We start from the raw sequence: 137,453 nt of genomic DNA, 5'->3' as shown, positions 1-137,453 counted from the left end.
GACTTGAAGTCATCTACTTTCTGTGGTCCTGGAGCCAACAGGCAGGCTATAAATTTCAGAGCCCAGGCAGCCTTCCAATGATACCTTTGCCTTGGTTTTGGGTCACTCTATTATTACCTGTCATGGTACTAGCCATACCTCTTAAGACTCTTCTGATAAAGTGTCACATACCTGAGAGGTAATGGTCATCCCAGGTGATCTCTTTATATGTTCTATTGTGTAACAAAACACCATGACCAAGGCCATGGACAAAAGAAAGCATTTTATTGGGTACTTGCTTACAGTTACAGAATGTTAGGCCATGACCATCATGACAGGGAGTGTGACAGCAAGTAGGCATGGCACTAGAGCAGTAGCTGTGAGCCATAAGTTACGAGAGAGAGAGAGAGAGAGAGAGAGAGAGAGAGAGAGAGAGAGAGAGGGGGGGGGGGAAGAGAGAGACTGAGCCTGCTGTGGGCTTTTGAAACCTCAAAGTTCACCCTCACTGACATACCTCCTCCAACAAGGCCACAATATCTTAATCCTTCCTGAACAATTCACCAACTAGAACCAAACATTCAAACATATGAACATATGGAGATCATTCATATTCAAACCACCAAAAATTGATGATTCCAGGAAGTAGCTAAGCTCTTAGGAGACAAAAAATGTCAGACAACTGCACCCATCTTCACAGGAAACTTGGGAGCAAACTGGTACATCTCTTAAGTGGCCTCAAATCTTACCTGTGGTGGGATCCACTGGATAAGGTATTGGTATCAGGCCTGTTTTTGTTAGGGTTTTCTTTTGTTTCTTTTTCTTTTTTTGAGGGTGGAGGTGTTTTGATTTGGTTTGGTTTTGAGTTTTGGTTTTGTTTCTTTGAAACAGAGTTTCTCTGTGTAGTTCTGGTGTCCTGAAACTCAATCTGTACACGAAGCTGGCCTCAAACTCATAGAGATCCACCTGTCTTTGCCTTCCAAGTACTGGGATTAAAAGCCTGCATCACCACCACCCAGCTAGTTAGACTTTCTATTGCTATAAAGAGACACCATGACCATAGTAATTCTTTTTTATTTTTTTTTAGATTTATTTATTATATATAAGTACACTATAGCTGTCTTCAGACACTCCAGAAGAGGGTGTCAGATCTTGTTACAGATGGTTGTGAGCCACCATGTGGTTACTGGATTTGAACTTAGGACCTTCAGAAGGACAACCGGTGCTCTTAACCACTAAGCCATCTCTCCAACCCAAATATAGCTAGCTTACAGTTCAAAGGTTTAGTCCATTATCACCATGGTGGGAAGCATGGCAGCACACAGGCAGGCATGGTGCTGGACAGCTGATAGTACTATATTTGGATTGGCAGGCATCAGCAAGAGAAAAACACACTGGGCCTGGCTTGAGCATCTGAAACTCAAAGCTCACCCCTAGTGACACACTTCCTCCAAGAAAACCAACAAAACCACACTCCTACAAAATGTCACTTTTCATAATGACATTATGAGGGCCATTTTCATTTAAACTACTAAAAGGCCTGAAGGGGTGTGTGCTATCTCATGACAGAAGTCCACAGTGAATCACTCAAGGTGTGTTCTAATCCTTGAGCAGAGAGCTCTGACCCACTTTGGGATCATCCATAGCACTGGGAGAACTTGCTTTGTTCTATTGCCTTCCTCCTCTTGGGGGAATCCTTGTCTTCTACTTCTGAAGCTGATATGAATCTGTTTCTCTAGCCAGGGCTGTTCGGAGCCCTAGGATTCTGGCTACATCTAGGCTGTGATCCAACTGCTCACATCTTCAGTGCTCTGCTTTCACAACAAGGTTCTCAAAGATCCTATGAGGAACTGAGTTGCACTCCACGGGAAAGGTTCAAGTCCTAACTGCTAATCCTATAAAAGAGACTTTATCTAGAAATAAGGTCTCTGTAATTGCAATTAGCTTAGGTGATATCAATGGAGGCCCCAGTTTTACAAAAACAAAACAAACAAACAAAAAACCGTGGGTTCTGCGAGAGTTGGAACACCCTGTTGTGCACCACCCCTCAAGGCAGCAGGAGACAGTAGGTATAGTGGTTTGAACAAGAATGGCCCCCAAAGATTCATATTTGGCCAGGCAATGATGGTGCACACCTTTAATCCCAGCACTGAGAGTCAGAAGCAGACAGATCTCTCAGTTTGAAGCCAGCCTGGTATACAGAGTGACCAGGAACACCAGAGTTACAACAAGAAACCATGTCAGAAGAAGGAGGAAGAGGAAGAGGAAGAAGAGGAGGAGGAAGAGAAAGAAGAAGGGGAAGGGGAGGGGGAAGAGGAGAAGATGAGAAAAAAGACAATGACAAAGACAGACAGACAGGAAGAAAGAAAGAACTCATATATTTAAATGCTTAGTTACCAGGGATGGGTTTTGCGGTTTCAAAAGTCCATGCAAGACCGGGCCATGGTGGTGCATGCCTTTAATCTCCATGCACTTGGGAGGCAGAGGCAGGCGGATTTCTCAGTTCGAGGCCAGCCTGGTCTACAGAGTGAGTTCCAGGACAGCCAGACCTACACAGAGAAACCCTGTCTCGGGGGAAAAAAAAAGTTCATGCAAGGCCAAAAGTCTTTCTTCCAACCTACAGATCAGGATGTAGACTTCTCAGCTACTTGTCCAGCATATCTGCCTATATGTCACCATGCTCCCCACAATGATAATAATGGATTAACTTCTAAAACTGTAAGCAAGCCCTGTAGTAGAAATTTGGTTTTATGTTTTAAACTCAGTTATGTGATTTTTGTTTTTGTTTTAATCCCAGATGTGGGATATGGGACTGCTACAGATTGCTCACAGCCACTGTGATTTGTCTCATGCTCTAGGAGGGGCATGATTTTTGCCAGCTGCAGATAATTTACATTTGGAATTATGAGGACTATTGAGAGGGTATAGATAGGAGAGGTTTGAGCAGATCCATGGAGGCTGCTGATCCCCCTATGGTTTGTCAAGTAGTTGTGAACAAAGAGAAGAGAAGAAATTGGATATCCTGACAAGAAAAATAAACTTACCCTTAGGAACTTGATGCCTGTAATATCAGGAAATAGTGTAAAGAGAACCTTCTTTCTCTCCTACCCAGTGTTGGGGGTTTGGAAGGGATTGGATGGAGAAGGGTAGTAGATATAAGTATCCCAAAAATACACCTGCACATGGCACCCAAACAATGGGAAACTGGGTTTCTAATGCCATAGAGGAGAGGAGACAGCAGGGTACAAAGGAAAGGATGTTCTGTTTCAGAACTTTAGTTGCTTGTATTCTAATGTTAATTATATTCCCCCCCCCCAAAAAAAAACTTTTTGCACTAGAACATCCGCTTCTGGGAACCTACCCCCAGTTGGTTCTGATTGGTAAATAAAGATGCCAACAGCCAATAGCTGGAGAGGGCAGACAGAGGCAGGATTTTAGGATTCCCAGGCTTGGGCCTGGGAGGAAAAGGAGATCTGCCAAGCAGGAAGAAAGAGACACCATGTCTGAGAAGAGTGCAGGACAGAGACATAGCTGCCATGGAAAAGAGCCAGGAGAGTGCTGCCCAGAAGACTGCCCAGCTGGGTCCAGGGCAGCCAGGATAGAACTCCACTCCGGATTAACTGCATGGAGGTTAGACAGTGGCCCAGTTATTGTGATGTTTAAGGCATATTAACATATAAAGACTGGGTATGTGTCTTTCAAGAACCTAGACCTTGGAGCAGGTAGTGAACCAACCGGCTGCCAGGAATTATTAATTAATGATTATTTTTACACAGGATGCCAGCAAAAATTTATTGCAGCTGCTACCTCTGGCCTATCACTTAATTTTCTTCCAGAGGGATTTTCTATATATCTATATCCATATCCATATCCATATCTATCTATATCTATATCTATATCTATATCTATATCTATATCTATATCTATATCTATATCTATCTATATATATATATCTTCTTTCTTTCTTCTACTTCCTCCTCCTCTGTTCTGTCTCAAAAAAGGTTGGGAGAATGGCTAAGCAATTATAAAATTTGTGAGTAGATAAGGAGGGGTATGGGAAACAAAAAAATGGATGAAATGGGAAAAGCAAAAGGATCTCTCTATCGCCTCATTTTTGAAAGGGTTACAGAATTGGCTGTGGAACTGGAGAGATTATGGGTAAAGATGGAAGTTCTTGGGAAGCAAATAGTGCCAGAAAGAAGTTCAGACCTGGTGAACTTCCCACAGGATGAAAGATGGAAACAAAGTGGGGTAGAAGGCAGACCATGCTCCTGCCCTATGCTGCACACTTTCAGTTTCAAGTCCTCACAGCTCCTGGGTGGGATGGGAAGCTGGAAGGAACAGGAGGCCGTGCAGGGTGACAGAGTTAAAGAAAAACAGCCTGGTTCAAGAGATCTTAATCTTAAACTGAGTGCACCGCCAGAGGAGGGGCCTGGGATTAAAAAATCACCATGGGTTTTCCCAGTAATTATGTAACACATGCCTGCTAATGGTGCTGATCATGATTATGGTGAGATAATGAGGCATCCTATAGAAATGATAGACCTGAGGTATTTTAAAGAGGCTATTATTTCCTACACAATACATTATCCTTATGCTAAACAATTATTTAGTAACTAGGCTGCCCAAAATAGTTATTCTCCAAGAACAGAAAGGTTTGATAACAGCTTGCTAGAGGCTGCTCAGCAGATACAAGGGTTAACATGGTAGAGGGAGGAATCGAGAATATTGAACAACAAAATAGAGCAAGGGGTATGAATATTGTTATAAAGATCAATCTCTTGGTGAATGGCAGTATTCTGACCTACAAGAACAGATTCCATTTGATGATGCGTTTATACAGCAATGTTGTTTTTAAGAGCTTGGGACAAGGTTGAGGAGCCCAGGAAAAGCTCCCACTCATTCGCTATGATTGTATAAGGCTCTGGGGGACGGCTTCACAGATTTTTTTTTCCGTTTTCTTTTCTCTTTCTTTCTTTCTTTCTTTCTTTCTTTCTTTTTGTTTTTGTTTTTGTTTTTCGAGACAGGGTTTCTCTGTATAGCCCTGGTTGTTCTGGAACTCACTCTGTAGATCAGGCTGGCCTTGAACTCATAATTCTGCCTGCCTCTGCCTCCCAAGTGCTAGGATTAAAAGTGTGTAGAATTCTGAATAAGGCTGATTCTGTAAATTGTACATTTGTTGGAAGTGATGGCTAACATGGGGATATCTTTATGGATTAAGATTGATAATGTCCCAGCATGTATTTCTAGTAAAATGAAATGGTTTTTTGGTTTATTATAACATAAAATATATTACAGGTATACCGTACAACCCAATAGGTCTAGCAGTTAGAGATAAATCTAATCGTACCTTAAAGGAGATGTTTAATAAGCAGAAAGGGGAATAAGAACTCCCAGAAATAGACTGCATAATGCCTTATTAACTTTAATTTTTGAATGCTAATGAGGCAGGAACAACAGCTGATGAATGACACTGAGTTATAGAAAAACTCCTGTATTTGATCAATCTGTATACTTTAAAGATAGTTCAACATCAGAATGGAAGTCAGGGAATGTGTTATGTTGGGGAAGAGGTTTTGTCTATATTTCCACAGGTGATGAAAGACTATGGGTTCCATCAAAATTGATAAGATTTGATCCCTAAACCAGGCGGTGGTGGCGCATACCTTTAATCCCAGCAGCACTTTGGGAGGCAGAGGCAGGTGGATTTCTGAGTTCCAGGCCAGCCTGGTCTACAGAGTGAGTTCCAGGACAACCAGGGCTACACAGAGAAACCCTGTCTCAGAAACAAAAAAAACAAAAAACAAAACAAAACAACAAAAAAGATCTGATCCCTATAAGGGATCCACATATAAGAAAATTCCACATGAAAGGCATGACTCAAGGAATGAAGAGACGAAAAAAGACACAGTATCACAGATGAAGGAGAAATCTGACACCCCTGCAAGGGAACAACTCAACAAACTGGTTGAAGAAGGACAGAACGTTATTCAGACTGGCAGACTGGAAATACTTGATGCTGAATTGGACATTGGCTGAAGGACATATGATCAGGACTGCCATTATGAAGGATCATCACATCAACTAATCCTCAGAAGGACATTTGGACTGTTATGTTTATGGTTTTGCTAGTTGCTTCTGTTGTAATAGTTAAATAGTGTATGATTTTTGGCTTAAACAGTAAGGTAGAGGGGGAAATTTGATCTAACAACTCTGGCTGGAATACAGACACGTTTTGTTTGTTTGTTTGTTTTTGTTTTTGTTTTTCCAGACAGGGTTTCTCTGTGTAGCCCTGGCTGTACTGGAACTCACTTTGTAGACCAGGCTGGCCTCGAACTCAGAAATCTGCCTGCCTCTGCCTCCCAAGTGCTGGGATTACAGGTATGTGTGCCATCACACCTGGCTTACAGACACGTTTTTAATCCCAGGAGAAAGCAGATCTCTGAGGTCAAGGCTAGCCTGGTACAGAGCAAATTCAGTGATACACACCTTTAATCCTGGCACTCAGCAATCAGTGGAGAGGAGTATAGTGGAGTGTGGCAGTTTGGTTGGTGGAGTTTAGAGACATAGTTTTACAGGGACAGTTTTACAGACAGGTTGCAGAGAGAACAAACTAGACATGCGTGAAGACAGAATGAGCCAGAGAATGAAAAGGAGCCAGAAGATTAGGACAGATTTCTAGAGTTAGTTTGAGGCCAAGCAGAGCAATTCAGTCAGAAGCTGAGAAAAGCCAGTTTGAATCAGTTAGCCTGGAGAGGAGTTTGGACCAAAACAGCTAACCAGAATTCAGAAAGAGCTAGAAATTTTCCTTGGAGACAATAATTACAACAGGTGAATAAAAGTTACTTTTACAGGATTCCCGCCTGTCTTAAGGATACTAACTATGGGTTACTACTTGATGTGAAAAAGCAATGATGAAAAGCAAGTTGGGAAGGAAAGGGTCCATTAGGCGTATACTTCCATGTCACTGTTCATCATCAAAGGAATTCAGGACATTAAATTAAACAGGACAGGAACCTGGAGACAGGAGCTGATCCAGAAGTCATTAGAAGGATGCTTCTTACTGGCTTGCTCCTCATGACTTGTTCAGTTTATAGAATCCAGGACTATCAGCTGAAGTGGAAACTTAAGGGTTCTTTGGAAAATCAGGTGGATGACATTTTGCTGGGGCAAGCACATGAAGGAACATTTTGTTAAAGTGGACACAAGTGTGAAAAGCTAAGGCAGACTTGTGAAGGAACGTTTCACTGAAGCAGACTCAGATGAGATGTTCTGCTAAAGCAAGCATATGAAAGGACACGTGATGAAAGATTCTTTGCTAATGACACACATGTATTGGTCTGCCTTAGTTGAGCTGCATTTGTTGGGATGCCATAAAGAGAAATGCACCAAAAATCTTCTAGTGGTGTACTGTATTTACTGTCATTTCCAAGGACTCGGGCTGATTGGATGCACCTGCTGAAGTGAGAACCATGCTGAGGCAAGGCACGTGGAGGACATGTGATGTTCAAAGGGTATTAATAGGACTCCACAGAGTGATGGAATCAGAGCTTGGCTTGCTGGTACAGCTAGCTGTGCAATGCTTGTGGGTCTTGTGTCTTTGCTGATCTTCAGTTCCCTGAAAGAGGCACAGCTGAGAACTTCTGGTGTTTCTGTTGGTCCCTCCTACTGACTTGTTCTGAGGCTGAGGCCTGGCTGTCTCTGCTAGGTCGTGTCACCACTGTTGCTAACTCAACCTGACTGCTGGTATATCTGTGAGGTGTTTGTAAGTGGATTGAACTGCCACTGCCTATTAACCTGTGAACTGAACTGCTGATTTCCAGGCAACACAGACAGAAGTTGCTCCAAAGAACCTTTCTAAACAGGTCCACTTCGCCTGTATCCTTTCTTTTCCACTACCTCTGGTCGGTGGTGGGTTACAAGGAAGGTTAGAGCGTTTAACTGTCTTAGTGCCGGGCGTTGGTGGTGCACACCTGTAATCCCAGCACTCTTGAGAGGCAGAGGCAGGCTGATTTCTGAGGCCAGCCTGGTCTACAGAGTGAGTTCCAGGACAGCCAGGGCTACATAGAGAAACCCTGTCTTGGGGGAAAAAAAAAAGAAGAAGGAGAAGGAGAAGGAGGAGGAGGAGAAGGAGAAGAAGAAGGAGAGGAAGAAGGAGGAGGAGGAAAACGAAGAGGAGGAGGAGGAAAAAGAGGAAGAGGAGGAGGAAGAAGAAGAAAAGAAGAAGAAAAGAAGAAGAAAAGAAGAAGAGAAGAGAAGAGAAGAAGAAGAAGAAGAAGAAGAAGAAGAAGAAGAAGAAGAAGAAGAAGAAGAAGAAGAAGCCTTACAGCCAGATAGTACAGAGGCATTTTCTCAACTGTGGTTTGTTGGAAGGATGTTTTTATGCATTGTATAAAGATTGTCTCTGTATTATACAAATGATGATTTCTGAATTGGCAGGGATCAGATTATAGGTTGGACTTCCGGCTTCAGCATCACCTGTCTCAGTGTTTTGTAAATACTTCCTCTCTCACCTTCTGATTGGTTGATTACAAATCTGATGGCCTATCGCAAAGGCAGGAAGTAGAAGGTGGGAATTCCAGGAAGAGCAGCAACTCTGGGAAAGATTCAGGTGCTGGAAAATTTACCACAGAGACATGGAGGAAGTCAGACATATGAAACTGAGAAGAGGTAACCAGCTGTGTGGCAGAACTTAGATTAGTATAAAAGGGATAACTAAGTTACAAGCTAGTTGGGAACAAGCCTACCTTAGGCCTAGGCATTTGCTTATTAATAAATAATCCTCTGTGTTATTATTTAGGAACTGGGGCAGACAAAGAAAAGCCCAAATGGCTTTTCAGAGGGTGTTCACTCCTTTCCAGTGACTCTAGTTTGTGTTAAACTAACCTAAAACTAGCCAGCACGATGTCCCATCATTGACATACTTATCTCCTGCCATGCTCTGGGGTTGCTTCACCCCTTGGTATTTCGCATGGCAGGTAAGGGAAGCATGAGAATTAGAGTTGACAACCAAAGAGACTTTGGGGAAAGAAGGGAGATGTGGCAAGTGCCAAAGCACCCAGAAGACCTGGCCTACCTGAATCTCATGGGTGTCTCATCTCCTAGTTAGATTCAGGCCCCTGCAGGAGGTGTGACCACCAAAACTAGCAATGTGCCCTCATGCAGTATTCCCAATGGACTGTTGCACCCTTCTCTGATAGGGCTATAGAGGAAGAATACTGTTTGAGGGCTTTCCAACAACACTGTGTAGCTCATCTCAGCCAAGCCAGTGTTGGTGATGAATGCTGGTCCAGTTGGGGAGAACCCAGGAGTCATGGCCACGTCAGCTTCATACTATAGAGTAAACACCCTAGGTAACAACTGCCTTGTTGAGGTCAGGCCTGGTATGACAGCAGGCCATGTGAGCCTGCATCAGGCTCTGTCTCCTTACTATGCCAGGACCTGAGTTACCATGCTTAGTAACCCAAGAAGAAGGAAACCTAATATTCAGCTACTCCCTCCTGTGGCATCTGGCCTTGGCTGACCCAGCCTTTGCTGTGGGCCATCCTCACAGTCTCCCATTTATGATCATGAGAGGAAATGATGGCCAGTGTCAGCTCAAGTCTCTGTGGTGGTGGCAGGTCAGTCTCTCTCTCCAACATACCAGATGGGCCTTACCTAGCCTTGTCAGGAAGAATCCTCTATAGTCCCCTGTAAATGCTTTGGAGAGTAGAGGATCAGTGTCCTGTTCTGAGAGATGTTCCTGTGTCAGTGGCAGGGACAGGCCTAGAAATGCAAATTCCATTACCTCTGGGACACTGTGGAGGTATCTAGAAAGGTCAGGAAGTGGCTGAGGCTTGGGACTGATCATCTGTTTGGGAGAGATACTTCAGTGGCCAAATGGAGTTTGTGTGACTCCAACACATGGCTCCTGTTTACTACAGTTCTGGCTGCCACCTCATATCACCAGGTTTCAGCAGAGTTGTCTCAGGGAGGCAGGTGAAGCTGGAGTCTTGCTGGGGCTGGGCAACATGTATGCGTGCTGGCTGTTGCAAAACTGATGTTATCTCCTGAAAGAGCCAGTGAATCACTGCCCCAGAGCAAGGGGCTGTGCCCCAAATCCTCCCAAACAAAGACCCTTTGTTCCCAAACCCACTCATCCGGGCCCACATGAGCAACGGCCAGACACATAGGCAGACAGACGTGCCAATGGAAGCATCCAGCACAAGTAGAATCAAGGCTATTTTCCATACCTAAGTGATTTTCTCAGCCTACCTGCCTCGGCTCTCAGAACTAAGCATGGAAGATCTGGGTCTGACTGCAGTAGGCCCCAGCAACAGTCCAGGAAGGAGTAGAGTCATGAGGTATTAGAACCCATAGTAGCTTCAATTGGGAACCCGGGGTTGGACTGACCAAGCCCAGTCAGTGAGCAGTGCCCCCAAACTCACTACAGTCAGACATGATTTTTCAGCTGGCCTAAAGCCAGTGTTCTGAGGGCAACACATAGTCCATGGAACCTCCTCTTTCTAGGCCAGGAGCCCCTTTGGGCTGGGAAGCCTCTCTCCCTTGACCTCTTCACCCAATTTTTCCACCCAGGGAACCTCAGATACCAGGGATATACTCACAGTAAGCTAGTATGAGGCCCTGAGCAGAGCCACACATCCTATGCTGGAGTTCCTAGCTGACTTCAGCAGGACTAATGCTACTGGGTCTTTCCAGCACCAAGTTCCAGCACCAAGGACAAGAACTTTGTCCACTCCCGAGTTTGACCACTTGCTGTGGAGAGCTCCAATCAGCTGGACACCTGTCTCATAGTTCTTCCCTGGTCCAGAGCAGAGACCCCTGAAGACACAGATACCCTTTTCCCTCCACTACAACATGCACATTCCAGTGCCCCTGTAGGAATATACCAAGACATAACCACAGACTCTTGACATCACCTATACAGACATTAAAGTATACACAGATGTGTGAGAGGAGCACCTCAAAAGAGAGTACCCACAATGCCAAACTAGGCACACTCAGTTTTCTGCATAATAAGTAGTCTGGATCTGGGCCTAAGGATGATACACTGCTTCCAAACTCAGTGGGCCCAATAGAGGGCAAATAACCCGAGGGTCTTTAGAGCAGACCCAACCTAGTCAAGACTGCCTAGCTATATTCTAAGGCTCCATATATAGGCTGATATGAGCAGACCTCGTCCGGATGTTGAACTCCCAAAGGAGAGTACAAGGTGGGTATGTGTGGGGACTGGCACTGGCAAAGCCACATTAACACCTAAAATGTAGGTCTTGGAGGCTTAGCCTTGTTTATGACCAGGAGAAGCCCCTGACCCTGCCTACCTCTTCCAATTCCTAGCTTAAGATGTATCCTAAACGGACTCTCCAGCCATACTGGGCATGAAGACCATGTTCTTGTTTATGCTCAAGCCCAGGACATGGTAGCAAGGACACTAAGGGATTAGCTTCTGACTTAACACTACAGCACGGGCTGGAGAGATGGCTCAGCGGGTAAGAGCACTGACTGCTCTTCCAAAGGTCCTGAATTCAAATCCCAGCAACCACATGGTGGCTCACAACCATCCATAATGAGATCTGACCCCTTCTTCTGGGGCGTCTGAAGACAGCTACACTGTGCTTACATATAATAATAAATAAATCATAAAAAAACACTACAGCACACCGCCAAAACCTGGATGGGCATTGCTCCAAGGAGGGGCTCACCAGTCCTAACTAGGCTATGGCCTGAAACCAGACTCAAGAAGGGTTTTTCAGATCAAGTATTTCCGTGTTGGGTATGGCCTCCCAGGACAGTCAGGAGCTCTTGGCAGTGGTTATACCACACCTCCAAGCCCTAGCCTGGCAGGCAGAAGGGTCAGACTGAGGTTGTGGGAAGTCAGCCTAGCAAAGGGGTTAGCAAGGCCAGACAGTACCTCTGGCTGCTCTAAAACAAGGGCTTGGGATTAGGAGCCAAACCAAGGCTGTCCAGCACAGCACCAGCAATGCTTTCTCTGTCCCTAGCCAATTATCTAGATACTTTGGCCATTTCACAAAACCAGTTTCAAAATGGGAGAATGTAGAAGAAAATAACCTTTCCCTGGTGTCTCCCCACTCTTGGGACCCTCGAGCTACCTCCCACCTGAATATTAGCAGCTCAAGTCTGTCTGCTTTCCATAGGATGCCATGCACAGGCTGGGTGCATGGTCAGGCCCATAATTCCTCTGTTCCATACAGCCCCTGGCTGGGTAGATATGCTAGGTGTCTTCCATGAAGCTCTGGAATGTCAGAGCCTAGGACCATGTGAGAATTGAGAAAACCATGTGGTACAGCTGGGTAAAGCAAACAACAACCTGACAGCTGTGTCTTCTGGATAGGTTGCATGTGTTTTTCTGTATCTATTACCTGGACCCTCAGTAGAAGCCTTCCACTCCACCCTAGACACCACTCCCTTGCTCCTGGGCCCCCAGCCTCTAGGGCTCATGTGGAGACAGCACATTCCAAGGAAATTACAGCTAAGTGGCTAATGACCTCCGATTAGGGGCAGAAATGGGGAGGAAGAGCAGACAGACAGACGCAGGTGGAGTCAGGCGCCCAGACAAGGCCCACCCTGATCCTGGCCACCTGCCCAGGCATTGCTCTGCAGAGCTGGGCCCTGATCACTGTGTCTCCTCATCTCTCATCTCCTCATCTCCATCTGTCTCTTTGTGGAGTCCTGAGTCCCACTCTCTGAGTCTCCATTTGGGGGATTACAGTCCCTACAGCAGTCAGCAAGGCCAAAGAACAAAGCTGAGGCCCTATATGTGGCTCAGGAGAGTCTGGCTGGTGATGTCCTCCATTCTGGGCAGCTGGCTTCCAGCTTCAGCCTGATCTGCACAGAGTAATGCTACTACTAGTGGAGCTGAGGGATTACAGGCCTGGCTGTGCGGAGAAGCAGCCCCTGAAAACCCTACTAATATAATGGGGGGTGGTTATGGATCTGGAGGTATCGATATTCAAACCATATTTCTGTCCATCTTTCTAGTCCCTGCTCTGCCTTCTCATAGAACATTGACTCTTAGTTTCTCCCACCAATGGGCCCTGAAAAGTCACCCTGTGTATAAACTATTTCCCTGCTATAGTGTGGGTGGGGGCCCTGGTCCCCTGGGGGTGAGGATCCAGTGAGCCACAGCCCAAGAGCTGGGCCTCTAGAAGGAAGATCTGAGAGTTCCAGACCTTGGTCCAGCAGGTAGACTGCCCAAAAAGGGTGCTGAGAGCAGAAAGGGAAGAGGGTTCCCTGAGGGTGAATTTTTAAATCTGTCAGGACCTCAGTAATTGGCAAGTGGGAGGACAGTTACTCCTTCTTTGGGCCACATTCTATTTACTCAATAGTGACCTTGGTATGCTCGTACTAGGGTAAGGACCCTAGTAAGCTTTGCACCACCCCCCATCAAAGTAGCTGGCATTGAAGCTGCAGTCAAGTGAAACACAGATCTCTCCAGACAGCCTCAGCCTGACGCCACAGTGGGGGTTGGGAGTGGGGATCCTGAAGAAAGGTGGAGATGGGTCAGTGGCCAAGCTTACTACCACAAAGACAGGAGCCGTCCACCCCACCTCAGTGACCTGCCTCACTGCCCAGCAAGGGGGCCCTCCTATTATACCCTCAGGGAGGGTCAAGGTCTTGGGTGAGAGATAACAGCACACACCCTTTGGCTTCTTCCAGTTTCTACAGCCTCACCTTACGTGCTGCCCACAGGCCTATGAGCAGGCCTATGAGCAGACGCCTCTCCTCTGCTGTATATTTCCTTTTGGGAGAGCATTCCAGGGCAAGGGAGACTCTCCCTTGCTTAGTCTTGAAGACAGAATTCTGATGGCCTGCCATGGTTTTATCTTGAGAGAAGTCAGAAGCTGAAAACTTACTACTTGATACTATACTAGATAGATACTATACTAGAGATAGTATCTTGGAAGCTCAGCCAGCTGGGACATCCTGAAACTAATTTATATTCTTTGACCAGAGTTTACCAGAGCCAAAACAGTATAGGGCTAGAGGGGCCTCACATTAGTCACTGCTTCTACCTTGAAGACTGCAGTGGATGGGTTGCTAGGTCTACCCTGAGACCCTTTGATCTTTTAAGAGTGGTTGCCACTACCAGGAAAGGTGGAACAAAGGGAACTCCTGCCTCAGCCTGGGTAGGTTTTCCCTAGCCCAAATTTTGTCTTTCCACACTTAGGCAACAATGTGCCACAGTTGAGAGCACCAGCAGGCCCAAGAAGTGGGCAGCTTTGCACTGCTTATATACACCTGAGCTCCCTTCTGCTCCCCAGACAGACCCCCTCTTCATAGGATACAGGCCCCACAGGGCCCCTGTGATCATTAGTTTTTTGTTTGTTTGTTTGTTTGTTTGTTTTGACAAATTGACCCAGCTAGAATAATCTGAGGAGAGAAACTCAATTGAAAAAAAAAGCTTCCATAAGACTGGCCTGGCCTGGCCATGTGTGGTGGCACATGCCTTTAATCCCATCACTTGGGAGGCAGGAGCAGGCAGATCTCTGAGTTCTAGGACGGTCAGAGCTATATAGGCATCCTGCCCCAAAAAAGAAAAAAGAAAGGAAGGAAGGAAGGAAAGAGAGGAGAGAGAAAAAAAGGGAGGGAGGGAGAGGAGGAAGGGAAGAAAGGAGGGAGAAGGAGGGAGGGAGGGAGGGAGGGGAAGAAAGGAGGGAGGGAGGGACGGAGGGGAAGAAGAGAGAGGAGAGAGAGAGAGAGAGAGAGAGAGAGAGAGAGAGAGAGAGAGATGCAGGCTAAGCAAGCTGCAAGGAGCAAGTCAATCAGCAGCACTCCTCTGTGACTTTGGCTTTATTTCCTGCCTCTAGGTTTCTGCCTTTTATTTCCTGCCTCTAGGTTTCTGCCTTCAGTTGCAGCCCTGACCTCCCTTATTGTTGGAACGGGATCTGAGGATTATAAGCTGAAATAAACCATTTCCTCCCCAAGTTTCTTTTGATTATAGTGTTTTATCACAGCAATAGAAGCCCTAAGACAGAAATTGGTATTAGGAGTGGGATGCTATTGTGACAGGCCTGACCACAATGTGTTCTGGGAGGATTGTGAAAGGACTTTGGAACTTGGGGCTAGATAGCCCAGAGTTTAATGAGCTATCATGATAACTTACAAGATAATGCTGAGAGCAGTTCAGATGATGGAGGCCTGGTTTGTGAAGTTTCAGAGGGAAGTTTGAGTTTCCCTAAAAGATTATTATCAGGACTATTTGCTTTTTTTTGAATTAAAAATCTGTAGTTCTAGTCTGCTAGGGCTGAAGACTTGGCTGTTATTAATAAGTGACCACTAAATTTAAGTCTTTGATTACTGGGACAATTGATACAGGTGAGCTGGGGCTGAAGAATCAGTTGTGATTATGAAGAGACCACCATTACTGAGGGATAATCTTTTGGAAAGCATTTTCGTGGGATCAGCACACAGAAGCTGTGATCCAGAAGCAGCCAAGGCTGTACCTTATGCTAGCAGCTGAACTTGGTAACATGTAACAATTTCCCCAGGAGATACTGGTTTTGAAGGCATGAAGGGTCATAAAGAGCAGCAGAGTCCTGGCACTTTTCAGAGGTCTTTGATAAAGATTCGGTTGCAATAAAAGCTCCAGAACTGAAGGGGTCATGGAGAAAAGTTGAGGTTTGGAACATGTGGCTCCCTAAAGAGAGCCCAACTGCAGCAGAGAACCCAGCATTTTGGAGATGCCAGTATCATACGATGATCACCAAGGACAGCAACAGGTATGGGAGCCATCCCGAGCCTTTGAAACAAGCTGTGTGTACTATGGAGGGCAAAATTGAAGTGGAACTGCCAAGACCCTTTGGAGAAGGTTTTGAGTGGATCCCAGACATGAAGCACTGAACTTTTTATACTCTTGGACCGTGACTGTACCCTGGTTCTTTTCTCTTGAAATAATAAAGCATTTAATTGGGTAGTTTATTGTTATTTTGTTGATTTTATAGAAACTAAGTTATGAGGTTTTGGCTATTTTAGAAAAATTTTATACTTTAAAGGAGACTTTGATTTTTTTTTTTTTTTTGATTTGTTTTTTTGGAGACAGGGTTTCTCTGTGTAGCCCTGGCTGTCCCGGAACTCACTCTGTAGACCAGGCTGGCCTCGAACTCAGAAATCCGCCTGCCTCTGCCTCCCAGAGTGCTGGGATTACAGGCGTGTGCCACCACCGCCTGCTTTGTTTTATTTTTTTGAGACAGGGTTTCTGCTGGATGTCCTGGAACTCACTCTACAGATAATACTGTCCTCAAACTCAGACATCTGCCTGCCTCTGCCTCAGCAGGTAGAGAAGCTACCAGGAAGCTTTGCTCCCACCACTGGCTATAAGTCTATCTGGAGACCATGTGAGAGGACATTATTCTGGTCCCTCTTTGGGGCTACACTCTGCTCTGGGATCACATATGGATAATCTTTTGCTTGCTGTACATCTCCTGCTCATATCTTGGCCACCCAGTTGCCATTTCTACCAACACAATAACCAGATAGCACCCAAGAGTGATGAAGAAGTTTGGAGTTCTTTATTGCTATGAAAACTATGGAAAGGGGAATAGTCCTTTTCAGCTCCTCTAAGAAGCAAGGTGTTGGTTCCTCAATCCTCAGTCGTTTCTTCAGCTTCTCTATGTACCCAAAAGCATTCCGGAGAAGCTGGAACTGTTCTGGATGGTGAGGACTGCCCCAGAACTGTTGTCCACGAACACAGAGACATACTGTCCAGACTAAAGACATCATGGCGGGCATCATTAGAGGGTGTCCCCAATCTAGTAGCCTACCCACCCATAGGAATAGCATTTGGAGCCAATACTCCCCCAACAGTTGAAGCACTAGCTATACAGATCTAAAAGCATCTTGACCAGACAGCACCCTCCTAGGCACAAATGTTCAGAAGTCCGGAGCAACTACTTGCACTAGGCTGTAAGGCCCTCCCAGGCCAGAGAAGCCCACCCACCTGTTGCTTACCTGTAGATGCAGCAGCCCCTGAACCTGCACTGTGAAGACCCTGCTGTTGCTCTCCAGACCTGATACAGCCTCCAGGGACCTGGGCATAGCACCACAGGGCAACAGTTTTGAGGCCACTGGCCCATGGTGCTTAGACACCCCTTAAGGTGGCCACTTGTAATCTCAGGCCAAGGAGAGACCCCAGAGGATTGTGGTGGGACTCACGTATGACGATGACACAAAGACTCAATGCAGATGAGAACACGGACCATGTCCCGGGTACGTAACCGGCCTCTGCCCTGCAGTTCACTGTGGTCTATGGGTAGAGGGGCTTCAGGATACTGCCCAGAACATGTTCAAGTGTCTGAGGGTGATTGGCTCCGAGCAGAGTAGATGTCATCTCTGAGGGACCAACCCTCAAGGGATAACCTACCCACCATCCATACTGAATATATAGACTGGCTCACCGACATGCAGGCTAGCAGAAAACTGGAAGATGGCAGAGACTGGGGCTGTAAATCGGCCCAAGGACAGGCTCAGTCCAGATCCCCGCAGGAAGGCACCCTGGGCAGAAGGCTGTGGAAATCAGGAGATGACTGGCTGCATCCAAGGCCTGGATCCTCACCATGTACACTTTATCCAAGTGAGACACCTATATATCCCAACCCCAAACAGGTCTTTCCTGGGCCTCATTCTCTTTGTGGAAAGGACAGGGCTGACCTCTATGTCTACACCCATGTGGGCCTTAGAGCAAAGGCTCTAGGCTTCAGTGGGTGGATAGGACCCAAAAAGCTATCATAGGGGATGGCAATTCTAGGTCCCACTTTTGTCTTAGTACAAGGCGGAGCTCCTAACTTTAACAAAGGCTGGCTCTCACCCTCTACAATAGTATCTCTACTCCTGTATCCTGTCCTCTTATTATATAATCCCCAAATATGTAAATATTATTTTGACTTGTGTCCCCACTCACAGCCTGGAATCCTTGCAGTTCCACCAGAGTCTTCTTGTCCACTACCACAGGGCCTTTCAAACGGCAGTGGAAGGCCTCAACCACCAGCCGCTGGCTGGGTTCCTGGGGTAACAATGTGTCTGGTAGTCCTGAGAATCGAAGTTCTGTGGCTTCTGTGGAAGAGGGTCACTTTGGGTCAGGTCCCTTCTATCCTTGTAAGAGCTTCCCAGGCTTCTGAGAGAGGCTGGGTACAGGGCAATCTTACCTTTCAGCATCTCCTGAAATTCCTGCATCAAGGCCTCTGGGGTAACTTCTACACCAGGGGAGCCAGGGGGACCAGGAGGGCCAGGGGGTCCTGGGGGCCCTGGGAGACCTGAGAGGCCTCTCTAGAAGAGGTAAAAGAAAGTGAATCTGAGTAGAAGTCCCCCCACCCCAACCCCTTTCTCTATGTTGAGAACCTGAAAGGGCTGGTCTCACATAGCTCAAGTCCTTACCGACTTCTTGTCCCGGCCACGACACCGTTTTCTAGAGGCCCCATCATCTGGCCGGCGGACAAAGTTCAACCATGTCATGTGGGCATCTGAGAGCTCAGGTCCAGAGGCTTCAGGTGGCTGAAAAGCCAGAGATGCAAGGCTAGTGTATTGACCACCAGGCCCCTAATACACCACCCCACAGGTATCTGTGAACTTCAAGTTAGTGGGGGATTCAGACACATAGGAAGATGTCACTGGAATAACTCGGGTCATGGCCCAAAGGGACTCTCCAAATGAACCTAGATGTCCCCATGAGTGTGAGTGTTGGAGGTGAGAGGAGGGAACAGGAAAGGTGAGGTCTGGGCCTCTGTGAAAGCAAGAACCTGAAACTAAAGCACCTTGGGCCTTTGTGAAAATGATCATGACCCCTCTTGGCCCTGCTCCCATGAAGAAGGGCATAATGAACTCAAATTGGGCAAGCCTGGTGTGTCTCTAATGAGAGGTTAGCCTTAAGTGAGATAAGGTAGCTACAGACACATGGATATGGCTGGGAAGAGTATGTCTGGTAAGGGCCAAGCCTGTCTGTGGGGACAACTAGGATGTGGAGATCTGTATGTCAGGCCAGCAGTGTGTGGAATGGATAGGAGTGTAGTAGCCACTAGCCTAGTTGTGACAGGCTAGTTGTCTCAAGATATTCCTGACTTCATTGACCAGAGTAAGCCAAGGATTCTGGCATAGCACAAGGTCAGTCCTGAGTAAAACCAAGGTGGCTACTGGAGATCCAAATCAGAAATAAAGATGTTCTCTTCCAGACAGGTTAGTAGGCTAGAAAGGACTTGCAAACACTGCTTCCCCCTCTGGTCCCACCCAGGGACAGATGCAAGGACATATGCATGCACCACAATTCTCTATCAGGTATCTGTCTGACCCCTGGAGAACATCATCAGACACTGCTGAGCCAAGGGCAAAGGCTGCAAGGAGATGTAGAAGCCCCACCCCAGCACAAAGAGCAGGGACACCTGGAGAGTGAGTTCCCAGAGGCTCCACCCCAACAAGATCTTCTCAAACTGTTTCCTGTCCTTACCTTTGGAAAGATGACCAGAGCAGGGCTGAAAAAAACTGCCTCCACGCAACTGGGTGGACACAACCTCCCTTTCTATCTCTAAGGAGGGTGACTCAGGACCCAACACCTGCAGGAACTACTACTGTGAGCGGTCATAATCTCCCTTCTTCCTGCCCTGGAACCAGCCCACAACTTCTGCTCCCCCAGCTCTGCTCACTCTGCCTATCAGGAAAATGGGGCCTCAGGCTTGAGGTGGTTTGATGTAGGGTGAGAGGCAGCCAAGCTGGCCAACACAGAGACACCCTAGGAAAGAGATGCAAGGATCAGATACAGAGCCAGGAAGATCCTGTTTGGGTAAGAGCTGTTTCCCTTCCTGTCTTGGGGGCCAATAGGATGGTAGTAGTAGGGACTCTCAAGAGAACTCTAAGAACCGGGTACTTTGCATGCAAGATGCCACAGCAGATGAGACTACCACAAGACCCCTGGAAAGCACAGGGGACAGGCTAGTCAGGCTATCCTATTTAGGAGTTATGATGCATAAGGTGACCCATTCATTTACCAGGATGCCTGAAGTGAAGTCCTTTTCCACCCTCACCTGAGACAGCAATTCTACCTAATGACATCAGACTGCTGAAAAGCACACTGAGGCTTCAAAGAGTTAACTGTTGCCCCACCAGAGTCCCCTCTTCTTTTCAGACCCACCAGACATGGCAGAGGGAGGCTCCCCCACAGGTCAGGCCCTGTCCTAGTGGGGGCAAACTCTAAGCCAAGACCAGTGATCAAAGCCTCATGCAGTGCAACCTGGAAATAGGATAGCAGAGCTGTCGAGGTCGGGAGACAGTCTGAGCTTTGACGCTGTGCCGAGAGCAGCACACCTCCATGCTTCCCGGCCTCTGCATACCTTGATGGAGCCTCGGAATCCCTCATGGTTGGATGTGGTAATATTGGGGGAATCCACACGCACAAATAGCTGCCGAGGCTTCTTGAGTTCCTGCCGTGCTCCGACTCCTGCAGTCTGTAGCCAGAGGAGGGCTGCAGCGGCCCAGCCCCAGGCCCACATAGCTCAGTCTCCGCAAGCAGAGGCTTAGGGATAAGAGCCCCGGCCAGTGTTCTCCTGGGGACGGCAGCAGGCATTCAGAGCCCCTGCGCGGGGGCGAGGCCCAGGGACGAGCCCAGCAGTCGCTGGTGCATGTCTGCAGGAGGAGCCAGAACTCTTCCTCTTTGCCGACCTATCCTCCTGTTCAGTGCCCTTGCCGGCAACCGTGCCACCAAAAGAGACCTCCTTCCTTCCTAGGCCTCTCAGGCTTCAAGGGGAGGACTCACACGGGGAACTTGCACTGCTTGGAAGGCGGGGCAAGGTGGGGCGGGGCAAGGTGGGACCCCTATGACTAGTGATTCCATCACCCCTTTCTAAGGAGTTGGGAGGAGCTGGGCTCCCTGGCCCGCATCTCCCTGGCCCAGTCTCTGGTCTCCTCTCAGCAGGATATCTATTTAGTTAAGCCGGCTGTGGGCATGGGGACTGTCAACTCTTTTACACACCTCCAGGGAAGTGAATCCAAGTGATTCCTTCACTTTAGGAAGCTCTGTACAAATCTCCCAGACTTTCCCCCCACCCCACCCCCACCCCGACCTATCTTATTCAGGCCCAGAAGCAGCCCTACCCTAAACCACAACAAAGGGCCCCGGGGAGGGGGGTGGGGGAGGAAGTAGGACATTACCTGGTTGCTTAGCTCTCCCAGTTAGCAATCCTCCCCTACTTTTACAAGGGGCCTACCAGGCTGACCTCTGCGAAAAGGCACAGCATGGAGAGGCTGGTGATCTATCTTGACTCTTCAACAGATATAGGGCCAACTTCTACAGTCTGTTGCTCCACTGTCAGTCCCCTAGGGTCTTCTAAGACACTTCACAGGCCCAGGCTACACTGCAAGGGGGAACTGGTCCTTGTACATCTCTGACCAATACAATTTCCCCTTCCAGTACTCCTGAATGATAGTGTCAGGTCCCCAGAGAAAGGTCCTTCTGAATCACCTTGCAAGTTGGTTAGCTAAGGACAAGCCAAGCCAATGAGTACCTTGGGCTCAGTGATTATGACGTAGTGGCCCTTGAGACTGGCTCAAGATTCCCAATAGCCAGATGACCTCCAACAGGTAAAAGCTGTGACTAAGAACAGTCAGGTGTGGTTCCAACAGCTCTATAAAGAAACTGGAGCTGCAGCTGGGTGGTGGTGGCGCACGCCTGTAATGCCAGAACTCTGGGAGGCAGAGGCAGGCGGATCTCTGAGTTCGAGGCCAGCCTGGTCTACAGAGTGAGTTCCAGGACAGCCAAGGCTATACAGAGAAACCCTGTCTCGAAAAAAAAAAAAAAACAAATCCAAAAAACCAAAAAAAAAAAAGAAAAGAAAAGAAAAGAAAAGCTGCATCCCCAACACACTGGTTGGTCCCCAACACACTGGTTGGTCCCAGTAGGTATGGGTCCTGGTAAACAGAACAGAATGTTCTAGAATAGATGGGATGGAGCGATGGCTCAGTGGTTAAAAGCACTGACGGCTCTTCTGAAGGTCCTGAGTTCAAATCCCACAACAACATGGTGGCTCACAACCATCCATAATGAAATCTGATGCCCTCCTCTGGTGTGTCTGAAAACAGCTACAGTACTTAGATATAACAATAAACAAATCTTTTTTTTAAAAAAAAAAAGAGGGCTGGAGAGATGGCTCAGTGGTTAAGAGCACTGACTGTTCTTCTGAAGGTCCTGAGTTCAAATTCCAGCAACCACATGATGGTTCACAACCGTCCATTAGATCTGACTCCTTCTTCTGGAGTGTCTGAAGACTGCTACAGTATACTTACACATAATAAATAAATAAATCTCTAAAAAAAAAAGAGAGAGAGAGGATGTTCTAGAATAGAGCCCCCTCTCAATTCTCACTCCAAAAAGAATGAAAGGTGATCAAGCAAGCAATCACAGCTCCAGGCCACACCAAATCAGAGAAGCCTAACAAATAACGCAGGGATAGGTGAGAATGTAAGGGAAGTACCATGTGTTGTGTGTGTACACATGTGTGCGCGCGCGCGCGCGCGCGCGCGCGCGCGCGTGTGTGTGTGTGTGTGTGTGTGTGTGTGTGTGTTATATATGCCAAGAAAGCCTCTATGAGCCAAGTTCAAAGTTCAGGGTTTGGGAGGGCAAGTGCCTTAGCCCAGAGACCTCCTCTTCAAAGCTGCAGCACCCTGTTCTTCTGGTCCACTTATTTCTTGGTGGCCTAGCCTTTCTTAGTGTTCTGATAGTGGGATTCCACAGCTCTGTTTTCCAGGCAGTTTATAAATAGGTAGTCTAGACTTGCCTTGTCACAGAGATACCACAGTGTGGAACTCATTTTGCGCCTAGGGATGAACTTGAGTTTCCAGTTTCCCAGCTTCAACAACTCCCTGACACAAACAACTTGGAAAATAATCAAAAGGATCCTACTTTGGTTCACAAAAACCTTGACCAAGGTGGTCCCCAGGAGCAGCTGCTACTGGCTCTCATCCAAGTCCTGGAGAAAACAGCTCAAGAGGAACTTATTGGCTCACTAGGCACAGATGCTTCTTCTCACTCATTCTGTAATTAAACTCCCAAAGGCTACTCTGGCCTAAAATAATAGCACCTAGGAGGCATACAGAGAATTAAAGACCAGCCTTAATTACATGAGGCCCTGTTAAAAAAAAATTCCCAAAGGCTACCTGAGAGTCCTTTTTCTCAAGGGAGAATAGAAGTGGCCAAGGGGGAAAGTTTCCTTCCCAGGTACCCTTCTCTCTTTAAATAACAATAAAGCATGAGCTTTGGAGATTTTTCGCCTGTACAAGGAAGATCTAAGAGAGGGCCAGTCCAGGGTACCAACTGCCCCCGTCAGTGACTTCTCCCAAGAAAAGCAACAAGGTCAGACATGCTTGAACCAATGGGAAAAAAGGTCATCTTTTATTTGGGGTCAAGTGCACACAACACACAGTGGATACTATAGGGTCCTGTAGTACTCAAAAAACACTGGAAGAGGGGAGAAGTGTTGGGACTAACCTACCAAGCCTTCACAGCACTCTTCAGCTGTATACAAAGTGCGACACCTCGTGGCCAGAGATTAGGTTGCTTTTTTCTTCTACCCTAAGAACAAGCACTTCCTACATTTCTTTCATTCTGGGCTGTTAAGAGTTGGTTCCTCAAAGGTCCCAGGGAATAAGCTATCAAGCAAGGGGTACACATGGCTCCAGCTGCACTTGTAGCAGAGGAATCCTTGTCAGGCATCAATGGGAGGAGAGGTCCTTGGTCCTATGGAGGCTCGATAGATGTCCCAGGGTAGGGAAATTGAGGGAGGTTAGGTGGGAGTGGGTTGGGTGGAGGAATATTCTCATAGAAGCAGGGGGAGAGAGGATGGGTTAGGGGTTTTCTGTGAAGGGGGGAAAACTTGGAAAGGAAATAACATTTGAAATGTAAATAAATATATTCAATTAACACACACACACACACACATTGAGCTGGGCGGCACGCCTGTAATCCCAGCACTCTGGGAGGCAGAGGCAGGCAGATTTCTGAATTCGAGGCCAGCCTGGTTTACAGAGTGAGTTCCAGGACAGCCAGGGCTATACAGAGAAATCCTGTCTCGAAAAAAACCAAAATCCAAAAAAACAAAAAAACAACCAACCAAACAAACAAAAACATTAAGGTTAAAAAATAAAAGTTAGCCGGGCGGTGGTGGCGCATGCCTTTAATCCCAGCACTTGGGAGGCAGAGGAAGGTGGATTTCTGAGTTCGAGGCCAGCCTGGTCTACAAAGTGAGTTCAGGACAGCCAGGGCTACACAGAGAAACCCTGTCTCGAAAAACCAAAAAAAAAAATAAAAAATAAAAAAAATAAAAGTTGGCAGCCGGGCATGGTGGTGCACGCCTGTAATCCCAGCACTTGGGAGGAAGAGGCAGGCAGATTTCTGAGTTCGAGGCCAGTCTGGTCTACAGAGTGAGTTCCAGGACAGCCAGGACTACACAGAGAAACCCTGACTCAAAAAACCAAAAAACCAAAAAAAAAAAAAAAAAAAAAAAAAAAAAAGTTGGTCCTGTGAAGCCTTGATGCCCCAGCGCAGGGGAATGCTAGGGCAGTAGGGCAGGAGTAGGAAGGTGGGTGGGAGAGCACCCTTGTAGAGGCAGGGGGAAGGGAAAGGGATGGAAATTTTTTTGGAGAGGAAACCAGGAAGTGGGATAACATTTGAAATGTAAATAAACAAAGTAACCAATTAAAAAATTTTAAAAAGGGCTGGAGAGATGGCTCAGTGGTTAAGAGCACAGTCTGCTCTTTCAGAGGTCCTGAGTTCAATTCCCAGCAACCACATGATGGTTCACAACCATCTGTAATGGGATCTGATGCCCTCTTCTGATGTGTCTGAAGTCAGAGAGTGTACTAACATACATAAATCTTAAAAAAAAAAAAAAAAAAGAGTTGAGATTTCAAGTAGGCAGTAGAGGCCCACACCTTGAATCCTTGCTCTTGGGTGGCAAAGGCATGTGGATCTGAGATGGAGGACAGCCTGATTTATAGAGTGAGTTCTAGGACAGCCAGGGATACACAGAGAAACCCAATCTTGAAACCCCAAACTCCCACAAAGGCTGTGTTGGGGGTGGGGGTGCTGAGATTTCATGGAGAACTAAATTTGATAATGCACTGTCTTATAAGAACTTCTGGAAACATAAATTTGGAACTGAGATAATTGAGCTGAGGTAATTTGCAATGGAGCACTCTGGGACCTGGGAAGAACTAACGATAGAAGGAAGCACATGTCTGTAGGGCTCCACCCACTATGACCATGCCATGCAGATACCTCTCAGCCCTTAGTCGAAGGCTGCACAGGCCCAGCCATGGGTTATCTGTCTATCCACCTTTTTGGGTATGGCAGCTGGAACATACCCTTCCCCCAAGCCACGCATGACACTTGGTCACAGCCTACCAGTGAAGGGATATTGTGGAGTTAAGAAGAAAGGCATAACTAAACTAAAGACCTTTCAGGAGAAGGCTACATGGTATATACTAGTTGTAAATTACAGAACAGAATTAAAGATGATCACATGGGAGCACTTCAGCCCTGAAAGGAGGCTGGCTTAGAAGCCTTTTAGGAGCCCCTGGTCATGATTGATGCCCAACACAATGTCACTGCCTCCACCTGGTGCCTTGCACATGTCCCAAACAACTACTGCAGATAAATTAAGCAAAATCCCAAAGAAATGATGTCCATAAGGGAGGCAAGTGACTAAAAACTGAAAGCTTGCCAGTTTACTTAAACCTGGTGTATTTCTGGGCAGTTTCCCTCTCCATGATCTGTAGAGATCAACATCTAACACAGGTCACCTGGAAGGATGGTGTAACCTTCCTTAAAGATAAATGAAAGAACCTGAATAAGCATCTAAATGTCTAGACCCAGTGGACTGAGTCTAGAGTTCTCCACTGTCTGCCAACATAGGAGGTTAGCTTATGGTCAATCAGACATAAGGAATTCAGAGAAAAGGTTAGAGGCACCAAGGGTTCCTACTTCTCCATCACTCAAAGGAGCTGAAAGAACAGAGAGGTACTAAAGCTGACAGGAATACCTGGGCCACCCCCAAGCCTTCACTATAGTCCTCTGCCACTGTTCTAAGTGTAACACTTTGTGGTCAGAGAGCAGGTTGATTCTTCTACCTTAACAGAAAACAGAACTAGCACTTTGTGTGAGTCTCTCACTTATAAGCAGTTTTACAATGAGACCAAATCAGTCCTCTCCTAGACCCTCCCGACTATAGCTGCTACCAGCCCCCTGAAGGTTTGCAGCACTGGCTTCACTAAGAACACACACAGAGTATTTGATAGGCATTAAAGTTTTATATTTTTAAGTGACCAAATCTAATAAAATGAAAAACAAAACAAAACAAAACAAACAAAACAGGTTTACTAAACAGGTTCAAAAGACAACACAGGAGGTAAGCAATAAACCAAAGCGTGAGTGGCACTGCCAATGTCAACCTCAAGAGGCAGTCAAGAGCCTCCAATCTCCTCCAAATCACATTTTGGTTTTTGCTTTCTTTTTAAGGTTTTTAAAAAGTGACGCCCAGGAGTCCGGCAGGCCACCCTGTGCTCAGCAGCATGTCCACCACGCCTGCACCAAGCTCTGGCCCCTGTGTCCCTCAGCAGCAACTGTAGGCTGTGGCTTGTGAACCTCACTCCTGTGCTATGCTTCTCAGCACGTACTTGACCGTGTAGGCAAAGGCAGCAAACCCAACTATAACAAACAAGTTCGCCAAAGCGCCGCCCAGGAGTCCGTGATGCCTGTTGGCCTGTGGGAGCCCAGCAAGGTTTGGGCCAGCAGCAGGGGCATGCCCATTGAGGAGCTGGATCCCATTCTGGCCACGGTGCATCTCCCCATCAGGAACCACGTCTGGCAAAGGAAGATTCTGGGGCCTGTTACTTAGTTCATCTTGTGCTTTCTGTTTCTGTTTAATTTCCTGAGAGAAAAACACAAAAAACCCTCAGTTGTCTTAACCTGTTCATTTGGGGGAACTCAAGTTTTTATAAGCTCAGGTCTACCACCCAGAACACAGTTCTCCCTTCCTCTACATGAGATCCTAATCTGAGAATAGCTTTTCATCCCATTTTACAGGTAAAGAAAGTAAGCAAGGTGTCAACATTGCTATTCTGTATCTGAGTTGTGGCAGCAAGGCTGAGTAACAGTGAGCCATCAAGGACTACGCCACCTTTCAGCCCAGACCAGGGAACACTTGTGACATAGTACACGCCCAGCCCTTGCACAAGGCAACTGATGTACCTTCTGGCCACTGATGGTGATCTCTTGAGAGATGGCCACTGATCAGCAAGCTTCATGCCTCTGTGGGGACACTTGTATGTTCCTCAGAGTCTCCCTCATCCCTAAGCTCTGTCTTTCCTGCACTGTAGGGTCCTGGAGAAGAGCTAGCTCTGTCACCCAATAGTGTGTACATCTGGAGGCATGACCAGCACAGACTTGTCTATATCCCAGAGCAACCAGGAGAGCCTGCAATCCCACTACAACACCTACAGGAACATAGTAATAAGCACATAAATACAGGTTCTCTTGGGAAACAATCAAACCTGAAAGTGTTTTTAACAGAAAGGAAGACAAAACTAAGTTCCAACATTTGCTTTCTTACCTCCACAACTTCAGGAAATAATTCACAAAAGACTTTATCTTTTAAATTAAACACTAGACTCTGTGCTGCCAGCTGTTTTTTCTAGGAAGAAAGAGAAGAGAATCATCAGTCAGAAAGTTAATTTTGTTTTCTGAGATAGAATTTGCCTGTATAGTTCTGGCTGTCCTGGAACACACTCTGTAGACTAGGCTGTCTTAAAAAAAAAAAAAAAAAAAAAAAAAAAACTAAAAAAGAGCTGGATATGGTGGTGCACACCTGCAATCCCAGCAATATAGGAGGCTGAAGTAAGAGAATCACTATAGATTCACTGCCAACCTATTCTACATAGATGAGTTCCAAACACCCTATGCTAATAATGAAATCCTAATGGCAAAGCAAAACAAAATCTCATGTAGTCAATATTACAGAAAGCACCTAAAATGCTTCTTTTCCCCAAAAATTAGTCTTATGAAGGCTTATTTATATTTTGTTATCAATTAACACTAAGTATGATTCCAATCTAAACGTTAGAGAAATAAAACAAACAGGAAACATATGTTCTGTGTCCCCACATCAAGTCTTACAAAGTCTCCTGAGGAGTACAGGAGTATCAGGGATGCTTAGCAAAAGACAAAAGCAGAGTTGGAGACAGAATTGGACAGTAAGGTCTGAGGCAGCCAAAGCAGAGATATTTCTACAATGTGGGCAGGAACAAGGAGCTGGTTAGTGGGAGACCCATACAGCCTCCACCTGCTCAAGAGGAAAACTGTCCCGTGTCTCAGGACAGAATCAGTCTAGGATTAAAGGTTGGAGGTCACGGTGCCACAAGGCCCCAAGCGAGGCACTACCACACTCACTGTGAAGTCTGACGTCTCTATGCTCCCCAAGGTGGGGCCTTTCTCCACCATAAAACTCAGGAGCCCTGTTAGAATGGTGGAGACGGACCACGCTGGATTCCATGTGTCTGGGTGGAAATCTGTGATGGAGAGACACAGCCTGAAAGAAAGTGACTTTGTAAGCAAGAATGTACATTTCCCATGAGCACAGACAGCTCAAAGCATTGCATCACCAGGAAGCTTACCTTGTGTTGCACTTAAATCTTCCATTGGGGGTTATCATGTAAATACTAGGAGGCTTAAATGGAAATTCTCTGGGAAAAATTAGTTTTCCATGATAATAGCCACCTACACACACAAAAAAAAAAAAATGTGAAGAAAAAAATGTATTAGCCTGGGCTGGAGAGATGGCTCAGCGGTTAAGAGCACTGACTGCTCTTCCAAAGGTCCTGAGTTCAAATCCCAGCAACCACATGGTGACTCACAACCACCCGTAACGAGATCTGACACCCTCTTCTGGAGTGTTTGAAAACAGCTAGTGTACTTACATATAATAATAAATAAATCTTTAAAAAAAAATGTATTAGCCTTGTCAACATCCAATGCAACTGCTTCTCAACTGCCACCAACCTCACCCAGTTTCTAGCTGGCATCCCAAGCCCATGGTCTCCCACTGTCCTCTCCCTATGCTGGTTCACAAGCTCAACCAACTACTAACTTTATTCTCCAGGGCTTATGCTACTGTCCCCCAGTATCTGACTCTATTTGCACAGGAGTCCTATTTGCACCACTTGTCCTGCTACAGCTATAGAGCAACCCCTTTCTCTCCCAAATCTTCATGCTCCTCCCTTACTGAGAACCGAGGTGTTGGAAGACAATTACAGTTGCTTTAGAGCCCTGCTTTCTCCACTACTCATTTTGTTCCTAGAAAATACAATCCTAGCACCAGGATTTGTCTGCAGTGATGAAAAGAAAACAAGCACCCACTTGCATTTCAAAGAAAAGGACCACAAGAATCGCTGTCAGGCATGAGCTTGGTGAAATCTACATGACACAACACAGTGCAAATGGATAAGAAAACAAGAAGCCACTGAATATCAGAGACCTACTTATAGAATACAAATGAGGGTCGAAGAGATGAATAAGAAATTAAGAACCAGCTATGCAAGCATTAAGATCAGAGTTTGCATTCTAGAACCCACAGAACAAGATGGAATGATTCTGGGTATGCCTACAACTCCAGCAATGAAGGTTGCTGGGGCTTAGTGGCTACTAGTCTAGCAGAAAAATTACAATTCCAGGTTCAGGGAAACCCTGACTCAAATGGAATAGAAAGACCTGACACCTTCCTCTAGCTTCCTCACATAAGTGAGTACACCAGCAAACACATGTGTACCCATACCCACAGTGAAATGTGATTCTTTGTGTATAAATACACATTACTTATTGATTGGTTATGCTGGTGATTAGACCTAGGGCCTTTTGCACATGCTAAGCAAGAAGCCTACCACTGACTTAAGACACAAGTTAAATTACAAAGAATATTCAGCATTTATAGGTAGCCAAAGGCTTCACCTTTAAAGCATGATGAATATTTTTACCAAATGATTACAGCAAGACAGACCCTCCCCGTGAAATCAAAGTGCAGTTCTTGCCATAGGACAGTCAGCAAAAGGTCCTCTACAAGCCTACCCAAGAAGAGCACAAAGAAGAGTCCAGGAGGATGGGCCACAAGCATAACCATGGCCCAAGTGTAGAAACAGAAACCCAGAGAACACAGAACCAAAAAAAATTGGAATCCACTTTAGGTCCTTTGTCCTTTCATGTGAAGTTTAAAGTGAGCCTTTAGCATTACTAAAACATGAATAGGATCACATTATGTGGAAGTCAATTTTGTATTCTTGGGATGGGTGTGTCCAAAAGCACTAGATACAGGACTGCCATAGACCCCAGGACAAAAATGTGGAGTTGCAGAGGAGCCACTAGGAAGGCAAGGAGGAAGGGACAGAATAGCTCAAAAACCAAGGAGAAAGAGCATATCAGAAAAGTAGTCATCAACAGCAACATATACCAGAGGACAAGAAACTGAGGACTGAGCAAAGCTCTTGACCAAGACAAGGATTCCTTATACACCCTGAGAGGATATTATCTATACCTGCCAAAGGTTAGTCCCATTGAGTAGGGACAGCTGAGGAGATGCAGAAAAGAGGTTCAGTAAAGTGGCAGCCTGAGGGACAATACCCAGAGATGATACAGAAGAGGATAAAAAGATGGAAGAACAGAGAGTACACCAGCATTGACAGCTAAGACACTAGAGTTACAGATTAGGAACTAGGCCAGGGTTGAGTTGGCAAGATCTGTCAATCTCCAGGGCTCTCTGCTTATACATCTCTCAGAGTTACCCTCTCTAGTCCATCACCACATCAGCAAGCCTTGATTGGTCTGATGCTACAAGAGATCTTGTCACATAGTGGTTAAATGCTATTTAAAATTTAAAAGCAGGCTGGAGAGATGGTTCAGCAGTTAAGAGTACCTATTGGGGGCCTAGAGAGATGGTTCAGCGGTTAAGGGCACTGTCTGCTCTTCCAGAGGTCCTGAGTTCAATTCCCAGCAACCACATGGTGGCTCACACCATCGTAATGGGATCTGATGCCCTCTTCTGGTGAAGACAGCTACAGTGTACTCATATTCATAAAATAAATAAATAAATCTTAAAAAAAAAAAAAAAAAAAAAAAGAGTACCTACTGCTTTTGCAAAGGAGCTGGGTTTGATTCCAAGCACCCATATCACTATTCAAAACTATCTATAACTCTAGTTACAGAGAATCCAACACCTCCACGGACCTCTATGAGCCCCTGCATATATACAGTGCCACATACATACACTTACGTGTGCATATACACACAAATATATTTAAAAAGTAAAAACAAAACCCAAAATAACTTCATAACTCAAAGTAGTACCCATGGTATTCCACTAGAGATAACCATGATTCATTTCTATATATGCATGCATGTCAAACACACAAAGTGTTTCATATTATTTTTACCAACTATTTGGAAGCCCATCTGTCTCCTAGAGACTGACCAAAAGAAATTTCAAGGACTTCTAGAGAGGCATGGCCTGTATGCCTCCCTCATTTCACCCACACCCTGATGCTATGGGGCATAGACAAGTTCTGTCAGCACCATCATCCATGACAGGTACACACATATATCTCCCCCATAGCCCCTGCAGACTCATTCTCCAGAAAAAATTACCCCAACACTTGGGATCCTGGACCAAAGAAGAACTTTCAGCCAAACTAACCTGACAGAGTCTGCCCTTATTATTCTGAACCACCCAAGCATTCAACCAAACGCTCTAAGCAGTAGTATTTTTTGTTTCTGCTAAGAATGGAACCCAGAGCCCCACAGACCTGCATCTCAGTGCTCTACAAGATTTCCACTAGGTAAAGACCTGCTACTTTTGCCCTCTGAAGTTAGGCCTGAGGATTGGAAGCAGAGGCACTACCCATCTGGCCAGTGCTCTGTCCTGGACTAGTCTAGGGATGTCAATCTTGCCATAGGACTCCAGAAATCTACTGAGTAAGTTTCAAGAACTGCTTTGTCAAAAATCACTGAGGACCCTAGTGGTATCTGGTAACCTGAGGGATCAGGCCACCAGGTCAACACTAGAAAGCAATATAGAGAGGTGAGACCCTGATAGGTCCTGTAAAGACCCTTAGGACCTTCCTAAGCCTTACATGCCTCTGTTAAGCTCAGAGACTACTCTGACACTAAAATATCTAGCAAAACTTGATCTCCACTTTGTTTGGCCTTAGAAACAGAAGGATGCCTTACTATTTATTCCAATCCATTTTTCTCTGGGCTGTAGAGATGGCTCAACAATTAAGAGTACTCTTTTCTTGCAAAGGACCCAGCAACTACAAGGTGGATCACAATCATCTAGAACTCCAGAAACTGACCCCCTTTTCTGTGGGTTCCAGGACATGGTACACAAGCAAATACCCATATACATTTAAAAAAAATCTTTCTCCACTTCTAACCAACATAAGAGGCTGGGGAAATGCAGATGGTTTCAAATAGTCAGAACAAAACCAAAATGAGCAAACATTTCTAGGACGAGATTGAAGTAAATATAATTTTAACTACTACATAATCAAAATAGAAAGACTGTCATTTACATTGAAAGGAACAATTCCGAATTTTCTACTAACCTTCATAAGGAGTCATCTCAGGGCCTCGGACAACATAATGCCTAACAGAGAGAGAAGGAAATTAACTTGATTTGTGTACCATAAATTCTCTAAAACTACAGAATTCTCACAAAAGACCTGACACTGCAGTTTGGGGGCAATGCCCACAACCTTAATAAGAAGAGGACAAACACATCATAGCTCATGCTGAATCCTTCTCTCCTAGGAGTTTGGTGTTTTAGTGGGTGGCAGACACTAATGGCTCCTCAAACAGAACCTGTGTAGAGAGAATCTTTATATACTGTGTAGAAGCATCACCTGTCAATAAAAAAGTCTATGGCCAATGAGCTGAGGCAGGAAATAGGAGGTGAGAGCTCCCACTGAGAGGGAAATTCTGGGAAAGAGCCAGGCAAGGTAGATTCGACCCAACACTGGAGGAGACAAATGCATAAACCTGAGAAGTATCTAACCAGTAGAAGAACTTAGACTAGAATGGAATGGATTACTGAGATAGGAGCCAGTTAGGGAACAGAGCCAGGGCTATTGGCCTAGGCATTTATTCAAATATTGTTCCGTTTCAGATTCATTATTTCTGGGAACAAAGAGGCTACTGGGCACTAAGTGCCTAATGAGCTTCTTCAGTGACATATCTCATGTGCTGTCCAAGCTTTGGGGAGCCAAGTGTGCTTTGAGCAAATGCCCAGGGTCAGAAATCTGCACTCCTATGAACTTCACCCCCACATACCTCTTTCCCTTTGTTGCTTTTTTGGTCTTTTCTTTTTAGCAAATCTTTTTTTTTTTTTTTTGAGACAGGGTTTTTCTGTATAGCCCTGGCTGTTCCGGAACTCACTCTGTAGACAAGGCTGGCCTTGAACTCAGAAATCCGCCTGCCTCAGCCTCCCAAGTGCTGGGATCAAAGGCGTGCGCCACCACTGGCAGGCTTCTTTCTAGCAAATCTTAAGTGAGAGTTGATGAGATAGATTAATGGGTAAAGGCACATACTGCCAATCTGATGCCTGAGTTTCATTCCCAGGACTCTATAAGGTAGAAGGAGACAAATGACTCCCCAAACTGTCCTCTGACCTCCCCATATATGTGTTGGTACATGTGTACCCACCCCACAAACACAATAAATGCAATAAAAAATTCATCTAATTTAAATCTCAAGCAAGTCCTTCCTAGCACATAATCAAATCAAAGGATGAACTTAGAGACCTATAACCAGCACATAAAGAGGAGTTCCACATACAACAAAGATATTCCCATAAACCAGGTAACAAGTAACCCATCAATTAAACTTGTCCCCATATCCGTCAACTACCCCCTTGGGACTATATCTAATTTTCAGCTCTGGAACAGGGTTAATTCTAATGCCATTGAAAAGGTCCCTCACGCATTTCTTCTGTCAACAACATCCAAACTGCAAAATATTTCTTTTTAATTCAGGAAAAATTTCCCCTAGATTTGGAAAGTTCTACAAGTATTAAAGTTTTTTGGGGGTATGGGGGTGGGTTTAAAAGATCAAACCCCTCAAAGCAAGAGAAATGTCTTAAAATAAACAAAAAACAGGACCTAGCCTCTGCCTCCAGAATGCTGAGGTTAAAGGTTATGTGCCACACCCAGTAAGAAAGGCTTTTTAGTGAGTCAAAGTCTTGTATTTCATTTCTCAAAGCTAGTAATGAGCATTTCCACAGAGAACATGAAATCTCGTGACTCTACCCTTTTTGCTTGGTTTGGCTTTTCAAGACAAGGTTTCTCTGTGTAGCTCCTAGAACTCACTCTGTAGGCCAGGCTAGTCTTGAACTCAGAGATTCAGAGATCTACCTGCTTCTGCTTCCCAAGTCCCGGGATTAATATGTGCCACCGTGCCCAGTGACTCCACACTTTTAACAGAGCAAAAGAACCCCCCCATACACCAAATGTTTTTCACAAGCTCTATCACTGTCAGCACAAGAGTTAGGAGCACTCGGCTGAGGCCAGAGTTGAGGGTTAGTGTCAATGATGCCACCAATGTTCCCAGGCTAGATAGCTAATTTCCAATGTCAGAAAGCAAAATGCAGCCTAACCCTAATGTACTTGCACAACATCTGAGAGTTATATACCCAAAGCCCACAATAAGTACTACCCCAGGGTAGAAGATTTCTCCTTTAGCCCTAGTCTAAGCCAGGCAGGACTCTATAATATTCTTGACATAACACTCATTGCAAAGCCCAGAGTATTGACAGGTCTCAAGTATCCATCCACAGTTGAGGAGTTACAAGACTGCCTCTGCCATGATCAGGCCTACCAACTGGACCACTACAGAACCTGCAATAAAGTAATTACAGTAACTATCTTACCATTCAAGAATATTTGAAGGGAGGGGCTCTGCACAGATGTAAGGCACTGGGTCTTTCTTAATTCGAAGGTAGTCCTGTTTCAACCTTTGTGTTGCTGTTGTTGGAGCTCTCTTATTGCTGTTATTGCTCATCTATTTAAAAAAGAAAAAAGAAAAAAAGGCATCTCTATTTACAAAGAACGAAACAGACCATGATTTCCTTACTATGAACTTCAGCAGATGAATGCCTCCACTCCCCTTTCTGCGGCCCATCCAAGTCCCTCAGTTCTTTGTCTATATGTCCCTGCCACAACCACCACTTTCATGTATGTAACATGACACCAAGCACCGAACACAGATGCAAGGTAGAAAGAACCCTGAAACTACATTATAGTCCTCCAAGAATTTACATGGGACATTTCATTCAAGTGGGACCTGGGCAGGTATACCGACGCCAGCTTGCACAAGCTCCAAAGAGCAACTACTCACATCCTTTAAATCTCATCAGCAATACCGCAATGGACATTTCACAGCAGAAAATCAGCGAATACCACTGGTCTTCTGGCCCTAGGCGCCTGTTATACACTTATCATTGGTCACAAGTAACAATGGCAGGGGCAGACTGTGAGGCTAAAGAAATGAAACAAGAACTTTCAGAGATCTAGATGCATGGACTAGGCAAAGGAGATGGCATGTTTAGGGGACTACATTGGTCACAGGTCAAGCAGGAGTTTAAACACAATAAAGAACAAAGACAAGAGTAGCCACAGAGGCAAGGCCAAACTTCCAGAATCCCAAGAGTTTTAGGCCCCAGCCTTCTTAGGACCCTAGGACCTACAATTAGGAAGGTCACTCTGAGGGCTCAACATAGGGCAGCTTTAGTGAAGGATACATACTGGGAGGGAAACCATGAAAATGCTAGAGAAGGGACAGGGGCTTTGAAGATATCTCAGTAAACAGGTAAAAATGCTTGACAAGACTGATGAAAGGAGCTTGTTCCTCAGAACCTACATAGCAGAAGGAAAAGAACTGTTCCAAGTTTATTCTGACCTTCACACACGTGTCCACATACATGCACACTCATGCACAAACACATATGCATCCACAAACAATAAATAAATATAACTCAAAAACTTTTAAAGAGCAGAGACCAGTTGTTTGTGCAAATGGGGGCAAAGGCAGGCAGATCTGGGTTTGAGGCCAGCCCAGTCTACATAGTGAGACAGACAGACAGACAGACAGAGAGAGAGAGAGAGAGAGAGAGAGAGAGAGAGAGAGAGAGAAAGAGAAGACTGAACCAGACTCAGACCCCTCAGCTCTACTCGGGAAGATAAGGAAGAGACAGTGGTAGGCAGACTAAGGGTCCCACTGTCACAGATTGAGAAGAACTACTTGTTCTCTGTCCTCATAATTTAACACAGAAACATACAAAAAAATTCTACTGCTGGGCGGTGATGGCGCACGCCTGTAATCCCAACACTCTGGGAGGCAGAGGCAGGCGGATTTCTGAGTTCGAGGTCAGCCTGGTCTACAGAGTGAGTTCCAGGACAGCCAGGGCTACACAGAGAAACCCTGTCTGGAAAAAAACAAATCCAAACAAAACAAAACAAAACAAAAAAACAAAAAGCAAAAAGCAAAAAACAAACAAAACAAAACAAAACAAAACAAAACCTAAAAAAAAAAATTTCTACAACTAAAAATAAAGTGTGAATACCACTAGTCTAAAATGATCGAGGGACTATTTGGGGATATACAAATTAGAAAAAAAATAATAGGCTGGTGAGATGGTTCAGTGGGTAAAGAGTTTGTTGCCAAGTCTGATGACCTGAATTCAATTCCCAGGATCTATATGGCAGAAGGAGAGAACTGATATTACAAGCTTTTCTCTGACTTCTGTGCACGTGCATTGGCATACATCTCCCACTGCCAAAAATAAATATATTTATTTTAAATTTAGATGAAAAATAGATGAGCTTGGCTATAACAGCAAACTGGACATGGGCAGTCACTGATGGCTTTATCTTGTGATACTGGAAGCCCAGACTTCCCCCATTGCAGCCTCCTCTCACCATCACCAGGCCAGCCTCTCCCTAACCCATCTCACACAGTGCTGTCTGATCATTTTAACCATGACTCTAGGCACCATCAAACATCAATAACAGCTAGTAATCCCCAACCTGATCTTCCAGCTAAATAAACCTGGCCTATCCTATTGTAAGAATTATTCCCAGCAGATAGCCACATGCTCTTTCACTCTTCAATACTTGCTTATACATAGTTTGAGAGTTAACAACCTTTAACCTTTTGCCTGACCTATTTCTTGGCAGATACCATCACTACAGACTACTGTATCTGCCTCTTCTACCAGTACTGACACCTCATGACAAACAGGTCTTGGTATGTGCTTACTCTGTACCCTCAGGACCTACAGAGGGAATGGCTTGGCTAGGGTTATCTACGCCATCTACCACAATCCCTCATGGGCACAGTCTCAGCAAGTGTGCCCATGTGGCCTCTCAATGGGGGAAGGGATATTTAAAAGAGCCTAATCCATGTATGACTTGCTCACTTCCTTCCAATCCCAGTAACCATAATGCAAGAACGAATTACTTTCCTGTCAACTACAAGACCCCCCCCCCAAGCTCTTCACACTTCAGTTGATCTTGTACACTAATGTCAATGTACTTTAACCATTCACTCCCCACGAAAGACAGCAGATAAAAATGGCAACAGCTTTTTTCCCTGCCAAACCCTTAAAAAAAAACAAAAACAAAACCCACCTAGTTTTCATAGCACCTAATAAAACCCAACCTTTCCAGCCTAATATGGACTGGTGGAAAATACACCTACATCCTTCCCTACCTATTCTAAGCTACATCCATCAGGGACCTCACTGATTTCCCTAGTCAAATGCCTCCTGTCCTGTCCTTTACAACCTCACAACCACACCACCACCACCACCACCAACCACCGCCACCACCCACCACCACCCCATGGTCTAAGAGTATAGTGCACAAAAACCTTTCTGGCAGAATCAAGGGCTTTTGCCTGATGCATCCAAGAATGCTCACACCAGGAACAAGGTTACAGTCCAGCATGGCCAAGAAATGCTTCCAGAAAGCATTGTCCCCAAGTTCTTAGCTTCAGAAGCCATGTGGGCCAGAGAGCTCAACTTGCCCAGCACCTAGTAAGAAACAAAGCAATATCCAATGATCCACAAGCAGAACTACAAGCCTTGTTCTTTCTCTTATGTTCACCCCTGAAGCTAATACTCCAACAAGTAAAAAATAACAACACAACAGTATTTGGACTGAGCTAAGTGACCAGATAGGATGTGTAGTCAAAGTTAGTGGGCACACATAGGAAACTAGCAGTTAGTTGTGCCAGGCTATGAAGTGCCTGCCTGACATGCATGAAGATCTGAATTTAATTCCTGGCACCACATAAGTAAAGCATGGTTAGTGTTTATCTATAATCCCAGTAAGTAGAAGCAGAAGACCATAAATTCAAAGTCATCGTAGGTTATCCAGACAGCCTGGAATACATACATCTTCCTCTCTCTCTCTCTCTTTTTTTTTTTTAAAAGATCCTGTCTTTGAAAAATAGTTTAGTGTAGTGGAACCACACACCTTTAATCATGGCACTTGGGAGACAGAGAGAGTCAGATCTTTGTAAGTTCAAGGCCAGCCTTGTCTACAGAGTGAAGTCCAGGAGGCCAGGGTTACATAAAGAAATTTTATCTTTAAAAAAATAGAATTTCTGCCTAGTCAACCACAGGACAAAAGTTTTTTCACTTGCTATTAACTTTTTTTTTTTTTTTGAGACAAGGTCTCAGTGCATAGCTCTGGCTGTCCTGGAATTCACTATGTAGACCGGGCTGACCTCAAACTCAAAGATCCTTCTGCCTCTGCCTCCCAAGTGCTGACATTAAAAGCATCCAACACTATGACCACCTTTAACTTCTGCTTTTCCTTTCAGCACTGGAAATTAAACCTAGGGCCTCTCGCGGAATAGGCAAGTATTCTATCACTACGCAGTATCTCCAGCCTCAAACTTGCTGTTAAGCATATAAAATCATACTTATGATTCACTACTCTGCTGCCCTAACTGCACCTCCTTTACCTCAATCAGAACAGCATTATCTCTTATAACTCTCCTAGGGGATGGAAGGTGACAGGAAGCAGCCAGTCAATGGCAGGGTAACAGTCTTTTTTCAGTCCCTCATCACTGTGCCAAGGTAGTTCTTTTTCCTTTTGGACCTCTCTCTCCCACACCACTACACACAGGTTAGGTAACAGTGTGGAATAAGACCTTAGCCTGACTGATGATCTGAAGGGTACATGACACACCCAAGGCCAGGATTTTCAGGGAGTTTTACCTTCTCCAGGATTACTTCATGGGCTGGAGGAAGCCAGAGGCTCATAAAAACAGCCACACCACCAGTTTCTTACACACATGAGAACTGAACTGACACTGAAGACCATAATATGCAGAATAATAACTCCAAGTTCTAGGACCTAGATCTATCTCTCGCCTAAGATCATACACAGGCCTTTCTAATTAAATAAAATCCTAAAATTTACCCCCCCCCAAGCTAAATTACCATTACACACATCAGGCATGAATAAAAAAACCTTGTGCCGGTACTTACAAAAAGGTATATTCGTTTGCACTTGTTAGCTTACAATGGACTGTGGCCTTATCTCTTCCTAATCGTCTGTCTGGATCTGATAAAATGTTGAGAACTTGACTTAGGTTAAACATACACCTAAGTGATGTACACTAAGAAGGAAGTGAGATCATTGGCTGAGAGTCCGCAGTAAGCATTGACCGTCCTCACCCCGACCCCCGAAATGGGCGGGGTCTTGTTCCGGGCCCAAGTCCCACTCTTACTACCAAAGGTTTTTGTTATGGTACCCTCAAGGGCATAACTGTGAACACCCTCGTTCCTGTTGGGGTTTATTAAGTAGTCTGAGGTTCTAACTGTTCAAGATGAAAGGGGACACTCAACGGCTACACACCCCACAACACAAACTCACCGGATACGTTTTTAAATATCAAACCTGGCTCCTCCTCAAAGTATTTCAAGTGCACCAACCAACAGGCCTCTTCGTGAGAGAATCTGCCGCGTGGCAAAACAAATCCCTAACCTGCCCGATGGACCAGCCCCAGCCAGGAACCCCAAGCGCCCTCAGTAACCGACCTCGGGTCCGCGCAGGGACGCTCCGGGTCCGGACACAGCCGGCGACGTAACGAACGGGACCCGACGTGTGGAGTCCCCGAGTCCCCGCCCGCCGCTGCAGCCGGCTCCGGCGGGGCGAACGAGCGGCCCAAGGCCCCGCGCAGCCCGCGAGCGCTCACCTCTCCCTGAGGCCGCTGCCTCGTTCAGGTTCGCCGTGGTCGAGGCCAGAGCAGGGTGCGGAAGAGTGGGGCCCGCGCCGTGAGCCGCACCCGCGCTGGGACTTAGCCCACCGCACCCACCGCAGCCTCTCCGCTGCTACCGCCGCTCAGCTTCCAAGATGGCCGCTCAAGGGACGGCCTAGGCCCGCTTCCGCTTCCGGTGCGCTGTTTGCGGGTGGAAGCACTTCTCTAGGCAGCTTGGTGGAGGGCTCCACTGTTCCTAGGTGTCTCGGGTTAGTCTCAAGACTTATGACTATAGTAGCGTCCTGCTGCTGCGCAAAGGGTTGCTGACGCGTGCGCACTGGAGAATAGCACCGGGGCGTTGTGGCTCCCGTATCTGCGAACTGGGCTAGTGTTGCCTGATCCCTCCAAGACAAAGAGACTTAATACTGTCTGGCCGACACTCCAGAAACCAGTAAGTGGCTGCAGAAATACCGCAGTGCTCCCGACCCCAATCTCGGGCCAGTCTGGGAGGCCAGGCCCAGAGAAAAGATGACCCATAAGTTCACCACGAACCACCGGCCACCTTCTGGCCCAGTCTGCTCTTAACGCAGTTAAATTCCGGGCCTGGAGGTTCACTCTGCCTTCCTTCGCTGCCCCTCTAGCCCCTGTACCCCTGTCTACAGCGCGATTGATGGGCATAGGCGTGTCCCACACTCCAAACCCGTGACAGCCCCCTAACTCCGGGGACAGCCCTACTTATTAAAATAGTTCCTGTGTTTCCGCACCAAGTTTTCCACTCAGTTCTTGAATACCATCATTATGCTTGAAGACATTGCTCTAAGACGGATTTTCCATCTCCCTCAGCCTCTTCCTGGCCCTGGGGAGGGGAGGCGGTACAGCTTGGTCTTTTGGCCAGACTCTCTGACTGGTGCTCAAACAGGAGCCTGCCAGTAGGGATGTTCTGAATAGTAGTTTGGGCTCTGACAGCTGGAAAATCTGAACTGAGGAGGCGGATAGATATCCAGACTTCTCCAATTCTCGGTGCACACACTCCTGTCTCATTATTGCATTCCTGGAATGGAATGCTAAAGTTTGTTCTCATGTTGGTGAGATACATGTCACACACACACACACAATGTCTTTGACCCAGCACCTTCCCTTCATTTGCCTGAGAACTCAGTGTACAGATTTCAGAAAGCCAAGTTGGATGTGGCAAGTGTCAGTGTTCTGGGTTACAACACACTGGAAGATTGAAGAGAGACAGAGACACTGCAGGATGAATTTAGGTTTCTCAGCAGCAGGAGGCTCAACTCTGTAGGACTGAACCCATAATCCACATTGCAAAACCTATATATTGTTACACAAAAGGCATTTTTAGCAAGTCAATTTGTGCAAACCAAAACCTCTTGTCTGATCTAGGAGTAGTCTGAAGGAACTATAGAGAGAATCTCTTGTGAACTTCATGGAAGCATCATCTGACAATAAAAAAGCCTATGCCAATGGCCTGAGGCAAGAAATAGAAGGTAGCAGTGGGGGGGGGAAGGGAGGGGGGAATTCTGGGGACGAATCAAGCAAGGAAGATCGCCCCACCCCACATGAAGAGGAGTCACATGAAACTGAAGAAAGGGTAACTAGCCACATGGTATAACTCATACTATTCTAAATGGGATAATTGAGTTATGAGCTAGCAGAAACTAACCAAAGCTATTGGCCTAGGCATATATTCATATATAAGAGTCTCAGGGTCCACTATTTGGACTTGGGCATGGGTAGAAAGGCACATGGGCATGAGGAACCATTGCTTAAGCAGTTCTCAGCCATAAGATATTTCCAGGTTTGCCAGGTATGTCTCCAGACTATATTATGCAAAGGCTCTGAGTCCTTTGGAAAAGCAACCCCATAAGCCTCATATAATATCCACTGACTATTTACAAAAGACTAGTTCAAAGCCTAGGTATTCATGCCAGATACAATGTGTTGTGATTATAAAATGATAAAGCATATTAAGATATGTTTAATGGGGGTGTGGTGAGGTGTGGGGGAAGGGGGTCCCCCTCAGCAGACTCATGCTGAGGCATCCCTTCCCCCAGAGGGACCAGCCACATAGAGTATAGCCCATTGTAGATGGGGTCACCCCTGGGCTGTTGTCCCTGGGTTCTATAAAAAGGAAGCTGATGCTGAATGGGGCGGCACTCACCTTTAATCCCAGCACTCTGGAGACAGAGGTGGGTGGATCTCTTAAGTTCCAAGCCAGACTGGTCTACAAAGTGATGTCCAAGATAGCCAGAGTTCTACACAGAGAACCCTTGTCTCAAACAAACAAACAAACAAACAAAGCAGGCTGAGCACGCCATGAAGAACAAGCCAGTATGCAGCTCCCTCCATGGCCTCTGCATCAGCTCCTGCCTCCAGGTCCCTGTCCTGTTTGAGTTCTTTGACTTCCTTCAATGATAAATAGTGATGAGGAAGTGTGAACCAAATAAACCCTTTTGTGGTTGTTAAGGACTAGTTAACTCTTCCTTGGCAAGCCTGCCATTTTGTGCTATTATTAATATTATCAGGAAACTTTCTCATATGTTGTTTCTGCTGTTACTAGGAAATTATCTCATGCCCAAGTTGATTACGTATCCTGTTAGGTTCTGTGCTCTTGGAAACCAATCTCTATAAAAGTCAGTCGAACCGCTTTGTATAGTTACCCACAATAAGCTTGGGCCCAGCATAAAAGAAACACCTGCACAAATACAAGAAACTATTTGGAATAAGACTTCCATTTTGAGTAGGGGTCGAGCAATGTGTAAGTTCCCAAGATCTCCCTAGACAAGGCAAGTTCCCTGCCACAGTTCAATACCCCAACCAATGGGAGCTGGATAAATGTACAACAAAGACATTTTCCTAAGGAAATCCCCTATCCCAAAATCCTGATTAGTGGAATAAGTTGGCACAGATGTTTATGGATTTTAAAATCTCTATAGGATCTTAACTCAATATCATGGTTCATTCAATTCCTGAGTCTGGACTGTGGCTCTGATTGATCAGTCCTGGCTCATGTGCTCAATAAACTATACCTGCCTGACTGAGATCTGTGTTCCTGGGGTTTTTGAGGCAACTCCCAGACCCAACATGGTGGTTTCAGTAAGAATAGCCCCATAGGCTCAGGTGTGTCCCTGTTGGAGATGGAGGAGATGTGTTGAAGGAAGTGTGTTACTCAGGGGTAGGCTTTGGGTTTTCAAATGCTCAGGCCAGGCCCAATGTCTTTCTGTCTTCCTGCCACCTGCCACCATGTCTGCCTACATACCACCATTGCTATGGTCATGATGTCTCATCACAGCAATAAAAACCTTATTTAACAGACTTCCTCACCAATTTGTTTTTGGTCATGATGTTCCATCATAATAATAGTAATCCCAAGAGAGTACAAATGCAAAGAGCAACCAACGATTGGGCCATAACTATCCTCTGAACTGCTTGTCCTGTGTAAAATGAAGCATAATCATACCTACCAGGGTAGCATGAGCACCTAAACCATCATGATGGTGAAGATGCAGAGAGGTTCCAGCTTAGAGCCCCCCAGACCCTGAGCACACCTGCCTCATACCTGAAATGATAAGAGTTTGGGATGTGTGGGGACAGATATAGCCAGTACAGTCTGCCAGAACCAGAGACCTCACCTTACCATACACATCTTCAGCTTTACAGTTAACAGGACTCAGGCTGTACTGCTCTGTCTATGCAAAGCTGATGATGACCTTAGGAATTAAGAAGGGAGCTGGGCAGTGGTGGCACACACCTGTAATCCCAGCACTCTGGGAGGCAGAGGCAGGAGGATTTCTGAGTTCAAGGCCAGCCTGGTCTACAGAGTGAGTTCCAGGACAGCCAGGGATACTCAGAGAAACCCTGTCTCGAAAAAGCCAAAAAAAAAAAAAAAAAAAAAAAGACTTAAGAAAGGGTGCCTAGGTAAACTAGCAGCTGGGGAACTTCCTGCACTGAGAGTAGGCTCCATCTTTGCAATGGGAGAGCCTAGGGATTGCCTCCAGGATGTACCTCCTACCAGCCAGTTTTATGGGTTACTGAGTTTCAGGAGAGAAACAGCTGGCCACTACTCAGTATTTTTTGAGTATTTTCATTAGTGTCTTGAAGCAGCTTCCAAAAGACCAAGATAGGATAAATTTAAAACAAAACAAAACAAAAACTCTCCAAGAGCCAGCAAGACGGTACCTGCCACAAGCCTGATGACCCAAGTTCAAGCACCAGGACCCACATGCTAGAACTTTGACCTGCCCCAAATGGTCCTCAGATTGCAACATCTGTACTGTAGTACACGCCTACACACATACATTTAAGTGTTTACAAAATATTTTTAATTGTGTGTGTTCTCAAGTAAGTATTTGCACATGTGTGTAGATACCCACAGAGGACAGAGGAATCAGATCCCCTTGGAGCTGAAATTACAGATGGCTTAAACTACATTAAGTGGTATTATGCGAATAAAACCGGGTACTCTGGAAGAGCAGCAAGCACTTTATTTTTTATTTTTTATTTTTGGTTTTTTTCAAGACAGGGTTTCTCTATATAGCCCTGGCTGTCCTGGAACTCACTCTGTAGACCAGACTGGCCACAAATTCAGAAATCCGCCTGCCTCTGCCTCTGCCTCCCAAGTGCTGGGATTAAAGGCATGTGCCACCGCCGCCCAGCCCACTGAACCTTCTGTAACCCTAATAAATGTATTTTTTTTCTTCTGAGACAGTATTACAGGATATTTGAACCTATTTCTATTTAGGGTGTAGCTCAGCCCTTAGTACACACCTTTAATTCCTCTGGCTGGCATACAGACATGACCTTAGTACTCACCTTTAATCCCAAACAATGAAGGTAATTTGTGGAAGGAACCACCCATGTTTGAGAGCAAAGTCTAATTGAGTGGCAGAAAAAGTGATGAATCAAAGAAAGATTTGAAGATTAAAAATGACTGCTAGAGTTAGTTTGGGGCCAAGCAGAGCAATTCAGGAGAGGCCAAGAAGGAAAAGCAAGCTTGAATCAGTTAGTGTGGTGAGAAGTTTTGAGCCAAGACAATTACTACACACAAATAAAAGTTACTAGCCGGGCGGTGGTGGTGCACGCCTGTAATCCCAGAACTCTGGGAGGCAGAGGCAGGTGGATTTCTGAGTTCAAGGCCATCCTGGTCTACCTAGTGAGTTCCAGGACAGCCAAGGCTATACAGAGAAACCCTGTCTCAAAAAAACCAAATCCAAAAAACCAAAGAAAAAAAAGTTATATATATATATATATGTATATATATATATATATATATATATATATATATATATATACATACACACACACATATATGTTCTGAACTGGAATGCACAGTATAGACTAAGCTGGCTTCTAACTCAGGGACTTGTCTTCCATGTCCTGGGATTAAAGCTGTGCTCAGCCATGCCTGTCTAATAAATTTAAAAATAAGTTATTAAAAAAATCTATTATAGGGTAGACCACAGGCCTTGGTCCCATCTCACCAGTAGAGACAGTCTGGCCAGAGCATGAGGGAGAGCCCCAAAGAGCTGGAGGTGACCCAGAAGAACATCCGTACATATTCCCCTGACTTCCAGCAGGTAGTACATCAGACTACCAGATGCATCCCATGTCAGTGTATAAGGCACCTGTTTTGTGGTGGCCCAAGATCCTGGTCTGGCCATTGAAGTCAATACCTAGTCTCTCTGCAGAAACACCAAAAAGATCCCTCAGTCTAGGTCCAGGAACCTCAAATAAGCCAGCTCTCAGCCCAAAGAGGGTACCTCAATCTCCCCTACTACAAATCATGTGTGTTTCACATGAGTTGCATAAGACTTTCGCAGGAAGCTGGGCAGTGGTGGTGCATGCCTTTAATCCCAGCACTTGGGAGGCAGAGGCAGGCAGATTTCTGAATTCGAGACCAACCTGATTTACAGAGTGAGTTCCAGGACAGCCAGGGCTATACAGGGAAACCCTGTCTTGAAAACAAACAAACAAACAAAAAACCAAAAAAAAACTTTTGCAGGGTGCCCTTTGAGTTGCACCCAGGTATGACTGAACCTGGAGTCTTATGAAATGCCAGGTACCTATAGTACCACAGCAGCTCTGCCTTTGGTGCACACTGCCTATTCATGGTTCCTGGTTATTCTTGTGGCTAGATACCTATAAGGCCTGGGGTAGAAGTAAGTGTTCCAGGGTCCTTTTGGGGAGGGCAGAGGGCCTGTCCTAAGAGGGTCCAGGAACATCTATTTGTCCTCCCTCCCCCTCCCATTAACCACATTTTTAAAAAGTGTATATATGCATATTTTACATGAAACTCCCATATATTTTAATGTCTGTGTACCACATGTATGCCTGGTTTACATGGAGGCTAGAAAAGGACACTGGATATGCTGGAACTGGAGCTACAAATGGTTGTAAGACACTATGTAGGTGCTGGGTCCTGTGAAAGAATAGCCAGTGCTCTTAATACCAAATCATCTCTCCAGTCTCTTTTCCATATCTTTCAACATGTAGTGAATAATGACCACAAGAGACCATCATGGATTGATAATTGGGGACAGCCTTATGTTACTACAGCCTACCTCTTCACAGAACCAGGGCACCTGGGGAAGTGGGTGTGAGACAGGACATTAAAGAGGAGACACTTACTCTGGGGCCCAGATCAAGTGTAAGACATGAAGCCAACCCTCATTGTGCCTTCCCTGCACCTTAGTTGTCCCTTCAGGATTTCCCAGGAAGAAGTGAGGAGGGTTAAATTAGGGGCCAGTATTCCTTTATCCTTTTCTCATTCTTGTTTTCTCTCTCACTTCTCTCCTCTTCTTCCTTCCCTCCTTCCTTCCTTCTCTCCTTCTTCCTTCCTTCCTTCCTTCCTTCTTCCTTCCTTTCTTCTTTCTTTCTTTCTTTCTTTCTTTTTCCTTCCTTCCTTCCTTCCTTCCTTCCTTTCTTTTCTTTCTTCCATCCTTTTTCCAGACCCAGCAGTACTGGGAGTCTTGAGTTGCTCTAATCCATACAACTTGGCCCAGGTTCTTCCTCTTCTGCTGCTGGATGTCAACAAGTCCATTCGCATCATCCTCCAAAGGAACATCACTTACATGTGAAAGACACACTGGCCCTGTGCTGAGTCTGGAAGGAAGTCCCTCATTAGCCATTTACTAGTACCACTTCTGAACCTCAGGCTTAAAGAGTGCCTTAGTCACATTTTATGCTTAAGGAAGTGGGCTCAGAGAGGTTGAATAATCTGGACAAATCTACAGAGCTAGTCAGTGACAGGCTATGATTCCCAACTGACTGAAGCTACTCTTTCTCAGCATAACTTCCCTCTCCTGGGAGGTCATCAAGGCTGCTGCCTGCCTCCAGAACCAAGAGGCTGGTCACCTCATCCCCTTTATCAGTAAAATTTAAGCTAAATGCAATAGGAGTAGACACTCCCCCTTTCAGTCTAACCCAGGTCTTTAAAATTGATTAGTCAGGAAGACAGAATCTGTCCTAGGTGAGGGATAGTAAGGCTTGTGCTTGTAACTGGTCTTTTGACTACTTTTATGGGTTCCTTTTTCTTTCACCCTTCTCCACCCTTCCAACCGCCCAGTACAAGGTAGGAGAAGAAAAAGGGTGTGGATATCATTGGGCTACTTCCTACTGACTAGCAGCATCAAGTTCCTTGGGGCAAGTTTGATCTTTACCATCAGGATATCTAATTTCTACTTCATGTCTCTTTATGAATGACCACTCAACAATAGCCAGTAGCAGCAGCAGCAAGAACAACATCCCCTCTTGGGGCTCTAACATTTATATACTCTTTCAAGAGTCCCGGAATTCCAAATATCAAACACTTGCAGAAACTATCTGCAGATGGCAAAATCACAGTCAGCTGCTGTAGACAATCTAAAGCAGCCTCATATCCCACATCTGAAATTAAAACAAAAAGATACTCCTATAACATTTCTGTGGTGTTTTGGTTTTTTTGTTTGTTTGTTTTTGTTTTTTTGTTTGTTTTTTGTTTGTTTTTTTTTTGTTTGTTTGTTTTTTGGGTTTTTTTTGGATTTGTTTTTTTTCGAGACAGGGTTTCTCTGTATATCCCTGGCTGTCCTGGAACACACTCCGTAGACCAGGCTGGCCTCAAACTCAGAAATCTACCTGCCTCTGCCTCCCAGAGTGCTGGGATTATAGGCGTGCACCACCACTGCCCGGCTTTCTTTTGGTTTTTCGAGACAGGGTTTCTCTGTGTAGCTCCGGCTATCCTGGAACTCATTCTGTAGATCAGGCTGGCCTCAAACTCAGAAATCCACCTGCCTCTGCCTCCCAAGTGCTGGGATTAAAGGTGTGCACCACCATCGCCCTGCCATTTCTGTGGTTTTAAAGAAATCAGAAGGGCTGGAGAGATGGCTCAGTGGTTAGGAGCACAGACTGCTCTTCTGATCCTGAGTTCAAATCCCAGCAATAACATGGTGGCTCACAACCATCCGTAAAGAGATCTGATGCCCTCTTCTGGTGTGTCTGAAGACAGCTACAGTGTGTACTTAGATATAATAATAAATAAATCTTAAAAAAAAATAAATCAGAATTCTCAATATATGTGCTCATCCCACAAACCAAGTTGAGGGGTATGGAAAGACCAGTGGGTCATTCTGAGACATGTAAGGTTCCTCAGAAGAGACAGGAATAGCTAAAGCTCCTGGGATTGTGGCATCTGGCTACTATGTGATTTGGTCTCTGAGTGTGAAGTGGGGTCTTAGTGTATGTGTGGCTTTCATGTGTGCTTTAGCATGTCCCAGTGGATAATATGGCTGAGGCATTGGAGAGGGTGAATCTGCATACCTAGGCCCAGGGTTATTCTTACAAATAGTTCCCATCCCAGTAACTAGTCTCAAGGAATACCTGTGTCCTGTTAGAGTCACTCAACCACAAACGCCCGTGGTTAGTGCTGGAGACTCTTAGAGCCGAGATGGCAGCAAACGGAGGTCCCTTCTAGCCTGGTGGGAGCCCAATTCTGAGCTCCAGGAGCTCTCAGGTCCTGGCCCAAAACAGATCTCTTTTCTATACCCATAAGCTTTTCTACCTAGTCTTTTTGTTTCCAGAATGATTCTAATAATTATTTACAAATAAATGCCTAGGCCTTAAGCTTTAGCTCATTCTCCAAACAGCTCCATAATTTGTATAACCAGTTTATTTTAGTCTATGTCTGCAACATGGTTGGTTGCCTCTCTTCAGTTTCATAAGTCCATTGCTTCCAAATCCAGGTTGAATTCTTCTTGCCTCTCATTAACTCCCAGAATTCCTATCTCTCAACCAGAACTCCCACTTATTTTCTGCCTTTTGCTAGAAGGCCATCAGCTTTTTATTAACAAGTGATCCTTCCATATAGTACACAAGAGATTCTCTCTGTACTTTACCATCTAGAACCTGCTACCCTATCACCAAAACTAGGGTAAGGAACCTAAGTCTCTTCTGCCAGACACAAGGTAAAAAAGATTCAACTGGCAGAGAACCCTACATCTATGCCTTCCCAAGAATTCCCCTTCTATTCCCAGAGCAGGTGTGGCTCTGGGCACCTCTCCTGATACCCGGCTTGTCCCAGTGGCCTGTTATAAAGAGAAGGCTAACAGCCAGCCTCAGGCCACCTCTTGCTTTATGACCTGCTGAAACTGTCACCATCTCAGTTGTCTACTACACTCTCAGGGGAAGAATGGAGGCACCTGAACAAGAGCCCATCTTCAATGTATTAAGAAGTACATGACCTCTGCTTTCTGTGCTGGCTCCTGGGGTTGAATGGGGATCTTTTCTTGATAATCAGGGCAGGTCATAATTTAGGTCTGCTGTACTGAAGTGGTAACTAGCCTGTCTCCCCTTGTGGTGGTTTGAAATATGCTTGGCCAAGAGAGTGGCACTGTTTGGAGGTGTGGCCTGGGAGTGGGTGTGGCCCGGGAGTGGGTGTGGCCTTGTTGGAATAGGTGTGTCATTTGGGGTGTGAGTTTTAAGACCCTCCTAGCTACCTAGAAGCCAGTCTTCTGCTAAGCTGCCTTAGGAACAAGAGGTGGAACTCTCAGCTCCTCCAGCCCCAACTCTGTAGACTGACCTTGAACTCAGAGATCTGCTTGGCTTTGTCCCCTGGAATTAAAGGTGTGTACCATCAGGCCTGGGCCTAAGCTTTTCAGGGCCACTGTTCCTTAAGATCCAAATAAAGTGCTCACTTTGGCAGCACATATACTAAAATTGGAACGATACAGAGAAGATTAGTATGGCCCCTGCACAAGAATGACATGCAAATTCGTGAAGCATTCCATATTTAAAAAAAAAATCCAAATAAAAAGCCTGTGTCTCCCAGCCTCAAGATCTGGATCACAAGAATGCCCTCCATTTCTGGATTAAAAGTCATTCCAGATTAAAAGTCCAAACTATTCCTTGTTCAACTGCAAACACAAACAGTAAACTTAGCTGGGTGGGATCTTGCCCTGAGATCACCTTTTATCTTCTTGAGCACAAGATTCAGCTCCATTTCATTTCCTGGTGTCCCTTTATTACTTGAGCCATACATTTTGTATTTTTCCTTTCTAAGTTTGGTATGCTTGCTCAAAATGCTCTTCATGAGACTTAACCAGAGAACAGTCTCTGTTGGGCTTTTTTGAGACTTCCTTTGTCAATGCAATTAATATAAATCTCTTTAGCTCTGGCTCAGGTAGACTCTTCTTCAGACCAAAAGCAGCCACATTCTTCACCAAAATATCACAAGAACGGTCTCTTGGCCACATATTAAAATTCTTCTCCTCCAAAACACCTAGAACCAGGCCTCCACAGTTAAAATCACCCCAGTAACAAGGTCTTTCATATTTCTACTAGGATGACCCATTGAGCCCCACTTAAAGCATTCTACTGCTTTCCAAATCCAAAGTCCCCAAATCCACATTCTTCCAAACAAAAGCATGGTCAGGCCTATCACAGCAATACCCAGTCCCTAGTACCAGCTTCTGTCTTAGTTAGGGTTTTACTGCTGTGAACAGAAACCATGACTAAGGCAACTCTTATAAGGATGACATTTAATTGGGGCTGGCTTACAGGTTCAGAGGTTCAGTTCATTATCATCAAGGCAGGAGCATGGCAGCATCCAGGCAGAGGTGGGGCTGGAAGAGCTGAGAGTTCCACCTCTTGTTCCTGAGGCAGCTAGCAGAAGACTGGCTTCTAGGCAGCTAGGAGGAGGGTTTTAAAGTTTACACCCAAAGTGACACACCTACTCCAACAAGGCCACACCCACTCCAACAAGGCCACACCCACTCCAACAAGGCCACACCCCCAAATAGTGCCACTCCCTTGGCCAAGCATATTTAAACCACTACACCCCTACTGGGGTATAGTATATATTGAACTTCAAAAACTATTCCAGATGAGCTATAGATATGTCTCAGTGGCTAAGAACATGTATTATTCTTGCAGAAGACTCAGGTTTAACTCCTAACACCCACATTAAGCAGCTTATAACTGCTTGTATAGTCCATTTCCAAGGATGCCCCTAATCTCAGGCACATATACATATACAGACATACACACATGTGCATGTAAATAAATGATAATAAAACATTTTTTTAAAAAAACATTCCAGGCCACCCCAGGGGGACCTCCATTCTCCCACTGTCTCTTCTCCACCTTCATCAGACTCCTGAACCATATAGACAGGACCATGTCCTCTGAGAGACTCTACCCAGCAGCTGACTCAGATACAGACACCCACAGCCAAACAATGGATGGAGTTAGGGGACTCTTATGGAAGAATAGGAGGAAGGGTTATGGGCCCCGAATAGGAACTCCACAGGAAGACCAACAAAGTCAACTAACCTGGACCCTTGGGGCTCTCAGAGTCTGAACTACAAACCAAAGAATATACACGGGTTCCACCTAGGTCTCTCCAGCTCATATGTAGCAGAAGTGCAGCTTGACCTTCATGTGTGTCCTGAACAACTGGAACAGGGGCTATTCCAAAAGCTGTTGCCTATATGTGGATTATGTTCTACTAGCTGAGCTGACTTGTCTGGCGTCAGTGGGAGAGGAAGCACCTAGCATCATAGAGACTTTAAGTGAGGGGGGGGCGGGGGGGAGGGGGATACCCAGGAGGCCCCCACCTGCTCAGAGGAAAAAGAAAGAGGGATAGGGTAAGGATTGTAGGAGGGAGCTGACTGGGAGGGGGGCAATGAGAAAGAGGTAAAGTGAATAAGTAAAAAAAAAAAAATAGTAATATTGCCAAGCAGTGGTGGCACATGCCTTTAATCCCAGCACTTGGGAGGCAGAGGCAGGAGGATTTCTGAGTTTGAGGCCAGCCTAGTTTACAGAGTGAGTTCCAGGACATCCAGGCCTACACAGAGAAATCCTGTCTCAAAAAACTAATAATAAGCCAGGCGGTAGTGGCACAAGCCTGTAATCCCAGCACTCTGGGAGGCAGAGGCAGGCAGATTTCTGAGTTCAAGGCCAGCCTGGTCTACAGAGTGAGTTCCAGGACAGCCAGGACTATACAGAGAAACCCTGTCTCGAAAAAACCAAATCCAAAAAACCAAAAAAAAAAAAAAAAAAAAAACAACTAATAATAATAATAATAATAAATAATAAAATAAGAAAGAAAGAGAAATGAGGCATGAAAAGAACCTATTTCTACTGAATGAAACTACACATGGGTTTTATGTTCTTCATTACTGTTTAGATTGTTAGGTTATTAAGTGATTGTATTGGCCGGTTTCATGTTTCAACTTGACACAGGCTGGAGTTATCACAGAGAAAGTAGTTTCAGTTGAGGAAATGTCTCCATGAGATCCAGCTGTAAGGTATTTTCTTGCCGCAGTGGCTCCAGTAGATTCTGTGAGACAAAGTTTTATAGACTGAGGTGAGAAATGTCTCCTGGAGCCCTTCGGAATATCTGTATTCAGAAGTCAAAAATCTCACTTGGCAGTTTGCTTTGCTCCTAAACTCTCTCCCTTCTTAGTAGCCAGGACTAAGAAAAACGAAGCAAATTAAGATGTAAAAGAATCCATCTTGAAGTAAGTCACTAGCCAGAAAATTCTGCAATGCTTTGCTCCAGTCATTTACATAATTACATTTACTTACCAACAGTATATAAATGAAGTATGGCTCTGACACTATAGTATGAAAAGCATTAATTAGCACAGTGGAATAAATATATTTCACGTGTCTTGACTGTATATTGGCTTATAAGTCATTGGACATAATTTAAAAGATATAATATTATTAAGAAGAGGTTAGTTTAACCAGCGACACAGGGAAAGTACAAGTTTCTTTTGTTTTTTGACCCTCATAGTCACCCTTGCAAGACAGGTGGATTTGAAACAATAGGCCCAGACTAGAAGATATTTACATCTGAAGAACCTTATATAATGTCCTTGCTGAACAGGTGGATCTTGGGCAAATTAGAAAGAATTTACATTTGAGTTGGTGCAAAGCTCAGAGCAGCCTCAATGGAAGCTTGTGACAACTGCTTTTGTCTTGTAGACCCCACCTAGGGGGTCTTTGGCCAAAACAACATTCTTAACTTATCCAGGTGTGATTCAGGATGCAGTTCATACTTATTACTCACAGAGACTCATTTAGACTCAGGGAGTTTGACAAAATGTCCTTTAAAGTCTCTTTAAAAGTTTATATCAAGAAGATTGATGTTGTCTGTGTTCGAGCTTCTAAATTTGTTACACAGGAAAACATTTTACCTGGTTGATTTTATACTTCCTTGTGCCAAATGGTTATGCTAATTGTTCCTTGTGCCTGCTTTACTAGATACATCTTTTGATATGTAAATGTCAGTCCCTCATGCTTAAAGGCTCATGCCTCAAAACAGAAAAATACACTCAGATCCAAAAACCACCTCTGCATCTGGTGTCTGTGTGTCATTTCACTAAATCTGTGCCTTCCTGGACCAAAAGAATCCTGGTTATCCCTAGGCTGAGTTTGGTCTGTGGCATTTTCTCAATTAGTGATCAAGCGGGGAGGGCCCATTGTGGGTGGTGCCATCCCTGGGCTGGTAGTCTTGAGTTCTATATGAAAGCAAACTGAACAATGCAGATGAAACAAGCCAATAAGTAACATCCCTCCATGCCCTCTGCATCAGCTCCTGCTTCCTGACCTGCTTGAGTTCCAGTCTTGAATTCCTTTAGTGATGAATAGCAATGTGAAAGTGTAAGCTGAGTAAACCCTTTCCTCCCCAACTTGCATTTTGGTCATGATGTTTGTGCAGGAATAGAAACTCTGACTAAGTGCTTATTTTTTCTACAATAAAAATGTTTTAATTTTCACGGAAAAAAAATACTCTATACAATGTGTGAGGTGCCCCCCCAGAGTAGATTGGCATCACTATGTTCCTCAGGATACTAACCATGCAGGATGCCCACGTATGAACTATGCATATGACCACACCATAAATACATGGATATAGGCAAGAAAGAGGCCAGCATAAACATGCAGCTCACATGGAACAGGATTCTGGCTTCTTTTTTTCTTTTTCTTTTTTCTTTTTTTGGTTTTTTGGAGACAGGGTTTCTCTGTATAGCCCTGGCTGTCCTTGAACTCACTCTGTAGACCAGGCTGGCCTCGAACTCAGAAATCTGCCTGCCTCTGCCTCCCAAGTGCTGGGATTACAGGCGTGCGCCACCACTGCCCGGCTCTGGCTTCTTTTCTATTCTAATATTTATTGACTGTAGAGAGAATGAATCTCTTATGCACTGTACAGAAGCATTACCTATTAACAAAAATCTGATGGTCAATGAGCTGAGGCAGGATTGGAAGGTGGGACATCTGGCAGAGAGATAGGAATTCTGGGAAGGAGTTCAGAGTGGGAGATTCACCCCAAATTCTAAAGACATTGGATGCATAAACTGAGGAGGGGTAACCAGTTATGTGGCAAACATAGACTAGAATAGGTTATTTAAGTTACAAGCTAGGTCTGGAGAGATGGCTCAGTGGTTAAGAGCACCGACTGCTCAGCCGGGCGGTGGTGGCGCACGCCTGTAATCCCAGCACTCTGGGAGGCAGAGGCAGGCGGATTTCTGAGTTTGAGGCCAGCCTGGTCTACCAAGTGAGTTCCAGGACAGCCAGGGCTATACAGAGAAACCCTGTCTTGAAAAAACAAAAACAAAACAAAGCAAAACAAAAAAATTAAAAAAGAGCACTGACTGCTCTTCCAAAGGTCCCAAGTTCAAATCCCCAGCAACCACATCTTGGTTCACAACCATCCATAACAAGATCTGACACCCTCTTCTGCAGTGTCTGAAGACAGCTACAATGTACTTACATATAATAAATAAATAAATCTTTTAAAAAATGTTACAAGCTAGTCAGGGAAATGAGCCAAAGCTTGTGGCCTATGCATTTATTTATAAATAAGAGAACTCAGAATTTTTATTCTGGGAACAAAGAGGGTGGGTAGAAAAGCTTGTGGCTACAGTTGACTGAGAGATAAGTATATACACTGGACATGCCTCTCTAGGTGAGCACACACATGTATATGCATTAGCTCCTGCTATGTCTAGAGATACAAATCTATATTCAGGTCTTCTCCATGACTCTCAAGATCTGTACTTCTTCACTTTTTCTTTCTTTCTTTCTTTCTTTCTTTCTTTCTTTCTTTCTTTCTTTCTTAGTTTTTTTTTTTTTCAAGACAGGGTTTCTTTGTATAGCCCTGGCTGTCATGGAGCTCACTCTGTAGACCAGGCTGGCCTCGAACTCAGAAATCCGCCTGTCCCTGCCTCTGCCTCCCAGAGTGCCGGAATTACAGGCGTGAGCCACCACCGCCCGGCTCATTTTCTTCTGGGCAAATGCCACCATCTACAGCACTATCTGCCTTGTGTGCTCCCATCAGTTTAAGACAGAGTTCCCTAGGGGCGGGGGATGCTGCTCCTGGCCTCCTCAGGGGTGTTCTCCTGGCAGCTTGTGCTTCTATGAGAGCAGTGTTGGAGCTACCCAGTCATCATGACAGTGTCCCCAAACTCTTTTTTTTTTTTTTTTTTTTTGGTTTTTTTGGAGACAGGGTTTTTCTGTATAGCCCTGGCTGTCCTGGAACTTGCTCTGTAGACCAGGCTGGCCTCGAACTCAGAAATCCACCTGCCTCTGCCTCCCAGAGTGCTGGGATTATAGGCGTGCGCCACCACCACCCGGCTGTCCCCGCACTCTTGAGTGCAAATTCTTCCCATCCATCATTTTGTGTGATGTAAATCCACAACAGTGAGGGTCTGAGAGTTGTCCATTGGGTATGGGCTCCCCAACACATATATCAGTCTGGAATATATCCCTGGGTGTGGTCTCAGATGATACCTTGTGATCCTGTTTCTCCCAACTCCTGTACCTATCAGGACTTCTCAGATGTCTGTGTCACTCCTAAAGGAATTCCTAGACACTGCTAGAATCAGGGTTATTAGGTGAAGGGGAACTTTATAGGTCAGTCTGAGCTGGGTTGTAAAGGCACCTCAGGAGGAAGGACCAAGTAGAACTCAAGGTAAGAAGTGAATATTTACCTGCCAGGGGGGCTTGTGGCCCTGGAAATGGCCAGACTGGAGACCTGATCTCAACTCTGAAATCACAAGTGTATAGGCCCAGCTCCAAATCCAAAGCTTCCCTCTTGGCTTGAGAGGAGGGATGAACTGCTTGTTTTCATTGGACACACAGGGACACTGAAGCCGCATAGTGCTGGATCACCCTGCTCTGTACCATAGGGAAACCCACAAGACTCTCCACAGGAACACTAGCCATTCCTACAGGCCAGACCTCAATTGCCAACATCTGGAAGTACTTGATGCCTTTGCTTGGGAAAACATCAATGCTCTCTACAAGTTCAACTTTAGTGAAAGATGGGACACCCCCTTTCCTGAAGTCCCCAGCCATAAATTGCACTTTCAGCTGGACCATGGGATTTATCTGCAACATCTGAGTCATCTCGGCAGCCAGTACAAAGTGGGCTTCATGGTGATGAGTTCTGGGACTCAAAGAGGTAAGCATGCTATATGCTGCTGTCCCTGAGAAGGTTTTTCTGGGGGCTGGAGAGATGGCTCAGCAGTTAAGAACACTGACTGTTCTTCCAGAGGCCGAGTTCAATTCCCAGCAACCACATGGTGGCTCACAACCATCTATAATGGGATCCAAAGCACTTTTCTGGTGTGTGTCTGAAGTCAACTACAGTGTACTCATATAAATAAAAATAAATCTTTGAAAAAAAAGAGGCCTTTAAAAAAAAAAAGAAGAAGGCTTTTCTAGCAGGGACAGACAATGAACTGTGGCTGACCTAACCCTGTGTCCTCTCTGTGTAGTAGAGAAGTGGCAACTGTTTCTATTGTGCCTACTCCTCAGGTATGCCAACTGCTCAGGAATTATATTGCTTCTGTTACATCGGCCCTACTCCCCACTGCCTGGGATGGGAAGACAGTCACCAAAGTCTGTCTTCCAGACTTTGCCAGAATGGGTAGTAAACAGAGCAATATTATTGGCCCTTCTATCTCACCAGCAGAGTTGCTTTACCCTGGGGTCCAGCTTGTAAAAGCTAGGAGTTAGCTGCCCAAGGCTGACTATGAATAACTCCCTGCACAATAGATGCCTTAGGACATACATGTTGGGGTAGAAGGTGACAAGAACCTAAGCATTGCCTTAGGTTTCAGGCAACTTCAGAAGTCCCACCACCAGATCTATGGTAACTACTATACCTTTATGTCTGATCTGTACATCCTGGCATCATGGATGGTAACTGTTAATCCCTGGCAGGCATCTGGATATGACTATAAAGGGGTTGGGCAGGAGTCTTCATATCTTTTTCTTGGTTTCCCAGAGATCTGCCTGGTCCTCAAGGCTAAAAGGCAAGATCACCTCCCTCTTTCGTCCCTGAAGGCTGGAATCAAGGTCATGGTTCATAGCTACAACAACTCTTCTGGAGCATAGTGGCTTCATACTACCATTGGACTCATACGACCATTGAAATTACAGAGGTAAGCAGGGTTATTGGACTTCCTGTCAAACCCAGGCACTGAGGTCGGGCAGGGCCTTAAGATGAGGTGAACAAAGTTGAAGCACCTTTCCCCCAAGACAAGGTGCATTGGCAAGTCCCTGTTACCTCTGCACTGGTGGTGCTAAGATCATGGATGTGGGACTGCTGTATAACACCTCAAACACCATGCAGGTGAGTGGGTGGCAAGGAGGCTCCCTGAATCATGTGTAGGCAGGACCCTCAGCTTAAGTCCTTGCTGTCTTCTCAGGCATGTCTGGTTGGTTTCTTGCTTCCAGCAGCTGATAGTGAAAATCTGCTCTAGCAAGATCCCAGTTCTGCAGCCACAAACAACATCCAGCCTGAGGTAAGCCTGTCATCTCCTTTGAGGTTGCTGGGGGGTCTCCAAGTCAGTCAGTCCTAATGGGCTCTCTTGACAACTCCTCAGGTCATTGCTTCTACTAACTTTACCAGGATCTGGAACCCCTCCAGCTTCCTTGTATTTTCTGCTGCCCCAGACTTTGAAGGCAAGAGGAGACAATGATGTTGGGAGTCTTGCATCAGTTCCCCAGAAAGCACTGCAGGATGACTAGTAGTGCTCTCCCAAAATGTCTTTGTATAAAATCTTTGCAGGGACTTCCAGGTAGCCTTCAGCCAAATCTACTTGAGTTTTACAGGGCATGGTGGGAACGGACCAGCCAATGCCCCTTGTGCTCCTCACATCCCATTGTGGTACTGGGGTGGGGAAACTGTGGCCATGCAAGCCTTCTCTATGCACGACTGGATCCTAACTATGTTTAGAGCAAGACCTGTGGAGCTTCAGCTGGAGCAAAACCCAGAGGTGGTTATAACTCCAGGGACACGTCCTGCTTCTCTCCTCTGTCCCCATCCAAGATGCAGTGTGACCAAGGTGAGCATTCCCAATCAGGGCCTTAACTACCATGTTGTGGATGAGGCAACAATATACTCTGAGTGGTTGGAGAGATCAAGGGCTAGGGTTGGGAATAAGGCCTATGGTTAACCACTCTCACCTCTTCTGAGGTGGTTGAATAGAGGCAGCTCCACACAGTCCTGCTCATAGGTGGTGTCTAGTAGGCCCTGATGGACTTACTGTCTACCCACAGGTTCCACAGGGGCACTATGGACACTGGTTTGGCTCATCTGTCCTCTGTGCTGGAGCTAGTTGTCACTGCCCTGGCCCTTTGTTTCCACCGGCTCTGCTTCGAGGAAGGTATCTTGGTTTGGGAGTCAGTACTGCTTCAGGGAAGCCCACATATCCACCCAGGCCAGCCTGAGACCTCCACCCCAAGCTCCAGTGGGTGATACTGAAGGTCATCAGGAGATAAGCTTACACAGATGCTCCCAGGATCTTTAGAGGATCTGTTTTAGTGTAAGAATTGAACTAAACTCCAGGCCCTTGTGATTTTTGCTTATTTTTTTAGATGGTTTCTCTGTGTAGTGCTGGAACCAGAATGACTCTAAACTCAGATATTTTCATTCCTCTGCCTCCCAAGTACTGGGATTAAAGCTGTGTACCACCATCTGGAGCTAACCCAGTAGTGTCATCCAATCCCTAAGCATAATTTTGGTAGCTGTATCAGTAGTGGGCTCCCTAGTTGCCCAGAGTGAGCCAAACTAGCAATTTGAGGGCCCAGAAAGCAGTAACATTTGACCCATGAAGAAACTAAGTATATCCAACATGCCAGGGACTCTACCCACCTACCCTGCCAGATGATGGTCCCTTGGATTGAAGGGAATCCTAAGACAGGGCCGTGAAGTTCTCCTCTCTGTACTTGGAAACTCTAGATATGAGCATCATGTATCCATTCATGTTCATGTGTGTGAGGAGGTAGTTCATGTGGAGTCTGTTTGATATCACATTTGTCTTTACATGCTTCACACACCCGTGAGTGCTCACCTCCCCTCTCCCCCGCGCGTGTGCACACACACACACACACACACACACACACACATCACACAGAGCCTGAATTAGTTTTGAGGCAGGAATAAAAATGTAAATCCAGGCCAAGACATCTTCTGACCTTGCTCTGCAATACAGTCAGTCATTTCTAACTGTTGTCTTGCACATATATGTGTCTCCCCAACCACCTATATCAGGGTAAGCTACAAACCTCAAAATGTACTTCAATGGCACCTTGTAACAGAGCACAGCAGACAGGCTGCTGGTAAGGGACACTGGGTGCAGATCAGGGACATGAGTCCCCAGCTATTCTAGTTGAGTGTGTTCCTCCTTATCCCTATCAAAGAATACAGTCTAATTCAGAGAAAGGCAGAGAGGAGAGGCCAGAGAACAGAGGTTGAGGATGTCAGGTGTCAGTTTTTCTCAAAGTATCAGGCCTCCATTAGCTTGCCTAGGTTTTATCCTTTTGGGAAGGGACAATGTTGGGAACTCTGCTTCAGGCTGCTCCCAGACAAACATTCAGCTAAGACAGAGTCAAGCAAGGCTTGATACGGCAATGAGCAGGCAGTGGGTGCAAGCGGCAGAGATTTATTAAGTGAGTGTGATCAGAGCAGGAAGGAGTGGGGTCCTGCCAGCCCAAAGGTGGCAGGGTAGGTGGTAGGCAGAGCTCAAGCAGGAGGAAGAAGCTGATTCTGCTCTTTAGGGCCACAGCCATCAAGCAAGGGAGTCAGAGGCCCTGATCCAGTGCCTACATTACTGTCCATGGATGCTCCCAGGGCAGAGTTTGCATAGTGACCAGCTGAGTGCCCTTGACCTAACCAAGGACCCCATAGTATGCAGAGGGGCCCAGCCTCTATCCTGGGACTCCTCCAGAAAAAGCGAAATTGAAGGCATTGGTTGGACCCCCACACAAGGGACCACTGGACCTATCAGAGGCCCAGCCCAAGGAGTGAAGCTTGGGGGCAGGGCAAGGGGAAAATCTATGTGGGCCTCCCCAGCAGCAGGCAGAGCTGGGATCAGGATGGTCCTTGAGCGTCCATAGAAAAAAGACGCAGACAAAGTCAGAATGAGGTTGTTGTAGAAAATCCTCTCAGTAACAAAGAACGTTGGGCACAGGGTGGAAAGTACCAGTTGCTTTAGGCATGGGCTCTGGCCCAGGTAAACCAGACAGTGCCTCTGGAGGAGGCAGGGATGGACTTGAGCCCTCAGGCACAAGGACCCAAGTAGCCAGCCTTGTGGCTTCAGGACGCCTGCGTCCAGGCTGGGTGGAAGACCTGGGCCAAAGCTCCACCTCCCAGCACCATCAAAGCCCAACCCAGATGCTGGGGTCCCTGGGTGCGCTGCCACTCCTGCCAGGGAAGGTGCTGGTGGCCAGCCACCAGCCCTAGGCTGGAGGAAGGGCTCTGGGAGTATGTAGGAAGGACCTAGCTAGCAGGCCAGGGTTTGGGGACAGTAAACATAGGGGCACAAGTTGAAATAGGCCCTGAGGGCAGCGGGGCACAGGGTGACATGGACCTTAAGAGTGGTTTGTGCCATGAACAGCCCAGGCCCCTGAAGGAAGGACCACCTGAAGACAGGTTCCCCTGGGTGAAATAAGGGGCACCAGATGATGCAGCACCCACAAATGTGGGGCTTCAAAAGATGTAGTGCTTGGGTTCCTGTCCTCTGGCTGAACATCAGAGCATCCAGAAGGAGGGAAAAGCAAGAGAGTGAGGACTCCAGGAACACCAGGGTACTGGGCTGTTGGGATGGGCCCATAGTTGTCACAGGCGGGGCTGTGGCTAGATGAGGGGCTAGGGTCTTCAGGGACATGCAAGGTTTCTGGGCCGGGTAGGCTGGGGTCAGGATAGGGATCCCTCAGCTGCCCGGCCTGCCAGGTCCTAGCTTTCCTCCAGGTGGAGGCCAATGAACTCCTGGATGCATCTGCGGTACTGCAGCTCTGTAGGACTGCTGCCTGGCAAGGGGCCTGGCTGACCAGGGGGTGCCTCAGCTTCTCTCATCTCCTCAGCCATACGGGCCAGGCGAAGCCTGGGGATGGGGGTGGGGAAGAGTGTAAGGTGATTCTGTCCCCACATAGTCCGTCTCTTTTCAAGTGACTATGCACCCAGGACCCTGCCAGACTCACAATGTGACAATGTCAGCATTAGCTGCTTGAACTGCGATGGTCAATGGGTCCTGCTGCTCCTGGTCCAGGGCATGCTGGTCAGCCCCCCGCTTCAGGAATAGACAGACCTGGCTGGGGTGGGATGGGGTGGGGTAGAGGAGCTTATTGGAATGGGTTGAAGGTGAGGGGACAGTAGCACAAGAGAGGCCCAAAGAACTCACCCAGTACGGCCCAAGAGTGTAGCGTGGTGCAAGGGAGCCCGGCCAAGGCTGTCTCTTTGGTTCACATCAGCTCCATTTTGCAGAAGGAACTCACAGACAATCAAGGAACCCTGGAGATCCAGGGAAATCAGACTGAACTAGAAGAGGACACTGGTAGGGCCTATTCACTCTGACCTCCTGCCATGAGCACCCCCAAACAGGAACAATCCTGATCTCTATCTAGAACAATAAAATATACATGTAGGTATGCAGTCTTGTTCTTCACACAAGCCCTGCCTGTGCTCACCCCTAGCACAGCCTGCACCAGTGGGGTCTTGCCCTCATCTGCTGCATCAGCCCAGTTGACTTCAGCTCCATGGGCCAGTGCTGCAGCCAGTGCTGGGAGATCACGAGTACGTGCTGCTTGATGTGCCAGTAGCCCAGGATGCAGCTCACGTACATCCGCCAAACTCCAGGCCTCAGCTTCTCCATCTACCTCACTGCTGGACTCCTCGGACTCAGCACCCTCTGTGGGAGGGTAAAGGATAGGGAACTGAAACCCTCAAGGGCGTTGGAATGGTGGGCTATATGGAGGCAGAGAGGCACACACCCACCTTCCTCGGTGACACTGTCCACCACAGAACCTGGGCCGAAGGCAAGAACATCTGAACTGCCATCAGAACTACCTCCTAGACCACTGTCACTGCTTAGACCTGTAGGACCACAAGAAAGGGAATCCTTAGCGTTGGAGGGTCCCAGAACACTGGAGAAAAAGCTGAAGCCCCAATCGCCCTTCACTGGATTCTCCCCTTCAGGGGCAGGACTAGCCCTTACTAGGAAATACCTGCCTAGGCTGAAAGGAAAATAGAGAAAACCAAGCAATAACTCAGAGGTGCAGCAGAAGCCCACCCTGCCCAGTGTGCCATGTCCCAGCCCTCTGGGTTTTAAAGCCAGGTCTTCACCCAGGCTGCAGGAGAAGCTGTAGGGCCTGACTTAGGGTTGGTACTACAGCACCCTCTGCTGTCAATCCCATTAGTTACATTAGCACATGCAATTGCTCCTTACAAACACACACACCTGTGTGCACACAAGCCACACTTCACACTTTTTTTTTCCCGGAGAAATTAGCTTACAAATGTACCCAGCATGGTCTCAAATTCACTATTTAGCACAGGACAGCTTCGAATCTATTACAATCCTGCTGTCTCAGCCTCTGAGTGTTGAGTTATAGGTGTAACCCATCATGCCTGGCTTACACACATTGTGTGCTCAACCCCAAATTGGTGATCAAGTTAACTCTACCCCAATGATTCTCAACATTCCTAATGCTGAGGCCCTTAAATACAGTTCCTCATGTTGTGGTGACTGACCTCTCCCACCTATAAAATTATTTCATTGCTATTTTATAACTGTAATTTTGCTACTGTTACAAATCATGATGTAAATATCTGATACTCGGGATATCTCATGTGTGATCCCAAAGGAGTCCAAGACCCACAAAGTGAGAACTTCTGCTTTTTCCCTTTGGATGCTTTTCCAGTCTTGAACCTCTGTGGCATCACCACCCTGTCCCCATCTCTTCAAGTTCTTAAGGAAGTGTCATCCACATTTGTACAGGGGAGCCCAACTGTTCCTCTCATGTTACTTTGGCCCTTGGTGGCAGGGGACACAGAGCATGGGAAGGGACTCTCTCTGAGCACTCACTGCGTGGACCAGCCCCAGCAGCCCCTGCATCAAAATAGGAGAAGAGGGAGTCCAGCTCATCGGGGCAGAAGAGGGAGTCTCGGCGGAACTTGCGCTCCATAGTACCAGCTGCAAGGGATAGGGCACATGTTCAGCCGGTGACTGAGGTTTGGGACTGGGGAATACCTCAAGTCATGCTGAGTTAGGCAGAGCTCCAAGGCGCCCCTGTGAAGCCCTGCCTCCAGCCTACCCAACCCCACCATAACACTAAAGGGTTGGTGGCTCTTTCCAGGGCTGCATTGAGCCTGTCCCCAAACCTGCCCAGGTACATGAGTTCAGGTGCAGCTGCTGGCAGCCCTCCCACCTGAGGACAAAGCAGCGACGGAGGGCAGGATGGGCTCAAGCCGGACCTTGCGGCGGGTAGTGGGGGCGTGGGGGGAGCTGTGAGGGCGCTGGCACTTCTGTGCCCTCCAGCGTCTTGGGGGTTCCCGGGCTGGTGCAGAAGTCAGCTTCCGTAGAAACTTCTTTTCAACGTATTTGTCCTTGATCCATGCCTCTTTGTCCTGCCTGGACCAGAGGTGAACATGAGATTGCATCCACAGGCTGGGACTCCCATGGCCAAGCTGGCTGTCCTCAACCTCACCTGGAACTACTGGCTGTGGGTTTTCTAATGCCTGGGCCTTCACACTGGGCCTCATAGATCTGGTTCATGGTGCTATTTCCAAGCTCACACATCAGCTGTATATGGGGGCACAGTGTATATGGATGTTAGTCTAAGTTCAAAGACCTAAATCCCACCCTTGACTCCTTGGGGCTCCAGTGAGCTTCATCTTCATGAGCCTTTCACACACCTTTAGCAGTTCTGGCTCCCAGGAATCCAGTGTCAGGGATCGTACCTTAGAGCAGTGGACACCCAAGCTCCTAGTCAGAAAGAGGAGAGAAATGGACCTGAGTGTGGCTTGATCCAGAACCTCAGCCAGCCCTGTCTAGCCACAGTCAAGGAGGACTACCTGTGGATGCCTGAGCACTCGATACAGAGCAGCACACCCAAGTTGATGCTGGCCCAGCGGGGATCTGGCTGGCCACAGTCTCCACACTGGCTGTTGCCAGCCACGCTCTGCACACGCTGCAGCACGCTCTCGCCCTTGACTCCACGCTCCCGAGAGTCCGTGGTGGAATCAATGCTACTTGTTGATGGCGATGCTGTACGGTCCAGTCTCTGGTGGATGGTGTGAAGAGCCACTCAGCCCTTCAGGAGATCTCAACTCCCCAGAAGATCCCCAGTTAGAAGGGTCAGCATAGGCTAAGGCCCCTCAAACACAAATCTGCATGCATGTATACATGCAAACACTGCACATACACACATGCACAAACTGCCTGCACAAGCATGAATGTAGCCTATAGGAGCTGTTTCTGAGGTACATATACACATGTGGAAGCAGAGAAGCAGTGCACCTCACTGTAGCAGCTATCTGGACTTTCCCGGTAGGCAGAGGCAATGCTAGCCTGCACAGCTTGAACCCAAGCCTGTCGCAGCTTCTCGGAGTCAGCCTGCAGCATACAGCTCCTGTAGGGAGGAGCTGGTCAGCCTGGGTAAGCAGGGCTTTCCCCAACCCTTCCTGGGGCTGGGCCTCCTCACTTGGTAGGTGACACAACTTCAAAGCAGAACCTCCGTTCAATGTCCTCACATGGCTTCACAGAGCATAGGCGTAGGTCATCTACCACCACAGTCAGTACATCCTGTGGGCAGCATAAGCTTAGCACTCTCATACCGATTTTCTCCTTTATCTTAGACTCAAGCAATGTGTCTCTAACTCCTTGCCCCCCTGACCTTTTGGACTCAGTGCCTGTCTGTGTCCTCAGCCCTGTGCCAATATCCACTAAGCAGCTTGGCCCATAGTCTAGATGGGGGTCTGTCCAAAAGTGACCCTGTGCCCCAGAATACCTTGAGTTTCTTCTGGTAGACTAACTGGCTGTTTTGAATGGAGAACCACCGTCTGAGTGAGGAACATGGGAGACAGGAGGTCAGGCAGAGCTGGCTCCCCATCCATTCTGCCCTCAGCCCTGTCTGAGGAAGGCCCTTACCGGTTCCATGTCTTGAAGGCATTGCTGGCTCTCTTAAAGAGATAGCCCTCCATTACCACACCACTTGGTGCATCCACATCAAATTCCACCTTTGGTTCATCATAGGAAAAGTCCTAAGGAAGAGAGAGCTGGCCCTTGGAGAGCACCCATTCTTGAAGGACCCCATCCCCTCCCAGACTCACCCCAAACAAAAGCTAAGGTGAGGACTGTGCTCAGGGGAACCTCTGCCCACCACAACAATTTCCTGACCAAGCAAGGCCCTTTGTCCAAAGACACTATGGGCAGATCCCTTGTGTTCACAGCTGGTCCTGAGTACTCCATCCCCCACTACTAAGCTTGTAGGAACAAGCAGGCTATGATCAGGAAGGAAGCTGCACTCCCTGCCCCCAACCCGCCATTCTAAGTGTTGCATGCATTTTGCCAGCTGGACCTTCTCCAGCTGTCTGACAGAGCTCCATTCAGAAGCCAGAGAGCCTTGGGTGTCCTGTGTGTCCTGTTGTCTGACAGGCCAGGCCAGTAGAAGGAAGACCTTATCACCTGCTCTCAGCAGGGGAAGAATGACACAGCTGCCACCATTCCTGAAGGGGGGACTGGCTAGATTCATCTTGCTGATGCTGATGTAGGAGCTGGCCTACAGGTCCCTCCCAAAATGTAGCAGGAACACTGAGGTAGGGAGGTGTCCTCGGTGCTGAAACAACCCCAGAAGTGGGGGCCTGGATAGCCCCATGTGTATAACCCAGCGTTCAGCTCTCTTACCTGCAGGAGTGTCTGAGACCCAAGCAAGCAGGAGGGAAAAGAGAAAGAGAGAACCAGTGAATGATGACCCTGGTCCCAAACACTGCTAGGTTCTTTTATCCCACTGTAGCCAATCTCTGCTCTCGGGGAGAGGGTAGTTCCAATGCCTAGCAGTTGAGCAAAGGCCCCAGAAAAAGCCAGATAACTAGTCTCAACCTGTGGGTTGTGACCTCTTTGGGAGTCACATATCAGATATCTTGCATATCAGATATCTATATTGTAATTTACATTTAAACTACAATTCTTAACAAAATTACTATGAAGCAACGAAATGATGCTTCATAGTAATGCTTTGGTTGGGGGTTTGCCACAACATGAGGAACCGTATTAAAGGATTACAGCATTAGGAACCACTAGCTAAGAACCACTGCTCTAAGGAGTGAGGTTCCAGGTTCCAGCTCCAGCCCTTCCATATATCAGGCTCACTATATTGATGCCCTTAAAGATGGGGCCCTTCCCTCTGCTGCAGTAGACCAGATTCAGCTAGCAGTTGTTGTAAGGCCTAATAGGTAGCAAGTGGACGGTTTTGGGAATAAGGGCAGAGTTTGTGGACATGTCTCCTGGTACCTCAGATCAGAGGTGTGGAGTAATGGACTTTAATGACATTCTCCCATAGTTAGGGCCTCACCCGTTGCTGGATGGCAGCGTGCTTGCGCTCCATCTCTCGCTTTTCCACTGCAGAGTCGATCACAAGCTGGTCCAACTGTGGGGAGAGCATCACAGGGAGGCAGTAGACCCCTTCCCAAGACCTTAACCAGGAGCCCCCACTGAAGGCTCAGTCATTGAGCCACTCCTGTAGGCTCACCTCAGCTGCCAGCTTCTTCATGTAGGGGTCCAGCTGATGTAGAAGGCTATATCCCTGCTGGAAGAAGCTGTACTGGGCATGCATGAAGGACAGCATCTGCAGGTGAGAGTAGAGCCCAAATAAGGCCCAGTTCAAACAACTGCTCAAACAACGCCCATGGGTATCTTCAATGCAAGCACTCACAGAATCTAAGATCTCAAACTTCTTCTTGGCCTGGAGGACATTGATCTGCCAGAGGAAGAGCAGACAGATCAGGTGTCAGGGCCCAGAAGCCCATAACCCATACATTTTCAGAACCTACTTGGACCGCTTATAGTTCCAAAACCCCAGGTAGTTTTTAGGTCTCTGCATGGTTATCATAGGAAAAGTCCTAAGAAAGATGGAGCTGGGATGATTGAATTCATAGCCTTTCCTCTTGTCTGAAAATGAGGTCTCATCTGGATGAAACCAAGAATTCTTGTCCTTGCTCATATCCCTAGAGGCCTCCTGTATAAGATCAAAGCCTCTGCCCCCTACTGATTACCCTACCTCCAGGCTTTGCTGGGTGTCATCCCTGCCCATTAGAGAAGTCACATCTCTACTGTCCCCACAGCTAACCTGGAGCACATAGTCCAGTGCCAGGTGGCGAAAGCACTTCCGGGTGAGAGTGAGGGCACCTGTGGCCTCCTCTACTTCATGGGGTCGGTGCCTTGGGGCTTGGGCATTCCTCACCAAGGACAACTCCATGTCCTCTCGCACTTTGTCAAACTGCTTCTTTGTCTCTTTGAACTTCCGCACATCCCTGGGTGCCAGCCAATGTAGATGCCAAGAATCAGAGATCAGAAATGGAGTGCATAGTATGTTTAGATATTCTGGGCTCTCTCTCTTTCTCTCTAACCATATATCCCCCAATGGCTCCTGAGCAAGGTCTTTTTCCTTATCTCCTCCAGGACTCTACCGAAATTTTCTTCCCTCTTCCCTGCTCTGGGGCTCCTCAACCTCTTCATCAACCCGTCTAGTCTAAACTTCAGTTCATGTGCCAAATGTCAGCCTGCATCTCCTCTAGTGTATGGGGATAAACTACAACTTCACCCTGACCTGTCTATCCCATCTCCCTGTCTTTGCCCCTGTTGCTTGAACCTTCTGTCAGAGCGCAAAGACCCCTCACAGCTTGAATTCTTGGCCAAGGACCTGATGCCCTTCTTACCCTGAAGATGGAAAATGGAATTCAACTTTCACCATGGCACTTGGCTACGGGGCTGGGGGACTTCTGGTTCTGGTCACTTACTCTTTGACAAAGTTGTGGAGCTGCTGCCGCACCGATCTCTGAGCCTGGTCAAACAGGATCTGAGATAGAGGCAGGGTGGAGGTTATTAGGGTCACTACCAACAGGACCCCAAAGACAAAGTCCCATCACCTACCAGGTGAGAATTGGGATCCCTGCCCATCTCTTCCTGGGCCCCAGTTCTCTACAGAGAACACTAGGTAGAGCCTGCCATGTACCAGGGTAGCCTCTTGGGGGGCAGAGACAACAGCCGTAGCCACTTGCTCATCTTCCCATCTGGCTCTTAGCCAGTCTGGAGATCAATGTGATGGCAGGCAGGCTTCTAAACTCCACCTTCGATATCTGCATGGGTGGCACATATGGGCTGCCTCAAGGCTGATTACCAGCAACAAGATGAACTCAGAGCAGAGAGTTCCCATAGGGCCTAGCTCGGGGATGGTAGTAGCTGATTGGAACCCCTGATGAACTAACATGGTTTCCTATCACCCTCCCCCATACATACTCCTGACCCACAGTGACACATGGAGGAGTGCTGAGCCAGGTCAGGGGCAGGTAGACAGACTGGCAGCTGTCAGGATGAACCATTCCAAGCTGTTTTATTTCTGTGATTCCTGGCCTTGGGGATAAACTACAACTAGTTCCCAGGTCATGGGAACCAGTGCACCTCTACTGCACTGAGTCTTGGCATGTTCTATGTGTCTACTCACATCAATGCTGGGGCCTTATGAGGCTACCACACCCTGCCTGGATGGCAGTGAGGCTGTCATCCAGAAATAAGTTGTCCTGGGATGGAAATCTCTGCTCAACTTGGGGTAAAGAAGATTATTCCAAGGCTTCCACACCCTAAGACATTGCTGCCTTCAGGTCAGAGATGTGTGCTGCCTCTTCTGCCTTAGGATATAGTCTGGCCACAGCTGGGGACATGGCAACCCCCCTCCCAAAACATCCCTCGCACTGATTTATAGACTTGGGGTTGCTACTGTTTCTATAGATTGAAGGAGTAGAACATGGCCTTTCTCGTCCATGGCCATCAGTTCAGCTACCTAAGAACCAGTCAGCTTTGCTCTTGTCTAGGCAGGGCCTTTAAGATACATGGCATATTTTCAGATAAAAGTGGATACCCCACATGCCCCATGGGGCTTACTGTGTGATAGTTGACCATCTCCTGAAGACTGTCTCCAAACCTCTGCAGACATTCCTGAAGAAAAGTAAGGGGAAGATGACACTGGGATGGCCATGCAGGTAGTGTCTCCTTCAAGTCCCTGAAGACGCCTCTCTGCCCACAGGTTAGGGTTAGATGTACTGAAGCAGAGTGCAGACCACCCAATGTTCACAATCTAGACACCCTTTAGGGGGCTTTCTCCCTTCCCCCACCACACCATACTGGTGCCTCACCGAAATGACGGTGTCACCCTGGCACTGCTGAGACAGGTCTCGGACGCCGCTCACAAAGAGCCTGTTGGTGGTGACATAGGCTTTGCCAGCTTCGATCATGCCACTGCACAGTTTGACCAGCTACAGAGTGGGAAAGAGTAGACAAAATGAGGGCCTGACAGTTTCTCCAAGCTTGTCACTCAAATCTGCCACAAGGTCGGGCCAGAGAGGATACACTTTCAACCGGAGGCAGCCAGAATTTAACTCAGGCCCATTAACGTCCAGACATAGTTGCCCCTTCTTCAATTCAGGGCTAAGGACAGACTATAGCATCTACATGGTATACAGAGGATCATCTAGAAGGAGAGGTTGGTGCTCCCCTACCCCTGTCACACCAGGCACAGCAAACACAGCTGCTATTTCCCAACCAATAGGCATCTCGGACACAGGCAGATATGCCTGGAGTCATCCCATAGTTCCAGGCTGGGCTTGGAGTGTGCAGAGTAACGTTAGGCCCTCTATGTACCACCAGGTCTGTCTCTTACCTTGTCCAGTTTAGCCTCGATCTCAACCACATCTGTTTCTACCTCATCGATAGTTGCCCTACAACAAGAATTGGGTGGTTAGATCAACTGGAGTCTCATTTCCTGTTGCATCTCCCCAGGGGTTTTGTTGTCAGAAGGAGGCTCCAGGAAACTGAGGCTGAGAGCAGTAAACACCCTCCCTGCCTGATGGACATAACTGAGACCCAGGTCCAACACTTTGGAGCTACCCAGAGCCCATCAAGCAGGCTGAAGCCACCCAGTCTTGCCACATGGGATATCACACGATCTCTCTCTCTCTTTCTTACACACACACACACACACACACACATACACACATACACACACTACAGTGTAGCTATGCCCTGTGAACCAAGGTTAAACAAGTCCTTATTTCCTAGTTGGGCGGTGGTGGCACACGTCTGTAATCCCAGCACTCTGGGAGGCAGAGGCAGGCGGATTTCTGAGTTTGAGGCCAGTCTGGTCTACAGAGTGAGTTCCAGGACAGCCAGCGCTACACAGAAAAACCCTGTCTCAAAAAAAAAAAAAAAAAAAAAAAGTCCTTATTTCCTAAGCATAATAATGCCAAAGTCTCATGATGGTGTTGGTGCCCATGACAGTCCTCTCTGGGGCTCAAAGTTGAGCTGCAATCCCATCTGGACAGCCCCTCCTCACTGGCAGCTAGATGACCCTAAAGCAGTTGGTTATGAACCATCATTGAGGGACAATGCTTCAAAACTCCATCTCCCTCAACCTCAAGACTCCATATAGCTCAGTCCAGCCAGAAGAAGAGATGGGTCAGGTCTTTTTAGAGCTCATTCTCACAAATTTAGCCTGATAAAGATGACCTGGGGAGGGAGGAGTTAATGATGACGTCACCAAGAGAAGCCTGGGAGAATCCCCGGAAGCCAAAGGCAGATGGATCAGGCACGTGACTGCACCCCCCTCCCAACTCCAACTTGGGAACAGGAAATAAGGAAATAAGGGCAGACTCCCAGCAGTTTCCCCACCTCATACAATCAGCTCATCTGATGAGCTAGGCCCATCTGGCCTACATGGGAAGAGATACCTTGGGAACATAATAGGCCAAAGGTTTAGATAGACCTCTAGGAACAAGTCTTACACTGGCTGGGGGTTGGGTGTCAGAGGGGAAGCCAACTAGTTCTAGCAGCTCCTCACCCCTTTCTGTCCTACTCTTTAGAAAGGAGAGGGACCTGTTCTAGAGTTTCTCCTGGCTTGAGAAGCATAGGGGAGTTTCATTTAGGACCTGAGGCTGAAATGGCCAGGCTGCCCTAGCCACGAACCCTCAAAGGTCCTGGCCATCAACCTCATCCCTTCCTAAGGGCTTAGGCACCATGAATCCTAAAGCAGAGAAGGGATGGGAATAGAGCTGCAGCATCTGATTGAACCATTGGCAGCCATGCTTTCGAAGGATGCTTCACAACCTGTCTGGCTTGGGAAAAAAATGCCCTTTATCTAAGCCTAACAAAAGCCACCACAGGAGGCTCTGTTCCGGGATTCTGGCCACTATGAGAGCCAGAAGTTCCAGAACACAGATGTAACTATCTGCCTAGGAGAGATGGATTCAGGGCTTCCCTAAGCAGGCCTGACAGCCCAGACAGCTGCATGGAGAGATGCAGCTGGCCAGGGAGCCAGAAACCGGGAGGGGCTGCAGCAGGAGCTCACACTTGTATTCACAGGGGCGGGGAACATAGTAGGCCCTTAGTAAAAGCTCAAGGGGGCCAGCATGCTGTCTAGGAGTCTCTCAGCACTCCCTTCCTCAGTCAAGGACCTGAGGCATTGCCTCCTGCCCTATGCCTAATTTTGCCAGCTAGGGACTTCCTCAGCAGCTTGGAGGTTGGGGAGGAGCCCCCTCACCAAAGCCATGACTCAGCGCTTGAAGCCCCACCCAGGGAAGGGCTTGCAGCCAAGGCTGGGCCAGCTTCTCTTCCGGGGCTCCCCTGCACCCCCACCCACAGCTTCAGGGACTATGAGACATTCCCAAGGCTGTCACAAGCCCTTATTCTAGGCCAAGAGTCCCAAAGCAAAACTACCACCCAAAACTACCACTACTTCCACATCCTTCAGACAGCCTCAACCTGCCCCACCTAAAGGTTCTTGGCCAGAAAGATCAAGTTATAACTTCAGTAACACCTTAAAGTACACAAGGTACTCTTTAAACCCACACAAATCCACTGAGCCAGGTTCTATAATCCCAAGACCAATGTCTAGAGAGTCATCCTTAGCCCCCAACCCCAGCATTCCCCTCCCCCACCAAAAGAAATAATGTTAAGCCTAAGCACACCTACTGCAGCCCCACAAGTCCAACTGGCTGGCTGTGGCAAAGAAGGCCTAGAGGTGAATGGATTTCTGCTTAGGCCCAAACTCCTATACAGGGCAGGGTGGAGCCAGGGCTTTACAGAAAGGGGTCAGGGTGCTTTAACTGGGGCCCAGTTCCATGCTCAGAGTCCTTGCCTATGATTCCTATCAAGTCTGGATGCAGAATTGTGGGTTATCAGAGGCTCTTAGACCACTCCTCTCAATAGAAAACAGGAAAGCATAGTTGACTGCCTCAAGCCCCCTGCCTATAGTCAGTGGACATGCTTGGCAAACTCTAAACGCTCCAAGGTGTTTCTTGCTGACTCTCTTGTAAGGTGGTTTTGCAAAGAGCTGGACTGCTGAGGTAGGCCCTCAGAAATCCAGCATTCATGTACATATGTGGTCAAGCTCACATGTGCAAAGGCATGACACCTGCTCATACATAAGCAGGCATACATGTATTAGCACAGGGCATACGGAGATGTGTTCCAGGGACACAGTGCATGCTAAAACACACACCTACATACACTAACATGTGTCTAGTAGCATGGCAAACATGGCTCATGAATCCACAGAGGTGTAACACATGTACTCACGTGCCCATCCACACTAGGCTATGTGCATGCCTCAAGCACACCAACCCTGTGTCACAGCTCACCCACACATTCATGTGCACTGTCTGGCACCTATTCAAAGGAGGAGCAGAGTGGCAGAATGTGCTCCCCTGTGTATATGTACATACAGAGGTAGGGAACCTCATGAAGGTCCACAATTTCAAATGACACACAGGAGGTACTCGTTTACTGTCTGAGAAATGTCAACCAATGAAACAGATGTATATCTGTGTGGCCATGTGGTTCACACAGATGTGCATGACTGTATTCCAGGAACAATAAAAGAAACAAATCCATAGGTGAATAAGGCCCATACCCTGCCACCTGTATTCCAGGAACAATAAAAGAAACAAACCCATAGGTGAATAAGGCCCATACCCTGCCACCTAAACATGACTTCCTCATCCCTACAGCCTCTACCCCTCCAGACTCCTGGGTCACTCATACATCCGTTAACTCTCACCAAGGTGTCCATCTCAGGCCTCGATGTGGCCAGCTGGTTGCACCCATACAGTGCTCTGGACATACGGATCAAGATAGAGACCAAGCAGGGTGCCAGACAATCCTAGCCAGGACTGGATTACAGGGCCAAGGAGGAGCTCAGTACTTGTGGAACACTAAAGCATACACACAAAGAAGGGTGGACAGTTCTAGAGGTGGCACTGAACGCTAATGCCCAGTGACACACAGCTGCCAAAGGCAGTCTGAACACTCACCCCCTCGCGTGAGGTGATCAGTACAGGGGCGTCTTTTGTTCCGGTCCCCCGAGGCCGGAGGCGGAGCTGCGCAGCTAGGGTACCGCGACTCCGGCTCCAGCCGGTTTGTTCGTGCCAGGTCTTCTGCTCCATCCAGGTGGACTTGGAGCGGTCACCATGCTGGACACCCCTTGCCCGCCTACGGCACAAAGGCGGCTCCCCATCCCCACCCGCGCCCTACCCCAGGCCCGTAGCACACCTGAAGCGCGGCGAGTCCTTGATGCATTCCTCGAACTCTACCGTCATGGCTGCGATGAGCTGTGCTCACTGTACCGAGGACCAAGGCGCGTCGAGCGGCATCCCCGGCCGGTAGACCGTCCGTCGCGCCCGCGCTGCGCTGCGCTCAGCGCCCGCCCGCCTGCCCGCCTCGGTAAGAGGCCGGCGCGCCGCGGCCCCGCCCCGCCTGTCACCGCTGGGGAGCGTCGCCAAAGTCAGCCTCCGCCTGCACCACCCACTGTCACCTCCGGGGGCGGGGGGTGGGGGGAGGGAAACGTCGCTAAAAAAGCCGCTGCACTCCTTTGCCTGTCACTGCCCACTGCCCTCAGCCACCAGGGTCAGGGAGCTGGGCCGGCCGCGGCAGTTGGGCTTCAGAGTGTTTTTGCTCGGCCGCGGAAAAGGGAAGGACACGGCTCTCCCACTTCAGGCAGCCTTGCCATGCTTAAACTCAGGAAGTTTACGGAAACTACATTTGGGAGCACTCGGCTGGAATGCTGCAGACAGGCACATTCCGGGACGGCGGAGGGGAGATCGGGAGTGAACGAATTAAGGACACTTGTGCGGAAGCAACCCGTCATCACACCCCTGTGAGGCAGAGGACAGTAAACACAGTCGCGTCCAGAAGACAGCACTTCGCATCCGCTCCCTAAGCTTGGTCCCGCCCCCGTTTCTCGATTCAGGCGGGGTGGGCCGAGTAAGTGCGCAGGCGCCGTCATAGCTGGGCAGGGTCGAGCGCCGGCCACGTGCAACTGCCCCGCCCGCCAGCCGCTGGATTATGGGTTCCTGCGGGTCGGTGGGCTCCGTGCGTGCGCGCTACCTTGTGTTCTTCCAGTACTTGGGCACTGACTTCAAGTACGTTTTCCCACTGTTATCTCCGCTTTCTCCACTCGGCCTCTCGTGAAGTCCGCTAGAAGGCCGGCCAGAAGGGGCACGATCTTGGGCGTTCGGTCTTGGGATGCGGAATTTTTGGAGCCTAGGAACACTGGCCTGGACGGAACGAACGCGCCTGGGGGCCGAGATCCCAGGCAGGACAGCTTCCACAGTCGCTACAGATAATTCCTTCCTGTTTCTCTCCGCAGTGGAGTTGCGGCCGTGAGGGGTAATCATCGCGCTGTTGGGGTACTGAACTTCCTGGAGGTGAGCTGTTATCTCTCGGCTAGACGATGACCGGTTTGGGGAGGAAGAAGCAGTCTGCAGCTCCAATCCCTACCCATACTCCTTGTACTGTTACACGGGCTTGGCCATCGCTGTGGCAGTCTGCCTGTTCCCGCAGGAGGCTGCCAAGCGGCTGAACTCGGTCGAGCCGGTCAGGTTCACTATCTCTAGCCGCACTGATGCCGGAGTGCATGCCCTGAGCAACGCGGCGCACCTGGACATCCAGCGCCGCCCAGGCCAGCCGCCTTTCTCCCCAGAGGTCGTGACCAAGGCCCTCAACACCCACCTGAAGCACCCGGCCATTCGGTGAGCCCGGGGATTTTGTATGTTTGGTTTTTGTCTTTTACTCTTGCACCCCACACCCCACACCCCACTGAGGTGGGAGGCTGAGATTTCCATAGTGCTACATAGACAGGTGGGCACTCATTCCTAGGATGAACCCCATCTGCTTTCCACAGTGTACTGAAGGCCTTCCGAGTGCCCAACGACTTCCACGCTCGCCACGCAGCCACCTCCAGAACCTACCTGTACCGTCTGGCCACAGGCTGCTCCTGGCCTAATCAACTGCCTGTGTTTGAACAAAATGTATGCTGGGCTCTTCAGAGAGAGTGAGTGAACTAAGAATGGGAACAAAATGGCTCACCATCCATCTGTATGGGCCGTCCTCAATGCTCATTTGGCTCTGCAGATACCTGGATATGGCGGCCATGCAGGAGGCTGCCCAGCATCTCCTCGGAACACATGATTTTAGTGCCTTCCAGTCTGCTGGCAGCCCAGTCACAAATGCTGTACGCACACTACGAAGAGTCTCTGTGTCTCCTGGTCCAGCCAGCCCATTTGTCCTTCCCGAGGAGAGCAGGTGAGAAGACTGGCTGTTCGCTATGCTGGACTAGAGGCCACAAGGGTTAAATTAGTTCTCATAATTCCCCAATAAAAGTGGGATGGTGCTAAACTGGTATACTGCATGTCCATTGGGCCTAGAGGCTGAAAGGTGCTGTCCACTTAGAAGGTGAACCAGAAACTTGTGTCTTCTTCCTGTTGGGTGGGGTCCCTTGCCCCAGGCTGGGGAGCATAGGGTAGAAAATGTGTCTTTCTGAGGACCTTGCCAGACCCATAGCTCTTTGTAGCAGATAGGTTCTGGAAGTCACTGAAAAGATTTCACTGGAGCTAGTAGTTCCAGTCCACTTTGACAGACTGCGTTAAGCTCTCTGCTTTAAGCATTGCCTAGTGGGCTTCCCACCAGGACCCAGCTGCTCACCTTGAGAACATCACATATGGGAAACAGCTCCAAAGAGTAAAGGGACTTTAGTGAGACCAGTCATAAGAACACATGGCCGAGGTTCCATCTTGATTAGTGGGCTGGCTATATCTTGCTTCAGTGCACACACTATAGCCCCAACACATGAAGGCCCAAAGCAACTGTGCAGACTAACCAATGCTGTTATATAATTGTTTCCTCTTATGGTATATATAGACTCCAGGAAGTCATGCAAAACTCCCTCACCCTCTGGAACTGGTGGTCAACTAGGCAAGAACACACTTTGGACGGATAAGCCTTTAAACCAGCATTTAAATCTTTGTCTTGTCTGAGGCCACATAGTGAGCTAGGTTGGCTGAGGCTGCCCTGTAGCTTCGATCTCAAAGCTGTCTGTGTTCCTAGGACGCTGCAGTTCTGGACCTTGGAGTTTGAAAGCCAGTCTTTCCTTTATCGACAGGTAGGCTACCTTAACCCTCCCAGGATGGGCTCAGGTAGACACCTGTAAACCTGAGCTCTCTGCTGCAGGTGCGGAGGATGACAGCTGTGCTAGTGGCTGTGGGGCTAGGAACTCTGACACCCACACAAGTGAAAGTGATTCTGGAGAGTCAAGATCCCTTGGGCAAGTATCAGGCTCGAGTTGCCCCAGCCCATGGCCTGTTCTTGAAGTCAGTGCTATATAACAACTTTGGTAAGAGGGGATGGGATCAGAAAGAGTCTTTCCCAAAGCTGGGGCTTCACTGAAGGGAGGGGACTTTTGGAAGCAGTCAACCCCCCCCCCCCACACACACACACACACTGTATTAGAGAAGAATCTAAGCACCTAGTGGGGAAGCCAATGACAGTGGGAGAAAGGACTTCAGTTAGGGATCAGTGATCCCATGGTGCATGGAGTAAGGGGTCCACTGGGTCAGATTTAAGAAGTTCTACTTTGACCTAGGATCTATCCTTAGGTCCCACATCTTGAACCCTATGGTGTCCACAGTGTGGAAACCAGCTGATGGTACACAGTGGAGATGAAGCCACACAACACTCAAGGCTATCAGCTTGTCCATCATTTACTGTGCTCAGCAGAGATTAATCTACAGCTATGCAGGGCTCTGGCAGTCCTGCCTACCTTCGAGCAGCTCCCACCTCCTCAGGCTTTCTACCCTGGACATCCCTTTGTCACTAAAGGGACCAGCATGTGGTACCAGGCTGTAAGAACCCAAGTTTTCTGGAAGCCCTGTTTTCTTGGGGCAAGGGAGTAGGAATAAAAGGCATAGAGAACAAAAAGGCCTGTTTATTACTTTAGCCAGTCTATGACTGATCTTATCCCTCGGACAGTCTGTGACCCAGTCATGGTGTTCATTTACTCAGGGCATCCGCTTCTCAAAGCAAAAGCACTGGTCCTCCTGCTGGGAAAACAGCAAGAGACTAGAGCAGTGGGTTACTGGTGGATAAGTGTCAGCTGGGAGCCTGGGGAAGGCCATTTTTGAGCAATGCTGTGAGAAAGCTTCCCAGCTCTTCATCCTAAAAGAAAGGGAACCATAGTTAAACACTAAAAACAACACCAAAGAAGTGAGGTCTCCAGGAATAATAGTGATTGAAGCAAATCGTCCTTACCTGATAAGTCCAGGAGACTAACAGCACCTTGGTACCAGGGTCCTCCGAGTGGGCAGCAGCCTGGATAAGAATGGACTCCACAGTCACAGAGCCATCAGGGAGATGCTGTACACAGTGGTCCTTGAGGGTGCTAAGGAGAGGCATAGTGAGACCCCTGCCTCACCCTGCCTGCAGGGGGTGGGACAAGGCTGGGGCGCACCTCTTGAGATGGCTGTACACACGCAGGGCTGTTTCTTGTTCTTTGCGTGTGTCCTGCAGGTGCACACGACAAGTGAAGCGCAGCTGGTGCTCAGCCAGGCCCAACTCCTTGAGGGCTTGCTCTGAGGATACCAGCCGGAAATTCTGTAGGACAAAGGCAAACAAGTCAAGGAAAGTAATGAACACAATATCCACCCCGCCACTGTTTATACACTTACACTGTCTTTCATAATTAGTGTGCCATGTAAAAGCCTAGGTTTTTTGGCTTCAGGTAACAGTCCTGTGAGGAATGGAATAATGCAGTCAACATAAGCCACCAGTTACCTGCCTCCCTTGACCCATGCCCCAGTCTGCCCTTCATATACCCTGCACCATCTCTCGCTTCAGCAGTCCCAGGGAGATGCCCACAGGGATGCTAGGGCTTGTGGGCAGCGTCACTGTCTCACCATTGGCGGGCATGTAGCAGCTGACCCCTGAGGAAAGTAGTACAGAGTCTCAGTCTAGGCAGTCAGCCTTGTCTGCACCACCCCACCAGTCTTCCCTGCCCTCCAGCTGCCTACGGAATTCCTGTTCAATCTTCTGCCTCAGGAACTCCATCTTCTTGGCTTCGCCATGCACCAATAGCACACTCTCCGGCTCTGCTTGTCCTACCAGTTGCATTATGCCCTTGGCATCAGCATGGGCACTGAATGACATGTATTCCACTTGCATCTTTACCTCCAGCTGTAGTATCACAAGATGTAAGCAGAGTTAGCAAGAGCCTGGAAGGCCTGCTGAACCCAGAACAGGGAGGTACTCACCATCTGACGCCCCTCCATTTCCAGTTTACGTTGCCCACTAAGGATCTTGTGACCCACAGTGCCTTGCACACAGTAACCAGGCATGATGACCTGCAAGCAGAGGTAAGGTTCAACTGCTTGGCTAGACACTGCCTCCTGGAACAACCCCTGACATGAATTCCCAGGGATAGCCAACCACTGTGGCAGCTGCTCAGTCTGGGCTGCTGGTGACATCATAGGGTCAGGATACAAAGTTTAAGGGCCAGTTGTTCTGTACTCCAGTTCCCTAAAGCTATAAGGAGCCCCCTTAGTCACCTTGGGAATTGGTCCCAAACCCTCACCATGTTCTTCTCATTTCCTGCCCATTTTCGGAAGATCTGCAGGGATTGGCCAGCATGCAGCATCCCAGGTGTGGCAAACACAACCTGCAGGGTTGACAAGGGTCAGAAGAGTAGACCTTACCTAGGGCTGCAATAAGCACTAAACCTTTGACCAGCAGTCTTTCCCAGAGCTCCACTGGGAGGCCAGATGTGGAGAAATTGCATTGCCAGGGCCTTACCATGGGACCTGGGTTGTCAGCAAATGTCCGGTCAAAGGCTTTGATGTGCTTGAACTCAAACATGTTCCTCTGGACAAACGTCTTCCGGATCTTCTGGTTGGTCCAAGTGATGAAGAGCTTGTAGTAGTGGTTGGCTTTCTCTGTCAGGCCCGTAGAGAAGTAGATGGGCACCTTCAGGTTCATGCGCTCCCTGTGTGTCCACCAACCCAGTCAGTATATGGAGGCCAGAGTTAGCCTGCAACATGTGTCCCTATGTCCTCTACTGCACAGCTTAGTAGCTATGGCCAAGGCTGAGTCCAATGCACCTTGAACTGAACCCTGTGATGTCTCTACCCTGATGACCACCAGGCCAGACCTTTTATTTTAGCTTGTGACCTATGAAACATGGGAGTGTCTGGGCAGTGGTGGCACACAACTTTAATCCCAGCACTTGGGAGGCAGACAGAGGCAGGCAGATTTCTGAGTTGAGGCCAGCCTGGTCTACAGAGTGAGTTCCAGGACAGCCAGGGCTACACAGAGAAACCCTGTCTCAAAAAACCAAAAACAAACAAGCAAAAAAAACAAACAAGGGAGTGATAGGGGTCCCCAGAGTTCATGTGGGAAGGCTCATTGTTCATGTGGTGAACCACATGTTGGCCAATACAGCCAACAGATGATGGCTCAAGTGTGATGTCCCAGCAGATGCACAGCTCCACCCAAGACAGCAGAACCAGTGGTACTGTATCCTATCATAGAGCACCCAGTAGTGCCTTGACTTCTTAACAGTTCCACTGTGCCTGGTAGTATGAGAGACTTACTCTCCTACATGGAGTCTGTTCCATCCTTTTCTGCCTACCTGTGGAATTTTCCTGTTTGCACCTACCAGAAGGTCTCCAGCAGGATGCAGAGTTCTTGTGCTCGGCCCAGCGCAAACACAGGGATCAGCACCTGAGGGCAGGTGAAGCTGGTTCAGGTAGGAGCTACTGGCCATACTACTGTTCCCTGAACACTTCAGATAGCAAGAGACTCATTGCACCCTTGCTAACAAGTTAAATGATGACCCACTGCAAAGGAATAGCCAGACATCTATGAACCACAGATATGGGTTTAGTACCCCAGCTACACTTAGAGACAGCAGGAACTGTAGAAGGTTCTTGAACAGCCCTTTATTGGATATGAGCATGGGGGAACGGAAGATTCTCTGAAATCTATCTCTTAGTGCCAAACAATAACCCAACACCCAAAGACCCTGACCAAAGGTACAACAGCAAAGCCTGCTAGGAGGCCTATAGAGTGTAGCCAAAGTGGGCACACATCCAAAGCCAGCCTACAGTCAATACCTTTCCGCCACGCTCCACAGTTTCATGAACTTTCTTTAGGAAATCTCGCTCTCTGCAGCGTTTGGAATCTCGGATGGTTGTGGCATATGTGGACTCTGTGATGAGCAAGTTGGGGCGACACTTGTCAATCCATGCAGCCCTAGGACAGAGGTAGGAATGGGGATGATGGATTGCTCATGACTACAGAATTGGAAATGGCAAAATAAACTCTAGCCCCTGGCATAAGCTCCTCTATATGGCCTGTCAAACGTCATAGCAGCATACCAGGAAGAGACAACAGGGAAGATGAGCCTGTAGCCCAGACTTCCAAAAGTATTTCCACACTACATGGGAGTACTTTGGTGCTTGCCATGATGCCTCTTAGAACTACCAAGTCCCAGGAAGCATCCACAGGGTAAGACACAGTCCTACTTACCCCAAATGCCGGTCTGGGGTCATGTTATAATCACCCTGGCAAAGAAAACTGCAATAAGGAAGTTGTCTTTCTACCCCCAGCAATTCACTCAAGCCAAATACTTCCACTGACCGTGTAGACCACAGATTCTGAGCCCACTTTAATCTGGAACATGGCTGCCCCCAGAACATGGCCTGCATAGTATGCCTTGATTTCCAGTTCATCATCCACCTGCAGAAGAAAGAATACTTTTAGGCATGTAGGGCAGGAAGACAGCAGGAAGTAGGTGATTACCTTAACCCTGTCCAGTCAATTCCTGTTTCTCAGAAAAAGTCTAGGGCTTAAGAGCTGTAGCATAGTAAAAACAAAACTGGGTTAAATATCTAAGGACCTGGAAGCCAGACTTCTAGACTAGACTAAGAGTACAAATAAACCCCAAACACTACAAAAAAAGATTCTAAAACTAGGAACTACAGGAACCCAAATTAAGAATTCAATAGATGAAGCTAGGCATGGTTGTACAAGCCTGTATCCCAGCACTCTGGAAGCTAGGCAGGAGGATCACTATGAGTTCAAGCCCAGCCTGAGGTACATAGTGAAGTCCTACCTCAAAAAAGGAAAAAAAAAAAGGGGGGGGGGGACAAAAAAAGAACTGAGTAGAATTGAGCATAGTGAATGGTGAATAAGTCTATAGAAGGAATGCAGGACTAAAATGTTGAAGCACACTGCACGTGGTAATATTTAACTGTTACTTTAGTTCTTGAGTTATTGGAAGGGGCTGAGGCAGGATGATAGAGCATTTGAGGCCAGCCTGGGCTCTGTGCAATAAGGCCTTGTCTGCCTCAAGCCAAAAAAAAAAAAGTTTTTTAAATAAAACTTCTCATAAAAGTATGAAATATAACACAAAATGGATGATGGAAGGCCTACAGTGAAAAGATCTAATGTTGTATTCAGAGCCCCAGGAACATAGGCATCTCATGAAAAGTGACCGTGGAAGAGCTTCAAGGAAGACAAGTTACAAGAAGCAAAGGAAAGGGGCTATGTTGTAGACATGTTCTTTGGAATTGGGAATTGCCTCCAAATTGAAACATCTACCCCCAGAAGGATAGGGAGGCCCAAAGCCTTGGGTGGTAAATAGGAGGTAAATGAAAGAGCACTTTCTGGAAGAACACAAGCCTGGAAGATTCTTGAGAGTCCCCATCAACAGTATAAAAGGGAATTGTTGCTGGGGTTAGCGACCAGTCAAATAGTGGGAAGAAATCAGAGGTGAGAAATGATCTGACTGTAGAGTGTTGAGAACCAGACAGATGCAAGGCCTTATCAGAGGTCCTGATGAGAGGAACAGAAGGGACTAGTTCTGTGTCTTTGTACAGGGACAGACTGGGTAAGGCCCAGTCTGGGGCTGGGATATGAGGCCTCAAAGAAGCTAGTTTCAGTTGGGAACTTGGTTTTTTCCTCTTGAAGAGACAATGCACCTACATTGCTGTGTGTTCAGTCTATAATGCTTTTGTGTTCTTTGTGCAAGAGTGCTTGGTTAGCTTCCTGCTGACTTCCTCCAATTGTATGATAACTTCTGCTAACTCTATCCTGGAAATAGTATAAGATGCTGTACTTCTGAATAAGCTTGCTTGGCATAAAACAGCTTATGAAAGACCTCCAGAGCCCAAACTTCCCTAGCTCCTTATTTTCTGATTTCCTGATACTCTCTCCTAGAACCTTGTCACTGAAGAATGGCCTGCTGTTCCAGATTGGTGGAGCTGCCTCCAAGGAAGTTTCACATATGTTCTAATGATGTTGCTTTTTTTGAGTTATCCCTATTCCTTGCAAGTAACCCCTCACCCATACCCTGTTTTAGTAACCACAATAAAAAAAAATTCTCATTGGGTTAATAAACTGTACATTTGTGCATTGTTGTTTTATTGTGGCCTATTTTCTAGGGTATGTAGATGTAGTAGGAATTCTAATAGAATCATAATATTTAGGGTAAACTTCAGAATGAAGTTATTTTCTACAAGTACTCAGACCTTAAAGAACTCTCCATGGAAAAGTCACTTTTTTTTGAAGGAGCCTCACAGACTTTGTATGGCTTTGGTCACAAGACCATCCTGGCACAGCTGAAGCACCTTGCATTACTCAATACTGCAAACGGTACACAACAAGGACTAAGGTTGCAGGGTGTGAGGTTTTCCTTCAGGAGCTTTGGTATGAGAACCTTGTTTTACCACCCCCCCCCCAAAGACTTTGTTTAACAATCAATATATATGCTTTTGTGTGGTGGTTTGAATATTTAGGCCAGAGGATGGATCTCCCTGTGGCCAGCAAGTCCTAAATTCATCCTTAAGTGGCCCTCTTTGATCATGCAGAGCAACTCAGAACACCAAAAGATAGACGTGTGTTTGTATTTCTCCAGGAATGTCTCCCAGAGCGTGTAAGATTCCTGCACACTGAAACACGTAGTCTTCCAGACTGGTCTTTGCTACTTTGTGGGTTCTTTTTCCCACCTTTTATCTTCCTGGTTTCGCCTCCTAACACTAGATAGGAGAGAAAGGAGAGTCGGACAGAAGGAGAGGAGGAGGGAAGGAGGGGATCTAATTTCTTTCTTCTTCTTTCTTCTTTGAGCACAATTACTAACAAACCACAACCAACCCTGCCTCTGAACCTCTTGAACTTCTGCTAAATTCCCAGAATTACAAACGTCACACAATCTCAGAAACTATCTGCAGCTGGCAAAAACATGCCTCTGGTAGAGCGTGAGGCCAATCATAGCCAGCTGCTGCAGACAGTCTAAAGCAGCCCCAGATCACCACACCTGGAATTAAAACAAAAACATTTTTATAATATTTCTGTTTTTTTTTTAAAAAAAATTCCAGGATTCTCACTACATATCCCTCACTTTGTTTTAAGCCATTAATTGTGCTGTGTATAGAGGGAAATTATAAACAGAAACACCTGAAATAAGCACTTTTGGGCCAGTGGCCAAGGTTTTCAGGAGACCTCTCTGCTCAGTTCTAATCTTTATCAGTTTTGACCGTATCCACAGATTTTCATTTCCTGTGGAAATATAAACAAACCCACATGCCCAATACAAAATTTTCACTAGCTTCCATTCTGATGTCAACACATCCTTATAGTATATAGCATGATTTAATTCCAGTTTTTTCTATAACCCAGTGTTTCTCAGCTGCTGTTTTTCCTTTCTCATTAACATGCAGAATATTTACGGTTACCAGAGCACTATTTAGTCTATCCTGAAGGACTTTATTCTTCCTTTCTGTTTTATAAGCATTTAAGGTATGATTAGATTGTTCTACAAGTGCTTTAGAGTATAAAGCCGATTACAGGTATATCATACAATCCTACAGGACAAGCACTTGTACGATTGTGTGATATACCTGTAATGGGCTTTATACTCTAATACACACAAAGAACTGCTTCATTTTACTGGAGACATATGTGCGGACATTGTCAGTTTTAATTTGTACAGTTATCTCCATAACTGCCATTACTTCCAGTAAATGTGTAATTACAGAAGCAGCCTTTCCAAAACTCAAAGTAGTTGCCCATTGAAACCCTGAATATGTATCAATGGTATAGTGTATAAAGTTTAGTTTGTCCAATTCTGCAAAATGAGACACATCCATCTGCCAGATTTAATTTCTTTTAGCATCCCTAGGGTTACTTCCTGCACATAATGGAATTTGGTTATCCAAAGAACAAATAAGACATTTTCTTATAATTTCCTTGGCTTGTTTCTATGTGATTTTTTTTCTTTAAACCTTTTACTGTTAACTGTTGGGGTACACTGTGTGAAAGTGCGTCTCTGTATATTCAGTTGTTAATTATTCAGTTATTACTGGCAGAGAGATAAATACCAGCAGGATCAGATATTGTTATCTCTATGGCCCATCACCTGTCTCATATTGTGTAAATAACTGTTCCTTCCTCACCTGCATAAAGCAATCTAGAATTGTATCTGCCTGGCTTTAATAAGGAGCTGACAGCCAATAGCTGGGCAGGAAGTGAAAGGCGGAACTTTAAGACAGAAGGGCTGTGGGAGAAACACTAAAACACAGATTTGCCGGAAAACTTGGAGGTAGATAGATGGACCAGAGTGGAGCAGAGAGGTACACCTGGCCACATGGTGGGACATAGGCCAGGATTTGTAGGAAAAGAGGAGTCACTCACAAAGCCTAAGCTTTAAAATAGGGCTCTGTGTCATTATTTATATTGCTGGAGGGGTCTGAGAAAGTTCCATTATTGTTGACATGGTATTTTTCATAAAATTTTGAAGCATCTAACATATTTCCTATTAATAATTGGTCAACTGCTTCATTTCCTTGTGCCTTTGGACCTGGAGAGCCTATACAAAACCAAATATGGGTAATATATACTGGATAGCTTCTATTTCTGCAGCTATATAAATAACAAACTTAGCTGGGCGTGGTGGTGCACGCCTTTAATCCCAGCACTTGGGAGGCAGAGGCAGATGGATTTCTGAGTTCGAGGCCAGCCTGGTCTACAGAGTGAGTTCCAGGACAGCCAGGGCTACACAGAGAAACCCTGTCTCAAAAAACAAAAACAAAAAAAAAGCAAAAATAAGTAAACTTAATTCTGAATTATCTGGAATCAATTCAGCAGTTTCTATATGCAGAACTCTCTCTGCATACTGAGAGTCAGTAATTATAATAAGAGAATCAGAAAAATCTAATAGTGTAAGAACTGAATACAGCTCTGATTTTTTAAGTGACGTATATGGGCTTTGAATTACTTTGCTCATTCTGACTGACTTACAGCCTGCCATTCCTTCCATATTTATTTGGATCAGCAAAGAATGTAGGTGCTTCAGGAATTGGCATTCCTTTTACAATATGTGGGAGAATTGAATTAGTTCTTTCTATAAACTGAAGGCTCTTTTAGAATATTTGCCATTAATTTTTTCTAAATAGTTGCTATGAGCTCTTTGCTAAGCTTCAATGATCACCCATAATGACATAATCTCAACATTAGTAAAAGGTACTATGATTTCTGCCAGTTAGGTTCCTGATAATTGATATAGTCTTACTCTACCATTTATGATTTAATCAGAAACTTTTTTCTATATAAAACTTTAATATTTTATTTTGTTTATATACTAAGAAAATCCATTCCATAATACTACCTTTCCTTTGGATAATGATCCCAGTAGGAGAATAAGTTGAAGGCAAAATAATCAAAAATATAATCATGTTTGGGATGTATGCAATCCACATATGTACCTTACAATCTTTGTTCTACTAGACTTAACTCTCTCTGCTTCAGCTGTTAACCATCTTGATCTACTAAGTTCAAATCTCCTTGTAACATTTGAAACAAATTACTTAACTAGAGTAGTTAATCCGATGGTAGACCACGGCCAATTAACATCTTCCATTTTTGGAAATCATTAAGAGTTTACAAATAATTTCTTCTGATCTATACCTTTTATTATTGAATTTTTGTTTACTTATTTTATAACCCAAACAGAATCTCCTCTTTGTAATTTTTCGGGAGCAGTTTATAATACACACACACACACACACACACACACACACACACACACACACGGCAAAATTCTTTGTTTCTTTAAATTTATTTTCTCTAAAGAATCTGTCAGAATTAGCCACTAAAATATCATCCACATAATGATAAATAATGGATTGAGGAAATTGCCTACAAATTACTTCTAATTGTTGGCACAAAATATTGTCAAAAAATTGGACTGTTTAACATTCCCAATGGAAAAACTTTGCACTGGTATCTTTTTACAGGTTGAACATTATTATAAGTAGGCATTATGCCGGGGGTGGGGGTGGGGGGTGGGGGGATGGGGGTGGAGGGGTGGGGGGGTGGGGGGTGGTGCACACCAGTAATCCCAGCACTCTGGGAGGCAGAAGCAGGCAGATTTCTGAGTTTGAGGCCAGTCTGGTCTACAGAGTGAGTTCCAGGACAGCCAGGGCTATTCAGAGAAACCCTTTCAGAAAAACAAACAAACAAACAAAAAACAATAAATAAATAAATAAATAAGTAAATAAATCCCAGCTAGCCAGCCTTCCAAAAGTAAAATTCCCTGATCCTTAGCACTGTGCAGCTAGCTTACCTCCAGGATGGCTTGGTTCTCATAAGGTAGGTCAGCAGTAGGGACCTAGGCATACAAATTCAACATACATGCACAAAGAAATAATAATAAAGAGCCTGGCAGGGTGGTATATGCCTTTAATCACTGCACTCAGGAGTGGGAGGCAGGAAGATCACGATGAGCTCAAAGTCAGCCTGCTCCACACAGTCAGTTCTATGCTAGCCAGGCTGCATAAATGAGACCCTGTCTCAAAAATAAATAAACCAGGGAAGCTGTAAATTTTAAGATGTTCTAAGATTTTTGTGTTGTCCTGGAAAAAAAAGGTTCCAAGTAATTTTAATTGTAAGAGTATAAAGAGTATTTAGTCACTAGAAAGAGAAAGGAATTTTAAAAAACAATGAAAATAAAAGGCAAGACAAATAATAAAAACATATACAAATCCAGTGATCTTGGTTAACCAGGTTAAGTTCAAAACAAACAAAATAAAGCCATATACTTCCTAAAAGACCCACATTTCAAAATACTATGTGTGTCTGGGCAGGGCAGCACATGCCTTTAATCTCAGCAATCAGGAGGCAGAAAGCAGATATATGAGTGTGAGGCCAGCCTCGTCTACAAAGCTAGTTCCAGAACACCCAGGGCTGTTACATAGACAAACCCATTACCAAAAAAGACCCAAGCAAACAAAGGTATGTGTGGGCTGAAGAGATGGCTTAGCAGTGAAGAGCACTTACTGCTCTTCCAGAGGATCAAGGTTCAGTTCCCACCACCCTACCACAGCTCAAAAATGTCTGTAACTCCACTTTGAAAGGATTCAACACTCTTTCACATATATACATTCAGGCCCACACACATATGCTTAAATAATTTTTTTTGAGACAGGATCGCCACTATGTAAATGCCTCAGGCCATCCAAGTGCTAGGATTAATGGCATATGCCACCATGTCCAACAATAAAATATATCTTAAAAAAAAAAGTTACCATGTGGGCTGAGAGTACGTGACTATGACAGCTCATGTTTAAGTAAGACACCTGTATCACATTTCCTCCTCCCAAGGCTCAGAGAACATTGAAGAAGATTAAGGCATAAGAGCCACAGATGGGGAAGAGCACTGTGAAATGTGTTTCTGGAGATGTCATGCTTGCTGCACTCATGAACTCATAGTAATAGTTATCATGTGTACAGGATGTGGACCTGACAACCAAAATTACAACTTGGGTTAGGGAGAGGCTCACAAGACCCTACTATGAGCCAAGGATCTATTGGCAAATAATAGTTGGGGGAAAGAGGGTCAATTTTCTTTGAGGGTTTGGCCACTAGTAAATTACCATGTTCTAGTTAATGGCTCCAACTCCATGGACATATTCCAATTAATTGGACTCAATGGGGATTTTAACATAAAATTGGAATTGGAATGTGTTTGGGAGGGTTTGGGGGAATGTATAATCAAACACGTTGTAAACATGTATGTAATTCTATAATAATAACAGTAATAATAATAATAATAATATATGCACACAAACATACACATAGGTAATTAAGGTCAACTTAAAATATAAAAGTAATAGTATCAGGTAAAAAGGTTTGAAATATTTAAAAAAAAAGACACACCCTTGCTAGGCAGTGGTGGCGCACGCCTGTAATCCCAGTACTCTGGCAAGCAGATTTCTGAGTTTGAGGCCAGCCTGGTCTACAAAGTTGAGTTCCAGGATAGCCAGGGCTATACAGAGAAACCCTGTCTGGGGGACACGGACGGACACACACACACACACACACACACACACAGAGTTAAAATTTTGTGGTTGGAGAGAGGGTGCAGTGGCTAAGAGTACTCATTGCTCTTCCAAAGGTCTTGAGTTCAATTCCCAGCACTCACATGGCAGGTTACAACTGTCTTCTGGTGTGTAGATATATACATGCCGACAAAGTACCCATATACATAAAATACATAAATAAATCTTTTTTAAAAATTTAAAAATTAGCCAGGCAGTGCACACCTTTAATCCCAGCACTCGGGACACAGAGGCAGGTGATCTATGTGAGTTCAAGGCCAGACTATAGAGAGGGTTCCAAGACAGCCAGGGCTACACTGTGAATCTGTCTCAAAATCAAACAAAACAGTTAAAAACTAAAAGTGTGGGTGGCAGTAGTAACATATAAAGCAAAACAAAGAGTCTAATGGGAAACAGACATAATTTTGGGGAAACTTTGTTAAATTTAAGCAGTCACTTGGATATTTAAAATCCTTCATTCCTCTCTTGACCTATATATTATCACAGCCTTGTACTAGGTACTCACCTAGACTGGTCCACCCTGTTGTCTGGTCTCTGCCTCCTTACCAAACAATAGACCATGATGCCCAACAAGTTGCATATACCTCAGATCTCTCCCTTGGGAGGGAAGAAGGCAGCTTGGATTATGGAATACTGCTTGGGCAGAGCCAGTTGGAAAACAGTCTTGATTACATAGGTATGTGCACAAACATACAGACACACCACATATATTCTCCAAAGCTAAATGCCAAATGTGACTGGACACTATTGTTTCTTGGTGACTCCACAGTGCTAGACATAAGAGTGAGATGAGATGCCTGAAACCAAGACCCCAGGGACTTCCAGACTATGTACAGAGTGGGGCAGGGGTCCTGACCTGAACCGTCTGGTGCAAGTGAACAGCCACCACCTTCTTCATACAGTCTTTGATCATCTGAGAAGTGAAGAAATTGGCCTCGCCCTTCTTGTCCACTGCGATCTTGCGGTAGTCTTCCAACAGGATGGGGCAGATGGCCTGGGTAGGATGGGTCATATAGATGGGCCCATCGTAGCCCACCATTTCACTGAAGTAGGGGAGTGCCCCACAATGGTCCAGGTGGAAGTGGCTGGGGGAATGTGACACTAGTCAGCCTGGGACCACCCTCTTCCAGCCACCCCACTCAGCCCTGTGCTCATGGTCCACTCATTTACCGAGGCCTAATGAGGATCACTATCATAGGTACTAAAGAATCAAAAGTGAACAACAAAACACAAAAGCTACAGTCTTCCCGAATGAACAGCCTGGATGCCCAGCAATATGCAATTAATAATTAAATCTGAATTAGAATAGACAACAGTGGCACAAACATGTAATTTAAACACTTGGGAGGTAGAGACAAGAGGATTAGGAGTTTAAGCTAGCCTGTACTACATGAGACTATCTACAAAAAAAAGAAAAAGGAAAACAGGGAGTAAGAGAGAGGGCTCAGAGGTTTAGAGCACTCATTCTCTTTGGTAGAGAGTCCTGTTTCAGTTCATGAGTTCAGTTCCCATCACCTACATGATGATCTATGGGGATCCAAAGCCTTGGGCCTCCATGGCACATATACACAAGTACACATAAATTTTAAAATAAAAATGGGCTAGAGAGATGGCTCAGAAGTTAGGGACACTGACTGCTCTTCCAGAGGACCTCTGCTCAACTGCCAGTACCCACATGACCCCTCACAATTATATTACCCTTGCTCCAAAGAGATCTGATGCCCTCTCTTCTGGCCTCTGGGGACACTGAATGCAAGTGGTGCACAGAAATACATGCAGCAAAACACCCATACACACAAAATTAAATAAATCTCAAAAATAAAAATAAGATTTTTTTTTAAAAAGAGCTAGAGATATGACTTAGTAGTTAAGAGCATCTGCTCTTGTTAAGACCTGCTGCTCGGGGCTGGAGAGATGGCTCAGTGGGTAAGAGCACTGACTGCTTTTCCGAAGGTCCCGAGTTCAATTCCCAGCAACCACATGGTGGCTCACAACCATCTGTAATGGGATCTGGTGCCCTCTTCTGGTGTGTCTGAAGATTGCTACAGTGTACTCATATAAATTAAATAAATCTTTAAAAAAAAAAAAAAGACCTGCTGCTCTTATAATGGGCACTGATTCACTTCCCCATATTTCCAGTTCCACAGGATCCAGCACCTACTTCTGGCCTCCACTAGCACCAGGCATGCGTGTTTGTAGAACATTATATACATGCAGGCAAAACACTCATACACATAAATTATAAATATTTTTTAAAAATCCTCAACAGCCAGGCATAATGAAGCAGGTCTTTAATCCCAGCATTTGGGAGGTAGAAGCAAGATAGATCTCTGTGAATTCGAGGCCAGCCTGGTCTACAGAGTGAGTTCCAAGACAGGACAAACAAGGCTATACAAAGAAATCCTGGTTCAGAGGGAAAACAAAAAAAAAACAAAACCACAAACCACAAAGGGAATGATGACTAAAGAGGAATAGCCCTGAGGTTGTCTATGGCCTCCTACAAAAATACAATCACACACCATCTGAGTCAGATCTGAATCAGACAGTGACAAGTTGGTGAGGAAATCTAAGGCAGGCCAGTGAAAACCATACCAGGAAAAGAACTATCAGGTAGTCAGGAAGTCTTTTTTAGTAGAGTTAAGAGAGAGCTGAGACAGCTCAGGCAAGGCCTGGGAAAATACCCTAAGCAGAAAGAATGGGGACAGTGAAACCACAGCAGGCAGGGAGTGGGAGATGCATGTCCAGAAGGAACCAAAATTCCAGAGCTGAAGAGAAATGCTACAGTTAGCGTGGGTGTCAGCAGGGACTACGGAAGGGTTTGGGCAGCCTGTCTGGATAGGACATAAGAATGAGAGCCAAAGAGAAAAGAAAGAGTCTCCCTTCACTAGTAAAATGGGAAGGAACTGATGAGGGTGCAGTCATGATTGTGCTAGTGGGAAAGAATCTCAGGGAGTCATCTTGGCTGGAATGGACCCACATTTGGAACACCTTGGTACTAGAAAACTTGGTCAGGTCTCTACTTCATGGGGCACCTGTTAGGCTTTGATTCACGACACTTGAGAGCATAGTCAATATTTATAATCATCTTCCTGGATGGAAGTGGATAATGACTATCCTTAAGGGTGACCCACAATGTAGCTTAGGTAGCAAACATGGCCTTTGGCCTTTATAACAGGGTACAAAGAAGGACCACCAAGGGTTAGGGTTCTCTGGAGAGATGGCTCAATGGTTAAGAGCACTGACTGCTCTTCCAAAGGTCCTGAGTTCAAGTCCCAGCAACTACATGGTGGCTCACAACCATCTGTAATGAAATCTGATGCCCTCTTCTGGTGTATCTGAAGACAGCTACAGTGTACTTAGATAAAAGAATAAATAAATCTTCAAAAAAAAAAAAAAAAAAAAAAAGGAAGGACCACCAAAAACAAACCTACCTGATGATTACACAGTCCAGAAAGTCAGTCAGACGGCCACTCTGGGTGATGTAGGAAAAGTCAGGAAAGCGCCTCTGATGAAGAGACAAGAGAAAAGTTGGAATGCTTCAGGGTACCCAGGGTCTTCTGAAAACAAGTATGTACCCCAGGGAGTAACCCCAGTAAAGGATCAGAGAACCCCTACATTGGTGGGTGTCACCTAGGCCACTGCCTGTTTATAACCTTGGGGAAAGGTCAACTTACTAGCTGACCTCACAAACTATCTGAGCAAGTCCCTAAGCTGAAAGGGTCCAACCATGACCAGTCTCAAAAATCCTTAAGAGAGCCGGGCATTGGTAGTGCATGCCTTTAATACCAGCTTGGGAGGCAGAGGTAGTCAGATTTCTGAGTTTGAGGCAGCCTGGTCCCCAGAGTGAATTCCAGGACAGCTGGAGCTACACAGAGAAACCCTGTCTCAAAAAAATCAAAAGGGGGTGGGGGGGGGAAGGATTCCTTAAGAAGCCTATTTCAGCCGGGCGGTGGTGGCGCACGCCTGTAATCCCAGCACTCTGGGAGGCAGATGCAGGCAGATTTCTGAGTTTGAGGCCAGCCTGGTCTACAGAGTAAGCTCCACGACAGCCAGGGCTATACAGAGAAACCCTGTCTCAAAAAAACCAAATCCAAAAAAAAACCAAAAAAAACAAACAAAAACAAAAACAAAAACAAGAAGCCTATTTCAGCTGGACCCTAAATTTGAAGCACTGTGTTCAGGGCCACCCGTCCCCATGCTGCATGGGTATAGCTCCTACTACCCACTTGCCCCATTGATCCCCCAAGGCCCCAGGATTCACATTACTAGATAGAAAGAACATGACTAGAAAGTAAGTTGTGGCCCTTGCTGCCCTCTGGACCACCCACTGACAGTACTCACGTCATCATTGTAACCCATGTGCATCCCACAGTCCAACATGACATTCTTCCCCGAAATGGAGACCAAGATGCAGCTGCGGCCTACATCCTGGCCAGCCCCTACTCAAAGAGAAGGGCAAGTAAGAGACAAGGCCATGGCTCCTCCCTCTTTTCCCCAAGTTTCCTTCCCTCACTACTGCAAGGGCTGACCTACACTGAACCACTTACTACCTTAACATGCAGGTTAGGCACTATGGTGAGACAAGGTGCCATGCTAGGGGCACCTGCCCTCTCTCACATGCTTTCCTGCACATCTCAAATGTGTAACAAATTGCTAGCAAAGTATTAAACCACTGGCTGTGGTTCCCAACACTGAACAGAAACAAGCCAGTGCTCCGTAAACATCACTGCTGTCCCAAGTCCTTACTCAAATTACCCCTGACCCTCTATGGGGCTGCAAACCAATGAGGCTTTCATCCCTGGAATTTCTTCCTGACGAGGCTGAGGCCTGGATCCTGAGTTCTAGCATTGAGTGGTGCCATATCCATCTGGCCTGAGGCCAACCATAAATAAACATGACTGACTGCAAAACTTTGGTCAATGGGCAGCACAGGTCCCATATCACTGAACCCCTAGCTCAGCCTCAGTGGGAGTTTCTCCCATGCTCCGGATGACTAAGCAGCCATCCCAGCTGTTCAGCCCAAGATACTGACCACATAGGACACAGCTATCTCCCCCATTTAGCTATTTGTTATCTCTCCTGGGATTTTGATCCATAAGGAGAGAGAGATGGTCCAAGCCTCAACAGCAGTCCGAAAACAACAAACAGCCTTGTTGCCATCTTAGATCCTATGCTTTCCACCTGCCAACAGCAGGCATCAACCACTAACATCAGCACCACAAACATCATGGTGACCAGCCATGGCCCAGTCTGCTTTTCTTATGCAGCCAAGCACAGTGAGATTGAGAAGTCGTCGATCTCAGATTCTTCTGCAGGCCTGCTGCTGTCATCTCAAGATGTGTGCTCCCTGAGAGAAAGCTTTTAGCATCCTTCCCCATAGTACTTTTAGCCCTGAAGCTGTGCTAGGCCCTGCTGCCCTTAAAGCATTTATAGAAGGGGTGGCTGCACCTTTACAAGGGTTACCAGACATCACAGGAACCCATCATCACATGACTACCAAGAACGGTGCCAAAGTATGCATTTTTAAATTACAAAGCCCAGTTCTTGGGCACTAGGAAATGTTCTTCCCAAAGAGACTTACAATTCTAGGAAAAAAGGACGGGAAAAAAATATCAAAAAAAGTAAAGAATTCTACATAGAGCAGAATTATACTGTAGGGGGACGAAGCAATCACTGAGTACATTACGTAGAGATTAAATAACTGTGCCAAAAATTGCAGAACTGTGGCAGAAAACGGAATATTCCCAGTAGGGGTAGGGGGCGTTGGGGAGCCAGGTCAATGAATATGCTTGATCTTGTAAGCTAATTAGTATTTAGACAGGATGGTGGAGGTAGTCCATATGAGAAGTTGCTTCTGCTAAGGCCCTGTGATGCAGTGAGTTGAGAAGACTCTCAGTTCTAGCCCAAGATGACCTAGAGACCCAGATCACATGAAGGTGCTTTAAACACCCTATACACATGCAGGAAGTAAAACCCAGAGTCATTTGGGAGGTTCTAAAACCCCAGATTTCAAACGGTTGTGTTCTCCTTCACAACCATACTATGCTATTGGGGCTTTTAGAGGTCTAGATTTATGTTTTCTACGATGAACAAATATACTTTTAAAAAAATTCCGGATAAACCAAACACAAAGACTGATCTGAAGGGTGATAACAAGCAATTTGAACATGAGAAGCGCTGAGAGGAAGGGTGGGCGGAAGTGAGAAAGAAGGGGTCTTGGAAAGAGGGATCTTAGCTGGGCGGTGGTGGCGCACGCCTGTAATCCCAGCACTCTGGGAGGCAGATGCTGGCGGATTTCTGAGTTCGAGGCCAGCCTGGTCTACAGAGTGAGTTCCAGGACTGCCAGGGCTAGAGAAACCCTGTCTCGAAAACACCAAATCCAAAAAACCAAAAAACCAAAAAAAAAAAAAAAAAAAAAAAGAGAGAGAGAGAGAGAGAGAGAGAGAGAGAGAGATCTTGATACAGACGTCCAAATACAGGACGGAAAAGTCACCAGGGCGAACTCTGTGCTGGATTCAAGACCACTGACAGGAGGCACCTGCCCAAGTCTCATTTCACGTCACAACCACCTCAGCAAGCCGAGGTACAGAAGCCGGGCCTCCATAACTCATATGGAACTCTAGGACCAGGAATCAAACCTAAATCTAATCTTAGACCCCGGTGCCAGACAGAGAAAAGGAAGCACTCGCTCCGAAATGTTCTACTCCGGCTTCCGCTCCTTGGGACGACCAGCTGGTAAACGGCTGTGGAGATGCAGGGACCGGCCCTACCGGCCGGCCGGCCGAGGAAGATGCTTAGGACTCGGACTCACCCAAGGGAGTGACCCTAATCTCAGGCATCGTCAGGGAGGTAGTCTCGAACCACGTTTCCACAGCTCGCGTGCACCTCCCGCAGGAGAGCCTCAGACGTCGCGCGCGATTAGATCTGACGCACAGCCACCGCGACTCCCACACCCACATACACACTGCGCGCAGGCGCAACCGCCAAGACGCCCCCTTCCTGTCCTCGCGCCGGAAACGCAGGCCGATATATCGAGTTCTAATTGGATGACCAGCAACCAATTGGGATGGCGTGGCAGCGAAGGGCGGGGCAGAGGCTGGGCTTTGGGTTGCAGCTCAAGGTTTCTGCTCAACCGCAGGCTCTGAGCTTGGGGAAAGCATGGGGATGGGGGCCCTTACCTGACGTGAAGCAGACAGCAGAGCCGCGTCTCTGTAGACCACCGGAGCGGACGGGAAATGAATCTGTAGCTTTGATCCACCCTCCCCATCGCTGGCCTCTGCTGTACCCTTTGCCCTCCGCGGGAGTAGAGACCACCACTCCCCCATCACCGGAACCCGTCTCAGGTGAGATTTGCAGACTTCTCTGCACCACCCTACCTCACTGCTACGCCTAGGTGTATGTGCTGTGTGCCAGCTTGTGGGCCTTTGGCCGGCTGTCCATCCTGTTTAGCTTGATCTTCTGAGGGAGGCTTAGACGGGCTCTGCATCACCTTCCGGGAGGTGGTGAGCTGCCCTCCCTTCCTGTTCTTTCCGGTTTTCCGCGGACAGTTCTAAGAGGCTACTTGGCTTCTGGCTCAGGCTCTGGGCAGGAAGGCCTGGTCACAGGATTGCTAGGTGGCTAAAAATGAACTGAGGAGGGTGCAGTATAGAAACTATTTACCCACGGGACAGCAAACAGGACCTGAGAGAAGGGTGTATCGCAAGATTCTGGGCGTTGCCAACTTTCTGAGGCCCAGGCAGGGCTGTCCCTGACACCTAAACACAAGGTAAGCCCATCCCCTAAGTCTGGATGGCCCCTAAGTCACCACTTCATGGACCGGGGAGACATGAAGACCACATTCCCAGAGCTGGAGGACTGAGACATTGGGCTGTGTGAAGGAAAGAAAAACTTGCACACTGGATGGGGGTGTGTTTTTGAAGCCCTGCTGGTATAGAGGTTAAGGCAAGAATTCACATGAATCTCCAAGACTGGTAGTAAGTGTTGGACATAAATGTAATGCAACCACATCCCACAGGGTTGGTTCTGGACACCGAGGCAAGGCTGTTAAGATAGCAGGAAAGGTAGGGGCTGGGTGCTTAGAGTTATCCATTCAATATGTGAGCACAAAAGGAACGTGGTGACACAAGCTTGTAGTTCTGTCTACTCAGGAAGCAGGAAGATTGAAAGTAAAAGGCCTAGTTTGACATGGTGGCACACACCTTTAATCCCAGCACTTGGGAGACAGAAGCAGGCCGATCTGGGTTCAAGACCAGCTCACAGAGTGAGCTCCAGGACAGAGAAATCTTGTCTTGAAAAACCAAAATATAAAAGAAAGTTAAAGACCTGCCTAGGTTATTACCTGTCCAGCATACAAGAGACCCTTAGACTCAGTACCCACAACTGTAAATAAGTAAGTAAATAAATAAATATAAGTAAGTGTGGGGACTAGGTTTGTGGAGTGACTGTAAAAATACCTACAGAATACAGAGCCCAGCCTTACCTTACCCTAAGGCCTTTCTCCTAGACCACTTCCAGCATGTTCTCTGGAGCTAGTGGGAGGACTTGTAGCAATGCTTTGTTATGTGGTATGACCTTCGGCCCATTTTTTTTTTTTTTGGCCCATGGTTTTTTGGGGACACATACTTTTTCAACAACAGGAGTATCCATTTGTCTGTCTAGCAGATACCAACCCACAGCCTCTGCTTTAAGAGTCCCTGTTTTTGTTTTAGTACAACTTCCCATTAGAATGCTGGCCTAATACAGTGAGGTCCAGGTGTGGTGAGGATCCAGGACTATGCCTACCTTTTAAAAAAAAAATCCCCTAATGCATGAAACAGATGCTCTAGGAAGAGAAAAAACAAAAATGCAAGAAACAGCAGCAGATGCCATCAGTGCAGTCTTGGGTCTCAGGTCAGGAACACATTACTAGCCTGAAGGGCAAGGAACAGCTATGTCAGGGTCTGTGGGTACAGGATTCAAGGGCACAGAAGGGTCAAACTGGCTTGTGGTTCCTGGTAAAGGCCCTCAGGTAAAGGGATAGAACTTACCATGATTCTCAGAAGACAGTTTTAGCACTGCACTGTTTCTTTCAGATGTTCTGCCCAATCTCTTCCTGAGAAAATGAACCACAGAATGAGCTAATCCACCATGACAAGTACAAGTTCTGTGTGAAACTATTTCAGCTTGTGTTGGAAGATGGATGCCTCAGAGAGAGATTTCAATCTTAAAGTTGTCCTGATCAGCTTCAAACAGTGTCTCACTGATGAGGGAGAGGTGCTGCTGGACCATTATATTGACAGCTGGAAGGGGCTTGTCAGGTGCGTATATTGAGGCTGCTGAAGGTAGTGGCTTTGCCAGCCAGAGTTTACATGGGACATCTGCATCCCACATAGCATAGGAGGATGGGGCCAGGCAGTGGTGGTGCACTCCTGTAATCCCAGCACTCTGGGAGGCAGAGGCAGGCGGATTTCTGAGTTCGAGGCCAGCCTGGTCTACAGAGTGAGTTCTAGGACAGCCAGGGCTACACAGAGAAACCCTGTCTTGAGGGAGGGGGGGAAGGAGGATGGAACCAGCTAGCAGACTGTTTCCATCCAGCTTCCCTGCCCTTGCCACTGGACAGACAAAGTGCTCTGAAGGTTCAAGGTATCTTCCCTGTACTACATAATTGCTGCCAATATGGGTAGAACCTCAAATTTATGCTTCCTTTCACAGGTTTCTGAACAGCCTAGGGGCTGTCTTCTCATTCATTTCCAAGGATGTGGTCTCAAAGCTGCAGATAATGGAGCGTCTGAGAAGCAGCCCACAGTCTGAACACTACACCAGCTTGCAGTCCATGGTAGCCTACGAGGTGAGCAACAAGCTGGTGGACATAGATCACCGCTCCCGTCCCCGACACCCTAACTCAGGCTGCCGGACTGTGCTGCGCCTGCATCGTGCTCTGCACTGGCTGCAGCTGTTCCTGGAAGGCCTGCGCACTAGCTCTGAGGATGATCGTACCTCCACACTCTGCAGTGATGCCTACAATACCACACTAGCTGCCTATCACTCCTGGATAGTACGGCAAGCTGTCACTGTAGCCTTCTGTGCCTTGCCCTCACGCAAGGTCTTCCTTGAGGCCATGAATGTAGGGTCCTCTGAGCAAGCAGTGGAGATGCTGGGAGAGGCCCTGCCCTTCATTGAACATGTGTATGACATCTCCCAGAAGCTCTATGCTGAGCATTCCCTGCTAGATCTGCCCTAGTAGTGGTAACCATACTGTGTGGACTTCCCCTGCTCATAACTGGGTTTGGGCAGCCTGGGATGACTCCCACAGCAGTGCTTTCTGGATACTACGGTCACCCCTGAAAAGCTGAGCTTGTTGAGAGCCATGGTCTGTGAAAAGGAAGGTGTTGAGCAGCTGAACCAGGAAAGGTGGGTGCTGGTCATCCTTTTGGTCCAGGATGAGACAGGTGACTCCACTTTAGTTATGTGTTCAGTCAGGCTTGATTGAAGTGCAGGTGGCAAATGGAGAAGATGGGGCCTGGGGGTGGTCATGTATCTGCAACAACCCAAGGTTGCTCTACCTCTTGTATAGAGTCTGAAATGGCATAAGGACACAAGACCCTGGAGCTGTCTTCCCCACAGCCAACATGCCTAGCCAGTGTATATCCTCCTGTGCCCATCTTGAGCCTCTGACATGGCACTGGTGCCAGGCAAACAGCCCTGAGCCAACATGTTTGGGGCCCTTCATATTCCAAAAAGCTGTCCTTGGATAAGATGAAATTCCTCTGGCAGTGGCATGAATATTGTAGGTTCTCTCCTTGCCCTTCACCTGCTTCCTTGTTATTCTCTCTGCATACCAAACAGGCCCTCATCTCCATGGAAATGGAAACTGTATGAAACCGATAGCTGAGGCTTTTCTAGGAAAGCCTGCCCTGGTCAGTACAACCTGTTTCACAGCTTCTGTAATATAGTTTCATCAGCCTTCTGAAGGTGGCCTCTTAGAGCACATGCACCCCCAAGATTCTAAGAATTCAATACTAACTGGCCAAACCATACCTCTCTCTAGACAGCCCTGCTGTTCCTGTTGCCATGGCACCCAGGTGACGTAGGACATGACTCGTGGAAGGAGGCTAGGCCCCTTTTTCTTACAGATGTCCATACCCAGCATGGCTGATGCCCAGTGTATAAGACCCTAAGCTTTCCCACTGGGTCTGAATGTTAAACCCTAGGACAATGTCCTCAGCATAGCTGATGTGTATAAAAGCAAACTTTGGGGCATATCTCTTTCCTTAAGAACTGTGATATATGTAATATTTCCAACATAAATAAATTATACCTACATGATTGGGTATAGCATTCTGGAATGGGTCACAGGTGTGTCAGGTGCCTGATTATGTGGGGGAAGAACATAGAAATATATAGGTGGAGAGGGAGCTAACCCTGGGGATAAGGCTGAAGCATGTGTCTCCAATCCTGAAGGCTCAAGGGGCAATGTGAGTTCAGCCAGCAGCCAGGACTGAATGAGTTACCTTGTATCTGTCCTTGATGTATCTTAATCACACATACATTATGAGATCTACGTTACCTCCATTTTGCAGGTGAGAAAAGAAACACCTCAATCACCTACCTTAAAGGGCTAAGTGGGAAAATAGGTCTGAAGATACCCAGGCACTGTGTGACAAAGATGGAGGAAAACTAGAACTGCTTTCTTCATGGCAACAACCTAGAGGGATACATTGTGAATGGTATCTTCTTAGTACTCCACTGGATACACCTCATCTGCTTGGGCTGTACATTGTCTGGCCATGCTTATACCCAGCTAAGAACCAAAGGCCACATAGTGCTAGCCAAGACTGAGACAGGCCAGAAAGTAAGAATACAATAGCTGATATATGTGCCACACACAGATTAGTGTGGACATGTGTGTTAATTATGTGAACATGTTTTGTGGACATCCTCAAAAAGCAGCAAGGAAATACAAAGGTCATTTCCATAACACCTGCTAGACACCATAACATTGAGATTATGGGGATGCCTATTCCAAGAGTTAATAGCTTCCCCTATGTTTGGGTGCCAAAAGCCTTTTGTGTTAGCAGTAGCTCCCTCACACCCAGATTAAGAGGGGGATGGCTTAGCTAGAGTTACTGTGACGAAGCTATGACCAAAGCAACTTGGGAGTAAAAGGGTGTATTTGGCTTATACTTCATTTCACTTCATCAAAGAAAGTCAGGACAGGAACTCAAACAGGGTAGGAACTTGGTGGCAGGAACTGATGTAGAGGTAATACAGGGGTGCTGCTTAGTGGCTTGCTTAGTCTGCTTCCTTTAATAGAAAGCAAGCCCACTAGCCCATGAATGGCACCACAACAGGACTGGGACCTCCCCCATCAATCACTAAGAAAATACCCTACAGCCAGATCTTATGGAGGCATTTTCTCAATTGAGGTTCACTCCTTTCAGATAACTCTAGATTATATCAAGTTGACATAAACCAGGGAAGAAGCTAAGAAGGAACTGTCAACTGCATACATGCACACACCTGGCCCTAGCAGCTGCAGGAAGCTATTTGTTTATGGCCATTTCTCATTTTCATGGACTAGCATGAGCACTCTGCAGAGAGATGCCTGCATGCCTGCCAAGGCTGGAGTGCTTATATTGAAGATCAACAGGATGGCTGAAGAGCTCTACAGCTTCCAGATGTCAGAACCCAAGCAGAACAGCTGGGACCCTCCAGTCTGCCTTGCCCCAGGACTCGGGCAGGTTAGAAAGGCCAGGAAACTCAGCCAGAGCTCTTCCTAACCCATCTGAAGGTTAGACCTGGCTAGCCAGCTGTTGTTGAGGGACCACCTCTGCAGCTCCTGCCTTCAGAAGATAAAAAGTGTCTCTGTGGGGCCGGAGTGAATGGAGATGGAGCAAGAGGGAGAAAGGGAAGGGGGGGGTGTCTCTGTGACAAATATAGCCCTTGTGCCCCCTTATTCCACGGTCATGAGAAACCCTGGAATCCTGAATACTTCTGCACCTTCCTTTTTACAGTCTACCAGGTTGTTCTAGAAATGAAGGGTGCTGAGGGGCTTGGGCATAGGCGGGTGACAAGACCACAACCAGTGGTCACAGTTGGCTTACTGGGTCACTCTTGGACAGAGAGTTTATTAGATACAGAGTCGAGTATACACAAAACATCAGGACTGGGATATTGCATATATCACCGGAGCTCCTTAAGATTTGGCAGCCAAGCACATCAGTGGTTTTGCTAAACAAATCTACTGTTCCCTCCCCCTTGACTCAGTACATCTGTGGCTCCTGCTCCACACACCCATCTGTTGTCAGTGCTGGAAACTTCTACCTACCATGCCAGGTTTGGCTATCCTGGCCCTCAGCCTGGCTGTTTTCCTGGAGCTTGGGATGGGGGCCTCTTTGTGTCTGTCACAGCAACTCAAGGCACAAGGAGATTACATACTGGGTGGGCTATTTCCCCTGGGCTCAACTGAGGAGACTACTCTCAACCAGAGAACACAACCCAATGGCATCCTGTGTACCAGGTATGGAGGCTAGCAGTTGGGGTGGGAGTGAGCCAAAGTTTGGCAGCCTTGGATCTGTGGTACTCCCGATCTGGGGATGAGGGTGGTGACCACCTGCAGTTTCCATGTGGCCTCAGGTTCTCAGCCCTTGGTTTGTTCCTGGCCATGGCTATGAAGATGGCTGTGGAGGAGATCAACAATGGATCTGCCTTGCTCCCTGGGCTGCGACTGGGCTATGACCTGTTTGACACATGCTCAGAGCCAGTGGTCACCATGAAGCCCAGTCTCATGTTCCTGGCCAAGGTGGGCAGTCAAAGCATTGCTGCCTACTGTAATTACACACAGTACCAACCTCGTGTGCTGGCTGTCATTGGCCCCCACTCATCAGAGCTTGCCCTCATTACAGGCAAGTTCTTCAGCTTCTTCCTTATGCCACAGGTGAGCCCACTTCCTTTGTATTCCTTCAATCAATTGCACCCATTGAGCTCTCATATCAGGAAGTGCTTCTTGATCACCACAGGTCAGCTATAGTGCCAGCATGGATCGGCTAAGTGACCGGGAAACATTTCCATCCTTCTTCCGCACAGTGCCCAGTGACCAGGTGCAGCTCCAGGCAGTTGTGACTCTGTTGCAGAATTTTAGTTGGAACTGGGTAGCTGCCCTAGGTAGTGATGATGACTATGGCCGGGAAGGTCTGAGCATCTTTTCTGGTCTGGCCAACGCACGAGGTATCTGCATTGCACATGAGGGCCTGGTGCCACAACATGACACTAGTGGCCAACAGTTGGGCAAGGTGTTGGATGTGCTACGCCAAGTGAACCAAAGTAAAGTACAAGTAGTGGTGCTGTTTGCCTCTGCCCGTGCTGTCTACTCCCTTTTTAGCTATAGCATCCATCATGGCCTTTCACCCAAAGTATGGGTGGCCAGTGAGTCCTGGCTGACTTCTGACCTGGTCATGACACTTCCCAATATTGCCCGTGTGGGCACTGTGCTTGGGTTTCTGCAGCGGGGTGCCCTACTGCCTGAATTTTCCCAGTATGTGGAGACTCACCTTGCCCTGGCTGCTGACCCAGCATTCTGTGCCTCACTGAATGCTGAATTGGATCTGGAGGAACATGTGATGGGGCAGCGCTGTCCACAATGTGACCACATCATGCTGCAGAACCTATCATCTGGGCTGTTGCAGAACCTATCATCTGGGCAGTTGCACCACCAAATATTTGCAACCTATGCAGCTGTGTACAGTGTGGCTCAAGCCCTTCACAACACCCTACAGTGCAATGTCTCACATTGCCACACATCAGAGCCTGTTCAACCCTGGCAGGTAAGGGTAGGGGTTTTGCGGGTTTTTGCCTGCTCCTGCAGGAACACTGAACTGAAAGGCTCACAGGTCAGCCTTACCCCGACTCCACTCCACAGCTCCTGGAGAACATGTACAATATGAGTTTCCATGCTCGAGACTTGACACTGCAGTTTGATGCTGAAGGGAATGTAGACATGGAATATGACTTGAAAATGTGGGTGTGGCAGAGCCCTACACCGGTATTACATACTGTAGGCACCTTCAACGGCACTCTTCAGCTACAGCACTCTAAAATGTACTGGCCCGGCAACCAGGTAAGGACTAGATAGGCAAAAAGCATGATGGGCAGAAGCTTATGGGTCTTGGGCCAACGGGAGCCTAACCCAAGGCTTCATGTCCAGGTGCCAGTCTCCCAGTGTTCCCGCCAGTGCAAAGATGGCCAGGTGCGCAGAGTAAAGGGCTTTCATTCCTGCTGCTATGACTGTGTGGACTGCAAGGCAGGCAGCTACCGGAAGCATCCAGGTGAACCATCTTCCCTAGATAGGCTGCACAGCTGGGCTAGGGGACAGAAGCATACAAGTCTGGCAAGCCCCCTCCCCTAAGGCTAATGTTGAGGCGATTACTGTGGGGGGCTAGCTGGGGCGTCTCCTACCACCAGCCCCCACATTGCCTTTCTTTCTTACTTTCACCACTACAGATGACTTCACCTGTACTCCATGTAACCAGGACCAATGGTCCCCAGAGAAAAGCACAATCTGCTTACCTCGCAGGCCCAAGTTTCTGGCTTGGGGGGAGCCAACTGTGCTGTCACTACTCCTGATGCTTTGCCTGGTGCTGGGACTAGCACTGGCTGCTCTGGGGCTCTTTGTCCACCACTGGGACAGCCCTCTTGTTCAGGCCTCAGGTGGGTTACTGTTCTGCTTTGGCCTGATCTGCCTAGGTCTCTTCTGCCTCAGTGTCCTTCTGTTCCCAGGACGGCCAAGCTCTGCCAGCTGCCTTGCACAACAACCAATGGCTCACCTCCCTCTCACAGGCTGCCTGAGCACACTCTTCCTGCAAGCAGCTGAGACCTTTGTGGAGTCTGAGCTGCCCTTGAGCTGGGCAAACTGGCTATGCAGCTACCTTCGGGGACCCTGGGCTTGGCTGGTAGTACTGTTGGCCACTTTTGTGGAGGCAGCACTATGTGCCTGGTATTTGATAGCTTTCCCACCAGAGGTGGTGACAGATTGGTCGGTGCTGCCCACAGAGGTACTGGAGCACTGCCGCATGCGTTCCTGGGTCAGCTTGGGCTTGGTGCACATCACCAATGCAATGTTAGCTTTCCTCTGCTTTCTGGGCACTTTCCTGGTACAGAGCCAGCCTGGTCGCTACAACCGTGCCCGTGGTCTCACCTTCGCCATGTTAACTTATTTCATCACCTGGGTCTCTTTTGTGCCCCTCCTGGCCAATGTGCAGGTGGCCTACCAGCCAGCTGTGCAGATGGGTGCTATCCTATTCTGTGCCCTGGGCATCCTGGCCACCTTCCACCTGCCCAAGTGCTATGTGCTTCTGTGGCTGCCAAAGCTCAACACTCAGGAGTTCTTTCTGGGAAGGAGCCCCAAGGAAGCAGCAGGTGGGAATAGTAGTAGTGGTGAGGCAACTCGGGAACAGAATGAATGACCCCCTGACCCAATGACCTTACCTTTAGTGAACCTAGCCCTTCCAGAGATCTCCTAAGCCAACACACCCCAAATGGAACCTCAATCTGAGACTTGAGACACTTAACTATAGACTCAGACTCCACTGACCTTAGCCCCACAGTGACCACCACCACCCCGGGGCCTGCAGTGTACAAGATGGACCCTATGAGCTCACCTGTCCCTCAAAAGCAAGATCATCCTTGATCCTGTTATGCCCACCTAAGGCCTGCCCAGGTGACCAGACTCACAAAAGGTTCTTTGGGACTCCATAGCAATACTTCGAGTTCAGGAATTTCCCAGGCAGACCCTGGGAGGCCAGAAGGTACGACTTGCCTGAACATGCCCAGTCTAGGGCCCTCATTCAGCACCCTGTCCAGGCATCCCAGCAATAGAAGGCTGGGCATGTATGTATGTATCAGGACAGAGCAAGAAAGACAGCAGGCAGAGGACACTCAGGAGGTAGGCAACATCCAGCCTTCTCCATTCATGGCAGAGCCCTAGCCTGTAGGAGAGAACTGGGTCACCACCAGCACCTTGGACAGAGCATATACAGGGGTACGGGTCAGCACCACGGCCAGCACCATCCACCCGGGACCCCTGGAATCAGCTTCTAGTACCAAGGACAGAAAAGTTGCCTGAAAGGCCCCTTACTGGCCAGCACCAGGGACAGAGCCACATGACTAAGCGGCAGGGGACAAGAGCATCTTCCATCTCCAGGCAGGATCAGACCTGGGTCAGTTCTGGACTGGCCCCCACACCTGAATCCGGAAGCAGCTTAGCTGGAGAAAAGAGAAACAAGCCACACATCAGTCCCATAAAATTAAACGCTTTTTTAGTGTTTAAAATAGCATTTACACAGAAGCAGCATTTACACAGAAGCAGCTCTATGTGAACTACCCAGTCGTTCAGACTTTGACACAGTGTCTAGTGTAGGTGGTTGGGGCTGCTGTGCCGGGATGGCAGTGGCACATGCTGATAGGCAGCCACCAGAACAGTGATAAGACAGGACGCCACCTCTGCAGCTCTTGTGTTCACTATCACCCACCATTGAGACTAAGACAGTAGACAGTTGCCAGGTCTCTCCTGTCTCCCCTACTAGCCATCCTCCACATACCTTCAGCTCAAACTGTGTTGTCATGTGCCAAGTAGCAGGTGGGGAAAAGGGGCATGCAAACTGCCCCTACTGGGTAATCAGCTCCCACCCTTAGAGCAGGCAGGCTAGCAATAAATAAATAAGTTAGACCCCACCTGGGCAGCCAGAGAGGTTTGAGGGCTATGTCTAAGCCCTCAAGAACCCCACCTTGACCTGATAGGTGAAGCCCATAAACTTAGTGATGGTCAGCCTGTGCCCCTGTGCACAGTTCTGTGAGACTTTGGGGAAAAGGGTAACAGAGTCTAAGAGAGCCTTTCTTGTCCTAAATTGAGGCCACTTCCAAAAAAGGGAACCAGGGGGTGGTCCCTGAGACTTGTGCTGAGGACATAAAGACCGAGATGTCTCCTTACGAGACACTATAGATACTTGAGCTGCACCACCATCAGCAGCCCCAAGAGCAGACAAAATGTCAAGCCAATATCCTGGTGGTATGGCTGCCCTCAGCCCCTGCTCTGTAGCCTGCTCCCTCTGCCCTGGCCCAGACCCCACAGCTGATCTATTCTGGCTGGCCACCATGAAGGCAAGCCCATAGAGCTCCTGGCACAGGAACACAGACTCTTGCCACAGGCAGCACTGAAGACACTGGTTGATCATCACATGATGTCCACAAAGAACTCACAGGGGTTTCCCATGGCCTTTTGGAAGGACTGGCGACTACCTGTAAGTTCTGGAGGAACAGCAGCCAGCTCCCGGACAGGTGGCCCTCCAGGTGGCCCACCCACTACTGCATAGGCCTTTGTAAGGGGGTGCAGTGGGGGGAGCCCTGGGGCAACAGCCGAAGCCTGACTTCGAGGGCTACTGCCACGGCTAAGTTGGCTGACAGGCCGCTCCCACCAGCCGGTGCTACCAGACCCACTTGGTACTGTGTGGTCTGATTCACTGCCACTACCCCCAGCTCCAGTTGCCCGGCGCTCTTCTCGGCCTGGGGTCCGATGGCTGCTCCTTGTGGACCCACTGCTCTTGCTCCCTAGGAGAAGGGAAGGGGCAACAGAGTCAGCACTAGGCCCGGCCACTTCCAGGACCACCAGCTGCTCCCAGACAACCAGGGCAGGACCTGGTGAGCCTGGGGATGGTAGGGGAATGGCAGCCATGCAGATACCAGTAATAGCTGAGAGGCGAGAAGCTAGGGGCAGTGGCAGACAGCAGGGACACCAGGGGCCAGCTTGGCACCTCACACCTAACCCCAATGCTTGAACCAAGGGCTAATGATACAGCTGAGAAACTAAGAAACCAGTGAAGGCCCTGTGTGCCCAGCATTCCCATTAGTCATCCTGGGTTCACCACCCAAAGACCCACTGTCCACCCAACCCCAGGACCCTGGTCAGCTAATTTGCTTAGCCCTTGTCCTGAAAGTAGTGGGAACCTGAAAACACGTGCTGGCTGGGGACATGCTGAGAGGGACACAGGGGGACCTGGCTTACCGGCCCGAGGGTCCACTCTGCTAGTCCTTCAGTCTAAGGCTTGCTCAGCACAAAGCAAGGAATAGCACAAGTCACACACCAATCCAGTGCTTACCAATGGCTAATAGGACTATTTTGGGCCAAGCTAAGCCTGGGTACATGCAAGGGCCTGCCTAGGATTAGTAGTCACTCCATAGTTTCCCCTTGGGTATTGCCACCCTCTGGCCCAACCTCTCCTGAGTCTTTCTCTGGATCTTGTAGCACAGCTGCTGGCCTAACTGTACCCCACTCTGCCTAGGACAGTCTATCTCCTCCTCAGAGACACCCATCCCTCAAGGTCTTCGATATCCCTGGGATATGCTTTAATAGTGGTGTTTGATATTCTTCTCCGGCACTCTGTTGGGATGCAGGCACCATAACTGATAAAGCCCATTCTCCCCCTAACTTGGGGCCTAGAGAGTCCCCCTACTTGATACTAGTGGCTACTTTCATCTTCAATCTTGCCACATCATCTCCTGGCCTCTTGCCTCTGCCACCTAGCACACCAGGTCTGCTCCCACCAGGCTGTCTTCCTATTCTCTAAAGGCTTCTACCCACAGAACCACACTGAATACCCACATCAGCCCCTCCTTGTCCCACACACTGACTCTTGAGATGGGACCCACCAGGACCCAAACACACAGCAGGAGCACAGAGGGAAGCATCAGGGCCAGGCAGAGCCAAAGAGTGGGAGTGGGAAGAGGGGTTGGCATGGCTCTCACCTTCACTCTGCTGACTCCCAGCACTGCCACTGCCATAGTTGAAGCCAGGGTCCTGGTAAGCAGGTGGGAAGCAGGGTGGGGGTCCTGGGTACTGGTAGGGGTAGCCTTGACCCAAGGGCCAGGGTACAGATGGGTGGGGCAGTGGGGCCAGTGTGTCCTGATCTGAGGTTCCACTGGAACCACTGTTGAGGTTCAGGGATGCGAGGTCTGGCAGGAAGGGAGGGGAGGGGTAAGTGAAGGCAAATGGATGAGCCCCACAACAATCCCTACCCAATAACCCCTACTCACTACTGCACAGGTCACCAAAGACATAGTAGCATTGCTCAGAGAAGGTGATCTTGTTCACTGTGTGCCTCAGGAAACCATGCTTCAGCATACTGCTGGCATACTTCCTCGCCTCCCTTCGCTCCTTGAAGCCCTCCACGTGTGTGTACAGCCAGTCCACCACATCCGCCCCTGGCCATAGGCCCATGAAAGTCAGGGTAGCTGAGCCCTGGGAAGCTACACCAGAATGAAGAACAGACTGGGCCCTTCCCACACAACCAGGGACTCACCAATGACAGCATTGGCAATGGTGATCTTAAGCCACATGCGGTCCCGGATCTCTAGTCCTGAGTCTGGCAACTGCATGACGCGGACAATGGCACTCATGTCACTCTTCACAGTCAGCGGTGCCTCCTCAAGCTCTGCAGAGCACACTTCTCTGAGCCCAGGCTCACAGGGGGTTAAGAGCAGGGGGCTGGATCAAACGTCTATCTCCTAGGTATCTCTTATTGAAACTTGAGCTAAGATTGGGATATTTTTCCCAGTCCCACAGTCCAAATACATATGGCCAAGCCAGCCCCTCCCCCTCCCCAAGGACACCTCCCTGGAAAGCTCAAGCTGTTAGTTATGTTAGGTAGCAGAAAAGCAAAGCAGAGGCTACCATGTCCTCCCAATCCTCAGCACAAGCCTAGTAGGACCTTCAATTCATGCAGATAACCAGTATGGCCAGGCTTGGAGAGATATGTACATGTATCTTTGAGTATACATTTGTCAAGGTGTTGGAAGCCAACCAACACCTTTATATTAATGGGCCCCTGGAATGGCTCCGATGAGCCAATGCTCAAAGCTAGAGCTGACCCTCATTCTTCAGCCTCAGTTTCCTTTGGGGGCTCATGTGAGCTGCCACTTACGTGGGGCGCCAGGCACTGAGCTGGTTAGTGAGGAAGAGCTGGTGCGTGTGATGGCACTGGAGCAGGGACTCGTACCATAGCGGGGCAGAGCACCCGTCAGTGCCGCTGTGTGGGACAGCCAGGCAGCCGGGTCGATGGGTCGCACTGGGTCAGCTGCATAGTTACCACATGGCAACAGATGACAGGTGATAGTAAGTAGGGGCACAGCACAGAGGCAGACAAGAAAGACCCCCAGTCTGGACCTAGGAACCCCACCCTCCCCCACTTCTCCATGGGGTCACTCACCCCTTGGGATGGTGAAGTAGCTCCGAGGGGTTGGATCCCAGCACTTGGCCACTGTGAGACTGATGGGCCTACAGAGTTCAGCAGACCACCTCATAGGTGAGGCCCGATAGCCCCTCCCATCTCATGCCACTCCCACCCCCACATGGCTCCCCTCCTCACCCTGTCTGGGATACAATCTCCCGAAGCACCCGCACAGCATCATCATTGCTCATGTTCTCAAAGTTGACATCATTCACCTATGGGGTTTGTGGGGTCAGGGATTGGTGGTGGGATGTGTGTGCATCTTGTCCCCACAGTCCCCACATGGCTCCCACCTGCAGCAACATGTCGCCTGGCTCAATGCGGCCATCAGCAGCCACAGCCCCGCCCTTCATGATGGATCCGATGTAGATGCCGCCATCACCCCGGTCGTTGCTCTGGCCCACGATGCTGATGCCCAGGAAGTGGTGCCTCTCTGCAGGAGGGGCCATGAGCAGGCCCCCAAAGCTCCCAAGGCTGTACCCACCCCCAGCAAGCACCCACAGCCCACAAGGCCTCACCCATGTTGAGAGTGACGGTGATGATGTTCAGGGACATGGTGGAGTCTGTGATGCTGCTGAAGGAGGATGCCTGTGGAGGGACCCAATGAGGGGCTGTGTGGGCACCATTCAGAGCAGACACCCCACCCACCTGCTGCCTACCCGGTCTGTCTGCCTCAAGCGCTGCTTCCGACGACGGCATTTGTGCTTACGAATTAGCCGAGAGGAGGTGCTCTGCTCTGTAGAGCTGCTCAGCCTGAGGCAGGAGACCAGAGGCAGGAACAAGAAGCCAGAAGTCAGTAAAGCACAAGGCACCAATATGTATAACCAGACAGTACTCTTAACCATACATCTTCAGCAAATACTGATGTGCACATGCCACCTACCGGCTTGTGTTGTCCTCCTCATCTGAGTCAATAAAGCTGCTGGATTCAAGCTCACTGCTCAGTAGAGTGGATGTGCTGTCTGGAGGTAGTCCCAGTTCCCGCCGCCGGTCCCCTCTGGGGTGCCCATTGGTCCGGGCAGCTGTGGGGACAGTTGGGTGGGAACCTATTGTGGGACTTCAGTGGTCCCAGAATGAGGGTGGCCTGTGCATTTCAAAGCTTATACAGTGACTCTGGGGCTATAGGGGCTAGGAGTACCAAGTTGGGACATCTACCCAAGGACCAATGCTTGAAAGAATATGTCCAGGGGCTTGGAATATACTAAAGGGATACCAAGGGAAGCCTGGCCTCCAGGTCTGGGCAGACACAGCCATAGTACCCTCATCGCGGTTTCGACGTCGGGCTCTCTCCCGCCGGTGACTGACCATAGACTCTGTGCCTGTCTCATTGTCCATTCCGTCCCGGCTACTGGCAACATTTGGACTGCATAGATAAGAAGCAGGTGGAATTGGGCAGACCAGGTTGCTGGCAGCCATTACCTCGAATGATTCCAGTCCCCAAACCCCCAGACAGGATCCTAGTTCTAAAAGGTGCCTCCCACCCAACTTTAGGCCCCTTCTCTGCTGTCAGCTTCCCTCTTCCCAGATGGGTAGCAAGTATCCAGCAATGGCAGATCTCTGCCCACTAGGAGCCTTACTGGAAGGAGGGGGGCCTGGAGTCTCCAATGCCGCCTGTCCTCTCAAGGGGTGGGGGCAAGTCTGTGTGGCTGTCAGTGCCCTGGGACCCTGCATCCGAGTGAGCACCCTCAGCCAGGACCAGCTGTGAAGGAAGAGTGAGGTGTTGGATGGCCATAGGTTTCAAGACCACCCCCACAGGCACCCTACCACTGCCTACCTTTGTCCAGTTACTTCTCCCAGGAAGATCCCACCTGCATCATTCTGGTGGGGCCACCCATAGACTCACCCAGGAAACCACCCGGCCATTGAAGCAGGGCAACTTGGCATTGTCATCGAAGATCTCCTCCTTCACCACCCTATGGTCAAACAAAGCCCAGATGTCAAATCACCTGGATCCATGAAGGACACTAAGAGACATCTCCTACCCTTGGACCTAGCAATAGAGCACCTTTCAGGCCACAGATATTATCACTGAGTGTTTATATAACACATTCTCTTCTTAGGGACTCTACTGTTCTCCCCTGGCCCCAAATCCCTGACCCTTAGCACTGGGGTAGATAAATGTAAAGCGTTCATGGAAGGACATTCTATCTAGAACTCTTGTTCACATTCAGAGTCAGCCTCTAGCCCATGGTGAGTCAGACAAGGCTAAGGGTTCCTGGGAAAGTCCCTAATTCTTCAGCTTCCTTTGCCCTGGGATTTATATCAGACCTGTCTCTAGCTATGTATGTCTGTCTGCTCATTGGGACCCAAAAGCTCCCTCACCAAAACATATGACACTTGAGACTCCTCTGGGAACTCTTCTCAGCCTTCAAATTTTAGAGAGAGTAGCTCTACCCATCCAGGTGTTGGGACAGCCAATGGCTCTTCACTGCCTCTCACCCCAAATCCCACCATGTACCACAAAAGCTCCAATTTCAGCTAGTTCCAGAAGGGCCTCCTAAGCCTACATTCAGACTGGGCTGCATAAGAACAGCATTTTGTGCACTCTGCTTAAATCAGGCCCACTGACTCCTGTCTTTGTCTTCCCAGCACACACCTTCTGTGCCTCTCTGGAGCACTCATAGACCCTAGTCAATATGATAAGCATCTCATGGTGCTCCATGCCTTGGGCCCCTAAAGTTTCCCCAGCCCAGAGAAGGCCTGGACTGCCTGGTACCAGGTACAAGAACTGACAACCCCTTCTATAGATGTGAGAGGGCCAGAAGGATAACAGCTCTTGCTACCCTCAAAGCCATCTATCCAGCTAGAAAGACAAAGTGGACCTCATGTACAAGATCAGTCCCAACTATCAGGGAGTTTGGTTGGATTCTATCTGAGGACCTGGGAGGGCATTTAGGGACACAGCTATCCAAGTCTTGGCTGTACCTACTGACTACAGCCATCTCTGTCTTCATGCTGCTTCCCTGGTCAGATGGGCTAGAAAGGATCCAAGCTCGCCCAAGCAAGATACAAAGGGTCAGGGAATGAGAACTGGGAAGGAAGCCAGAAAGCCTGGGGTCAGTGTTCAAAAAGGCATGGACAACAGCTAGGACAGGTCTGAAGGGGCAGCTGGGAATAGGGTTCCATCTACCTCCTCAGGCCCTAGATTCTCCACTGTCTCACCTTCACCCTAGCTCTTAGCTCCGCCTAGCATAGTGGGATTTTCCATACCTAAAACTTGAATTGAGTAGAGCTGGAAAACCAGGCTGGTCCTGGAAGTGCACCTGGCAGGAAGCAGGCTTGTGGTTTAATGGGCCCAATGCCAGGGGCAGGGTCATCTCTGCTTGCTGCTCCAGAACCACTGGGCAACAGTAGATTGTAGGAAGCACTAGCAGAGCAACATCCCATCCTATCTAGGGAATAAGTCCTTTGTCCACCCACTTTCTAGAGACCTAAGGCTGAAGTAGTGGCAGAGGCTGGATAGCCTGAAAGTGAAAGTGTATCCCAACTACTTTTCTGATCTTACTGCTGCTTCTATGTGCCCATGAGGGATCAATGAAGTGGGACCCCAACAGTAGGATAGAATCACTTCTCAGGACTTCTTTAATGTCTATTTCCACCAATTACAAGTTATAGCCCTGTGGCTTGTTTCATTTACAAGCCCGGGACCAAGGTAGCCATAAGAGAGGCTGTCAGCACAGGAAGACCTGAGGCTGATCCATGGTGAGATAAAGTTTCTCTTGAGGATGACAGGGCTCTATCTGTGGCAGCTGATATACCAGGGCCCACAAAAAGCCTATCTCTGAGTAACCTAACAACAAAAAATCCAGACAGGAATCCTCACCTTGGCCCCCAACCTCAACCCGAAAGTAGACTCACCAAAAGCCTTTCCCATTGGCACACCCAACTGGCACACCCAAGCTCCAACTCTCCCTGACTCACCCATGGAGAAACATATGAGCAATTCCTAGCACCCACAATAGGGCCTGCCTGGCTCCTCAAACAGGCACTGTGTCCCATCCACAGCAGCCAGTGCCTACTCAGTCAGACCCTTAAGGTAATATGGCTAGCTTGAGGTCTTTGTGCCTCCCAATCCCTAGAAAGACACACCTCTATGGTTCAAAGGCCCTGCTTCTTAGCCCTCCTAGCCTGAGCAGCCCAAGTCCTACTTTCCACCTAGGGGTCAAGACAAGAAGACAGGCCAAGGGGGAATAACAGTACTGAGAGGATGGTGTTTGCCCCAGATCCTAGGGCTAACCCTGGCCCTTTTCCACCATTGGCTAGGCAAAGGGCAAACATTACAACACCCATAGTAGAAGCAGGAATGGGTGCCACAGGTATGTGATGCTACCCATAGCTATGGGATAGTCTGCTGGGCACTCTATAACAAGAAAAGAATGAGGCACAATCAAACATTCCTACTACCCTGAGCCTTGCATGTCTATCCTCTCAAAAGAAAAGCTGACCTTACTGTGTCTCCACTAACTCTGCACAGTGACTCAGGGCACTCCTGTGGGCATTTTGCCCCAACCTTAGAATTCCTGGAGAGTTCCTTGTGGCCATAGGGCTCTACCAGCCACTCACAGTAATCCACCTCAAGGAGAAATCTGCTCTAAGGTAAGAGCTCTATGGAGCCCTGCATAGCTTGGCCAAAAAGGACCCAGAGTTTCAGGAGGTTAGAGTAACGCACAGACTACCCTTCCAGTGGCCCAGCCCTGAGATAGCCCCATTCCAATTCTCATACACACAGAGCCAGAGACTGGCAAAGCAAGTAGGTACAGGTCATGGAGGTATCTTGAGCCTCAAGAGGCTTCTGTATGCTCCCAGAAGTGAGGGTCCAACTCCTACCAAGCATTGGTGTGGACCAGGCTCTTGGCCTAAGTAGCCCATGAACTTGAACTGACAGGTGTACGTAGGCCCAGGGTTCCATAGCTGGCCACTCTTCTACCAACTCATCTCATGGGGCATTGAGCCCCAGAACATCGAGTCCTTCCCCACAGCTCAGGGAATGGATTATAATTACCTAGACTCTCATAATAAATACTAGGGAGGCATGTGGAACACAGAGAGGCTAAGTCACTAACCCAAGGCAGCTCGACCAGGGCACAGGGAGCCCTCAGAACATTTGCCAATGTGGAGAGGACCCCAGATCCCAGAGCTTCTAGCCCTTACCCTTGCCTGCCTCCCTCCAGCTCAGGTAGCTCTTTCTCAGAGATGGGGCTGGAGCAACTGCCAGGCAGATGGACTCAGTATCACATCAGGCAGGCTGGTATCAGCAGTACATTCCTAGTAGCAGGGATCAAGAGCCAAATGTACACACTCCTCTATCATAGATTAGACCTTCCATTATCACCAGACCAAACACCACAGCGCCCACCAGAACCAGAAGTCCTGCTGCTACTGAGCCTTGGGGTCCAGAGTCAGAACAACCACAAGTTGAATGTAAGTGGGCAAAGAATAGACCTTTTTCTTTGTAAAAAAGAATTTACAGAATTCTGATCTTTACAAAGTAGCCAGCTTTGGTTTGGAGCTAGACTCACTAGGGTACGCATCACAGACTCTAGTCTGCGGCTACCCCTGAGGTCACTCATCCAGCTCAGCCAACCTTGCTGAGCTTCCCTTCTCCTGACGTGAAGCTACTTTCTCTTGGTATCCTTGGAGCTCTATAAGTAGAACTCGGGTAAGGAAAGGACAGATGAAAACAGGGCAGGGCTCCTTTTCTAGGCTCCCAGGTCAGAGTACCATCAGAGTACCAGGTCAGAGTCACAGTGAGGCCTACTGACAAGCTGCTTGTCTTTCTGTGTCATCCCTTGCCCAGACTCTACCTCTATGTTGCTCTGTCTCCTAATTCTTCTACACACTCAGGACACCCAACTTATACCTCCGACCTCTCTGCTAGCTCCAGACCCCATGTCCCAAACATTTCAAACCCACCCAAAGGAACTATTCCTACTTCAAGACCTATATCTGGCTGGGCGGTGGTGGCGCACGCCTTTAAGCCCAGCACTTAGGAGGCAGAGGCAGGCGGATTTCTGAGTTTGAGGCCAGCCTGGTCTACAGAGTGAGTTCCAGGACAGCCAGAATTACACAGAGAAACCCTGTTTCAAAAAACAAAACAAAACAAAACAAAAACAAAAACAAACAAAAAAGACCTGTATCTGCTATGTATCCCATCTCCTTAGCTAAGACACCTGCAGGTCCTCTAAACCTGCCACAAGCACAGATAGTAGGGAATCTATGTGACCTCTTCCTACCTAATATGGATATCAGAGTAGAGGGACAGGTACCCTCAGGAAACACCCAGAGTGTACAGCAGAAAGCAACCCAGGTCTGCTCCTTACCACTTACACCCTAGGGTGTAACGAGTTTGTGAGAACATTTGTTACTTTGGTCACACACACAATGTACCAATATTTGGATCCAGAGATACCCTGTCCCTGAGATTAGAGACCACAGAGGTGACCCAGTCAGAGAATCAGGGAAGATCAACTTCCAAAGAAGACCCTCCAGCCTCTAGGCAAATGGGGAGCACCAGCCTTCAAGTTGTGAGGGACACACTCTACTTTTTCCCTGGTGGTTGGGGCACAAGGACCGAGTGGGCAAGAGAGTTTAGTTATCCAAACCTGGTTCAGTCCTGTCTAGAAGCCCAGGGTCAGAAAGAGGTCTGAGCTTGACCTGACCCATGAGTTGCCCAGGGACCCCGCAACTATGGAATCCAGGAAATAGCCTCAATGTCAAAGCCCTGAGATGGAGCCACACACAAGGGCACCAAGCACACCTGCTCCACCCACAGGGCCTAAGCATGCTACCCTGCCCCAAACACTGCCAAGCCATGGACTCAGGTTTCTGTGGCTATGCCCTGTCAGGCCTCTGTTGCACTGCCAGTCCCTGGCTCACTGTCTCAGAGGCCCAGCTTAGCTCAAATAGGAAGTCCCTTCTCCTGAGACAGCCACCACAGCCACTCAGCTAGAAACACACTACGTTACAAGTTGACTCAAGTCAGGAGATGACCTGAGCACCTCCCAGGAATGCAAATGTTGTGTGGTTCAGAAAGGTCAGAGGCACAGGAGCCAGGAACCGAGGGGACAGGGTACACTGAATGGAGCTTCTTGGTTTCCAGTGACCCTTGACCTCTGTCTGCCTTGCCACAGGGACTCGAGAGGGACCAAGAAGAGTCTGTTTTCAGGCTTCAAAACTTTTATAAACTCCAGAAAACAGATGGATGCCTATGACCCACCTATTCCACATTACCCACCTCTCAAGTGGAGGATCCACTGGGTGCTAGGAGCCACAAACCCCCAATCCTCCTCCTTGACCCCACCCCCGCATAAACTACACACCCCCAGAGCAGTCCTGAGTCCCAGGTTTCCATCCATAAAGAAGGAATGCATCAGGCCCTGTGTTTAACCAGAGAGAAGGGAGTTGGCTTTAAGCGTGGCCTTCGGCACCCAATTTGGACCAGCTGGGCACTGGAGCCCCACTGGATGGTGGTCAGAAAGCCTGGGCCCTCGCCTGTCCATCAGAAAGAACTGTCTGGCCTACCTAGACAGTAGTCAACTGGGATCCCCGGCTTGCCACAAACAGGGTCACCAAGGCGCAGAGACTCTACCTACACCTGCTGTAAATGCGCAGCGGGGTTGCCGGTGACGGGGGCGCTCTCTGACGTCCCCAGACCCGAAAGCCCAGCCGGCGCAGACAGGTGCCAGCTCGTGCCCGCGAGGGGGCCCAGCAGCCATAACACACGCGTGGGAGAGGGCCAGCACCCCAGCCCAGGCCGCGCGGCCCACTGACCCGAAGTCCTGGTCCATAGACTTGAAGAAGAATTTGTAGGCGTGCACCGGCCGGTTGCTGAGCACGTTCTTGAAGTCTGCCAGCGTGACGCGCTCAGGAGCTACAGGCAGCTTAACCAGGTACGGCGTCTCCTCCTCGTCCATGTGGTAGATGATTTTGGTCTCCGCCATGGCGCGGCAGGGGCGACGCGGAACCCGCGTAGCGTTAGGGCCCGGCTCACCTCTCGGACGCGGGGCACCCTCCCAAACCGCCGGCCCGCGCCCCGCCCGGCCGCCCCGCGGCCCCTTTGCGCGTCCGCCCCTCCCGGTCCCGGCTCGCACCAGTTCCCCGACTGTCGCCCCGCGGCCCGCGGCCGCCCATCCGCTGCGGCCCCGGAGCGGGTGCCAGGGAAAGCAGCTCAGAGGGCTACTGCGGCCCGCCGCCCCCTCGGGCTGTTCAAGAACCGCCTAGTGGGGTTGAGCGCACGGCCGCCGGAGGGCGCTTCAGGGCCGGTGACGTCACTGGCCGCCCGCAGCGCGGGCGGGGCGGGACTGCGCACGCGCAGAACGGGCCCGCGGTGCTGGGCTACGGTTTGCGCACGGGCGGGGCAACCCGGGTGGGACTGGGCGGGCTCCGGAGGCCAGGCTAGTTGGGACTCTCTGAGCGCTGTCTTCGGGTGGAGCTCTGCGTTCCCTTAGCTAGGAGCCAAAGCCCTACCCAGTGCTTGCCCAAATTCCCAACGGGCTGCGGTCCTTGCAGCATCTGGGTCTGAGGTTTGTGGGCAGATGGGCATGCTGGACCCCAGAAAGACAGAGGAACCCTGGAAAGATCGCTCCCCTTGAGCCAATAAGATCTGCCAGGGAGCTGCTCAGAATGGCACTGTCCACTCAGCGGCTTCGGGCGCTCTACAAGAATTTGAAGATACCTATACCTAACCCAAACAGGAGAGCCTTACTGTGCCCCCACACTAATCCTGAGCTCAATTCTTATGCCCACTGCCTTATCCCATCGGATCTCCAAGAAACTCAAGTAGTGACACAGGTATACACAGATGTCCAAGCAAGGCCCAGGCAGCAATTGAAGCCAAAGGGATTTTCGCCCTGGACACTGTAGATCAAACCAGCCAGGTGTCCTCTGCAGACCAAGAAAGACCAGGTCACCCCTCACTCCAGGGTAGCCTAAGACCATTAGAGGGAGCAATTCACTGGCCAGTAAGAAGAATGGGGGAAGCCGGGCGGTGGTGGCACACGCCTGTAATCCCAGCACTCTGGGAGGCAGAGGCAGGCAGATTTCTGAGTTCGAGGCCAGCCTGGTCTACAGAGTGAGTTCAAGGATAGCCGGGGCTATACAGAGAAACCCTGTCTCGAAAAAAACCAAATCCAAAAAAAAAAAAGAAGAAGAAGAAGAAGAAGAATGGGGGAAGGCATGTGATATTGTTCAGTGATGGAGAAAAGGGTGCCTATTGTGACCTTGGACAATCCCCAGACACGAAGCCAGTATAAGGAAAGATTGCACCACTTCCTGGAGGATCCAGAAGTAGGCATTGAATGCATACTAAAGGCCACTGAGGTCAACCTAAGCAGAGTTCTCCTCCTTACTCCCACTGCTATCCTGGAATATACTAGAAACCTATACTTCTTTTGCCAGTAGCTGGCCTTTCTTGAATCTCTACAAAAGTAACCTGAAGAAATCATGCAAGATGGGTCTGCCCAAGGGAGAAGGAAGACAGACCCTTTTCTGAGTGCCCCTCAGGCCAGACACAAGCTACTACTGGCTTATTGGTCAGAAGCACTCAAATAAAGGAATACCCTTGATTCCCACCTGACACACCAAATTATAGAAAGCATTAGAAGCCAGGGGCTTGCCGGGCGGTGGTGGTGCACGCTTATAATCCCAGCACTCTGGGAGGCAGAGGCAGGCAGATTTCTGAGTTCAAGGCCAGCCTGGTCTACAGAGTGAGTTTCAGGACAGCCAGGACTATACAGAGAAACCCTGTCTCGAAAAAACTAAATCCAAACACCCCCCCCCCCCCAAAAGCCAGGGGCTTGGTAGAAGTCATGGTACTGACACTGATGGGGCAGTTTGGGTCACTGTAGAAAAGACAGATGTGATGCCGGAGCCTGTTTCTTCCCAAAAGTGGCCTTGTCCAGTAGCAGTGTGACCTCTGATGAGACCAGAGGCCACTAGTGTGAGATGCATCCTCAAGCCACACCTCAACAGGTCACTGAGGTCCTGTGAGTAACTGCCATCCTTTCCTACCCTCACTATTCTTGGACCAATGAGACGAGATGGTACCTGCTGCCGTGTCTGATAATATGAATTTGAACCCCAAGGACAAACAGTGCAGGCTGAAGGCTACTCGAGGAAGGAGAGAATGAATTCTTGCAAGTTATCACCTGACCTCCACTGCATACCATCCATTTATCTATGTTCACAGTTAATGAAAATGATTAATAAATTTTTATGAATTAAAAATGTGATGTGATGACATGTGCCTTTAATCCAATCCCAGGATGAAGGACAGAGGCAAGTGGATCTCTATGAGTTCTAAGCCTAGCCAGAGGTATCTAGTAAGACCTTTCGTCAAAACAAAAATAAATAAATAAATAAATAAATAAATACTCTCTTTTGAAAAAAAGGGGGTCAATAAAGGAGTTTGTTTCCCCATAACCCATATCATTTAAGGAGAGAATCAACTCCTGAACAATTTTTTTTTTCATTTTTTCTGTGTAGTTTTGCCTGTCCTGGAACTTGCTTTGTAGACCAGGCTGGCCTTGAACTAACCTTCATAATGCTGTGATGGGCATGTCCAGAAAGACACACACATATAAATAAATTAATAAATACTTAAAAGGTGGGGGGTTGAGGGCTAAAAAAAAGAGATGACTCGGTGGTTAAGAACACTGGCTTCTCTTTCAAAGGATCCAGGTTAAATCCTCAGCACCCATGTGGCTGCTCACAAACCATCTGTAACTCCAGATCTAGGGAATTCAAAGCCTTTTTCTGTCCTCCATGGGCACTGCACACATGAGGGACATAGACATAATAGGCAGGCAGAAACACTCATGTACATAAAATGATAAATTTTCAAAGGCTTTTTTATACACTTGGTTTATTTTAATTTTATGTGCACTGGTGTTTTGCTTATATGAATGTCTGTGTGACGGTGTTGGATGTAACTCCTTGGAAGTTACAGACAGTTGTGAGCTGCCCTGTGGGTGCTGGGAATTGAACCTGGGTTAACTGCTGAACCATCGCTCCAGTCACAATTTTTTTTTTTTTAAAGAGAGGATGAGGAAAGAGGTCTGTGTCCTCTCTTAGATGCTTTTTCACAAAGCTCTGAGTCTGCTGAGGTCACACAGCCAGTGCCTAGTTTTAACTATCCCCAGGGGAATAGTACCTGAAAACTAATACCTGATCCTATTGACCAAGGCTTGCCTCTTGGGGCTCTTTCTGCTTAAATCTCCTCAGATTTGTATCCTTGGAGAACATGCCTGCCTATCTTTGCTTCTTCCTTTTACTCCATCAGAGCATCTGCGTCTCAAAGAATTGGGCTAACAGCATTTCCTTCTATGGTCAATCTCCCTCCCACCATTTTATATCTCCCCCTTCTTGTCCACACACACACTTCAGAAAAGGAGCTGAAAACCTTTCATCATGGAAAAAGGGTTCCTGTGTCATAGGACATCTGATCCTAGAAGGATCTAGGCATAGACTTTCTACTCAAGGGGATAGGGAAGGACAGAGGGACTAAAACAAAGGTTATAGGAGCATCTGGGGGTTCCCAAGACCCAGACATGCCCTCCCTGAACAGAAGGGGAGCAGCAGGTCCAAGACTCAAAATCAGATGTATCTTTTATTGTCACATGAAAACTTCCCCAGTAGGAGCAAATGATAGCTGTTTGATGTGACAGCACAGGCCACTCAGAACCCTCTTCACCCCATCTTCAGCCAAAACAGAGGACAAATGGGGCCCCAATCCCAGACTCCAGCCTAGGGAGGGATGTCAAGGCCAAGAGTCACATGGTACCCAGTAACCACTGGTGCAGCTATTGGAAGGCATTCGGCAGAAAGAAATCAGAAGCAGAGAAAGGGCCATGGACCAGCCCCAAGTTGACCAAAGCAGCAAGGAGAGCCCATGAGTCAGAACATATGACTCTGAGCAATACACAGGCATAATGCAGTTCAGGAAGACCCCTAGGACAAAGGCTAATGTGTTTAACTGGTGGTTAGGAGTCTTAACTGGAATCCTTAAGTGTCTTCCTAACCCTAGCAGTAAGAGGCTGTGAGGGACTTTGCATTTGGTGGATATTAACAAGGGATCTTTGTGTTGAAGTTGAGGGTACAACCACCAGTGGGCACAGGTGATTGAAAGGCAGCAATCATACTATACCAGAGTCCCTAGGGAACCCACAGTAGCTCACCAAGATGAGGATGATGATTCTAGGAAGAGCAAAGTACAGGCAGCTGTTCTGCCAAGTTTAGGCCAAGTATCTGGGTAAGTCGGACCAGCCGCTGAACAGAGCCAGGAATACCGCAGGAGGGTCAGGGAGATGTCCTGATACAGAGCTGCTGGCCCAGCCAGAAGCTCGGAGTTCATTTATTTGCAGTACTCCTTCCTGAACTCTGGAAGCCAAGAAAATGGTTAATGTCTGCTCTCTGTCCCTTAGTCCCAGTGGAAAAGTCAATGAAGACATTTGGTGTGACTTCCCAAGGACTTCTCAGGAAAATGGCAGGGGGGTCCCAGGAATGGGTAGAGTCTCATGTGGGATGAGGTGGTAAAAGTTCTCACCTTTATCTAGATCCACATCCTTGGCAGGCAGTGGACTGTGGGCCAGCTCAGCCCTCTCCTTCAGGATGTTGTTTTTGTAATCTGGTTGGGGGGGGGGGAGGAAAGTAAGTGCCACTCAAAATACATACTTTTCCTGGACCCTTTGTGGCCCTCACCCCTACCTAGCTGGATGTCCTCAGTCCTATATGGAGCCTGGTCCCTTGTGGCTGCAGCAAACTCCACCATGTTTACATCCTTCCTAAAGGGAGATGACAGCAATTTAGGAGGCCAGCAGGGCAGGTCTGGGAGGAGAGTTGGGAAGGCAAACTCACTCCTTTGATTTCCCAGCTTTTTTGTCTGCGGTCTTGCATCCTGTGAAGAGAGGGTTATTGGGTTGGTCTCACTGTCCTCAATTAATCTGGACCCCTCTGTTCCAAGGGTCTAGCCTCACCTCCACTGTGATGATAGCGTGTAGCCAGGATTACAGTGATGAGCAGCAAGATGAAGAGCAGCAGCGTGGCCAGCACATAACCCAGTTGCTGGAAGAAATGTGTATGGTCCTCTGGGACAATGACATTGATGATGCTGTGGCCTCGGGACAGGGTGGGATCTAGAGGTAAGTAGCAAGCATCAGAAAACCTCTGCAAGCCAGGTGGTGGTGGTGCATGCCTTTAATCTCATCACTCAGGAGGCAGAGGCAGGTGGATCTCTGTGAGTTTGAGGCCGGCTTGGTCTACAGAGCTAGTTCCAGGTCAGCTGAAAAGAAACTCTAAACCCTGTCTCGAAAAGCAAAAAAAAAAAAAAAAAAAAAAAAAAAGGAGGAAGAAGAGAAGAGAGGGAGGAAGGGAAGGAAGAAGGAAGGAAGCCAACCAGCCTCCGCAGTACCTTTAGCAATCTAGGTCACAACAGGACCCCTTCTCAGGCTGGCAAGCTGCACACACACCTGGGCTAGGAACATTGTTGTGACCAGACCCATTGCCAGGAGAAGCACGAGCTGGTGGCTCAAAGGCAGGCTCCGTAACCTGTAGGTGGAAGACTCGGCGCTCATGGAGGCCACAGTAGTGGTGGTGCAGGTGGCAGGAATAGATGCCTTCATCAGCCAGTTCCAGCTCATCTATGCGTAGGGAGAAGTCACCGCGTGCAAAAGCGTTGGTGTTCACTGACACGCGATCACGCAGGAAGGGTGGCCCGTAGGCGCGGCGCTCACCGGATGCATACAGGTCAAGCAAGCGGTCAGCGCGGTCGTGTGGCACCCCAGGTAGCTGTCGGTCCCAATGGACCACCTGCTGCGCCTCCTCTAAGTGGCGGTCAGTCCACACGTGCGCACGGTTCACGCAAGTCATCAGTGCTGGCGCGCCATGGGCCACCACCAACACTTCCTTCTCACCGTCCCAGTATGCGCGACTTAATAGGGCTGCGGATGCATTGAGAAAGGCAGTCAGATCACCTCACAGAGGTGAGAAGGGGGAAGATTGGGAGTCAGGATAAGGAGGATAGGGATGGAAATAGCAGAGGGTAAAGGGCACACTCACGATCGTCTGTGACCTCGAGGCGCACAGCCAGGCTCTCATCGAGGTGGCAGTAGTGATGGTGCAGACTGCAGGTGTACACCCCTTCATCGCCTCTTTCCACAGCTGCTCGGGAGGAGATAACCTTAGCTTGAGGGAACCCATCCTCCTCTATGGCCCCTCCCCTAAAATCGTCCGGACCCCTCTAAGACCCCGCCCATCCAAGGTTCCAACCTTACAAAGTCCTGATTTTTCCGACCTCCCTCAACCTCTCAGCTCCCTCCAGCTACCCACCACACCTCCCCACTCCTCCATCCCACCTTCACCCCTGCCTCCAAGGTTTCAACTTCTGCCAAAGTTTCAGGCCACCGCGGTTCTATAGCGTACCACGAATGAGCAGCGAGAAGTTGCCGTCGTGGAAGGCAGAAGGCGACAGCAGGAGGCGGTCGCGATCCCGCGGCTCGTACACGCGCTGTTCACCCGCCGAGTACATATCCACAAGTCGGCGCCGTTGGCTGCCCGGGCCATCGCTGAGGTCCCAGTGGACCACGCGCTGGCGATCATGCAGCCGGTCTTGGGTCCACACCATGCGCGGGCTCTGGCAGCGTAGCACCGCCTGGGTTCCGGCTGCCAAGCTCACCACAGATTCAGACACTAGAGAATTGCTGGCTGCTGCGGTTCCTGAAGGCCCTTGTTGGGAAGGGGGGAGTCAGTGGCAGAAGTCAAGATAGGAGGCAGGATTAGAAGAGGAGTGGACCCTGAAGGGGTCTGGCCCACAGCTGGGTGGGATACTAACCTGAGGACAGAACTGCAGAGCCTGGAAGAAGAGGAGGAATAAAGTTGTAGGCATTTTTCACCTTTGCACCCCAGGACCACTAGGGGCCTCTTGCAGTCATGGTAGTTTGTTGCCATGTTACCCACTTAACAAGTTCTGGGAGAGAAGCTGCAGGAGTCACCTTAGTGTCCACCTTCCTGGCTATACTGACAGCTCGGGTGAGTGGGAAACCAGACATCTGGCAGTGAGTAGTAGGAAAGGATGGGACTCTTTGCAGGCTTGTTCTAAAGTGTGAAGTTGAAGTAGCCATGGCTACATCATAGCAACAAGTCCACTGGAACTGCTCTAGCACAACTCTGAGACAAACAGTATGTGCGTCTGTGTTGAGCCTTTAGGACCTTTCAGACCTCAGGCATTCATAGCTCTGTCCTCCCTCCCCTGCGCACCCCCCCACACACACACACCCTGGGTGCAGTACTGGCCTTCACCCACAGTCCCAACAGATGACACGGGAAGTCAATCCTGACCTGACACCACTGGCCCAAGATACTGCTGTGAAGTGGCTGAGGGCCCAGGCTTTTAGGAAAACATTGTGCCTGGTCAGCAGGCCAGAGTGGGCAGGCCTGTGGGCTCTGGAAAGGGGGCTGGAATAGACTCTAATAGCCCCTTAGTTGTCAGTCCCACTTGACGTCCCTCCCCACATCAGGGAGAACTGCATCCTGAACAGCTGACCCTAGAGCCACACAGAGTGTGGGTACAGAAGGCACCCTTGGCCACATCTCCTCAATTAGGCCCTCGGGGATTTCTTTGGGAGTACCTGAAGGCTTCGTGAATTGCTCTAAGTGAATTGCTATTTTGAGCACCCAGCCCAGTTCTTTTCTCCACCCCTCCCAACCTAAACCCAGACAGTTCACCCACTCCCTACCCCACACCCTGTCCCACTCTCACACTCACTCTGAAGAAGCACCAGTTTCCACAGCAGGACACGAGTTAGCAGTTCCATGGCGCCTGCGGGACTGAGCCTTGCTTTGTCTTACTCAGCTCTAACTCTCCAGAAAAACAGCCGACCCCCTCTCCCTGCCAGCACCCGCTGACATCACGGAGCCCTGGGCCGGGTCTGTGCCCCGCCCACTGCACTGCTCTACTGCTGGGCCTCCCCCATCTTGACTAGCCTATAATGCTGCAGACACCCTGTCCGGGCCCAGTTGGTGGGAGGGTCTGAGTGGAGGCTCGGCCAGTCACTGGTCAGTCCTGGGGAGGGGCAATAGCTCAGTCCTGGGACAGAAGAAGAGGCCTGGATGTGAAGATTCCTGAGGCCATTGGGTGCCAAGCATCTGGTAAACTTCCTGAGCTTCAACAGAAGTGGCAGTGGCGTGGCGTTTGAGGGTGAATGATCTGTGTCCCCTGCTCTGATATTCTCCTATGTGATCAACCAGGCCAGAGAACCTGGGCTGCTTTCTCCTCCGTTCTTGTACTCTCCCTGCCAGATGGGGTGACTTCTGATTTCACTTTAGCTGAAGGTGATTTTACTATGCCCTTCTCTGGGACCATAGTGGGCTCCATAGGGACAACATGATGGCAATGTGGTTCAGTTATCTTTAGGAGCAAGAACGGCCTATCATCCAGTTAGGCATGTTGGCCCACACTAATTAATTCAGCACTTGGGGGCAGAGGCCAGTGAATCTCTGAGTTTGAGGCAAATCTGGTCTTCATAGTGAGTTTCAGACCAGCCACCCATGATGCTACCTTTCTCAAACAGAACAGACAACAGACAACCAGGGAAGTAAGCGATAGCAACTTTGGGCACTGAGGACGAAGTGTGAGTATGATCAGACTTTCCTTCATGACCTGACAGCTGGGGCCCTCCACCTTCCTAAGGCAAACCCTAGAGTCCTAAAGCTAGGACTGGATTACTGTGATCTGGGAAACCTCCACTTGGTGGAAAGGGGAGTGGAACTCTCTCAACAGAAAGCACAAATTTGAAGCCCTGGGAAAAACAAAGTCATATAAACAAATGGGAAATAACAGAGTAGCACTGTGTACTGGCCTGCTCCTACTAGTTAAGCAAACCTCAGAACAAGAAAGGAAAAGAATCCAAGAAAACCACAGAAGCCCTTAACTAGTCTAGGCCTCCACTTTGGATATAATCGGTACAGGCCCCATCCCTGGGGTTTGGGGTGGGGTCCCTAAGTCCTCAGCCAAGTCAGAACTTCAGCCTAGTGGGTTTTTGGAAGGGAGGGGACAACAGGGAGGACCAACTGTGAGACAATAGGAAGCCCCTCTAGACTTAAGGGAGCCATCTCCTCCTCAGGATCAGGGCCAGGCAGAGCCTTCCCTGGGACTTTTATTCTGGAAAAAAAACCAAAAAAAAAAAACCAAAAAAAACAAGTTCTACCCAGCAGGCCATCCCCAAATCCTTCCCCTCTGGCTTCCCCTTATGTTTTTCTTTCTTTCTTTTTTTTTGGGGGGGGGGTTGTTTTTTTTTTTGAGATAGGATTTCTCTGTATAGCCCTGTCCTGGAACTCACTCTGTAGACCAGGCTGGCCTCGAACTCAGAAATCCACCTGCCTCTGCCTCCCAGAGAGCTGGGATTACAGGCGTGCGCCACCACAGCCCAGCTCCCTTATGTTTTTCTAAATGGTGTTGTCTTACTGCTATAGCAGTGTCTGCCTCTACCCCCACACTCTCCTCTCCGGCTTGACCTCTGCCTCTGATCTCTGTCTCCCCTCTCCCCTCTTCCTTCTCCCCATGGTTATCCTAGGCTGTCCTTTATCCTGTCTCTCATCATGGAGGGAAAGTGTTCAGGAAGTGATAGACAAACCCAGAAGTGGTCCAGGCTAGATCCTAAATATGAGGGGGGACATGTTTCCAGGTAGAGGTCTGAGGAAGAGATACTAGAAGGAATCTGTTCTATACCTCTGCTAAGGTCTTCTCTTTGCAGACTCCTTGATCTCAGGCCTCCACTTGAGGTTTGAGGAACTCTCAGAAACTGCAAATTCCAATAACCTACTTTGAGGTCACAGGCCAGATGCTGATATACCTGTGGGAGACGCCCCAGAGACATGCATGTGGACCCTTGTCCAACTCCTTCCCCCATCCTATCCTCTGCTTCAGGCCAGAGGAGTCACGATGGATAGCAGAAGTCTGTTTGCCCTCCTCCAACTACTCCCCCCCACACACCCACACACACACACTTCACCACATCCTTAAGCAGGAAATAGCCACAGATGAAAACTGGAGCCAAGCAGGCAGCCTGGGCTGCTAACCAAGCCACCTGCCCCTCCCATAGTTAAGGACATGAGCTACTCTGGCTTCTTCCCCATAATATGATGTGGAGCCACTGGCTCCTTTCCCCTTGCCCCTTGCTTCCCAGACCCACCTAGAATCTTTGTCCCTCTAGGAAGAAAACAGATGAGAACAAACCAAACTACTGACCTCATGGCCAAGCCTCAGCCAATCCAGAGCCCTAGACCTAGGGCTTAGGGGTGTGGCTAGACAAGGGGTATCAGCCAGCCCACAAGCACAAAGTCAGACTAAGAAGAATCCGATGTTGGCTCCTATTCCTGGTGATTTGGACATTCCAGGCAGCCCGGCTCATTGGGGCAGAAAACCACAGGACCAGAGATTCAGTCAAACCCCACTCCCCCACCATAGGCTTCTTAAAAGAAGGTCAAAAAAGAATATAATCAGACCAGACACAGGCATAAACTAAGTTGCTTATGCATCCACTGTTACTCATCCATGAAGACCTATGTTGGTCTTTATTCATCTGGCACTTACCAGACACCCACTATACCTGGCTTATGATCATTTAAAAAATATTTATTATAGTGTGTGTGTGTATCTCTCTCTCTCTCTCTCTCTCTCTCTCTCTCTCTCTCTCTCTCTCTCTCTCTCTCTCTCTCTCTCTCTCTGCATGTGAGGTACCTGCAGAGGCCAGAAGAGGGCATCAGATTCTCTGGAACTAGAGTTGTTAGCAGCCTTTTGGGACTGGGAACTAAACCTGGGTCCTCTGGAAGAACAACAAACACTCTTAGCTGCTAGACCACCTCTTATGATCATCTCTAAATAACAGAAGTGGGATGGGCATGGTGGCACATGCCTGTTACCCCAGCATTCAAGAGGCTGAAGCAGGAGATCATCATTAGTAAGAAGAACCTGTCTTAAAATAAATGCCACAAGAATAGGGTCTGGGCCATCTGGCTAGGATTGGCCTGATGGCACATAAAAATATGGAGAGATGGTTAAGCGGTTAAGAACACTGACTGCTCTTCCAGAGGTCCTGAGTTCAATTCCCAGCAACTACATGGTGGCTAACAACCATCTGTAATGGGATCCAATGCCCTCTTCTGGTATGTCTGAAGACAGCTATAGTGTACTCATCATATATATAAAATAATCATTTTTTTGTTTTTGTTTTTTGTTTTTTGTTGTTGTTCTTGTTGTTTTTGAGACAGGATTTCTCTGTATAGCCCTGGCTGTCCTGGAACTCACTCTGTAGACCAGGCTGGCCTCGAACTCAGAAATCTGCCTGCCTCTGCTTCCCAAGTGCTGGGATTACAGGCGTGTGCCACTGCCGCCTGGCTAAAATAATCATTTTTTAAAAATTAAAAAAAATACCAAGATGGTTTAGAGCTGCCATGGACAGACAAGGAAATGGAGAAAATGGTCCCTATCAGGTCCTCATGGTTAGTCAAATTCTAAGAATTCTGAAGACTGTGGACATTTTTTCCTGCACCATGGCATCCCGTGTGACTGTGAGCAGCATAGTCATATGTATACTTGATCAGATTGCATAACACTAAGAAGTGAGAGAGTGTCCCTGCTCTGGTAACAAAGCATCTACCAGAGCAGATACAAAGAGCTACTCCCTCCAGTCTAGAAGGAGCAGCTACCTAGACGTAAGAGTCCCACTGGGTGGGCAACAGGGCAAGGTCTGAGGGTGGCCTTTGGAAGTTCGAGTCTGCAGCCAAGATAAAATATCTTCATCCCTATAGCTTGGAGGAATCAGATTCTATAGTGATCTTGGTAGTCTAGAAGTGGGCCACCAGGCTTCGGCGATACTCTGACTTCGGGCTTTTGAGAGAGCAGAGTCAGGGGGCTAGAGAGATGGCTCAGTGGTTAAGAGCACTGACTGCTCTTCCAGAGGTCCTGAGTTCAATTCCCAGCATCCACAGGTTGGCTCACAATCGTCTGTAATGGGATCTGATGCCCTCTTCTGGCATACTCCATATAAACACAGAGAGCAGAGTCAGACTGTGAAACTGTAAGGGAACAAATGTGACTTGTACAGTTGTAGGGGGCCAACACAACTCCATAATAGGAGCAAGTACTCATTTGATAAGGAATGATTTACCAGTATCCACATCCCCCTGGTTTCTCAGTAAGAATTGGGTATGGTAGGGGCGGAATGGGGCACTGCTGGTTCAGAAAATCCATCTGGACCTTGTTAGGTTCTGTGTGGACCGCTCATGTCCAAGAGGTAGAGACCAGATGGTCCATGTACAACCCAGATCATAACATTCATCATTCTACCCATAGACTGGTTTGGGAGATTTTTGTGAAGGAGTTGAACCCAAGCCTTTGCACATCAAAGCAGTCACTCCACCACTGAACTGCATGCCTAGACTGTTCTCTATGAGCTCTGACCCATTTGTGAGAAGTAGTCACTTGCATTTCTGTTGGTTGTTCTAGGGTTCAGACGGTTTGCCCCGTTGTATTTCCTACACCACAGGCAGAGTGCTCTGTGCACCCCATTCCAAAGGCCCGTGTATGTTTTGGGAGGGACTGTCAGTTGCTAGGGCTCTGTTACCCTGGGGAGATCCAGGAACTGCTGACAGGTTGAGAGAGACCCTGAGACCAAAAAACAAACAACAAAACAAAACACAGGAATATTATTTCAGGGGCCAGTCAAAACTTTTATCCTGGCAAAATGTTAAGAAACCAAGACCAAAGTTTTCACCAGTCAGGACAGTAGTTTCTCTTTTGGTGTCCTCTGCCTGTTAATGTGGCCAGTTGACGGTGCTTTGTTGTTGAGAACAGGCAACTATGCTGCCATTGTCCTATGCTGTGATATATGTGTCTTTACTGAAGCATCAGCTGTTTTTAAGAATGTTTATTTCAGGGCTAGAGAGATGGCTCAGCCATTAAGAGTACTGACTGCTCTTCCAGAGGTCCTGAGTTCAATTCCCAGCAACCACATGGTGGTTCATAACCATCTGTAATGAGATCTGACACCCTCTTCTGGTGTGTCTGAAGACAGCGACAGTAGAGAGATGTGCCGGGCCGTGGTGGCACACGCCTGTAATCCTAGCACTCTGGGAGGCAGAGGCAGGCAGATATCTGAGTTCGAGGCCAGCCTGGTCTACAGAGTGAGTTCCAGGACAGCCAGGGCTATACAGAGAAACCCTGTCTCAAAAAAAACAAATCCAAAAAACCAAAAATAAATAAATAAAAAATAAAAGAGAGAGAGAGAGAGAGAGAGAGAGAGAGAGAGAGAGAGAGAGAGAGAGAGAGAGAGAGAGAGAGAGAGAGAGATGAGCATAACTTAACCTTTAATAACAGTGCTTGGGAGGCAGATCTGAGTTCAAGGCCAGCTTGGGCTAAAATAGTGTCTCCCAAAACAAAAAAGACAGGGTCTCTTCTAAGCCTGCTTTGTCCTTGAATTCATTATATAGCCAAGGATAACCTTGAACTTTTGTTTATAGCCAGGCTTTCTCTGTGTATCCCTGGTTGAGCTAGAACTCACTCTATAAACCAGGCTGAGCTCAAACTCAAGAGATCAGCCTGCCTCTGCCTCCCAAGTGCTGGGATTAAAGGCATGCACCACCACTGCCCGGCCTCCCTAGGCTTCTTGATCTGGGATTCTGTAGTCCTATACTTATTTAGGACTGCTCAGTTCTCCTAGTAAAAGTAGGTAGGAGAAAGCAAGCCTAAGCAGCAGCATCAGTCCTAGACAGAAATATTTTCCTAACTTCTAATGCTAACTCTAACCCATGTCCTTGCCAGGACAACCCAAGTCATGGACTAATTCAAGTGGACCATCCTTCTAGATTCTGCCCTATATAGGACATATTGTCCTTGCCAGCCACACACCTCCCTGACAGTAGGAAGCAAGACCCATTGGAGGACCAGGCTTGCTTCATACAGCTATACACATGTACAACGCCCCAGCCAAAGTTCCTCAGCAGAGCTAAGAATTTGTGTATATGGAGACCCTGAACATTTACTGGGTTAAGAGATACACTAGGTAATTAAATATGCTGGCTGAACAGGCGTGGGTGGTGGGGATAAGCTCTCAAAAGACCACAGTGAGGTAGTTATTAGCTTTAGTCTTGGCATAAGAGTTGGGGTTCCCAACATGGTTTGAAGACCACTCTTACCAATCCTGGCCTGGAAGGAATGTGAACTCTGACAATGCTAGAAGGGGTCAGGTTGAGCAGTTGGGAACAGACCAAATCACAAGCCTCCCCTCATAGCATTTTCCTAGAACAGGGAGATACCTAGGGGCTGTGTGTCCCAAAAGGTAGAAGACAGGATAAAGGCACTATAGGAAAGAAAGGATAGATACTTGTGACCTGGGAGGAGATGCTAAGATAAAAAATATAATCCTCAAATTGTCTGCTGAGATCCTGGTTAGGTAAGGGAATAAGAATCTCATCCTCAGGATTGATTTTATATGTAGGATTGTGTGGTAGTTGTGTGTTCCTGTCTTGAAGGAACCCAGCAATATCTGTTGTCTCCAACTTAAACATTCTAACAACTTAAAATGTCTCTAGAAGGTTCAGGCCACGTTAAGAACCACTATCCATGGGCAGACAGGATAGTACAGGACTTTAATCCTAGCAATTGGGAGGCAGAGGTATGATGATCTGAGTTTGAAGCTAGCCTAGTCTTCCAGGACAGCCAGGACTATATAGAGACCCTGTTTCAAAAAAACAAAAACAAACCAAACAACAACAAAAAAACCTATTTTTCTGTAGGAACTGTGAGGTGAAGTAACCCAGAGCTTCTTTTCCAATTGGCACCATGAGTAGAACCAGCATGGTAGCTGAAGCACCTGGGCCTGGAGCACCCAGGCCACTTTGCCACCAGTAGTCACATTGAAGCCCACTTCCCTGGAGCTGTTCACAGTGGGCCCAGAGCACTCTCTTCTAACATCTGGAAGCTTAGCTCCAGACAGGAGAATTAAAACCCCATTTTTCCTCTGAAAGGAAATGTGGGGTGAGCCACAGGGCAGCTCCTGGGCAGGGCTGGAAGGAAATACCAGGAGCAGCTGTGGACAGCCAAAAGTGCCAGCAGAATGCAGGGAGCTACGGGGTTAGACTTGGCCAGAACTGGATCAGAGAGAGTATGTTCCACTTCAACAAGGCTTGATCTTTGAGGCCTTGGCCCTAGGACCCCTGTTCCACTTAGCACAGGAGGCCCAGACTCAGAAAGAGTACCACAGCTGGGGAACCCTGAAAGGAGCTTTCTTTTCAGCCAGCTGCTCTGGTCCTCTGCCAGGATCTATGGGATGCCAAGAGCCTGGTTGCTGCCCCCTTATGGTCACTAGTAAAAGCACAACTACCTTAGAGGTTTTTAGCACTCCATCCAATCAGCTTCAATCTTTCAGCAGAGAGCACAAGGTCCTTTAGAAACCAGTTCACTGATTCACATTCATTGGACAGGGGCCCAGTTGGATCCTAAGGGACATCTGGTTATCAATATCATCTAGTCTAGCTTAGATTTGTTCATTCAGGTGATATCAGAGAGCAGGGTTCAAGAGAGCCCACGTGGCCTAACATGCACTTCAGTTTCCCAAGCTTATACATTGTTCCTTCATAACTTGGTATACAAGGCCAGGGTCCTTCCAGGCCCTCAACTATTCAGAGCATACATTCCTCTTGGTGCAGGGATACTGGAATCATGAGGGTCTCTACCTCAAGCTAGACTCTAAAACAGCATCTTCCTTAGTAAGCTGTCAACAATGAACTTACCAAAATATACCATCCAGTAACCTTGCTGATTAGTGCTCCCACCCACGCTGAGGACTCCAGAACACGGCTGGCTGAGGAGCAAAGTGGAGGCTGAAACATCTGGGAAAGCTGGCAACCCATGCCAATACTCTGTCCCTGTGGCAAGATGAGACCAACTCAGCCAACAGGGCAACTTAAAGGGCGCATTAACTATAGAGGACCATGTGCCATCTTGAGACATCTGAGCTTCCCTTTTCTGCTTCCCTTCTGAGTCCTCACAGATCATCTCTTACCCAGTAATCTAATCACCAGTCCCTTAACCCAGATACCCCTTAGCTCCAGGCCACCCACTAGTATCCACATTGAAGTCCACCTCCCTGGAGTTAGTTGTTCACAGTATCTCTAAATGAGGCTGTCATTTCAGAAGGCAGATTAGCCAGGCTGGAGGTCAAGGACCATTAGGCACACTTGGGCCCTGGGTTCCTATGATGGAGTCTGTTTTTACCTGAAGAGATCTCAAAGACACTCTAGACCAGCTTAGAATAATTGAGTCCTTCCAATGTTTATTATAATGAGTCATCAACAGCAAGAGAGCCAGAGGTACAGGAACCCAGACTTATTTGTTCTTCATGTAGATCTTCGGTGTCTGCCAGTTCTCAGGGGCTTCTTTCAGGCCTGCCTTCAGCCAGATACGCTTCAAGTCTTTCTCAAATTTGATCTGCAAGGGCAGAGGAGACAACCAATTTATTATTCTGAGCAAAGCCAAACACTCTTAACTATTGTCAATCTAGGTTCAAGGGAGTGCCCATATTCACCTGCTTCTTTTTCAAACGTCCTTCCCGGACTTTACGACGTAGAAACCGTGTCCTCTTGACCAGTTTACGGTACTTGTGGTGGTTCATCTTCCGCCGTCGGATCTTCAGCACGTTTTTGCAATGCATTGGAGTGGCATCCCGGACTTCCCTAACTCCCTGCTTGGCTTCCTCCTCCCTCTGGCTAGGTGGACATTTGTAGAATTGGGAGGGAGCCAGAGTCATTGGGACCTCAGCATTCAGTCTGGGCAATAAGTATTGAACAGTTAGCCAGCTCTCTAGAGGACTGATGGCCATCTTCCTGGGGACCAGGAACTCCTCAAGCTCTAACTGGGCCCTCTTACCAGGGAGGGAGGCAGCCCGACTTGGGCTTGCAGGCTGCAAACTGTAAAGGGGTCGAAAAGCATGGCTGCCAATCACCCCCGAGGCAGGCCAGGAACGACTGAAACCTGGGGAAACAAGACAGTTGCTACTAGTGAGATCACACCAGATAAGACCACCACTACTACCCAGGCTAGGGAAACACGTACACCCCAACGGTAAGACCCGCACTTTTATTCTTTGGTCTGAAGTTGTGATGTACCCCTACATACTACATGGATGTTTGCAGGATAAAGTGGCCACACTCATTTCCAGTAGCAACATAAGACTATTGAAGGCAAGCTGGGCCACTGATTCCCATCCCCAACCTAGGTGTGGATTCCGCGTCCAAGGGCGTCTTACCTGCCCAGGGAACAACAGTCCTGACCAGCTGTGAAGTCAGGCGCGCCAGGAACATGGCGAGCTGTTGGTCGGGCCGCAGTGCTCAAAGCTAGAATACAGGTACCAGTTGAGGTCACGCAGCGGTGGTGGGCAATACTCAGTCGTCGCCGACTGGTCAGGCCACATGCCTCACATATTCCATCACCCTGGATCCCCCTGACCAGCAATGAAGGGACAGCTTCAAAAGTCACTCTTCGCTTAAATCCTGTCCCTACTTATCTCCACCAGTGTGATCCCTGTAAGTCGTCCACCCACTGCTTCTGCTCAGGCACCAAAACCCACAGCGCAGGACACATCAACGTTCTCACGCACCAAACAGACGCAGATCACCCGAGTTCCGTCGCCTCTCATCATTTAAACTCCCCAACAGGTTCTCTCAAGCTTCCCACCCGCCTACCGAATCCCGGAAGTTAGGACGAATCATTTCTCCTCTGCCCTTGAGCACTTCCGGTCCCTGATCCTGCCCAGCGCCCTCTGGCGCCCGATTCTGTGCTAATAGGTTCCTTGAGTGCCTGAAAGCGACCGTTTCCGGTTAGAGGGAACGCTCCCTCAGCCGCTGTTCTCCCGCAGCACCTAAGTTCCGGATAAAAAATGACCAAACCCTACAACCACCCACAATCCTGGATAGTGCTCGCTGCGGACACGTGGACTTTAAAAGTATTTTTTTCCCCGTTGTTTCGTCTCTACCAAGCCAGTTAGCTTCCGGGTACCTCCTTGGAACGTAGGACTGCGGAAGTGACGTGTGGATCTCCTCCTGTTAGGACAGCAACTGGTTTAAAAATAGTTCTGTGGGATATGCTGACGGTAGATGGTGCTCTCAGGTC

The 137,453-nt window shown here is 48.0% G+C and overlaps 10 protein-coding genes and 1 non-coding gene across 27 annotated transcripts; 4 read left to right on the top strand and 7 right to left on the bottom strand.

Moving 5' to 3' along the window:
• Positions 1–16,493: 16,493 nt before the first annotated feature.
• On the bottom strand, positions 16,494–20,961 carry C1qtnf12 (C1q and TNF related 12). Its single transcript, XM_052178426.1, has 8 exons — positions 20,310–20,961; positions 18,367–18,483; positions 18,138–18,258; positions 17,894–18,045; positions 17,391–17,499; positions 17,149–17,239; positions 16,945–17,023; positions 16,494–16,703 (listed from the first exon to the last, which is right to left on the bottom strand). The coding sequence occupies exons 1-8, from the start codon at positions 20,466–20,468 to the stop codon at positions 16,605–16,607; spliced, it is 927 nt and encodes a 308-aa protein (XP_052034386.1). The 5' UTR covers positions 20,469–20,961; the 3' UTR covers positions 16,494–16,604.
• A 5,362-nt stretch (positions 20,962–26,323) lies between these two features.
• On the bottom strand, positions 26,324–40,501 carry Ube2j2 (ubiquitin conjugating enzyme E2 J2). 5 transcript variants are annotated; one of them, XM_052178422.1, is made up of 9 exons: positions 40,271–40,501; positions 39,561–39,636; positions 37,931–38,093; positions 34,932–35,062; positions 32,614–32,654; positions 28,639–28,741; positions 28,415–28,553; positions 27,579–27,659; positions 26,324–26,897 (listed from the first exon to the last, which is right to left on the bottom strand). In XM_052178422.1, exons 3-9 carry the CDS (start codon positions 37,964–37,966, stop codon positions 26,613–26,615), a joined length of 816 nt encoding a protein of 271 aa, XP_052034382.1. In that variant the 5' UTR covers positions 37,967–38,093; positions 39,561–39,636; positions 40,271–40,501; the 3' UTR covers positions 26,324–26,612. The 5 variants fall into 5 exon arrangements, with proteins under 5 accessions (XP_052034382.1, XP_052034380.1, XP_052034383.1 ...); XM_052178420.1 differs by lacking the exon at positions 39,561–39,636; XM_052178423.1 differs by lacking the exons at positions 39,561–39,636; positions 40,271–40,501 and adding an exon at positions 40,113–40,264.
• Positions 40,502–50,446: 9,945 nt separating this feature from the next.
• On the top strand, positions 50,447–50,553 carry LOC127682036 (U6 spliceosomal RNA). The gene has a single exon (XR_007977338.1). It is a non-coding gene; the product is annotated as a U6 spliceosomal RNA (small nuclear RNA).
• A 9,976-nt stretch (positions 50,554–60,529) lies between these two features.
• Positions 60,530–75,057, bottom strand: Acap3 (ArfGAP with coiled-coil, ankyrin repeat and PH domains 3). Of its 4 annotated transcripts, XM_052178388.1 has the most exons (24): positions 74,872–75,057; positions 70,988–71,045; positions 70,464–70,583; positions 70,213–70,266; positions 69,072–69,130; positions 68,402–68,585; positions 67,988–68,032; positions 67,805–67,900; positions 67,628–67,702; positions 66,961–66,972; positions 66,205–66,317; positions 66,065–66,116; positions 65,759–65,859; positions 65,575–65,686; positions 65,130–65,338; positions 64,971–65,040; positions 64,763–64,857; positions 64,484–64,686; positions 64,141–64,248; positions 63,051–63,149; positions 62,744–62,964; positions 62,458–62,567; positions 62,258–62,368; positions 60,530–62,160 (listed from the first exon to the last, which is right to left on the bottom strand). In XM_052178388.1, the coding sequence occupies exons 1-24, from the start codon at positions 74,916–74,918 to the stop codon at positions 62,013–62,015; spliced, it is 2,502 nt and encodes an 833-aa protein (XP_052034348.1). In that variant the 5' UTR covers positions 74,919–75,057; the 3' UTR covers positions 60,530–62,012. The 4 variants fall into 4 exon arrangements, with proteins under 4 accessions (XP_052034348.1, XP_052034349.1, XP_052034350.1 ...); XM_052178389.1 differs by lacking the exon at positions 66,961–66,972; XM_052178390.1 differs by lacking the exon at positions 67,988–68,032.
• Positions 75,058–75,255: 198 nt separating this feature from the next.
• Positions 75,256–84,058, top strand: Pusl1 (pseudouridine synthase like 1). 4 transcript variants are annotated; one of them, XM_052178407.1, is made up of 8 exons: positions 75,256–75,740; positions 75,968–76,025; positions 76,162–76,349; positions 76,502–76,651; positions 76,732–76,902; positions 77,704–77,758; positions 77,827–77,989; positions 78,252–78,558. In XM_052178407.1, the coding sequence occupies exons 1-8, from the start codon at positions 75,664–75,666 to the stop codon at positions 78,263–78,265; spliced, it is 876 nt and encodes a 291-aa protein (XP_052034367.1). In that variant the 5' UTR covers positions 75,256–75,663; the 3' UTR covers positions 78,266–78,558. The 4 variants fall into 4 exon arrangements, with proteins under 4 accessions (XP_052034367.1, XP_052034368.1, XP_052034370.1 ...); XM_052178408.1 differs by having other exon boundaries at positions 75,331–75,740; positions 77,827–77,920; positions 78,252–78,555; XM_052178409.1 differs by lacking the exon at positions 77,827–77,989 and having other exon boundaries at positions 75,337–75,740; positions 78,252–78,554.
• Positions 78,565–97,013, bottom strand: Ints11 (integrator complex subunit 11). Its single transcript, XM_052178396.1, has 17 exons — positions 96,853–97,013; positions 94,383–94,480; positions 93,473–93,546; positions 90,898–91,126; positions 82,285–82,383; positions 82,174–82,208; positions 81,759–81,897; positions 81,302–81,366; positions 80,440–80,629; positions 80,222–80,305; positions 79,902–79,991; positions 79,662–79,824; positions 79,467–79,574; positions 79,320–79,381; positions 79,103–79,245; positions 78,904–79,033; positions 78,565–78,810 (listed from the first exon to the last, which is right to left on the bottom strand). The coding sequence occupies exons 1-17, from the start codon at positions 96,998–97,000 to the stop codon at positions 78,745–78,747; spliced, it is 1,923 nt and encodes a 640-aa protein (XP_052034356.1). The 5' UTR covers positions 97,001–97,013; the 3' UTR covers positions 78,565–78,744.
• A 107-nt stretch (positions 97,014–97,120) lies between these two features.
• Cptp (ceramide-1-phosphate transfer protein) lies at positions 97,121–101,345 on the top strand. The gene is made up of 3 exons (XM_052178411.1): positions 97,121–97,384; positions 99,113–99,337; positions 99,732–101,345. Exons 2-3 carry the CDS (start codon positions 99,216–99,218, stop codon positions 100,258–100,260), a joined length of 651 nt encoding a protein of 216 aa, XP_052034371.1. The 5' UTR covers positions 97,121–97,384; positions 99,113–99,215; the 3' UTR covers positions 100,261–101,345.
• Positions 101,346–102,942: 1,597 nt separating this feature from the next.
• On the top strand, positions 102,943–106,489 carry Tas1r3 (taste 1 receptor member 3). Its single transcript, XM_052178417.1, has 6 exons — positions 102,943–103,539; positions 103,656–103,956; positions 104,039–104,842; positions 104,938–105,135; positions 105,223–105,343; positions 105,519–106,489. The coding sequence occupies exons 1-6, from the start codon at positions 103,349–103,351 to the stop codon at positions 106,478–106,480; spliced, it is 2,577 nt and encodes an 858-aa protein (XP_052034377.1). The 5' UTR covers positions 102,943–103,348; the 3' UTR covers positions 106,481–106,489.
• Dvl1 (dishevelled segment polarity protein 1) lies at positions 106,398–119,547 on the bottom strand. Of its 4 annotated transcripts, XM_052178393.1 has the most exons (16): positions 119,066–119,546; positions 113,139–113,208; positions 112,873–112,994; positions 112,555–112,658; positions 112,179–112,317; positions 111,955–112,048; positions 111,814–111,883; positions 111,589–111,728; positions 111,434–111,510; positions 111,275–111,342; positions 110,990–111,142; positions 110,369–110,500; positions 110,103–110,270; positions 109,815–110,021; positions 108,312–108,620; positions 106,398–107,279 (listed from the first exon to the last, which is right to left on the bottom strand). In XM_052178393.1, exons 1-16 carry the CDS (start codon positions 119,233–119,235, stop codon positions 107,224–107,226), a joined length of 2,079 nt encoding a protein of 692 aa, XP_052034353.1. In that variant the 5' UTR covers positions 119,236–119,546; the 3' UTR covers positions 106,398–107,223. The 4 variants fall into 4 exon arrangements, with proteins under 4 accessions (XP_052034353.1, XP_052034352.1, XP_052034354.1 ...); XM_052178392.1 differs by lacking the exon at positions 106,398–107,279 and having other exon boundaries at positions 107,311–108,620; XM_052178394.1 differs by lacking the exon at positions 106,398–107,279 and having other exon boundaries at positions 107,311–108,620; positions 111,065–111,142.
• A 3,334-nt stretch (positions 119,548–122,881) lies between these two features.
• Positions 122,882–127,238, bottom strand: Mxra8 (matrix remodeling associated 8). Of its 3 annotated transcripts, none has more exons than XM_052178404.1 (10): positions 127,053–127,238; positions 126,120–126,140; positions 125,711–126,004; positions 125,348–125,449; positions 124,759–125,229; positions 124,267–124,425; positions 124,148–124,187; positions 123,998–124,074; positions 123,837–123,917; positions 122,882–123,670 (listed from the first exon to the last, which is right to left on the bottom strand). In XM_052178404.1, exons 1-10 carry the CDS (start codon positions 127,099–127,101, stop codon positions 123,645–123,647), a joined length of 1,320 nt encoding a protein of 439 aa, XP_052034364.1. In that variant the 5' UTR covers positions 127,102–127,238; the 3' UTR covers positions 122,882–123,644. The 3 variants fall into 3 exon arrangements, with proteins under 3 accessions (XP_052034364.1, XP_052034363.1, XP_052034365.1); XM_052178403.1 differs by having other exon boundaries at positions 125,711–126,013; positions 127,053–127,237; XM_052178405.1 differs by lacking the exon at positions 126,120–126,140 and having other exon boundaries at positions 125,711–126,013.
• An 8,354-nt stretch (positions 127,239–135,592) lies between these two features.
• Positions 135,593–137,350, bottom strand: Aurkaip1 (aurora kinase A interacting protein 1). Of its 2 annotated transcripts, XM_052178413.1 has the most exons (4): positions 136,942–137,350; positions 136,591–136,678; positions 135,871–136,316; positions 135,593–135,773 (listed from the first exon to the last, which is right to left on the bottom strand). In XM_052178413.1, the coding sequence occupies exons 2-4, from the start codon at positions 136,643–136,645 to the stop codon at positions 135,672–135,674; spliced, it is 603 nt and encodes a 200-aa protein (XP_052034373.1). In that variant the 5' UTR covers positions 136,646–136,678; positions 136,942–137,350; the 3' UTR covers positions 135,593–135,671. The 2 variants fall into 2 exon arrangements, with proteins under 2 accessions (XP_052034373.1, XP_052034372.1); XM_052178412.1 differs by having other exon boundaries at positions 136,591–137,350.
• Positions 137,351–137,453: the final 103 nt, after the last annotated feature.

This window comes from Apodemus sylvaticus, chromosome 3 (genome assembly GCF_947179515.1).
Source record: "Apodemus sylvaticus chromosome 3, mApoSyl1.1, whole genome shotgun sequence".
In the NCBI taxonomy this organism is placed as follows: Eukaryota; Metazoa; Chordata; class Mammalia; order Rodentia; family Muridae; genus Apodemus; species Apodemus sylvaticus.
The sequence above is the reverse complement of the archived record's forward strand: the minus strand, read 5'-3'. Positions and strand labels throughout refer to the sequence as shown.

Excerpts from the sequence above, each read along its gene's own strand:
- C1qtnf12 (XM_052178426.1), bottom strand. The coding sequence starts at position 20,468 with ATGTGGGCCTGGGGCTGGGCCGCTGCAGCCCTCCTCTGGCTACAGACT. Across the intron at positions 18,484-20,309 it reads GATTCCGAGGCTCCATCAAG|CCACCTGAAGCCTCTGGACC; the intron begins GTATGCAGAGGC and ends CTGGCTTTTCAG. Across the intron at positions 17,024-17,148 it reads TCTTTGTGTCATCGTCATAC|GTCCCTGGAGGCTGTATCAG; the intron begins GTGAGTCCCACC and ends TGCTATGCCCAG.
- Pusl1 (XM_052178407.1), top strand. The coding sequence starts at position 75,664 with ATGGGTTCCTGCGGGTCGGTGGGCTCCGTGCGTGCGCGCTACCTTGTG. Across the intron at positions 76,350-76,501 it reads CTGAAGCACCCGGCCATTCG|TGTACTGAAGGCCTTCCGAG; the intron begins GTGAGCCCGGGG and ends TGCTTTCCACAG. Across the intron at positions 77,759-77,826 it reads AGTCTTTCCTTTATCGACAG|GTGCGGAGGATGACAGCTGT; the intron begins GTAGGCTACCTT and ends TCTCTGCTGCAG.
- Ints11 (XM_052178396.1), bottom strand. The coding sequence starts at position 97,000 with ATGTGGGTGTGGGAGTCGCGGTGGCTGTGCGTCAGATCTAATCGCGCG. Across the intron at positions 93,547-94,382 it reads ACATGGGTTACAATGATGAC|AGGCGCTTTCCTGACTTTTC; the intron begins GTGAGTACTGTC and ends TCTCTTCATCAG. Across the intron at positions 79,382-79,466 it reads GAAGCGAGAGATGGTGCAGG|GACTGTTACCTGAAGCCAAA; the intron begins GTATATGAAGGG and ends CATTCCTCACAG.
- Cptp (XM_052178411.1), top strand. The coding sequence starts at position 99,216 with ATGGATGCCTCAGAGAGAGATTTCAATCTTAAAGTTGTCCTGATCAGC. Across the intron at positions 99,338-99,731 it reads AGCTGGAAGGGGCTTGTCAG|GTTTCTGAACAGCCTAGGGG; the intron begins GTGCGTATATTG and ends TTCCTTTCACAG.
- Mxra8 (XM_052178403.1), bottom strand. The coding sequence starts at position 127,101 with ATGGAACTGCTAACTCGTGTCCTGCTGTGGAAACTGGTGCTTCTTCAG. Across the intron at positions 124,426-124,758 it reads CAACAATGTTCCTAGCCCAG|ATCCCACCCTGTCCCGAGGC; the intron begins GTGTGTGTGCAG and ends ACTTACCTCTAG. Across the intron at positions 124,075-124,147 it reads AAAGCTGGGAAATCAAAGGA|GAAGGATGTAAACATGGTGG; the intron begins GTGAGTTTGCCT and ends ATCTCCCTTTAG.
- Acap3 (XM_052178388.1), bottom strand. The coding sequence starts at position 74,918 with ATGACGGTAGAGTTCGAGGAATGCATCAAGGACTCGCCGCGCTTCAG. Across the intron at positions 67,901-67,987 it reads AGTTTGAGATCTTAGATTCT|ATGCTGTCCTTCATGCATGC; the intron begins GTGAGTGCTTGC and ends TCTCACCTGCAG. Across the intron at positions 62,369-62,457 it reads ACACTCTTGGGCCGTACTGG|CCAGGTCTGTCTATTCCTGA; the intron begins GTGAGTTCTTTG and ends ATCCCACCCCAG.
- Tas1r3 (XM_052178417.1), top strand. The coding sequence starts at position 103,349 with ATGCCAGGTTTGGCTATCCTGGCCCTCAGCCTGGCTGTTTTCCTGGAG. Across the intron at positions 103,540-103,655 it reads AATGGCATCCTGTGTACCAG|GTTCTCAGCCCTTGGTTTGT; the intron begins GTATGGAGGCTA and ends ATGTGGCCTCAG. Across the intron at positions 103,957-104,038 it reads GCTTCTTCCTTATGCCACAG|GTCAGCTATAGTGCCAGCAT; the intron begins GTGAGCCCACTT and ends TGATCACCACAG.
- Ube2j2 (XM_052178422.1), bottom strand. The coding sequence starts at position 37,966 with ATGCATCAGGCAAAAGCCCTTGATTCTGCCAGAAAG. Across the intron at positions 28,742-32,613 it reads TGAGATGACTCCTTATGAAG|GTGGCTATTATCATGGAAAA; the intron begins GTTAGTAGAAAA and ends TTGTGTGTGTAG. Across the intron at positions 27,660-28,414 it reads TAGAGACGTCAGACTTCACA|AAAAAACAGCTGGCAGCACA; the intron begins GTGAGTGTGGTA and ends CTTTCTTCCTAG.
- Aurkaip1 (XM_052178412.1), bottom strand. The coding sequence starts at position 136,645 with ATGTTCCTGGCGCGCCTGACTTCACAGCTGGTCAGGACTGTTGTTCCC. Across the intron at positions 136,317-136,590 it reads GACTGTTGTTCCCTGGGCAG|GTTTCAGTCGTTCCTGGCCT; the intron begins GTAAGACGCCCT and ends TTGTTTCCCCAG. Across the intron at positions 135,774-135,870 it reads GACGTTTGAAAAAGAAGCAG|ATCAAATTTGAGAAAGACTT; the intron begins GTGAATATGGGC and ends CTGCCCTTGCAG.
- Dvl1 (XM_052178392.1), bottom strand. The coding sequence starts at position 119,235 with ATGGCGGAGACCAAAATCATCTACCACATGGACGAGGAGGAGACGCCG. Across the intron at positions 112,318-112,554 it reads ACGTCGAAACCGCGATGAGG|CTGCCCGGACCAATGGGCAC; the intron begins GTACTATGGCTG and ends CTGTCCCCACAG. Across the intron at positions 111,143-111,274 it reads CTACTTCACCATCCCAAGGG|CTGACCCAGTGCGACCCATC; the intron begins GTGAGTGACCCC and ends GTAACTATGCAG.